Source organism: Myxocyprinus asiaticus, chromosome 30 (genome assembly GCF_019703515.2).
Source record: "Myxocyprinus asiaticus isolate MX2 ecotype Aquarium Trade chromosome 30, UBuf_Myxa_2, whole genome shotgun sequence".
Lineage (NCBI taxonomy): Eukaryota > Metazoa > Chordata > Actinopteri > Cypriniformes > Catostomidae > Myxocyprinus > Myxocyprinus asiaticus.
In genome coordinates, this window is record NC_059373.1 from 35,182,078 (window position 1) to 35,319,918 (window position 137,841).

At 38.8% G+C, this 137,841-nt stretch overlaps 4 protein-coding genes across 6 annotated transcripts; 1 reads left to right on the forward strand and 3 right to left on the reverse strand.

Annotated features, from left to right (window-relative positions):
* Positions 1-21,699: 21,699 nt before the first annotated feature.
* On the reverse strand, positions 21,700-30,673 carry LOC127420923 (cyclin-dependent kinase 5 activator 1-like). The gene is made up of 2 exons (XM_051663550.1): positions 30,224-30,673; positions 21,700-28,574 (listed from the first exon to the last, which is right to left on the reverse strand). The coding sequence occupies exon 2, from the start codon at positions 28,447-28,449 to the stop codon at positions 27,490-27,492; it is 960 nt and encodes a 319-aa protein (XP_051519510.1). The 5' UTR covers positions 28,450-28,574; positions 30,224-30,673; the 3' UTR covers positions 21,700-27,489.
* Positions 30,674-39,171: 8,498 nt separating this feature from the next.
* Positions 39,172-66,267, reverse strand: LOC127420918 (thrombospondin-3b-like). Of its 2 annotated transcripts, XM_051663530.1 has the most exons (23): positions 65,794-66,267; positions 60,114-60,320; positions 58,931-59,184; positions 55,836-55,938; positions 55,165-55,191; positions 54,971-55,053; positions 54,585-54,636; positions 54,284-54,432; positions 52,826-52,963; positions 52,431-52,505; positions 49,478-49,630; positions 49,202-49,312; positions 48,985-49,092; positions 48,676-48,835; positions 48,473-48,591; positions 43,463-43,515; positions 42,987-43,180; positions 40,989-41,167; positions 40,795-40,843; positions 40,278-40,474; positions 39,893-40,065; positions 39,569-39,708; positions 39,172-39,324 (listed from the first exon to the last, which is right to left on the reverse strand). In XM_051663530.1, exons 1-23 carry the CDS (start codon positions 65,879-65,881, stop codon positions 39,269-39,271), a joined length of 2,868 nt encoding a protein of 955 aa, XP_051519490.1. In that variant the 5' UTR covers positions 65,882-66,267; the 3' UTR covers positions 39,172-39,268. The 2 variants fall into 2 exon arrangements, with proteins under 2 accessions (XP_051519490.1, XP_051519491.1); XM_051663531.1 differs by lacking the exon at positions 39,172-39,324 and having other exon boundaries at positions 39,639-39,741.
* Positions 66,268-71,104: 4,837 nt separating this feature from the next.
* On the reverse strand, positions 71,105-91,898 carry mtx1b (metaxin 1b). Of its 2 annotated transcripts, XM_051663551.1 has the most exons (8): positions 91,797-91,898; positions 86,205-86,274; positions 84,342-84,421; positions 82,980-83,072; positions 77,953-78,135; positions 77,117-77,193; positions 76,865-77,022; positions 71,105-74,948 (listed from the first exon to the last, which is right to left on the reverse strand). In XM_051663551.1, the coding sequence occupies exons 1-8, from the start codon at positions 91,875-91,877 to the stop codon at positions 74,740-74,742; spliced, it is 951 nt and encodes a 316-aa protein (XP_051519511.1). In that variant the 5' UTR covers positions 91,878-91,898; the 3' UTR covers positions 71,105-74,739. The 2 variants fall into 2 exon arrangements, with proteins under 2 accessions (XP_051519511.1, XP_051519512.1); XM_051663552.1 differs by lacking the exon at positions 77,953-78,135.
* A 17,067-nt stretch (positions 91,899-108,965) lies between these two features.
* On the forward strand, positions 108,966-113,833 carry LOC127420920 (thioredoxin-interacting protein-like). Its single transcript, XM_051663534.1, has 6 exons — positions 108,966-109,428; positions 110,301-110,376; positions 110,471-110,618; positions 111,272-111,631; positions 111,715-112,029; positions 112,479-113,833. Exons 1-6 carry the CDS (start codon positions 109,173-109,175, stop codon positions 112,524-112,526), a joined length of 1,203 nt encoding a protein of 400 aa, XP_051519494.1. The 5' UTR covers positions 108,966-109,172; the 3' UTR covers positions 112,527-113,833.
* Positions 113,834-137,841: the final 24,008 nt, after the last annotated feature.

Here is a 137,841-nt window from a genome sequence, read left to right on the forward strand (position 1 = left end):
CCGGTTCAGATCGTCTTGTTTCTCGGTTTGGAGTTGGACTCAGTCTCGTTGACGGCGCGCCTCACGAATGAGCGCGCACTGTCGGTGCTGACCCGTTTGATGGCGTTCAAACAGAAAACAGCCCTCCTTGAAGACTGCCCTCCTGACTACGCTCACTTCCATCAAGAGGGTAGGAGACCTGCAAGTGTTCTCTATCAGTGAAACGTGCCTGGAGTTTGGTCTGGGCTACTCTCACGTGATCTTGAGACACCGACTGGGCTATGTGCTCAAGGTTCCCACGACCCCTTTTAGGGACCAGGTGGTGAACCTGCGAGCGCTGCCTCAGGAGGAGGCAGACCCAGCCCTGTCGTTACTGTGTCCGGTGTGTGCTTTACACATCTATTTGGATTGCACGCAGTGCTTTAGGATCTCTGAGCAGCTCTTTGTCTGCTTTGGTGCACAGCGGAAAGGAAGCGCTGTCTCCAGGCAGAGGATCGCCCACTGGCTCATTGACACCATAGCTATGGCATATCATGCCCAGGACGTGCCGCCCCCAGTAGGGCTATGAGCCCATTCTACCAGGGGTGTAGCGGCCTCCTGGGCCCTGGCCAGAGGTGCCTCTCTAACAGACATTTGCAGAGCAGCGGGCTGGGCAACACCCAATACCTTACGAGGTTCTACAACCTCTGGGTGGAACTGGTTTCGTTCCGGGTAATAGCACACAATACAAGCGGATAAGCCCGGGATAGCCGACCGGGTGTATCGCTTGCACATAGCGCCTTTCACCTCCTCTGAGCTGAAGACGTGTACCATTAATTCCCAGTAGTGTTCACAAACTATGTTCCCTGGTTGACTTCCTCCGAGCCCTGTGGCAGTCGAGTTTTTGGAGAGACTCGCTGCCGGCCCAGTTCACGTGCTAACTAAGAGCCCTGTTCTGGGGTAGGTGCTCCGCATGTGGCGGTTTCCTGTAAGGTAACCCCATGCGATGTATATCTTCTGCTAATTCATTTCCCTGTTGGCAAACTGCATCTTCCTTGGGCAGAGCCCCCTCTGCCACAGTCTCCATGTTTGTAGTAACTCCTCCCCTGATGGGTAGGATCTACCATGAAACTTCTCTACATGATCAGCAAGACCATGTGACATATTTTCCACTTAAATACCCCCCCCCCCTCTCTGGGTGAGGTGTGGTCTCCGCGGTGTCCTCCCCTTGGGAGGGACACCCCCCGACTAGACCTGGTCGGCCCAGTCAGATAATCCCCCTTTTTTTAGGGAGTGAAAAAAAAGAAGGGGAAAAGAGGCCACGACTGGGCTAGCCTGTCTCTATCTTTTGGGTAGTCAGCTTGTCCCCAAAGGGCCGTTTGACACTCATAACTATGTTGGGGGAGGTTACGTGTCAGCCTGGTGCGCTGGCTACGAGGCACACAGTTGTCTGCCCGTCACACACCGCCAGTTCACGTAACATAGTTCAGCCAGTTGCGGCGTTTTGTATAGGGACCCCTAGTGACACTACATCGACACAACGTCGAGTGAGTGACAGATAGGGAACGTCATGGTTACTTGCGTAACCTCCGTTACCTGATGGAGGGAACGAGACGTTGTGTCCCTCCTACCACAGTGCTGAACTACTTGCTGAAATGGCCGGACCTTGTCTCGGCTCCTCAGCATAAAACCTGAATGAGTGGTTGCATACCAGCTCCTTTTATACCCATATGTCCGGGGGAGTGGCACACAAATACCACTCGCCAATTTTCATTGGCCTTTTATCAAAGACCAGAGGTGTCTTGGGCTCCAAAGGGTGACCTCTAGTGTCACTACATCGACACAATGTCTCATTCCCTCCATCAGGGAACGGAGGTTATGCAAGTAACCATGACGTTCTCAATAAAGAATTCTGCTGAAGACATACCCGAATTTCCTGGTCTTCACTTCTGAATTTCCTACAGGTCATTAATCTCATTAATCTCAAACCCCTCAGCATATGATGGTAATTCTCTGCCTCTTTTCTCTTTGATTTCATTTTTGCGACATGGGCCCTGTCTTTCCTGTGTGACAACATCAAAGAGGTCCTAAAACTGGAATATGTTATCTTCCATAGCGCATTCGCTCCAATGTTTACCTCTCACGTCGTCACCAGCTGACATATCTGTTATGTACATTCTAATCGCAGAACCACAGTGGAAAAAGAAACCTTAATTATTAGGACCAAGCACTGAAAGTGCGGAGACCCTATTGTTCTTCTAAGGATTATTATTATTTTAATTTTTATTAGGGCCCAAGCACTGAAAGTGTGGAGACCCTATTGTTCTTCTAAGGATTATTATTTTTATTTTTACTTTTATTATTCTTTTCAAGGTTTTCAGTACTTTTGGGGTACATAAAATGTGTGAAAACTCTCGAAAGTTTGCACACACATCAGTCGCTGGCCATTAGGGTGTGACAGAGTTACAGGTGGGGGGATGCGGGAGGGGCTCTGCGGTGCCACCTAGAACATGGGCATATTCGGGGGTCTATGTAGCACATCCCTTTTGAGCTACAGTCACCAAACTTTGTACACATATAGATCTCATCAAGCTGGACAACTTTTGTGCTGACAGTCATAAGCTCTGCCCAAAAGGAAGTTGGCCATTTTGGATTGTTTGAAAAATGCATGTTAAGGAATTTGATATACTCCTCCCAGGGATTTCATGTTACAGGTACCAAATGTGGGTGATATCATGCCAAGACATTGACGATGCTAAATTGCGAAGGGATTTTTTATATATCGAACGGTGTTGCCATGACGAAGCGATAAAATAACATCAAAAAAATGGAATAAGGAAACCTCTCATATCTTCTGCATGCATGGTGTGATTTTACATAAAAATTTAGCCAAATGTTTGTCCTTACAGGCTGATCACATTGATGTGGCTATTGTGGGTCACGGCCATAGCGCCACCAACTGGCAGAAGAAAGTGTGTCACTTTTAACAGACTTTGAAATATCCCTATTATGTTAACCTGAATTGCTTCAAAATTTTTTAGAATAATGTCAAGACAGTGCAGATTTAAAATTCTGAAGGGATTTGTGATATCTTAAATAGTGTTGCCATGGCAACATATTAAATGTCATTATTCCTTTTTATGTATATTCACATGTTTTTGAGGAACTTGGCATGCTTGAATTTTCATGATATTTTGCACACACAGCAGAGTTGTCACTATTAGGCCTGGGAAAAAGTTAACATCTGGGCGTGGCTGGGGAGCTCTGTAGCACCACCTTTTGACAAAAGTTGTGTGGGTCAGTTTCTTCTACGATCACCAAACTTGCTACATATATTGTTCTCATCAAGCCAGACAACTTTCAAAATTACAGTCAACAGAAAGTCAGCCATTTTGGATTGAATGTGCATTTTTTGACAATTGCAGGCCCTGAAATTTTGAATACTCCTCCTAGGGGAATCATGTGATTGTCACCAAATTTAGGCAATATTATGCCAAGACATTGAAGATACTAAATTGCGAACGGAGTTTTGATATATCGAACAGTTTTGCCATGGTGATGCAATAAATTAAGGGTAAAAATGTGAAACAGGAATTTCCTTATATCTTCTGTGTGAGTTGTATGATTTTGATGAACATTCAGCTGTATGTTTGGTAATGGGGGCTGATCACATTTATATGGCTATTGTGGGTCACGGCCATTGCACCACCAACTGACAACAGGAAGTGTGACACTTTGTGTGACTTTGAAAAAGTCCTCTTATATTTACCCTCTCAAATGCTTTGTTTTCCTAGAGCCACCAGGTGGTGATGGTGCTGTAGTGCTTGGGCCCATCATCGCTGCTTGCAGCTATATTTAACCTTATTATTGTATTGAACCAGACATTCCCTCGCAGCACATGAATTACTTTACAAATAAAATCGAGACCATCAGAAAGAAAATTGGAATTTTGCAACTGCCTGCAACAACACTTTATTAGACAGTATCTCATAGTATTCCCTACGAGCAACTTCAGTCCTCCCCTGTTATAGGTCAGGAAGAGCTAACAAAACTAGTACTTGCATCGAAACCAACAACATGTATGCTTAGCTGTACACTATACCAACAAATCTACTGAGCTAGATATTTCCTGTAATCTCAGAACCTATTCTCAATATTATTAACTTTAGGACAACTTTAACCCAAAACTTTTAAGCTGGCAGTAATTAAACCACTTATCAAGAAACCACAGCTTGATCTTGGAGAGTTGGCTAATTATAGTATATATAAAATACTAGAAAAGGTAATGTCCTCCCACTTATGTTCTTTCTGACAGAAAAATGGTATCTGTGAAGAATTTCAGTCAGGATTTAGGCCCAATCATAGAACAGAGACTGCACTTCTCAGAGTTAGAAATTACTTGCTCTTATCATCTGACTGCGGCTGCAGTTCTCTTCTAGTGCTTTTATGTCTTAGTGCTGCCTTCAGTACCATAGATCATGGCATTCTCTTGGATAAGCTTAAGAATTATGTTGGCATTTGTGGACAGGCATTAGCTTGGTTTAAGTCCTATTTATCTGACTGCTACCACTTTGTTTGTGTAAATGAGGAGTTTTCAGATCAAGTAGAAGTATGGAGTGCCACAGGGTTCAGTGTTAGGTCCCCTGCTTTTCTCCTTATGTACATGGTTCCTGATTATGTATATTATCAGGAACCATGGAATTAGTTTTAACTGTTATGCCGACGATACTCAGCTTCAGGGCTGCCGATAAGAGGGGACAACTGGACCTTTTGTCCTGGGCTTGAGGAAAGGCTGTTCCATATTGCAGAGCACATCTAAACACATTCAGTGGGAGACGCAGATATAAACACAGAGACAGTGCGCAACAGCGGAAGCTATCAAGTTAGCACACTTTGGTGGGATTTTTTTATAACTAATTTTGGCATTGTATTAATGCTGTTTAGCCAGAGGGGAACTGCCTCCAACACCACTTGATGCATCCGTCAAAATATGGTAAACAAAGGTGAAAAGAGGATGCCTCCCAAGGGTCCTCACAATTGAGACGTCCTTCAACGGTGCTTGATGACATGGCAGCCGAGATATCAAGCCTAACTTGGCCGCAGCCTTCTGATTGAGAAGCACTGTCAGTTGCGGTGAGTTGATATTTTTTTCACCCCTCCATAATTTTTTATCGCCAAGTGTGTCATTCTTTCAACTGAAGAGAGCGTGATCTCAGCAAAAAGTCTGCATGTGTGACACCATTGGCCAAAATCTAGTTGTCTGGACTGGAGTCTGCTAGTGTGGCACCAGCTACAGAGAACCGTTCGGCCCGATGGTGGAAAAGCAGCTTATGAAATTCTGGTCTCTAAATATGGCTCAGGTTCCTTCTTCAGTGTAAGTCTACTATATACAGGATGTTTTAGTTGTTTTACCATGCTCTTGGCTCAAATCTATGTCCATCTACTAGAAAAGCAATAGCACACCTCTTCTCAACATGCCACATCATTTGACGTAATTCATGCCTGTTTCACAAATAATTTGGGAGGAGTTGTTCAAAACCCTAACCCTAAGTATGAGCAATAGTAATAGAGATGCTTTTTAAATATCCAGTGCTTGCAAAAAGCATCAGAATATGATAACTGTGTATTTTGCCAATCAGACTCCCAACAAGCTAACATGAGCCTCTCCTTTAAATCCCTGTGTGAAGGATTGAATTGTGTGGTTTCTCGTGTGCTGCTGAGCACAGATCACATGTAGCAGATTACTGCAGTGCGAGAGTTTCATGTGTTGCCGCTTTGACTCAACAAGCCATTACTGACAAGAGTCAGTTAATCAAGATGTGCACAACACTTCACTCCACAAGAGCACGTTCAGAGCCCGGAGACAGAACACAAGAACATTTATTTTTTGTGATTAACATTTTTTTATTGATTCATATATTAAGCAAAAAAAAAGCAAAACACATATAAACAATCAATATTTAACCGCCGCTATTACCCCTTCCCCTCCCAATCCCCAACCCCCAACCCCACCCCCACCCTGACCCTCAGCAACATCCCAGTGGTCACACATGATTATAGACACACAATATATATATATATATATATATATTGGGGAATAACCAAATACAAGTAATGGGAATACGTATTTAAAATACAAAATATAAGTAATTGTATTCCACTACAGTTACAGTTTAAATCATTGGTATTTAGAATACAGTTACATTCAAAAAGTATTTTGATTACTGAAGAGATTACTGCATTTTATTTTAATTTGTTTCATTTAATATTTAGTCAATTTAGTCAGATGTAAAAATGTATACATATAAATGATGCAATCCAAAGTGCATTTGAACAGCGGTGAAACACTTTCTTATGATGTGTTACATTCATACGAGCAGACAGAGAAGTAAGTTTGAAATAAGTTTGGGGCACAAGAAATAGAAATGAACCTTGTGTAAATTGTCAGCTTTACGCTATGCTAAAATGCTATTTCTAGCCATTTTACATGCACGTGTTACCAGGCACGATCATATTTTTTTATCAAGAAAATTCACGTTGGATCATAAATTATTTTTTCTAGTAAGACCTTTGATATTAGGGCAAAAATCATATTCTTGATAATAATTTTTTTTGTTTTCCTGTAAAAATATCAAAAAATCCTTAAAACAAGATCACACTGCATAAGATATTTAGGTTTTTCAGAGAATGTATTTTTAACATGTGTATTTTGACTTACTGTACTGGCTGAGTGTTTATAGTCAAAACAAGTGTAAAAAATCTACCAGTGCTGAAGAAGTAATCCAAAGTATTTAGAATACATTACTGACCTTGAGTACTCTAACGAAATACGTTACAAATTACATTTTACAACATGTATTCTGTAATCTGTAGTGGAATACGTTTCAAAAGTAACCCTCCCAACCCTGTATATATATATATATATATATATATATATATACACTATATTGCCAAAAGTATTCGCTCATCTGCCTTTAGATGCATATGAACTTAAGTGACATCCCATTCTTAATCCATAGGGTTTAATATGACGTCGGCCCATCCTTTGCAGCTATAACAGCTTCAACTCTTCTGGGAAGGCTTTCCACAAGGTTTAGGAGTGTGTTTATGGGAATTTTTGACCATTCTTCCAGAAGCGCATTTGTGAGGTCAGACACTGATGTTGGACGAGAAGGCCTGGCTCACAGTCTTCGCTCTAATTCATCCCAAAGGTGCTCTATCGGGTTGAGGTCAGGACTCTGTGCAGGCCAGTCAAGTTCTTCCACACCAAACTCGCTCATCCATGTCTTTATGGACCTTGCTTTGTGCACTGGTGTGCAGTCATGTTGGAACAGGAAGGGGCCATCCCCAAACTGTTCCCACAAAGTTGGGAGCATGGAATTGTCCAAAATCTCTTGGTATGCTGAAGCATTCAGAGTTCCTTTCACTGGAACTAAGGGGCCAAGCCCAGCTCCTGAAAAACAACCCCACACCATAATCCCCCCTCCAACAAACTTCACAGTTGGCACAATGCAGTCAGACAAGTACCGTTCTCTGGCAACCGCCAAACCCAGACTCGTCCATCAGATTGCCAGATGGAGAAGCGTGATTCATCACTCCAGAGAACGCGTCTCCACTGCTCTAGAGTCCAGTGGCGGCGTGCTTTATACCACTGCATCCGACGCTTTGCATTGCACTTGGTGATGTATGGCTTGGATGCAGCTGCTCTGCCATGGAAACCCATTCCATGAAGCTCTCTACGCACTGTTCTTGAGCTAATCTGAAGGCCACATGAACTTTGGAGGTCTGTAGCGATTGACTCTGCAGAAAGTTGGCGACCTCTGCGCACTATGCACCTCAGCATCCGCTGACCCCGCTCTGTCATTTTATGTAGCCTACCACTTCGTGGCTGAGTTGCTGTCATTCCCAATCGCTTCCACTTTGTTATAATACCACTGACAGTTGACTGTGGAATATTTGGTAACGAGGAAATTTCACGACTGGACTTGTTGCACAGGTGGCATCCTATCACAGTACCACGCTGGAATTCACTGAGGTCCTGAGAGTGGCCCATTCTTTCACAAATGTTTGTAGAAGCAGTCTGCATGCCTAGGTGCTTCATTTTATACACCTGTGGCCATGGATGTGATTGGAACACCTGAATTCAATTATTTGGATGGGTGAGCGAATACTTTTGGCAATATAGTGTATATATTATAAACACACACATTAACAACCACACCTCTCTCTCCACTGCCCCTCCCCGAGAGCCCTCCAAAAACGCCAGATTTTTGCCCCATGTCCCCACAAACGAGTCCAAATTCCCCAGTCTTATAGAGGACCCTTCTTCAAAAGCCGCCACCCTCTCCATCTCCAAGCACCACTCCTGAAATGGGGGCGCTCCAGCCGACTTCCCTCCCCTTAAAACTATTTGTCTGGTGATCATGACTCTGGTTAGGACACAATTGTTTATGTGTTTATTCTCTATATTGATGACCACCCCATCACCTATCATTTGAGTGCCCAATACATCACACATAAAACTCTGAACCTTCAACCAAAATTCATGGATTTTAACACACCAACAAAAGACATGGGTTGTGTCTCTATCTTCTGATTGGCATCGCCAGCATGTGGGTGTGTCTTTAAGATCAAGCCTATACAATCTAAAGGGGGTCCAACAGAATTGATGCAAAATCTTGAATTGCATAAGGCGCACCCTTGCATCTCTGGATGCAGACTTGATGTTTTTTTAGAATCCTAGCCCACACTCCCTCCTCCGATACCAAGTTTAAATCTTTTTCCCATAATCTTTTGATAGAAGTTAAAGCTCCATCCCCCAGACTCTGAATTAGCAGGGAGTAATACACTGATGCCTCATGACCTTTTCCAAAAGCAGTAATCACCTTTCCCAGAGTGTCTGCCACTTTAGGGTGTGTATGCTAATCCCAAAAATAGTACAGATCAGGTGGCACAGCTGTAAATACCTAAAAGAAAATGAGATCTGGGAATCCCAAAATGTTGAACCAAATTGTCAAAGGATCTCAACACTCCACTCTCATATAGGTCACCGAGTGAAGTAACCCCCTCACAATCCACTCTGACCAGCAGAAAGGGGACTTATCACTACATAATTTTGGGTTCAGCCATATGCTCGAGGCAACATTTAAATAAATGTCCGAATTAAACACTCTGGACACATTTGTCCATACTGAGTGCAAATGCGAGATAACGGGGTGTAACTTAACTTCTCCGGTTAGTTTGATAAAAAGGCTTTGCAATGGCGAAATAAGGGCAAGAACTTCCTGTTCAATACAAAACCAAGGAGGGGCTCTCTCAGGTGGAAGCGACCAATGAGCCAAATGTCTGAGACTGAATGCATAATAATAAAACAAAATCTTGGGTAGGCCTAGCCCACTTTTGTCAATCAGTCTATGCAGTTTACAGAAATGTAATCTGGGACATTTACCATTCCAAATGAAGGACTTTGCTATGCTATCAAATTGCTTGAAATAAGAGAGGGGGACATCTATAGGGAGAGACTGTAGCAGGTAGTTGAATTTTGGAACACAATCAATTTTAATAACATTAACCTTCCCAATCATAGATAAATGTAATGAAGCCCACCTGCCCACATCGTTCAAAAACCATTTTATTAAAAGGTCAAAATTAACTCTAACTAAATCACACAAATTTGCTGGGAATAAAATACCCAAATACTTAATGCCCTGTTTGGGCCACTGAAAGGCGCCCGGCTGAAAAGCCGTTACTGGGTAGTACAATGTCAGAGCCAAAGCTTTGGATTTAGAGCAATTAACTCTGTATCCCGAGAACTTAGAAAAGGAATTAATAGGGGGGTCACGTGATGCAATGCAAGAAGCAGACGTGTGAGCGACGAGCTCTGTGCACTTGTTTATTCTAAATTGTTTATTATTTTCATGTTATAATCTGGTGAAATTTGATACACCCAGTTACACATTTGCTCTTTAAGGCAAAACATGGCAAAGAAGTAAATATCCTCGGGCTCTGGAGACATTAAAAGACACTTATTGTTCAGGATGAAAGCCCCGACAGGCCTACAGACTGGGAACTCGATTTGGATGGCGCGGCGGGAGAGGAGATCCAGCGTCAGTTGTCCAACATGTTGGTGATGTTGACGAAGGTTCTTGCTGACTTGGAGGATCTCGCTGTCATACGTCGATCGATTACGGCGATGGAAATAAAATTCTCTGAGATAGTTACAAGAGTGACTGATGTTGAGAGATGAATCGATTTTCTGGAATCTTCGGAGAGGGAATTAACCGCTAATCCGCCCGCGACCAAAGTTGATTTGGAACATCTCCTTGAAAAGCTTGAAGATCTTGAGAATAGAAGCCGCAGGAATAATGTTCGAATTGTTGGAATTCCTGAGCATAAGGAGGGCAGAGATATGGTGAAATTCCTAGACGAGCTTTTCCTGAGTCTGCTCGACATAACAGGCCACAAGCTGGAAATCGAGCGAGCTCACAGAGTACCGGCTCACAGATTTGCTGAGGGAGATAGGCCCCGATTGATTCTGGCCAGGTTTCTGAGATAATCCGATAAAGATCTTGTGTTGTGCCAGGCGAGGAGCAAAGGGAAGCTTTCTTGGAAGAACCATAATATTTTCTTGTTCCCGGACTTTGGGAGTTCGACAAGCGATTGTATCAAGGAATGTAAGAAACAATTACACCAGCGAAAAATCACTTTTGCTCTGATGTTTCTGGCCAAACTGAGAATAGAAACGATGGTCGGTCACAAAGTATTTACATGTCCCAATCAGGCAATGTCTTTTAATGAATCAATGCGTGAGTAAACTGCGTTGGCTCCACCGAGCGGCTGGAGTCTGTTTTGTGAATAACACTTTTCCTTAAAGAAACTTTTGCATTGAAGTTCCAAGCCAGTTTGAGAGTGGACACTACTGATGACCGCAAAATATCTACATGCTCACACAAAGGATGTCTTTTATAAAGTTGACGGATTGTGTAAGTCATGGTATATACATTTATGCGGCCTCCGAGTGAATTGACTCGACCATCCGGGGAACCGGGATGCCGGTTTTTGTTTCTTTTTGTATTGGTTCCGCCTAGCGGCTGGAGCTTGTTCTATTGAATAACACTCCTTTGGAACAGCTGTGGATTAATCTGTTCATTCTTCGTGCTTATTGTAGTTTGTTTTGTTGAGTATTTTTACGGGACATTTGAATGATTACATCATCCGTTGAACTCATAACAGCTGGCTCACTGATCATTCGTTTGTCCGTCCGAGGAATATGAACGGTTTTATATCAGCTGGAATTTGTTTTGTGGAAGATCACACCTTTGAGACAGTTCTGTGAATGAATCTACATGTCCTTTGAGTTCATTCTTCCTATTTGCTGGGGTTTATTTTACAAAGTATTTTCTGTTATGTAATTTTGCCTCACAAATTTGTGAGGCAAAATTGAGCAATCCGATGGCAAATTTGTCATGGGGGCTTGTGGGCATTCACGGCCCTTTTGAGTTTAGAGGGATTGTCGCCAGTTGGCGCTTTTGTGCGCGGGGTTAACGTGCACGTTTTTCTTTTTTCTGTTTGTTTTTTTCGGGGGAAGTTCGGGGTTTCACTAATGGGGAATGTGGTCTGTATAATTTTGTTTTTGACACACAATTTATTTTTTCTACTATATCAAAATGTCAAATGTTAATATAAGTGTACTATCACTCTCCACATGGAATGTAAATGGGTTGGGGCACCCCATAAAAAGAAGGAAGGTTATTACTTTTCTTAAACGTAAGAAATATGATATAGTGTTTCTTCAAGAAACACATCTCTCCCAGCAGTAAGCTGAAAAAATTGGGAAGATATGGGGTGGACATGTTTTTTTTAGTGTTGGCTCAAGTAAGAGCAAGGGAGTCATTATATTGGTAAATAAACATCTACAATTCAAATGTCTCAAACAGACTAAAGATAAATTAGGGAGAGTCATTATTGTTTTAGCTGAAATTCAAGGGCAAGGGTTGATTTTGGCTAATATTTACGCACCTAACGCTGATGATCAGGGCTTTTTTATAGATCTTGAAGGGATGCTGCAAACCGCTGGCACCCCTCATGATATTATATTGGGAGGAGACTTAAATCTTTTGATGGACTCAGTCCTTGATCACAGTGAAGCAAAAGTGTGTAAACCCCCTAGAGCAACACTGATGCTTCACAGGATGTGTAAAAATCTTGGTCTTACGGATATTTGGAGAATTTTGAACCCATCTGGTAGGGACTATACCTTTTTTCATCAGTCCATAAGATTTATTCTAGAATAGATTTTTTTTTCATATCCAAATCCCTCATTTCATCTGTTGTTGATTGCTCAATTTGAAATATCTTAGTCTCAGATCATGCCCTGGTGAGTTTAGAGGTGTTGCCACATATGGAGAAAAAGAAATCATATAGTTGGCGCCTTAATGTGTCCCTTTTGCAAAATCCTGATTTCCAACAAATGTTAAAGACTGAAATCAATGTTTATATGGAGACCAACTGGTCCTCAGTATCCTCTGTGGGTGTGGCTCGGGAGGCACTTAAGGCGGTTCTTAGGGATCGGATCATACAGTATGCCTCATTCACCAAAGCACAAGAACTTGTGGAGTTGGAAGGAAATATTAAAAGTGCCGAGGCAGAGCTGAAGCTCCGTATGTCATCTGATGGCCTCAGAGAATTGACCCAATTGAAATATAGATATAATACTATTTTGTCATGGAAAGTGGAGTTTTGGTTATTCAGGGCAAGACAGTCATACTTTGAGTCGGGGTACAAAGCAGGAAAACTTTTGGCTAGATACATAAAGCAGAGAGAGTCTTTTTCTACCATTCCCTCAGTGAAATCTGCTGGTGGTGAAATATTTACCTCGGCCATTGATATTAATAATGTTTTTAAAGAATTCTATTTTGATCTCTATAGTTCCACATCTTCGTCTACTGATGAAGATATTAGGAACTTTGTGGAACCATTAGATCTCCCTAAACTGATGACTGAGCAAAAAAATTTTCTTGATTCTGAGATAACCTTGGAGGAGCTTGATGGGGTAATTAAGGCCTTGCCTACAGGCAAGGCTCCGGAGCCTGATGGCTTTTCCTCTGAGTTTTTCAAATCTTATGCTACAGAACTGGCTCCACTTTTGTTAGAAGTTTATACAGAATCATTAAAGAATGTAAAGCTTCCTCCAACCATGACGCAAGCCCTGATCAGTCTGATTCTTAAAAAGGACAAAGATCCAAGCGAGTGTAAAAGTTACCGCCCAATTTCCCTGATCCAGTTAGATGTAAAATGTGTGTCCAAAATTCTGGCTAATCGATTAAGTAAAGTTATGACATCACTTATACATATAGATCAGGTGGGGTTTATTTGAGGCCGTAGCTCTTCTGATAATATTAGGCGTCTCATCAATATCATGTGGTCAGTAGCGAATGATCAATCTCTGGTCGCTGCCATCTCACTTGACGTCGAAAAGGCATTTGATATGGTAGAATGGGATTATCTTTTTAAGATTTTGGAAAGGTATGGGTTCGGGAGTACATTTATTGGTTGGATTAAGTTACTTTATAGACACCCTATAGCAGCGGTGCAAACAAACAGGTTAATTTCAGATTATTTTACTCTGGATAGGGGCACCCGGCAGGGTTGTCCTCTTTCCCCATTATTGTTCTGTCTTGCCCTGGAACCATTAGCAGCCACGATAAGAAAGGAGAATTGATTTTCCAGGGGTGACGGTGGGAGGTGTGGCGCATAAGCTTCTGCTTTACACAGATGATATTTTATTATTCGTCTCCAACCCTACTAGACCTATGCCTTGCCTCCACAGAATTATTAACTCCTTTTCTAAATTCTCAGAATACAAAGTCAATTTAATCCAATCTAATCTAAATCCAAAGCTTTGGCTTTGACAGCGTACTGTCCAGTAACGGCCTTCCAGCCGGGTGCCTTCCAGTGGCCCAAACAGGGAATTAAGTATTTGGGAATTTTATTCCCAACAAATTTGTCTGATTTAGTCTGAGTTAATTTTGATCCCTTAATAAAAAGTTTTTCTAATGATGTGGATATGTGGGCTTCATTTCACTTATCGATGATTGGGAAGGTTAATGTTACTAAAATGAATTGTATTCCAAAATTCAACTACCTGCTACAGTCTCTCCCTGTAGATGTCCCCCTCTCTTATTTCAAGCAATTTGATAGCATAGCGAAGTCATTCATTTGGAATGGTAAGCGTCCCAGGTTAAATTTTAATAAGTTACATAGGCCGATTGACAAAGGTGGGTTAGGCCTACCCAAGATTTTGTTTTATTATTATGCATTCGGTCTCAGACATTTGGCTCATTGGTCGTTTCCACATGAGAGAGCTCCTCCATGGTTTTGTACTGAAAAGGAAGTTCTTGCCCCTATCTCGCTACTGCAAAGCCTTTCAATTAAACTAGCCGGAGAGGTTAAGTCGCACCCCGTTATTTTGCATTTGCACTCGATATGGACAAAAGTGTCCAGAGTGTTTAATTCTGATATTTATTTAAACCTAGCCTCGAGCATATGGCTGAACCATAAACTATGTATTAATAAGTCCCCTTTCTGTTGGTCAGATTGGATTGTGAGGGGGGTTAATACACTTGGTGACCTATATGAGAGTGGAGTATTGAGATCTTTTGAAAATTTGATTCAACATTTTGGGATTCCCAGATCTCAATTTTATAAGTATTTACAGCTGTGCCACCTGCTCTGCTCTGTTTTTGGGATTAGCATACACCCCCTAGAGCAGCAGATACTCTGGAAGTGGTGATTACTGCTTTTGGGAAGGGTCATGAGGCATCAGTGTATTACTCCCTGTTAATTCAGAGTCTGGGGGACGGAGCTTTAAATTCTCTCAAAAGATTATGGAAGGAAGATATAAATTTGTTACTGGAGGAGGAAGTGTGGGCTAGGATTCTAAAAAACAAAGTCTGCATCTAGAGATGCAAGGGTTCCATGTTTTTGGGGGTGTCGTAAGATCCAATAATTTTGGCTGAAGGTGCAAAGTTTTGTGTGTGATGTGTTGGGCACTCAGGTCTCGTTCTGCCCCAGACTCTGTATTTTGGGAGATAGGGAGGTCATGGATTTGGAGGATAAGTACATGGGTTTTGACCAGTGTGATGATTGGTAGGCAGGTTATTTTGAGGAGTTGGAAGTCGGATGGAGCACCCTCGTTCCCGGAGTGGTGCGCAGAGATGGGGAGGGTGGCTGCCTTCGAGGAGGGGCAAGCATAAGGATGGGGGTTATGGATTCTTACAATAAGAAATGGGGCAATTACTTAGCATTTTTGGGGGAATCTCGAGGAGGGGCGGTGGAGGGAGTAATTTAGAGTTTAGTTTTTGGGGGTTTTTTTTATTATACTTGATTATTGTATTTTATTTTATGTTGTTGTTTTAGTTTTGTGGGGTGTGTGTCTATATTCTATTGACCACAGGGGTGTTCGTGGGGGGGTCAGTGTGGGGTGAGAGTTTGGTAGGGGGAGGGGATATAGTGGGGGTTTAATGTTTAAAGTGTTTGATTCAAAATATATATGTTGTTGTATTTTTTGTGCTAATTTATGAATCAATAAAAATGTTAATAACAAAAAAAAAAAAAAAAAGAATTGTATGCCTTCAGAAGACTTAGAATATGACCCAAGAGTCACATGGACAACTGTTTTAAAATTTAGTGTACTTTTTAATGCTTTAAAGTAAGTCACCATAAACTGCCATTATATTGTCAAGACAGTCCAAGATATTCATTAAAACATGCTCTTTTGTGTTCCATTTTAGAAAGAAAGTCATACAGGATTGGAACTACATTATTAAGAACAACATTTTGAGTGAACTACACCTTTCACAATTACAGACAATTATGTCAATTAAAAAAAAAAAAAAAGGATTTAATAATTCTGTAGAGGCAAGGCATAGATCTAGCAGGGTTGGAGACGACTTTATTTTATCCACCTGGAATTGGTTGGACAATGAGAAGTTGTCTCTATATGACAGGTTGTTGCTGGGAAAAGGTTGAAAAATATGAGGGCTTGGTCACATCAGCCAAAAACTAAAGTCGTTTCATTTTAATGAAAGATTACGAAGACCAAATGTTTATTTATTTATTTTTTTATAATGTGCACAGATAAATTGTGCACAATGTGACCAAGAACGTGTAAAATGTAAAGAGGTTAGAGATGATTTCATGTTGACATTAAAATTAAAGTGTGCTTTACAAAGTCTAGGTTTTTTTTTTTTTTTTTAAATACAAAGCACAAGGGTAAAACCTCAAGATAGACCCTCTTTTCTTTTAACAGATGTCTACCAGGCAAATATTGTCTACACAGACAATCCTCAAAGATTGTAAAAACTTGTAAGATTTATCTGTGGGTGAATAAATATAAAGACCTTGTGTGAGAGCATCTATAGACCCTCACATAAAAGAACACTAGCACACAGGTCAACAGGGAGATTTGTGTATGCTAGAAAGCAAATGAGAGTTAAAGAGAAAAGAACAACCATCTGCACAAAATCTTCATTCCTTTTTCCAATTCCACTTCAATCCTGTTCACCTCATGGACCTCCTGCTCTCTGAGGATCCCTCTTTGAAACAAGTCAGATTTGTTTGACCTCGGTCAAAGTCATAAGCCCATCTCTTAATCTCCCATACACATTGTGGCGACCAGAGGAAGTAAGGCATTTTAGAAGCATATGACTTTTTTACACTGTACAGCTTTGTCAACAGGATCTGGGGCATGTCATCAATTTCACAGAACAATATACATATATAGACTCATCTGTCCCTTTGTTAAAAACAAAGTAAAGGATGTGTTGAAAGGGCCCCATAGACATCCATTGTAAGGGCATTTCTGTACCAACACAATCGTTATTTGTTTGTTTTAAGTAGGGCTAGGCGATTTATCGAATATTTACAAAATAATTGCGAAGATTTTGCTGACGAGGTAAAATTAAGCAATATCGTAAACAGCACAATGATTTTAATGTGCTTTTTATTTGGCCATTAAGTTTCATAAAGAGAGCATCAGTAGACTAATTTCATAATCCTTCAGGGCTGCACAATTCATCAAAATAACATCAAAATGATGATATGGTCATATGTGATTATAAAACTGCAAAAGGCTGCAATTAAAGACAGATGAACACTGTCTGTTTGGGCTTTAGAATAATCGGGTGACATGCTGATCTGTGCTCACACGGGGCTCGTGTTTTTTGCGCTTTTAGAGCAGTTTGCATGCATTGCAAAAGAAAAGCACTGCACGTTCAAGCATTCGCACAATTCTAATCATTAGTAACCGCTACAAGTGATTATACAAATCTACAAACGCAGCATAGTATAACAGAAAAGGAGGAGATGACAGCATTTCATCAGATGAGGAATAATGTAAACTATAAACTGTAATTTCAATGTCAAAATAAAAGCGGCAGGTGAAGTAAATAGGACAGAAATATATTGCTTTTATATAAAACAAATCTAATCCTCAAAATAATAATGATAATTCAGTAATATATTTTATAATAAACTTGACTGGGTTCCACAGTTATAATTTAGTATTATGCAATATTCAACTAAGTTACAATAATAAAAAAAGTGTTTTTGCACACCTTGTTCATTCACAAAAGTTTTAGTGAAAATACATTAAGGTACATTTTTATCAGGCTATTGTGTATAATTACATATAAAATATAAATATAAAAGTGCATGAATCAAAATCAAAAATGTTTAGATCTCATTCTCCCTTGTGTTTATTAAGTGAAAAACTGTGTGTCACGGCCCTGTCACTCTGTCAGTCTGGGCTTTTGTCTGACGGGACCGTGGCATTATCGTCCAGTGTCTGTCTTTGTGTGAGTGCACGGTTTCGATTGTATTCCCTACCGTGCGCACTTTGGTCTATCTTGTTTCATTCGGGAGCCTGGTGTCTGGATCCTGACTTCCTGTCTGGTTCGGTTTTGGTCTGTGTTGGGATCCGGACACTTGTGCTCCATGTCTGTCTGTTATTGACATGGGTGCATCGTGCTTATGTCAACTTGGCGGCATGAACTCACGTCAAAAATTTGTCTGTCTCTCGCAAACACGGGTGCGCCTCGTGTCGCTCTCGCGTTCCGCGCCCGGGTCGCGAGCTGTCTTCACTTTGTGTTGAGGTTCGGTCACTTCGGTGTAAGGTATTGTGTGTGGCTGAACTCTCCCACAGGTGTCCTGTCTTGTTTTTGTCGCCTGTTGCGTGCATCGCGTGGCGTTTGCCTTGCGATGTACGCTCAGGTTTCGTTTAGTGTGAGAATCCGTGGCATCGCTTTGTTTGCCATTGCTACGCATTCTCTCGTCTTGTTTTGTCGGTTGGCATGGGCGTATATTGCCTCATTGTCTTGGCGAGGTGCGCTCATGCCATTTGGGTGTTTTGTCTTGTGAGAGCACATAGCTTTGTTTTGTTTCTGTATTGCCGCGTGTCTCTCTGTCTTAGGTCACACCCCGCCTCCTTGTTTGCTTATTATTAGTTAATTTGCCTCACCTGTCACCTGTTAACCCCTTTGATTTCTCTACTTATTTTAGTCTCCTCATGTGTGCTGTTCAGTGCCAGTTCGTCTTGTTTCCAGTCTCGTGTGTGATCCAATCGGTCTTGGTCGGTCGGTCGGTCGGTCGGTCGGTCGGTCGGTCGGTCGGTCGGTCAGTCGGTCGATCGGTCGGTCGGTCTTGTTTGTTCCTCATCCCATCCAGGTTGGTCCTGGTTCCCCATTTCCCTCTGCCCCAGCCCAGGATTGTTCGTTTTCCCCTTTGGGGTTGTTTACATTTGTTTTTCCCCTTGTGGGAGTTTTGTTTGAGTTTTTATTTATTTATTTTTTTCTTTATTTTGTATTTAATAAATTCTTGTTTTTTCAACTCTGCGTTTGGGTCTTGCCTCCTGCATCTCTGATGCTGTGGGTGAAAATGCCTTTATTTTTAAATATTTTATTCAATACCTTTAAAATATTGAATCTACTTGGCAACAATGGCTGTTTGATGAAATGAAGGTTCCTCTGATTTTGAAAAAAAAAAAAAAAATTCACTTTTGAGCAAGTTCAGAGCAAATTATTGAGATAAATATAGAATATCACAACCGGCTGAAAAAATCAAGATATCATTTTTGTAGCCATATCACCCAGCCCTAGTTTTGAACCTGCATTTCACCCGAAATATTTCTAAACTTCAAAAAGTCAGATTGAACTCATATTTTAAAAATGTACATTTCAAAAGTGCTCCCAAGTTTTCAATAAAAACCTCCTCGGAAATTAACTTTTGATTGTATTCAGGTTTGGTTTCCATAAGTGAAATACCTCTCAGAAGTGATGCCATATTTTTCTAATAGAAATCTATACAGCTGAGTGCACAAGTTTGCATCAAACCCCCTTGCAGAATCTGCAAGGTGTTCATCAATTCATAAAAATTGCATTTTGTTTTTATTTTCCACTGCCCTGATGAAGCTATTTGACATAACAGATATTTGACATATATAAATAATATTCCACAAGCCAAAATACTTTCTGAATTTACCCAAATTATCCTGTTCAAAAGTTTACATCACTTTGTTCTTTATATAGTGTGTTGCTTCTTCGATGATCAGTGGCTGTTTGTATCATTTGTTATTGATGTTCATGAGCCCTTGTCCTGAGCAGTAAAGCTGCCCACTGTTCTTAATATTCCGGGTTCAATACAAGTTAAGCTCAATCACTAGCATTTGTGGCATAACTTCGATTACCACAAAAATGTATTTTGATTCATGTCTCCTTTTCTTTAAAAAACAAAAAAGGCAGTGAGGCACTGTAACCCAAAATTGTTTTCTGTGAAAGGTATTTTAGAAAGTAACTTAAAATTAAAGTGATTAGTAATGAGTTTACTTTTTAAATGAAGCAATACAATAAAGTAATCTTTTTACAATTTTAAAAAAGGAATTTAGAGTGGATTACTTTTTTGAGTATGTTAACCAACAGTGAGTAGAAGTATTAAGCTGTGACTTTACTGATAGTGTAATATAAATAATTTGGTCTTGGGAGAATTTGATGACAAATGTTTAATTAAATATTGAAATCTAAAACTTGTGTTTGCAGGCTTTGGCATTTTGGCAAATCTGAACACAAATTTTGTTGCAATCCTTGTTGAGATCTCTTCTGAAACTAAAAAAGGCACATGTGAGATTAGTCTTTTCTCAAAAGAAAAATCAGAGAAGCAGAAGTCTCTATTTGATCTCCATTCATGTCATTGTCGTTTTAGGAAAAACAGCATCTTAAAGAGGTATCATTTGTGATTTATTTTCTACTGGAAAATAAGCCAGAATAGAACAACAAAAAGGGAATAAGTGAGCCGTGTTGTAATACAGGTGCTTAAAATACAGTGTCTATAAACAAACAGAGCAACACAGAGAATTCTGCACTGAACTTACACAGTAAGGAATATTCTAATGTACTGTATATTTTATATTTCACTCTAACTGACCTGTGCCATCAGAGTGTATTTTCAACCACATCAGAAGGCCATTGGTCTACTGCAGCCAGATGTGACTATAAGAACAAGTAGCTGATTGGTGAGAGATGTGCTTTGATTCAGAGCAGCTCTGCACACATGAAGCCATCTGCAGCTCTGGGGCCAACTGTGGTCATGTGAATTCAGAGGGTTTGATTCCCAGACTAGATTTATAGCAGCACAGACTGTTGAGCTGGGCTCTGTATATCATGTGTAGCAGGGAGACAATGGCAGTGTGTGTGTTGCATATGTTGAGGAGAGAAGAGGAGTTAAAGCTTTCAAAAACAGACAATAAACTAACCAAACAGGTGCCTGGAATTGTTAGAATGCAGAATATATGAGCCTGTCAGTGAATAGCCCAAATAAATGTGCTTTTATGTACTGACCAAAAACAAGATAAATGCATGTTCGAGCAAACACTGTTATCATCAACAATGCCGTCAGCACTGATACACTGAAAAGTGGTAGCCTGCAGTTATCTGAGAAATCTATTTCTACCTGAATCTACCTAATCCTTAAAATTTGTTGTGCTGGTTAAATGTGTTATGTTCATTAAGATGCTAGAACATGAAGCACATTTTTAGGTTAACATATTTTCAGTGAGTTTCTAACCAAGTCACAAAAACATTTCCAAATCACATTGCACCTAATAATTAAAAAAATTAATAAAAATATTGCATAAAGTATATTAAGCCAATTTTTAGGACCATTATATATATTTTTTTCCATTTGTTTGTTTGTTTTGCATTGTGACATCATTTTCATGACAATTTGACAGTTAGCTTTATAAGATAAAATCCTTATTTCCCCCCAAATTCTCTTTATTCTCAGTGATGATTCTTATTACTGTAATACAGTAGTTTTATTTTTACTGTTTTTATATTGTATTATATACTTTACAATTTAAATAATAATTATAACATATTTTAATATGTCATTTTGTTCTTTCATTACAGTAAATGACAAGAGGAGATATGTTTAATTGTCATGAAAATAATATCACAATCGAAAAAAATATATATATATTAATTGTCCTAAAATAGTCTTGATTTCCTGAATGCAAAACATAATTTAATATTTTTTTTCTTACAGGTTTTGTGAGCTTCACTCAGTTTCTAAAAACAAAAACAAAACATATAATTGGAATACTTTATTCAATATTTCAAATCAACCTAAAAAAGAAATTCCAACATGTCACATTTTGAATATTATTTTTTCAAGTTTTCCACACAACAACAGCATCTTTCTGTGAGCTATAGTATATGAATGTGCACTACCTAATGCCAAAGGAATAGGTTCACACTCTTTGCTCAAAGGCTCAACATAACAGCATTGGCTCAACCAATGACGTGTGTTTGGGCTTGGACTTTCTATTTGTCTGACCAATGAAAAACTGGAGAGCATTTGAGAAAACCTGCTTGAAAGCAGTCGTTGTTTTATATATAATTCCGTATGATGCCACTATTTGCACAGAAATTGCACATACAGTAGCAGCTCTAAAGGTCTTAGTGTGTATGGCCTAGTTCAGAATGGGATACTACCATACTACTCTGACTATTTCAGATGTAGTGAGAGTAGTATGGATAGTATGCTGTTCCCAACTCGGCCTTTGTGCTCTGCTTAACCATATTGAGCTAACCTCATACTGCATGATCACCACAAAGGAAATTACAAGAGCAAAATGTTTGGCACTTCCTGTTTGGTTAGCCCCAACTCACCCTGACCTCCATATTTCAACATCTCTGCTTAAGCACTGGTGTAGAGCCACTGTTTATGCAAGCAGCATATGAAGCCATAGCATTATTAATGCTTAATCATTTATTTAATTTCTGTATTCAGAGAAGACAGTACCCAGTATACAGTAATTGCACAAAGCAACATGTCACTGAAACAACCACATCAAAAACTGACAATGCAAAGAGAAATCAACAAATTAACATTGTAATTGTGTTCACATACGATGTCCTAAACTCGGGATGAGCAGATATGATCTTTTTCAGTAAAATAATAACAATAATAATAATTAGAATAATAATTAGAGTAAAAACACAAAAAAATCCATTTAACCTTAAACTGAAATACAAACTGAAGAAAGGACAATTTATATTTAAAAAATGAAGTGTTTGGCATGTACACCACCACAGTACCAATTCCTGAATGATATACATGCAGTTTTTTTTACAGTCATTTCATACTGGTACAGTCAACATATTTACACCACATTGGTCACGTTTCCATCTCAGCTATGAGAAACTCTACTTGGCGTTCCTTTTGAATTCTACTTATTAGCAGCATTGAAAACATTGATAAATCTTAGCAGCCATAACTCATAGAGTAACAGCAACTTGCAGTGTACAATGGAGTCTATGTAACATCCAAATCCTGAGTGTCCAAAATGTCTTAATTCAGTAGTTTAAAACTTGAGTCTATCTCAACTCTGAAAAATTAGTGTCAGTTGTCCCTTTTGCTTTGTGCCAAATTATCCACTCCAGAATCCAGAACTTGTTGTTTGTCTAAGGACTGAAATGCTCTTCGTTGTAAAATCAATAATCCCTCTGCCAGGCTTTGAGGTCTCTGTAAGTTTGTTTTGTCACATTAAAAATCTCCACATGCAGCTCGATGAAATATTTGAGGTGTAATCAGGATGGTTGAGTAATTATGTCCTTCAAAGGTGTTTGCAGACAGTTTCAGGTCCTTTTTAATATGACTGGCTGTCAACAGAGGAACTGGCTCTGCCAGAAAGTAGCATTGATGGGGTTTATCATCTAACAGGACAATGGCTCCTGAATTTTGATTACTCTACACTGCCTGAGTAAATTAAAAGTTCTTCCTCTATAATCTTTACTGGACATTTTTCATGGCTTTCCTTGGGTTGCAAATTTGTGTATGTATTTTTCACAAGGGATCACCAAACGGAGTTGTTACCAATGTATTTATTGCCAGATAAAGGCACAAATTTTCTGTATGAGAGATTTTTAACACCATTCATTTAACACCATTCCTCCCAATTTCAGAGCAAGGAGTCATGTCAGAATGATTGTATTTATGAGATTACACATGAGCAGCTCAACAATGTCATACTTATCCTGTGAAAAGTATTTCCCCATTTATTTCTTCCATACGGATTTCATAAAATGCTTCATAAGAGTTCTATGCCATGAACCAAACCAACAAACTCCAAGGTGAATCACAAAATTACAAACTTTTGTTTGAAGCAAAAAAGTATTTATTTTAAAGAAGTTGAATATAAGGGGCCTGGGCAGCTCTGCGAGTATTGATGCTGACTACCACCCCTGGAGTCACAAGTTCGAATCCAGGGTGTGCTGAATGACTCCAGCCAGGTCTCCTAAGCAACCAAATTGGCCTGGTTGCTAGGGAGGGTAGAGTCACATGGGGTAACCTCCTCGTGGTCACGATTAGTGGTTCTCGCTCTCAGTGGGGCGCATGGTAAGTTGTGCGTGGTTCACAGAGAATAGCATGAGTCTCCACATGCTGTGAGTCTCCGCGGTGTCATGCACAGCGAGCCTCGTGATAAGATGCGTGGATTGACTGTCTCAGAAGCGGAAGCAACTGGGACTTGTCCTCCATCACCAAGATTGAGGTGAGTAACCGCGCCACCACGAGGACCTATTAAGTAGTGGGAATTGGGCATGACAAAATTGGGGAGAAAAGGGGATAAAAAAAAATAAAAAAATGTATTATAAGTACAGAATCAATATATTTTAAGTTTATTGTAAAAAATAAACTTGCAATAAATAATAAAATATATTTATTGCGAAATATTCAGATATATACTGAACAAATTTAAAAGTAGTTTGTGAGTATAGGGCGACCGACTCGATTACATCATTTACAGTATGTCTAGTAGTAGGCACTCGCTGCAGAGCTCTTTTTGCGCACTTTGTTGGCTACAATTCTCTGATTGGTGGATCGTTCTTTGCTGCGTTGTTTAGTTCTTAAGCAGAAATCTTGCCATTAAACATGATTTTTAAAACAAAGTTGAAATAAGACATGGCTTCAACAGAAGCATATACCATCGATTAACAACCTATGAGCTCACGATAGGTCTGTCTTTAAAGGTTTATAAGTTATCAATAAAAATCGAATCCCCTATAGAAAAAATGAATGGGATTTTTTACTTCCAGACTGTTGCGCTCTATTACAATTAACATTAAAAAGCTTCCTTTCTTAGTCTGAATGTGATATTCTGAACTTATAAAAGCTAACTTTCCAGGAGGACTTGAAGGCAGCAATATTCAAGAGCTATTCCAGAGCTTCAGTAATACACATGGGACTGAAACAATGGAGAAACCGTTCCAGCAGAGAGGAATAAAGGCAAGCCAGACACGAGAGTGCGAGTGCAAGCAGTCCCCCACTGCAGCGGACCACTCCACATCGCACAAGCCCAATGTTCAGGCTGTGCATGCTAGCATTGCAACAATGGCAGCACTCTGTCAGCGCTCTCAGTACACAATAAGAGAAAACTAAATTACTTTAACCAAGGCCAGGGACAACAAGTTATGTGTTTGCGAAAGGAAAGAAGGATGGCGTATCAGAGAGTTTTTATTTACACTCTATAGTTTGAAAATGTCCTGTTGATGGCCAGAAGTCTCTGTAAATAATATCATCCCATGAGGTTGAAATGGGCACTACTGGCTGAAATAGATATGCAGATATGTGGACATGGGCTACAACCCAAAGTCATTGCACCAGCTCTCTTTTTTGGGTGCCATAGTGTACCCCTGCTGGAAAAACCAGGCTGGTATATGCTATTTAATGGTGGTTTGGTGCTAATATAAGAGGTGGACCAGCTTAGCAATGCTCATCAGCAAAACTTGTTGATGGAGATAGTCTAGTAAAACTGCTTGACCAAGGAAGTTTTGCTGGTTATCTTGCTGGTTGGTTTCTCTTGATAATCCTGTAATATTACACCAGTGTTGGGTGTAAAATGATTAAAAAGTCATCTGTGGAGTAATCGAGTCTTTAAACATACAGTAACTTAGACCACGTTTTTTCCCTCAATTTTGTGCAGGTATATTATAAAGATACAATTAAACATGTACTTGAGTAGTTCGGCTTCAACGAGCATGATGACAATACAATGCGACCTACAATGTGTCTTTTCTGCTAGTTTTAGAAAGAGGATTGAGAGAGTATGAAATCTCTTCTGATCTGAATGGCATTTTGTTATTGCAGAATTTTCAGCTCAATCTACCCGATTGGTGGCAAGGAACAAGAGAGGATTATCGCTTCTGTGTGTGGGAGAAGGAGCGTGCATATGCACGTGTGTATCGGTGCGTTTATGATTACTTGCTTGAAAATGTATGCATAGTTGTTATTGGTGGATTTGAGTAAGCATCTGTGCAAATATATGAGAGCATGTGGGCAGAAGTATGCGTTTAAAGTCAGCTTTTGCTGGGGAGTCGGAGTATGGCGCCCATGGCCCTGCTATAAAACGCAACAATGAGATTAACGAGTGCTTGCCATGCCACATGCTGCTGTTGCTGCTTTTCTGTCTGGCACAACTGAGCGGTGACACTTGCAACCGCAGATCCAGAGGGCATCTGTTGTGTTTGCATGTGCGAGTGCCGCTATGTACGTTTTATATCTATTACACTTATGGGCCCAAAGGGGGTAATTTAAAAAACTAGTTTGATCCCTCTTTTCAAACCTTATTATGTAAGTAGAAGGTCAAAGATGAGAGATAACTATTAATCTGAACTGACAGTGCTGTCTTTGAATATCATTTTTAACATAAAAAAACTCATTTATGCTTTGAGTTTGATACTGAAAGAGCACGCCTGTGACCCAGACACGCAAAATGCCCTTTAAAATCAACATGAAACTGTGTCTGCACCCATTTTACTTCCGTAATGTGAAGTATTACTGAGTAAAACAGGAGAATGTTGGTTGGGATTTGATTTTGTCTATCAGATATTGATTGGAGCAAGTTTTTTTCATTTTGATAACAATTTTGATAAAGTGCACCAATGAATTGGGGGGGGGGGGGGGTCCTGACATTCATTTGTTCACTGCTGCATAGATGACAGAACATCTAGGACTGCGCATGGCCTACATGGATTAGCCACTCAAACTATAAGGAAGCAAGCACAGCCACTGAGAACTGTATCTGAGTGTGTGTCTATGTGTGCACGTGTGTGTGTGACACTAATCTGTTAATCTTGTTAATGTCACTGCAGCTGGTGCCCTAACGTCCAGCACATGAAATAAAAGAAGGGCAATGCAATAACCAACAGCTGTTGATCTTCATAGTTTGCTTTCTATCACAAACACACACAGTCCCACTTCAATTTGTTTTTGTTGGACACATTCTATTGCAGTGTAAGACTAGATGACCAAAAGTGGGAATACTTTGCAAGGCAACTAACCGTAACTACTGAAAAAGGCTGATGTTGGAAGCCATGCTACTAATCAGACACAATGCAACAAGTTCTGAGCAGCAAGCAATTTGTCAATCAACTCTGAATACATAACTGCAGTGCGAAGTCATACAATCACAGCCAATCAGAAGATTTTTGATGTTTAATATACATTTGTGCAGAGTGGGATCTTGGTGCAAAAACTGAAAACAAGTGACCGACAAAATCGGAAGAGGTGATTTAATCACTTGTTGCTTTGTTGCCTCGCATCGCATTTGGTTAGTACATGGTATAACAGATAAAACCAAATGTCTACAATAATTAAATTTCACTCTTCCATTTGATGTTCAACCCTAAATTATTATTACATTTAATGTTTTAGCTATGATAACTGAATCAGAGGCAAAAGAAAATGTGGAAAGAAAACTATGGGGAGAAAATCTGTTCTAAACACCAAGTGCTTTTTTCCATATCTGCTCCATGTACTCTTATCCATATTTGACTCACTCATTGCATTTATCGGTTTCATTCAGAAAAATCAGAAAAAGTCTGCAAATGGCATATGGAGGAGCCAAATAGATGCAATGACTGCAACACTAGGGGATGATGGTGGTTTTTTGTAAGCAGAGAAAATCTGCCACTTCCATTTTCACCGATCTAAAACTCTAGTGTAGTCTTGGAGTCCACAACTTCCTTCGCTCTTTAGATCAGCAAAGACTTGCGTAAAGAAATGTGGGTCTGCATTGATGCGCAGCATCTTGGCACTGGTGACATCGATAATGGTCAGACAACGGTCCCAGAATGCCTCTTTAGTCGCCTCCACGAGAAAGGGCTTGAGCGGATACGAGATCTCATTGCCCATGTAGGAGTAGGACAAGTAGAGGCAGGTCAGCAGAATCGCCTGAAGCTCGTGCTCTGAGGACACCAGGTCACCATCCACTACATCACGACACAGCATGTACACAAAGACCACATTGGCAGGAGTGACGAAGGCCTGGTCCTGCCAGCCCTGGAGCAAGAGCGAGCGGTCCACAGCTCGCAACCACAGAACCGGATCAGCAGGGGAGAGATGCTTGAGTCGGTAGCAGCGTCCACAGAGAAACTCACCCAGGCAACGAAGCAGCTCACTGGTCGAGGCCTGGATGATCACACGCTTGGGTGAAGAGGTGCATGTAGGTGGAACCTTCTTTACGGAGGAGATCTGCTGAGGTTTGCCATAGCCAACACCCAGCCCCATTCCAAAGCCCAGACCTGCTGGACCGTCATAGCTGGTGAGGTTGGCACAAGAGAGTGACTTCTTCACATTGTCGTGATTGAGGTGCAAAACTGGATCCTTCTGGTAGATGTTATTGTTGTTTAGTGGACCCCCAAAAGCCGCCTTCCCACCAGGGTAGCCTTTTTTGGTCTCACCCCGCTTCTTCGTGGAGGCCACCAGCCGTTTCCACGTGAGAGCAGGGAGGAAGATGGAATGGCCACGTTTGAGACTGCGGTCCTTCTGAGTGTTCAAAGAGCGGCTGCTCAGGCTCGGATAATGGTTCAGGGAACCAGGAAGGTCATCATAGTAACCAGGTTTTCGGGGACCCGGCGAGAGGGACAGTACAGTACCCATGAGTCTACTGTGCTCAAGCGACCAGATGTGTGAGGTTACGTAGCTCAAAAATAAAGTGCTGATTTGCTTGTGCTTCAATGTTCGGGAAGGTCAAGACTGGGCGGGTGAGGGGCATGGATGAGCTCCTGAGGAAATTATATGTAAATGACTTAAATTAGCATTTAATAAATAAAGGACACCTTCAAATTATAGTTAATAAATGTAAATTCATGTAAATTAAGTTAGAAGGCTCTGACAAGATTTTTTGTTTATACAGTGGGTTTAAAATCTGTGATTATTATTATTTATTTATATATTTTTCATTTAAACCTGGAAATAAACAAAGTTTTAGGATTTTGGTACATTCTTTATATGTAACTGTCCTAAATTAGCATTATAATAAACTAATGACACCTCCAAAAGGTGGTTAATAAATGTAAATTCATGTAAAAAGAGAGGGAAGGCCATGACATGATGTTTTTGCTTATATGGTGGTTTCAAATGTCTGATACCACATTGAAAACCTGATAATAAACAGAACGTTTCAGGATTTTATAAATTTAAAACAAAGAAACATAATAACAGAAATTGACATTGTAAAAATGTGTAATATGCAAGTGTTAACTTAAAGAGCTATTCTACCTGATCTAACCCTTACATTTATTATTATTATTATTATTATAGTGTGAAACATGTTAATATTAGGTTCATATTTTTTGACTTGATCCAAATTTAGATGTTACCATATGAAGCAATTTTTTTTAGGTTAACTTTTATTTTCAATGTGCCAACTTGAGTGCAGGGAAATACCAAATAATAATAAAAACTAATAATAATTTTCAAAGTTTTCAATTCAACTTACATTCAAATTGTTATCCTGATAATATAATTTGTAATAAAAAATGTTGTATGGTCTACAGTAAATTAGAAAAGAAGTCAAAACTGAAGCATTTTCTCTCTCTAGTAGTCTGGTCACAGACTTTTGGAAATGTGCTGTTTTTACCTAAAGGAGCAATTTCTACCTAATCTGATCCGTAAATAACTTTGTGGAACCCAATGTTGCCAATGTTGATATTCGTTTTCAATAATATTTTGACATGAATAAAACCAGTTCATTTAGATGTTTCAACATGAAACACATTTTTAGGTTACCTGACAACATTTATTTTATTTATTTTTTAATTTTTTATTTTTTTTACGCTTCAACTGCAAAAGTCCACAATGTGTTTCTAGGTTTCCTATCTAGGTATTTTTTTTTTCTATTATGCCTACTTATGAGTCTCCTGAGAGAACAAGGCAGAGTGTGACCCACTTTGACTGGAGGGTCATTTGAACCACAGATAAACATGTTTTTATTATTATTATTATTATTATTATTATTATTATTGACGTATAATCTGTGATCAAACTTTATTTTACAGTGTTTATGCTACTGTGCATTTAAATTTTTTAACTACATACAGTATATAGCCAATAATTATTTTGTGGAGATGCTTGTACTTGCATATTGTTATCAGTAATTGATAATATCATCATTACCAGGCCAATACATCACACAAATTGTTGTAGTTACTACAGTTTTGTTTCTGCAATAAAAATAAATAAATCAATAAACATATTTACAAATAATAAAATGTAAAAAATACATCAAATGACAGAACGTTTCTGAAAGGTCTTTACACTGTTTGAAGAAGATCTCGTATTTATTTATTACAATTGTACAGTCGCAACAATAACTGTTACTGTACTTGTGGGATACCATGGTAAATGTTCATTAAGGGTGTGTGGTGCTCACCTGTACACCGGACATCAGAGCACAGTTGCCCGACCATGAGGCTCCGCTGCGTTCCGCACATCTAATAAATGCGTTCAAACGCGGAACACACACTCAGTACAAAGTACTCAGTACTTTGAGAAAAGCCAGTCTCGTTAAGGTGATGGCGTTAACTTGAGCGCATCCAACAGGAGCTGTTCTCCCGACGTCCGCTCGAGTTTGCAAACAAATCCTTCACGATCACGGATGATGTCGCTCCGTTTCAAATACGACCATTGTCTAGAACTGCCACTCGTAAAGTATCCTCATTTGAACACGAATTAAATCAACGGAGATCATTTATGATCAAACTTTATCCATAGTCCGCTTTGTGCTGTCTAAACAAACAGTTTATGAAGTGTCTGTTTGGGTCAGTCGCACAAAATAAAATAAAATAAATTGTATACAAAGAGGTCTTTATGCATTTGTATGGTGCCTCCCGCTCTGGTGCTGAAAACAAGAGGACATGCGCTGTGTCTCCTCCAGTTCTATTCTGAACGCGACGCGCTGCAGATCAAACTGTGTTCATTAGTGGAGGCTCCTCCTCGCGGCGCGCACCACATGTCACGCACCACTGATGTCTTTTTGTTGTAACATACACATCAAGGTCTAGTACAGACGGCTTGTTGCTTCTGTGCACTGTAGTGCATTTTCACACCCCCATCATATGTCTTAATATACTGGATAAAATATAATTTGAGCTCACAATTAATATAATGATAATAATAAGTACAACATTTCCTCCAAAATTAAAGGTATAGTTCACCCAAAAATGACAATTCGCTCGTTATTTGCTCACCCTCATGCCGTCTCAAACTCGTATGACTTTCTTTCTTTCTTTCTTTCGTCACATACTAAGTCATTTTGGTGTTTTTGTCCATACAATGTACTGTATGTCAATGGGGTCCAAAACTTTCAAGCTCCAAAAAGCACATAAAGACAGCATAACAGTAATCCACATGACCCGAGTGGTTTAATTCATGTCATCTGAAGCTACATGATAGCTTTGGGTAAGAAACAAAGCAAAAATTCATATCTTTTTTTCCCCAAAATGCTTCACTTCTGCCCAGCTCTCCTGTGCAGGTTCATTAATATTAATTAATATTTATATGAGAAATATCACCTAAGAGGCATAAAGATGGGAGCACAGGGATTTTGTATTTTAAGAATGAATGAATGAACAAACATTACATTTATATAGCACTTTTCTGACACTACTCTCAAACCACTTTACACATTGAACAGCAGATTCTCCTCAACCACCACCAGTGTGCAGCATCCACCTGGATGATACAACAGCAGCCATAGTGCACCAGTACACCCACCACACACCACACACCAGCTGTTGGTGGAGAGTAGAGTGATAGAGCCAATTAGTGGATGGGGATTATTAGGAGGCCATGATTGGTAAGGGCCAATGGGGGGAATTTGGCCAGGACACCAGGGTTACACCTCTACTCTTTATGAGAAGTGCCCTGGGATTTTTAATGACCACAGAGAGTCAGGACCTCAGTTTAATGTCTCGTCTGAAGGACGGTGCCTTTTTAAGATATAGTGTCCCCATCACTATACTGGGGCATTAGGACCCACACAGACTGCAGGGTGAGCACCCCCTGCTGGCCTCTCTAATACCACTTCCAGCAGCAACCTTAGTTTTACCCAGGAGGTCTCCCATCCAGGTACTGCCCAGGCTCAATTCTGCTTAGCTTCATTGGGCAACCAGTCTTCAGCTACAGGGTGATATGGCTGCAGATAAGAAATCTGATAGCTTATTGATAATGTCTTTCAAGAATCGATCAACAGATGGGCATGACCAGAGTGCATGGAGGTAATGATCTGGGGTGTTGAGGTTGCAGTAAGTGCATCTGTCTGAAGTTGCTAGTCCCATTTTAAACATCTTACGTTATGTAATATGTGTTCTGTGTTTGCACTTATGTTGAATTTATTTCTGCAGAAACAGTACATACTCTGACAGTATGCTATCTCGGACGCAGGACCGGTGTTTCTTCATGTTTTCATTTCTCTCATAGAAATGTATAAAAGAAAACATGCTATATACTGTATAATACTTAGAGATTTATCCATTGGCTAAATGCGCACACTGCGCATTTCATGCTTTTTCAGTGTATAACCTACACACTGATCTGCGAGCAAACATTTATTGTGTTGATCCCCAAGCCATTAATCATTACCAGGCAGAAGGGAACATGTCAACATTCACACTTTACTTATTTTCTTAATGGTGAAACTGTCAGTGTAACTCTCAGACAAATATATATAATCCATACTGTGCACCTGTTTGCCTCGGTTGCCATGCCTCTATCATAAAAAAAGAAGAAGTTCTAGTTCCTTTTTGTCTCACTCTTCTGATGAATGCTTTGTAGTATTTATTATGATGCATTTTGGAACCAAACTAATGATATAACCCAGTTGCTACTATGATAATTCCCTGTGCTATTATTTATCAGTAAGTGTCTGTTTGCTTTATGCCTGCCTTAAGAAAGAAGCCAGGAAGAAGTCTGTCCTGTACTCCCTCTTGTTGCCTTTTTTGGTCCACAGACCTTCTGTCATGCCATTTCACACCACCTAAGTGGTGTCATTCTAACATTATAACTTAGAATGATAGGATGCACTGTAAAAAAATGTCCATAATTTTATTGGTAAAAGAATGAAAAAATGCTACAGCAAAAAACATTAATTGGTTAATGGGTAGTTACCATAACATATAGGCTAGGCTATGATAAAAAATAATACTATATTTACCAAGACAATACATGTAACTTTATGGTAAAATATTGTTAAAAAAAAAAAAAAGAGAGATGTAAAAAGTATGATTTTACAGTATAATTAATGTTAAAAATGTTAATGATGTTTAACAAGAAAATACTGAATTTTTTGCGATAAACTACTGTTAAAGGCAAGGCAAGTTTATTTGTATAGCACATTTCACACACAATGGCAATTCAAAGTGCTTTACATAACAATTATAAAGAAAATACAAGATATATGTAAAAATACATTATAAAACCAATAAGAACAAGAAATAAGAATAAAAATAATTATAAATGTATAAAAAGAAAAAGAATACAGAAATATAATGATGCAGTGAGTGCAGCACAGTGCTCAGTGTAGAAATGCACCACTAAACAGAAGTGTTTTCAGTCTGGATTTGAATGTGGCTACTGTTGTGGCACAACTGACCTCTTCTGGAAGCTGGTTCCAGCTGCGGATGGCATAATAGCTAAATGCAGTCTCACCTTGTTTTGAGTGAACCCTCTGTATTTGTAACTGACTTGATTCTAATGATCTGAGAGGTCTGTTAGGTTTATATTCAACAAGCATATCTGCAATATATTTAGGTCCTAGCCCATTGAGTGATTTCTAAACTAGTAATAGTACCATAAAATCAATTCTAAATGTAATTTGAAGCTGATGTAAAGACCTGAGGACTGGAGTAATATGCTCAGATTTTTGGTTTGGGTGAGAATCCTGGCAGCAGCATTCTGAATGAACTCCTGCAGGTGACTTTTGACTTTTCTTCTTTGTTTAAGACACTTAACCTCAGGTTTCTTTATGATTAACTGTCACTGAACTGATCCACAAAGTGCTTAGAAATGCATATACTAAACAAATTATGACTTGTGAGCCTCCAATCTCAAAGTCTTTTCAATCATTTAAATAAACCTCTACAAGAGAGACAACTGCATGAGAAACAAATGCAAAAGAATTGCAACAATTCAATATGATTTGTGATAAACATGGGGATAGTATTTATAACAATTAATTATGATGAATAATAATAATATATATTAACATAATACATTCATAAATATATAGTCAAAGAATAAATGTATAATTTATATGATATACTTATAATTTATAATATATCAATACATTATAAGTATTTTATCTATTTACTATTTTACACGAGTAGCCTACTCCCAACATACTGTCTGAAACAGATTGGTACTTTTGCAAAAGATCCCATTTTTACGGTCCTGTGACTTGAAGAAGAATGCCACGGAAATTAAGACAACTTTTACATATTCAATTATATGCTACCCTCTAGTGACGGTGGTAGAAATTACATTTCAAACATTTTCTGAGTAAGATGGCTGACTCCTTTTTCTTGCCATGGCTGATTTAAAAGCTAGCCCACAGTATATATCCTAAATGCACACAATGAAAAAGAACACTATTGAATAATATTGAATAAGTTGTAGGTGGGACATATAAATGTGCCTGTAGCTGAGAATATATATATATATATATAAATATTTGCCATGAGCCTATATTTATGCTTACAGTACAGTCAGTTTATACTCAAATATGACATTACACATGTCATAACATGTACATGGGACTTTTTCAGCTGCTAATGGTCTAGAATCTAGATTCTCGAACCTCCGCCAGGGTTCTGCTTTGATTTATGGCCGTCAATTAGTATTATGTCAGGGAGAGAGGGAGATTTTGGAACTCTAGATACAAAGTAATAAAATACTTGATTATTTATATATTCTCTGTATTTCATCACCACTTACTAGGAATAAGGACTTCGAAGCAGGTCTGAGCAGGATATGCAAAGAAATCAAAAGACAACTACAAAATTTTGTGCAGAATCTGAACAGCTCTGAGAAGAAATCAGAGAAGCCGTTTGATGAGACTTCATCTTGGGATGATTCCATAGATGATTTCTTAATGACTTGTCGCATGGAGAGAATTATTCAGCGCTGATTGAAGCTGAACATGACTTTTCAAGATAGTTCCAAAGAGTTAAAGATTCGATAGAACTGTTGAGATAAACAGGAAAGATTGTGTCAAGGAGATGAGTATGAGGATAAATCAAAGTACAGATGAAGACAGCAAGACATCACACCTGAAAAAGGAGTTTGCATCTTTGAAGAACCAAACCGTAGGTCATCAGATCAAAACACAGCAGATCCCGAAGGGGCAAAAATTGCCTCCAATTTCTCAGACGCCTAATGTTGATACTGTGAGCCGCCATGCTACCAAGCAAAGCAGGACCATCCAGTCATTCAACCAAAAAGCCTTGTCATAGAAGAGATGGAAAGGGAAACTGTGCAGATGAAGAGTACAAAGATGGCATTTGAAAAATGGCCAACTTCTCCTGTCCACTTTGTTCCTCAATCCCCTGTGAAATCTTTTGCTCTACCCCAGGTAAACCAGCCTGGAAGGTTGGAGGTGGAAGGACCAGGGATATCATTTGAAGACAAGGCCCAGAGGGACCTCCAGAGTTCATCTCTTTCTACAGTGCTCTTTCTTTGAAGAAATCCTTTGCTTTCCTCAAGCTCAACCAGCTGGTAGAGACAAAAGTTGATGTGACCAGGGACATCATTTGAAGACAAGGCTCAGAGGGACCTTCCTTCAGAGTCTGTCTCCTGCCCTTATCACTCCTCCCTCCACTGTGAAATCTTTTTCTGTCCCTCAGGTCAACAAGCGAGAGGAGACCAAAGTGAAAGGGGTGCTGGTGGATTGATCTGGGACATCCTTTGAAGACAAGGCTCATGGGGACCTCCAAAATCCATCTCCTATATCCATTCCTTCCTCCACTGTGGGAGTGTCCAGAGTACAGGCTGAAGTAGACGTGCTTAAGGAGTCGAACCTTCAAGAACGGTCAGTTCTCAATGACAATCCAGAGACATGCTTTAGTGGAGATGATTCAGCAGTCTCATGCAACTTTCAGGAGCAGCACACTAAGAAAATTGAAGAGGATGGCGAAAAATTGTTCAGGACTAAGGTGCAACTTTTCGTAGATATTCAAGCACAAAAAAGAAAAACAATCTCCAATATCCTGATCGAGCTTTACTAAGATGGGACATTTCCTCTGAAGTGTACAATCTGTCAAAAAGCCACATTATACATCCATGTGGGAGCATCGAGCTGTGACTTGGATACCTTTTATGCAGATACATAACACGTTCAAGACAAGTGCAGGAAGATGCAGGATGAAGATTTCCGGTTAGACAGAGAATTAAGAACGGACAGGCATTGAAAAACTTCATTCTCAAATCTGTAAATTTGATCATTTCCAGCAAGAGTAAGAGTAAGAGAAAAGTCTACACTTTAGTGGTTGCAACCTGCTCCAGGCAAACCTAGTCCAGCTGGTCATTCACAATGGCATAGTATGGAAGAGGCCAGGAAGCCACCAGGAGATCCCATGAAGCTTAATACGATCCGCATTTTGGAAACAGACGTGAACCAGTGCCTAAATAAGGCTATGCTCACCTTGAGAAACGGGTATGCATTTGGAATCAAACTGTTAACAATTTGTGATTCTTCCTCCGGGCTGTTCACACAGGACGCATTCTAGCACTGCACGTTTATCTGCATTTTAAAAAATTGTTTTTCTTCGTAAACATGCACTAGATAATGTCTTTTTTTTTTTTTTTTATACTGTCAAATAAAAAAAAAAAAAGTTAAACTTCATTCTGTTCCCTTCTGCTGTGCAGCATCTATCTTAGCCCTGTAGACCTTTGCTTCCAGCTCACTGACACTATACCTGTTCTATATTATTTTTTAATCATAGTGTCTGGTCTAAATTATAATGATGTATTCTACTGTTTAACAGGATGAATAAATCTTATAACCCCTTCTATTGGATAGGAAGTTGTGTGAAGAATAATGGCCTGTTTTCATACCAGCACATACAGTTCTATACATCCAAATATGAATGAAATAAAGCTATTGATGCAGACAAACCACACCCAATTAATTTTGTCACTGTTGGCTACCCATTAACTTATGCTTTATCTGCAGGCTACTGCTTACACCCCTGAATTAAAATTGTTTGGTTTATTTTTCCAAGTGCAATGCATTGGGCACACATCAGTAATAATGAATACACTGAATAGCATTGCATTAAAACTGCATAAATCACTATATATTGATGGTAGACAATAACAACTGAATATTCCATGATACATAAACATGGAATACATGCAGATTTCTGGCTTAGACTTATCTTATTCTATTAATATATTTCAAGTGTAGTATGGTAAAAATTTGTAGATTTTGACTGTCACGGGCATACCCTCATCTGTGGCTCCCAAAAGCCATACAGTATATGATCCTGAAATGGCTTGAATCCAGGCAAAATCATAGGAATACACCTGTTACACGTGTTTGTAAATGCCCTTATCCATATTGTTTTAATGCTTAATTAGAGCAATAACAAATGATCAAGAGTGCTGTATAGCCCTATATCAACACGGCTGGGATTCAACCGCAGGCATAAGGCCAAACAGGCACATAACACTAAAATTGTCTTTTGTCGCCACCTGCTGGCTAGAATCTTTAATGTTACAGGGATAAATGAAAAGACACGTCTAGCTGCTCTTTTACATCTGCACTGCTCTCACATTTTTCTTTAGAACGCCACAAACACAACAAACAGTAAAGCGTCCCAGTGCTGATGCTGTGAGTCCAATCAGATTCAAGGACTGGAACTAACTGTTGTATAAAAAAATGATATCTTAGTTTTACAGGCAATATGTCTGATCAGTGATAAGATTTTCTAAAGATATGGCAAGACATGCAGTCCACCAATAACGTTAGAGTGACAGAAGTGGGAACGCCCACTAGTGATTTCAAAGTATAGAGACTAGCGACTTCAAGTGATAAAGTCGCTGCATGTGTGAACAGGGCTAAGGTATTATCACAAGAGCCTTGTCCATGGTGCTGAAATTTACAAATCAGCCAGTCAAGGTCTTACAGTCACTAACTCAATCAGCTAGCACACAAAATAGACAACACATTAAGGGGTTTTTCAATTAAACAAGACTGTGAAAATTTTTTGTGCATGTCTCTGAATACAGTACAACAACATCAGGATTAATTATGAACACTTTTTGCAAGCTGTTGAATTATATGGTTAGATTTATTATATGTAATTGTATTTCTTTTTTAATTGTCTTTAAATCCTCAAGAACTGTTGGCTGCTTAGTATTTCCAGTCAAAGAAAAATTATTTCTAGTTGTAGTTTGGTAAAAACAATTTATTCCATTAGCTTTGCTTTTTAAGGTTTGTCGATTCCTTAGTTGAAAAAAAAAAAAAAAAAAAAGTTTGCCCTATGCCACAATTTTCATATTACGTGATGATGCATAATGCAAACATGTGCAGCTTAATGTATAATTTTGTTTTACAGCAAAAAGATTTGTGCTTTTAATTTGTAATTTCACAAGATAAAAAAAAAAAATGAATTTCAAACACCGATCAACCACAACATTAAAACCACCTGCCTAAAATTGTGTAGGTCCCCCTCGTGACGTCAAAACAGCGCCAACCCGCATCTCAGAATAGCATTCCGAGATTATATTCTTCTCACCACAATTGTACAGAGCGGTTATCTGAGTTACCGTAGACTTTGTCATGACTGTTGGGCGTGAAAATCCCAGGAGATCAGCAGTTACAGAAATATTCAAAACCAGCCTGTCTGGCACCAACAATCATGCCACGCTCCAAATCACTGAGATCACATTTTTTCCCCATTCTGTTGGTTGAGGTGAACATTAACTGAAGCTTCTGACCCGTATCTGCATGATTTTATGCCCTGCACTGCTGCCACCCAATTGGCTGATTAGATAATCGCATGGATGTTGGTGCCAGATGGGCTGATTTGAGTATTTCTGTAACTGCTGATCTCCTGGGATTTTCACACTCAACAGTCTCTAGAATTTACACAGAATGGTGCCAAAAACAAAAAACATCCAGTGAGCGGCAGTTCTGTGGACGGAAACGCCTTGTTGATGAGAGAGGTCAACAGAGAATGGCCAGACTGGTTGGAACTGACAAAGGCTATGGTAACTCAGATAACCCCTCTGTACAACTGTGGTGAGAAGAATATCATCTCAGAATGCTATTCTGAGATGCAGAATGGCGCTGTTTTGGCGGTACGAGGTGGATTTACACAATATTAGGCAGGTGGTTTTAATGTTGTGGCTGATTGGTCTATACACAACCCAACACAAAGGTAGACAAAGTTTGTTGACATCTTGAGCTAAGCAAGGCTTATGTCCTCAGATTCGTCTGTTTCTGGTACAGCATGAAGTCATCTGGTATGGAATCTAATCAAATACATGAAGCAGAGAATTTTTATTTTATTAAACATTTGCAACAGCAATATTCTAAAAAACACCAATGTCCAATAAACAGTTGAATTTGTATTTAATAATAATCAGATGGGCTCACAGATGTTAGTTAATACTTATTTTAAAACAGCTTTGAACATGGCTCATCCTATAAGAATTTAGAGTTTGAACCATGCATTTGATTTTATTTTCAGAATGCCTCACATGTCGTGACACTTACCGTTGCATCGATAGCCAAGATTAGACCATATGACGTTCTCCTGGGAGAAGCAGAAGACGCCCAGCCGCCCGCCTCTCATAGTGGTGTCTATCACAACTCCTGAATCTGCCACCAATGCTGTGCCCTCAAACAATTTCAACCTGTACCATGCATATAGAGAACCTAGTTACCCACTACAAAAAAAAAAAAAAAACGTATTCATAATAATAGGCATGCTTGTGTGAGTCATCATTCAGAGAAACCACTTATCTCATGGGTTTTCTCTAGAGAAGCCTCTTGCATTCATTATAAAGTAAAATCAGATCAGATTTAAAGAGTTCCCACCTTATGTAGCCCACCTGCGGGCGGTGAATGAGGTGCCAACGATAGGACGTTTTATCTTTCCAACCCACATTTCTTGGGTCCTTCCAAAGCAATGTAACTTCCCCAGGTGTGTCACCTGTGTGCCACAGGGCATTACGTAGATACCCACCAGGGCCTGTACGCGACTTTACTGCCTGAATGAGCGAGGACGAAAGAGAGAAAATTCTGGCTGATTATTTATGTATTTTGGCAAAACATATTAATTCAATATACAGTGCTTTTAAGTATTCAGAGCCTAAACCACTTCCTTGTAAAACCCACTGTTGAAGGATTATTATGCAGGATGTGAAAACATTCTTTGTATAGGTTTACTTTTCTGAGTTTACTTTTTCATGTCTCCCCTCACCTTAAGCTGTAATCCAGGCTGCGCTGATGCTTTGAAGGGTAAATTCTGCCAGTACGTCTGTTCTGTCTGTTTCCACATCACCACATAGAAGCTTGAAGAGTCCTGATAGCCAAAGATGAAGCCCATGTAATCATCATCAGTGGCGGTGTTCACATGGAGCGTGCCCTCAAAATCAACACCACTGAATGCTGTGAAGCCTATATTAAGAATGAGGTTAATTGGCAGTTTGCATGACATGTCCGGCAGAGACAGCAGTGTCCTGCAGTGCGGCATATTTATAGCCTACTTCATCCAAATCTATTTTAACCTCCTGAGACCCCTGCATGACTGCTGAAAGTTTAATCCTTTAATGACAGACTAGAGTCTCCTGAACTGAGATCAGTTGGTTTAAAAAAATCAAATCAAATAAGCATAGCCTATAGCGAAGCCAAAACATAATGTCCACGCATGTGGTCATGGGGTCTCACTAGGTTAAATAATTTTTCTACTTCTGGTAAATTATAATACAAGTACATACCCACAGCCAAACCAGGGTCACTGTTCGCTGTCTGCACAATCTCCATTCCCTACAAAAACCACCAGACGTTTTGCTTTATACTACATTACATGATAATCTTTGAGCAACAAGCTTGTAAAAGCTAAAAGACAAAAACACAGAACTGAAACACATTGCATTACTGTAACTGATGTAAATGACTGCTTAATGATCACCTGATTTAGCACCACCCAGCTGGGGTCGATCTGAGCATCTCCTTCTGGGTCGAGAATTACCGTCTGGAATGCCCTAAAGTCTGTCATAGTAACCTCAGCACTTTCAGGACATACATCCAACAAGTCTTTCACCTTATCATTGTCAAAATCAGTCTCACACACGTCACCAACTCCACTGGCTGAAGAGAGAGTGGGTAAAAAATATGATCATTCACAGACTGGGTCAGGCAGACAATAGTTAAGTAAATGTACCGGTAAGTGTGTGACAGACACAGGCTAAGTTCAGAATGGAATATGAGCATACTACTTACTTAATCCATACATCATATACAGCCAACTATTTTTTTTAAACAATATGTGAAACATGCAACATTTAAAGCTATAGTAACTACATTATCATACAACCTTATTGTTTAAAAAAAAAAAAAAAAAATGGTCAAGTGATAGTGTATTTTATTTTTTTTAAATTCACTTTCAATGCAATTTGTGTAAAACACATTAACTCTCATTAAAATATATTAACAGTCAATTTAAATAATGAAAAATCATGGTTGTAATTACATTAGTGCTGGGTATCGATACAGATTTCCCAATTCGATTCGATTCCGATTCACACGCTCTTGATTCGATCGATTCTGATTCGACTCGATTGGATATCAATTCATATGGGTATATTTCAGTTACAATGTCCATTTTACTGACATATTCAATAAATTCTCTCTCAGCTAATGCTGTTAATTATACAAGAGACCTCCTAACGTGCTACATTATGGAATTATTAATTTTACTAATTATATTTCATCATTGGTTTTTCATCATTCTGGTTACATTGTAGCTTTTTAAAAATGCACAAATTCCATGTATTCCAGCAATAAATATGATGTCTTTATACATTCTATGATAAATTGAAGATATTATATTGCATATATACTGTATTTTGTTACATGTTTGTTTACATTTGTACTATTTGCATAATCTTAGCATCTGGAACCTTTAGAATTTGTACTTTAAGATACTATGTTAATTAAATTTATTTTGAATTTACATCTTATTTTTATATGACTAGTTATTATATTCTGACTATACAGAGCATTTTACTGAGTTAGGACTTAGCTAGTAAAAATGTTCGTTTCCCACTCCATAACAGGCATAATTTTTCTTTCATAAGGCTCCTAATGATTTACTGTGTTTTTCACATTACTGTGTTTAGGTTAGTGTAAATAGTCTTTTTTTAACACCTGCCACAGTTGTAGTAAAAATGTATAATACATTATTTAAAACTATAACATTTCTGTCAAAATACCATAGTTACTGTCACTGATCGTAATACAAGTAAGCAATACATGTGATTATTTTGGCTCATGCAGTGTGTGGTCTTTTTTCCTCGTCAGTGCGGAACAGAATGTCGGGGCTGTCCAGCTGTTTGAAAGCTTTGACTTTCTCGATAGCGCTTAAACTAGAAATTTTCATAATTCAAATGGGTCTTAAGTTTAGAAATCTGCACTACGATATCAAGGTAAGCCTTCTGATAATCAAGGAAAGCCGCCATGATATCAAGTGATCAGATCGGCACCATCTCTGGAGAGCTGATAGTGATGGAAACCTGGTTGAAACGCACGGTCTAGAATTACACTAGAGTAGAGCAAAGCGCATCAATTGCACAAGCTTCTGTGATGTCTCGCACCATATGTGAAAACCAGGCTTCAACTTCACCACGCAAATGCATTTAAAGTGTATCAAGCACCAGACGCCAGTTTTGGCGGACCAATAATGCAAAATTTAATCGCATGTGCATGTGTTTTACTTGAATCGATCTTAGGATTTAAGAATCGATATCGATATTGTTAAAATGAAGATCGCGATGCATTGGAAATTCGATATTTATACCCACCCCTAAATTACATAGTTCACACAGTAAACATACTGTATACTGCTGAAACAGTAAGAGTGGTATAGTACTATATGATTCCAAACATAGCCAGATATTAAGAATCAGACCATCAGAGTCTTTCTGACTGGGGTTGGGAATAAGCCTGCAGTTATCTGGGCCGGGAGGAAGGATGTCTGGAATTCCATCATTATCATCATCATCATCACACTTGTCTCCGATGCCATCATTATCTGAGTCAAGCTGAGAACTGTTGGGCACTTCAGGGCAGTTATCCCTCGAGTCTTGATATCCGTCACCATCCCTAAACACAGAAAACCATTTCCACAAGAATGTCATATACTGAATGCAAAGCACACTTTCTGATTAATGAATCACACCACAAAAGTCATATATTTGCAACTAACATACACAAGCAGGTATCTGACTTAAACAAATATTGCAATTAACACCTTAAGAGGATAGTCTGTATAAATAATAATAATAATAATAATAATAATAATAATAATAATAATATTAACCTGTTTATTTCTCATTTATTAGGTAAAATAAGCATTTGCCTAATTTATGTTATAAGCAAACTTACATATCTTTGTTTGTATCGCATACATCTCCCACCAAGTCGTTGTCCATATCCGACTGCAAAAAAGCAAACAAAACGAAAATGTCATTATTGCTTTGCACACATTAAATCAGTCTCCACCAGAGCCTGCAAATCTCATTCATGCTTGAATGTTTATTTGTTTACATTTTATAAATTAGAATATATATATACTGAATATACACTCACCGGCCACTTTATTAGGTACACCTGTACATCTGCTTATTCATTATCTAGACAGCCAATCGTGTGGCAGCAGTGTAATGTATAAAATCATGCAGATATGGGTCAGGGGCTTCAGTTAATATTCACATCAACAATCAGAATCGGAAAAAATGTGATCTCAGTTATTTTGACCGTGGCATGATTGTTGGTGCAAGACGGGCTGGTTTGAGTATTTCTGTAACTGCTGATCTCCTGGGATTTTCACACACAACAGTCTCTAGAGCATAAAGAGAATGAGTGGAAGTTCTACGGATGAAAACACTTTGTTGATGAGAAAGGTAAACGGAGAATGGCCAGACTGGTTCGAGTTGACAGGAAGGCTACGGTAACTCAGTTAATCCCTCTGTACAATTGTAGTGAGCAGAATAGCATCTCAGAATGCACAGCACGTTGAACCTTGAGGCGGATGGGCTCCAACAGTAGAAGACCAGGTTGGGTTCCACTTCAGTTCAGCCAAGAACAGAAAACGGAGGCTGAAGCGGGCCTGCCATTTGTGTACCTCAGCATAAATCCAGATTTGTCAGACCAGGCGATGTTTTTCCAATCATCTAGTGTCCAATTTTGGTGGCCTGTGCCCACTGCAGCTTCAGTTTCCTGTTCTAAGCTGACCAGTAGTGGTAGCCAGAGGGGTCTTCTGCTGCTGTAGCCCATCTGCCTCAATGTTCAACTTCAGTAGTTCGTATGTTAATGTAATCTTGTGTTGAAGTGGTAAGCATCTTTGGCTTGCTGTCCGTGTACTGGAGGGCTCGGAGCACGAGACTCGACTCGAGTCCTGATTACCCCCCAGAAAGGTGAAAGATCGGTACCGTGACTATGGCAGGAAGTGTTTAGGACAGCGAGCCGGCAATGATTCTATTTGGTAAATTGGCTTGGCGGATACTTCTGAATTGTTCTTCCCTCCCAAAAGCTGTATAGAGGGAGCGCTTTATGCATTTGTTTGAAGGTGGGTTCTTGTGCAACGGCTGGTCGAGAGGGGCTACACTGCGTTTCAACAGGAGACCTCCACTCATCATAGAAGTGGATGGGGTCACGGCATTCGCATGGGGAAGGTGAGAACAAGAGTTGGCTCACGCTGCGTTCGAAAGGGAGACTGCTCTAACGAGAGAGTGGTTTAGCTCGCGGCATTCGAACGGGTAATCCCAGCATGCATTCGAATGAGGTCCACTCTGCGTCTGAAACGGAAAGCCCATCCATCGCCTTGGAGGGGAGAGCCTGTGACACGAGGACGTGGATGAGCTTGCGTGGCATTTGATTGAGGGGGCTATGCTGCGATTCGAATGGGAAACCTCCACTAAGCATAGAAGTGGATGGGCTCACTGCATTCGAAAAGGGAATGTGAGAACGAGAGTTGGCTCACACGGCAATTCGAACGGGAGACTGCTCTATTTTGGCTCGCAGCATTCGAACAGATAAGCCCAGCATGCATCCGAACATGGGTCCAATCTGCATCTGAACAGAAAAGCCCACTCAGTGCATTGAAAGGGAGAGCCTACTATATGTGTGAACATGGGTGGGCTCATGCAGCATTTGAACGGGAAGGCTCATGTGTGTGTGTGTGTGTGTGTGTGTGTATATATATATATATATATATATATATATATATATATATATACACACACATACACACACACACACACACACACACACACAAACATACATATACATACGTGCAGGGTTCGGAGTGTTATTTTTAAATGTATTCCACTACAGATTACAGAATACATGCTGTAAAATGTAATTTGTAACGCATTTCATTAGATTACTCAAGGTCAATAACGTATTCTAAATACTTTGGATTACTTCTTCAGCACTGGTAGATTTTTTCACTTGTTTTGACTATAAAAACTCTGCCAGTACAGTAAGACAAAATACACATGTTAAAAATACATTCTCTGAAAAACCGTAATATCTTATGCAGTGTTGTTCTAAAACAAGATGATTTTAATTGATCTTGTTTTAAGGATTTTTAGATATTTTTACAGGAAAACAATACAAAAAACATCATCAAGAATAAGATTTTTGCCCAAATATCAAAGGTCTTACTAGAAAAAAAGAAATTATGATCTAACGTGGATTTTCTTGATAAAAAAATATGATCTTGCCTGGTAACATGTGCATGTAAAATGGCTAGAAATAGCATTTTAGCTTAGCGTAAAGCTGACAATTTACACAAGATTTATTTCTATTTCTTCTGCTCCAAACTTACTTCAAACGTACTTCTCTGTCTGCTCGTATGAATGTAACACATCATAAGAAAGTGTTTCACCGCTGTTCAAATGCACTTTGGATCGCATCATTTATATGTATAAATGTTTTCCATCTGAAAGGACTAAATATTAAATGAAACAAATGACAATAAAATGCAAAGTAATCTCTTCAGTAATCAAAATACTTTTGAATGTAACTGTATTCTAATTACCAATGATTTAAATTGTAACTGTAGTGGAATACAGTTACTTATATTTTAAATATGTAATCCTGTGTACACATACGCATGCGTGTATGCAGGATGTATCAAGACGACGACGGGTGGTGACATGAGTGATAGAGACAGGTGATACTGATAGGGGGATTAGCTGATTAGTGATTGATGAGCTTTTTTGATGTGGAAACGATTGGATCTGGTGTAGCTGTGATATGCGTCTGAGGACCAGCGACCGAGAGATTGAATTTGTTGTTTGGTTGGGATGCCAGATTGGAGGAGGACTGATTTGAGGTGCTTTTGGAACCAGAATCTTGAAGCCGCGTTGTTATTATCATCAGCGAATAGCAGATCAAGAGGGGACTTAGATTGGTGAGGTTGGATGGGGGTGGACAAGTTGAAAATGCAAATCAAATGCCCCTTTTAACTTGATCTGTTTGATTTGTTTAAGGAAGAGTCTGATTGTTTAGCTTGGTAGCTCAGTGGTAAATGACGCTGGTTACCACCCCTGGAGTTCGCTAGTTCGAATTCCAGGGCATGCTTAGTGACTCCAGCCAGGTCTCCTAAGCAACCAAATTGGCCCGGTTGCTAGGGAGGGTAGAGTCACATGGGGTAACCTCCTTGTGGTCGCTATAATGTGGTTCGTTCTCGGTGGGGCGCGTGGTGAGTTGAACGTGGTTGCAACAGTGGATGGCGTGAAGCCTCCACACGCACTATGTCTCCATGGCAATGTGCTCAACAAGCCACGTGATAAGATGCAGGGGTTGACAGTCTCAGACGTGGAGGCAACTGGGATTCGTCCTCCGAAACCCGGACTGAGTCGAATCACTACGCGACCACGAGGACTTAAAAGCGCACTGGGAATTGGGCATTCCAAATTGGGTGAAAAAGCGGAAAAAAAAAAATAGATAGAGGCATTCTGGTGCCCGAGCATTTAATGAGCAGAAACATTTTGGGGGTTATTGATTGCTGGGCCGGACTTGCCGAATATAATTTATGGAAAAGGACGCTGCTCGGATAGCCTTTGGTGGTATCCGGTTAAATGCCTTAAGCTTTTGTTGAATAGCGAGATTATTTGGATGGAAGAGCTGTTCTGATATAGGCAAATGCTTTGCAGTGAAGTTGCATCCAATGATCCGACTGCCTGGGTCTGTTTGTGGACAAAAGGCAGGGCCAAATGCCGGAAAGATTGTCATGTCAGGAGAGTTGTCACGGGAAGCAGGTAAGCAGCAGCTTATATACTCCTACTCGCGAGCTGAGATTTGTCAGATTAAAATTAACATGCTCCTCCTGAACCTCTGTTAATGAACTCCATGTGTTGTACATTTGGAAATGCTTTTCTGCATTGAACTGATGTAACATGTGTTTATTTGGGTTACTCTCAACTTCCTGTCAGCTTGGACCAGTCTGGCCATTCTCCTCTGACCTCTGTCATTAACAAGCCGTTTTCGCCCACAGAACTGCCGCTCGCTGGATGTTTTTGTTTTTTGCACCATTCTCTCTACACTCAAGAGACTGTTGTGCGTGTAAATCCCAGGAGATCAGCGGTTACAGAATTACTCAAACCAGCCCGTCTGGCACCAACAATCATGCCACGGTCTAAAATCACTGAGATCACATTTTTTCCCCCATTCTGATGGTTGATGTGAACATTGACTGAAGCTCCTGACCCATATCTGCATGATTTTATACATTACACTGCATTACACACGATTGGCTGATTAGGTAATAGTACTACTTATAATAACATCAATAACAACGTGCTTATTTTATACAGAACTTTCGGTCAAGGCTCAAACATAAGTGCATGCAAAAAAAAGCAAACTAAACAAAATAACAAAAAACACTATGCATGCTACAGTCAACAATAATGCCCAAGTCAACAGTATAGTCCAGAGTGATCTTATGGATCAGCAGGAGTGTGAACCACCAGACAGTCCAAACAGAATAAATGCAAGTGGAAAGATAAAATATCCAAACAAGAGGTTTCTGCTGGAGTGATAAAAAAACCCGCAATGAGCCGCAGCTCTCACGCTGCAGATAACGAATATGCCACCATATAGCGCGATTTCAAGGCAGTTACAGTCACCAAAGAGCTCGCGGCAGTCCGGTCACAGTGCAGTGCACAACAACATGCAACCATTTGTCTGGATTGAATCCAAGAATGTATTATAAGATGTAGTATTCCATTACGAGTGTAATATGAGATGTAATATGAGATGAAGCAGCAGCAGTTAGTAAACAAACCTCATGCATCCATGACAACAGGTGTCAGTATAGAGTATTTATAGCTAAAAACTTACTGAGTGCACCTTTAAATTATTGTTAGATTACTCCCTTTGCCTAACCTGCAATGGGTCATTGACTTCAGGACAACTGTCACACGCATCCCCCACACTGTCTCCATCTCGGTCTGTCTGCATGGGGTTGGGCCTCTTAGGACAGTTATCTAAATCATTAGGGATACCTGTAAAGAAATACAGCAGTGAGAACAGAGAATGCAGTACAATGCTGTAAAACCACAGAACAGTTCAAGGTGTGTTTAGCGTACCATCTCCATCAATATCAGTGTCACAGATGTCTCCCTTTCCGTTGCCATCAGTATCAAGCTGATCTCCATTGGGAACGTTAGGGCAGTTATCACAAGCGTCACCATACGAGTCTGTGTCAGAGTTCTGCTGATCCTTATTGGGCACTAGACGACAATTGTCCTGGGTACAAAATAAATTTAAATAGCAACTTAAAAATTCCTCTTTAGGCTGTGTGTGAAGACTTCAGCCCATATAAAACCAATGTGATACCCAATAATAATTCATATATTTTAGTATTTTGTTGTTTAAAAATGGTTGATCACAGAAACCTCAACATTTTTAATTCCATCTCCATCTGCATCCTCATCACACTCATCACCAATCCCATCTCCATCTGTGTCCTCTTGCCCAGAGTTTGGAGTATTCACACAGTTATCCTGCACAGGGATATCGAGTATAATTTACATCAATTACGTATGCTGAAAATAATTCAGAGGGTTGTAAACAATAAATATGGCACAATAAGTTCATGGAGTAAGTATGTACTGCTCTGCAATGCTTGTCATTGTCTATGCATGGAAGAGGTTCATCAGGGTAGCCATCAATGTCCGAGTCTGGAGCACAGATATTCCCATTGCCTGCCCAGCCAACATTACACTGCAAGAGACAAAGAAGATTCAGGTACTGGGGAAAATCTGTCATCTCACTTAGGAGCAAATGAAAGATTGTGGATCTTTGTGGTTCAGTATTTTTAGGTATATAATGATCTGATTGTACTATGAAAAATGAGTTTGTTCTCTCTAGAATGAGTCGGTATCTCACCACACATGAAATGTCACTGTTGCGGCCCATGACACATTGTGCGTTCACATCGCAGGGGTTATAGCCCAGAGTAGCACATGTCTGCCTCGCAAAACAGCCAACAGTCTGATTACCCATAAATCCTGCTTTGCACTGGCCACACTTGAAAGATCCCTATGAAGAGAAAATTGTGATATTAGCGGTGGTTGATGAATTTGGTAGTTCTGCCTTAGAAGTCTGCCTTTTCACACAGTGGCCTTTTATTTATGGCCACTTTGCTTAAGTACATAGTATACGCAAAAATGACAATTCTGTCATAATTTACTCCATGGAACATAAAAGGAGATGTAAGGCAGAATGTTAGCCTCAGTCACCATTTACTTTCAAGACATCTTTTTTTTTCATACAATCAGGGTTTGAAATTAACTTTTTGGCTCGCCGGCCACTGTTGCTAATAGTTTACCAAGGTCACTAGCCACTCAGCATTTTCACTAGCCAAAATCCCCCACCTCGCAAAAAGTGATAAAAAGGTAACTGAAGACTGTAACTGCATGCATTTGTTTGGTCATTTCATTTGAACAAGAATTATATGAGTTCAGCAGGACACAGGCCTAATGGTTTAAGTAACCTATAAAATATCCAAAGGCAAATGCCAGTTAGAACAGGAGTAGGATAGAACAGGAGAAAAAATTGTTAATAACTTGGACGTTTCAACCCCTTCGAATTGTAAATTCCTATGAAAGTTCACAATTTTTCTACCATTGTTTAACAGAGGCATTTCTAATGACAAGGCCATTAGGTAAGACCAAGGGTGGCTTCCCATTACTGTGGTTAGGTTAATGTTGATTGTCTTCTCTAAAAAATAAACTGTAGTGTTTGTTTTGAAAAGCTAATACACTAAACACATTTAGAAACCTTTAACTACAACTTTCACAGTTGAAGCCTAATAAAAATAAAGTCTAATAGATAACTCTTAATAGATTTAAAATGAATATGTACAAGTTACCAGTTAGTGTTACTGCATTAAAAATAGATATTTAAGTAAGGATGATGATGTGTATTTTAAAAACTGATGTATTTGTCTCCTCTTTACCTCATCAGTGCTATTTATAATGTATGTGCTGTCTAGCAGTGTGAGAGGTTTGAATTCCTCCATATAACGCTTTATACTAGAATGTTCTCTGTAGAATTCAAATGGGCCACATAAGTTTTGCGTTTTCCACTGGTCGCCACAATATCGAGTGAAGCCCGACGGAATTACGCAGGTTTTGCTCTGCGCTATTCTAGAGTTCTGTGATCTTATCTCTGGAGTGCGCTGCAGCGGTTCACGTGAAAGCACTATTCATTCGCCCTGCACAGATGAGCAAGTAAGTTATGAGAGGCATGAATACCATTAAATTTCCTTCAACAGCAGCTCTGAGTCCGACATTCACAGAATTTTCAGTGCAGGAAAAACCCTGAAAAAACTTCACCCGCCAAAGTAGCTAGTAAGAGTTGGCAGGTGTAAATTTAAAACTCTGCATACAATGAAAGTAAATTGTATCCATGGAGGAAATACAGGTTTGGAACAACATGAGGTGAGTAAATTATGACAGAATTAACATTTTTGGGTGAATGGTTCACCCAAAAATTATAATCCTCTCATCCTTATGTCGTCTCAAACTCAAATGCATTTCTTTCTTCTACTGAACACAAACAAAGATATTTTAATAGAGATATGATGTGAGGGCCTGGGTAGCTCAGTGAATACTGACTTTGACTACCACCCCTAGAGTTGCGAGTTCAAATCCAGGGTGTGCTGAGTGACTCCAGCCAGGTCTCCTAAGCAACCAAATTGGCCCGGTTGCTAGGGAGGGTAGAGTCACATGGGGTAACCTCCTCGTGGTCGCAATTAGTGGTTCTCGCTCTCAATGGGGCGAGTGGTAAGTTGTGCGTGGATCGCGGAGAGTAGCACGAGTCTCCACATGCTGTAAGTCTCCGCGGTGTCATGCGCAACAAGCCACGTGATAAGATGCATGGATTGACTGTCTCAGAAGCGGAGGCAACTGAGACTTGTCCTCCGCCACCCAGATTGAAGTGAGTAACCACGCCACCACAAGGACCTTCTAAGTAGTGGGAATTGGGCATTCCTTGGGAGAAAAACAAAACAAAAAACAAAATTGGAGATATGATGTGAATGTATCCATATAATGCAAGTCAATGGGGTCCAACACTTTCAAGCTCCAAAAAGGGCTTAAAAGCAGCATAAAGGTAAACCATATGACCCCAGTAGTTTAATCAGTCTGTACATGCGTTTCAAATCATGATCGCTCCAAGGAGACTGTAGATGGCGAGTTTTATAGTGAATAAGGAGTTACATTTTGTTGAGTTCTCACCTAAAACCGATTGGATCTCTTCTGAAGACATGGATTAAACCACTAGAGTCATATGGATTACTTTTATGTTGCCTTTATGTGCTTTTTGGAGCTTCAAATTTCAGGCCACCATTCACTTGCATTGTATGGACCTACAGAGCTGAAATATTCTTCTAAAAATCTTTGTTTGTTCAGCAGAAGAAAGAATGTCACAAGTTTGAGATGGCATAATGGTGAGTAAATGATAATGCCCAAGTCAACAGTATAGTCCAGAGTGATCTTATGGATCAGCAGGAGTGTGAACCACCAGACAGTCCAAACAGAATAAATGCAAGTGGAAAGATAAAATATCCAAACAAGAGGTTTCTGCTGGAATGATAAAAAAACCCGCAATGAGCCGCAGCTCTCACGCTGCAGATAACGAATATGCCACCATATAGCGCGATTTCAAGGCAGTTACAGTCACCAAAGAGCTCGCGGCAGTCCGGTCACAGTGCAGCGCACAACAACATGCAACCATTTGTCTGGATTGAAAAAAAACAACTATTCCTTTATGTTGGGTATTCAGGTGTTAACTTTTTCAATGTAAGAACAAATGCTGTTTTTGTAGTGTTACTCACCTTTGTATTGACACACACTGAGTTGGGCACACATGCACTAGAGTGATCAGCACACTCATCAATGTCGACACACTCCTAAAAAGTAGCACAATTAAACAATATATTCACACACTGGTGTGGTTTGGCATGGCTTATGTAATTTATATACACGTCAGGGGGCATAATTAATTGTGTTCATTTTACTTTGTGTTACTGTCTTTATAATTAAATCACACTAAATTTACATGTAAAAATGTACATTTTTTTTTTGTCCCCTGTGTGAATAGGACTAGGAATAGGAAATGCATTGCTTTAATTCCAAGTCTTGTTCACTGTGAATGTTCACAGAAAATGTGTGTGAAAATTATGCTTTAGTAGTCCTCGTTATTTCTGTTTGTATTTTGACACATTTTTACCTGCTTGTGGCTTTCGGCAAACTCAAAACCCATCCCACTGTGTGTTGGACCTGTGAATCCAGAGGGACAGGGCCTACAGGTGAAGCCTTTAGCTGTGTTCACACACAACTCTGCAGAGAAACACGGCTGAGCAGCACACTATGAGAAAGAGAGATTGTTGAGAGAAAATGACATAAAAAAAGATATTCAATAACATCATCATAAAAACCATGACACATTTGTATTTTCTGCTGCAATAAATTGTAATGTTAATGCTAGTGCACCTTATTCAACCCAGGTCTAAAGGCTCAGTCATATTCACCCTTGCACGGTGAAATTTCTCAAGCGAAGAAGGCGTGGCCAGATGTGAAGCGAGTGTGAAATCTTGTACAGTACAAAGGACCTCCCCATACAGAGGTCACTGCCAAACCAAGCAGCTTGCTATTGGTTAATGATGCAAATTTGCATATCAGAATTCACCAAACTTGAACAACATTTGAAATTCACGTAGGAAAATTTCTTTGCCACTGGAAGTCCATCAGGTGGAATTCCAGATTGAGATGACTGTATTTTGCAGCCTGATCTCAGGAAAGTTACGTGACCATGGCAAAACTTTTGCATATCGAAAATAAATGATAAATACCTTATTACACATTTGGCTGCAGTTTCCCAGTGAAATGTCCAGTGGGGGGCGCCAAAGGTGAGTGAAATGGTGTCGTAATCAAACAATGTTTTAAGGTGACTATTAGATGAATGTTTTAATGAGTAAAACATACCTTCCAAACTTAAAACTTTAACCTAAACCTAAGCAAAAGTGTTTAAAAAAACAAATGAGGGGTGAACAAAACAGATATCCTTACCCTAAACCAATACCTAAACATAACCGATAGTGTCCAAAAACAAAATGTGAAAAGTACATTTTCTGAAGTAAGCACATCATTTTGTATCACTTCTTTCGTGTCACATGTCAGCTTAAGTGCTTGACTGGTTTTGAAAGGACTTCCAAGTCCAAAGTCCGACACTCAATCAGGTGAGATACTGTGCGAGCCAGTCTTGTTGGAGCATGTTTGTAAATGTAGGCGAGTCTGTAACAAAAGCATTAAAATGTATCTTTTTTTCAAATGATGCGTTATAGTAAAATTGTTTCAATATCATAACATAGCAGTGTGTGAGTAATAGAGCAAAAAATAAGTGTTTATAAAGTCATAATCAGCCATTGGAGTCATGATTTGTGTGAAAGTGAATAAAATGCACAGTTGTTGTAGTGCCCCTAGTGTTCATTTCACCAGGAAACTGTGACGGAACGTAGAATGCGGCATGTAAAATGCAGTTTGCAAAAATGTAGTTATAGCAACGTTCATTCTGTGAGACTAGGTTTATATTTCGCTTGCGGAATTTCGCCGTGCGAAAGTGAATGTGACTGAGCCTAAAGTAAATGATATGACATAAAATTTAAAAATGTGCAACGTTGGAAGGAACCTCATCAATGTCCTGACAGTGTGTTCCGTTGCCAGTCATGCCATTAGGACATGGGCCACACCGATACCCTGGGTACATCATGCTCTCCATGCAGGTTACACCACTATAGCAGGGGTTAGGCTGACAGCACGACTGAGGCTCATGGAACCCTGACAAACAGTAAGAGAGAGAGAGAGAGGGAGAAGGAGAGAGCTAAGATATCGAGGTTAACCTCCATTCCATGACAATCTTCAGAGATGCTTTTAAAAAAACCTTTTCTGTCATTATCCTTCTCTGTTCATTCTCTTTCCTCATCACTCACCACACACTTGGCATTCCAGGATGGTGTTCCTGATGAGAGACATCTCTTTAGTCTGGAAACATAGTAAAGAGAGAATATAACCAAAGGGACAGTTCATTCGAAATGAAAATTCTGTTATCATTTACGTCTAAAATGAACACAAAAAAGGGCTGCAAGGCAGAATGTTATCCTCAGTCACCATTCACTTTAAATGTATGGAAAAAAGATTAAATGAAAGTGAATGGTGATGGTGACTAATATCTCCTCTTGTGTTCCACTGGGGAAACAAATATGGGTTTGTCTCCTTGTAATGTACCCTTGTAATGAAACACTGAAAGCCTTATCAACTAGATATTTAATGAATTAATAGATTGATTGACTTAATTCATACACTGTTTCTCCGTTACCTGTTCTCTGATATCCTCTCTCAGCTCTCCCATGATCTGGTTAAAAATAATGAGCTGGCCAATCAGTGCTTTGGTGTGATCACCTGACCATATGAGAGGGTGTTTGAATATAACAGAGCAGCATTACAAGCATGGAAATAAATACTCATCATATTACATTCAGATATGATTTAATAATCTTTGTTGGTATTTACCAAGGATGGCGTTAATGTCACTGGTTACTGTAAAGACACAACCGTTACGAGTTAACACATTTTATGAAAATGTCCTAGTTCTTATAATAGGTGTAATAAACTAAAAAAAGGAACAAAAACAATCTCTTCATTTCAAGTTTTTCATAATTTTTTAAAGGTTTATTAATTACAGGTATATACCACAGAAAATTACTTCAATGCTATTATATTTTTTAAATATATTATTTTGCACTGCCACAAGAGGGCAATATGATAACATTACAATGGAATACCAGCCAACTTGCTTAGTGCATACTGTGCAGTAAACACAGTATACTACCTACTATTTTTTTAGTAGTATGTGAAACAGTATGCAACATGCAACGTTAAGCATTTAAAACAGTAGTATGCAACATGGATGTCACATGATCTCATTGTATGTTCAATTTAGTGAATGATCACCAAGTATCATCTTTGCAATTAATACAGTTATTTTGCATTTTTAATCCAATATTGTATAAAATGTGTGAACTGTTGGCAGTCCAATCAAATAATATGGCAAACAAAAAGAAAATTAGCATACTATATGCACAGTATACAGTACATGCTATATACTGCAGAAATAGTAAGAGTAGTATGGCAGCATGCTATTCTGAACATAGAGCTTTATTATCAGTGAGAACAGTCATTACCTGCATTGTTTATAGCTGAATCTCCTTGGAATGGACAATGAATAAGGAGGCCAGCTGTAGCCAGAGAGCCACCAAGAGCCATCTTAACAGACTCTACTGAACCCTAAAATATTTAATAAACAGCTACAGTATTATTTCACACGTGCACACACTTTAACACATTTCACAGTGAAAATGTTTTCTTAAAACTTTTCTTTCACTACAGTCTATACAAGACTTTTTCCCAGGCTTTACTGTTTAGCATGCAGTCCTTCATTCATGTGCACATGGGCAAATTAACAGCTATCACTCAATATAGCTCAGCAGATAACCAAGACTGTGGTTTAGCCAGGTCTCAGTGCAAACTTCATCCAAAGCTTTTAAAGAACTGTACTAAGCATTTGCTCGATGGAGTTTGCATAACGTTACATACGTGCATATGAAGACAACGTTAAAGATAATGTGAGTGATGCTTTAATATGCAAAACTTGTCACCATGATGCTAGGGCATTGTTGCTAAGGGGTTTTGAGTGGTTTCAGCACTAAGCTGAGGGGTTGGGTGTTTGCTAAGTGGTAGCTTTCTGGCCCAAATTAATAAAAATGTTGCCATGAGGATGATCAAGACCACAGTGATGACTTTAATATGACTTTAAAATTTGTTATCAATGACTTCATGCCTCATTCTATGAGTAGAATTCACATGAAATCATTAAAAAAAAAAAACGCTGTTTTAACTACTCAATGATTTAAAGTAATATTATATGCATTCATGTGTACAGGTGCATCTCAATAAATTAGAATGTCGTTGAAAAGTTCATTTATTTCAGTAATTCAACTCAAATTGTGAAACTCGTGTATTAAATAAATTCAATGCACACAGACTGAAGTAGTTTAAGTCTTTGGTTCTTTTAACTGTGATGATTTTGGCTCACATTTAACAAAAACCTGCCAATTCACTATCTCAAAAAATTAGAATACATCATAAGACCAATAAAAAAAACATTTTTAGTGAATTGTTGGCCTTCTGGAAAGTATGTTAATTTAATGTATATGTACTCAATACTTGGTAGGGGCTCCTTTTGCTTTAATTACTGCCTCAATTTGGCGTGGCATGGAGGTAATCAGTTTGTGGCACTGCTGAGGTGGTATGGAAGCCCAGGTTTCTTTGACAGTGGCCTTCAGCTCATCTGCATTTTTTGGTCTCTTGTTTCTCATTTTCCTCTTAACAATACCCCATAGATTCTCTATGGGGTTCAGGTCTGATGAGTTTGCTGGCCAGTCAAGCACACCAACACCATGGTCATTTAACCAACTTTTGGTGCTTTTGGCAGTGTGGGCAGGTGCCAAATCCTGCTGGAAAATGAAATCAGCATCTTTAAAAAGCTGGTCAGCAGAAGGAAGCATGAAGTGCTCCAAAATTTCTTGGTAAACGGGTGCAGTGACTTTGGTTTTCAAAAAACACAATGGACCAACACCAGCAGATGACATTGCACCCCAAATCATCACAGACTGTGGAAACTTAACACTGGACTTCAAGCAACTTGGGCTATGAGCTTCTCCACCCTTCGTCCAGACTCTAGGACCTTGGTTTCCAAATTAAATACAAAATTTGCTCTCATCTGAAAAGAGGACTTTGGAACACTGGGCAACAGTCCAGTTCTTCTTCTCCTTAGCCCAGGTAAGACTCCTCTGACATTGTCTGTGGTTCAGGAGTGGCTTAACAAGAGGAATACGACAACTGTAGCCAAATTCCTTGACACGTCTGTGTTTGGTGGCTCTTGATGCCTTGACCCCAGCCTCAGTCCATTCCTTGTGAAGTTCACCCAAATTCTTGAATCGATTTTGCTTGACAATCATAAGGCTGCGGTTCTCTCGGTTGGTTGCGCATCTTTTTCTTCCACACTTTTTCCTTCCACTCAACTTTCTGTTAACATGCTTGGATACAGCACTCTGTGAAAAGCCAGCTTCTTTGGCAATGAATGTTTGTGGCTTACCCTCCTTGTGAAGGGTGTCAATGATTGTCTTCTGGACAACTGTCAGATCAGCAGTCTTCCTCATGATTGTGTAGCCTAGTGAACCAAACTGAGAGACCATTTTGAAGGCTCAGGAAACCTTTGCAGGTGTTTTGAGTTGATTAGCTGATTGGCATGTCACCATATTCTAATTTTTTGAGATAGTGAATTGGCAGGTTTTTGTTAAATGTGAGCCAAAATCATCACAATTAAAAGAACCAAATACTTAAACTACTTCAGTCTGTGTGCATTGAATTTATTTAATACACGAGTTTCACAATTTGAGTTGAATTACTGAAATAAATGAACTTTTCCACGACATTCTAATTTATTGAGATGCACCTGTAATTTGTCATGTTTACATTCTGAATTCATGGAGCTAATACTATACGCAGCCATAATAAGCGTTGATTACATTTTGTTTTTGTAATTTATGATGACACTGATACTACTGCAAAAACAGGTGTATAAAAGAATGTAAATGGGCAGAATACAGACAAAAGAATGATGATAGGCATGTCTTTGTGTGAATGGCTTTCAAATAAAATTAAAATAAATTAAAAAAACTGCATGATATTGTCTTGGAAAATGTGTTTACACAAGCGATCTTACAGATGTGGGCAAGTTTGCTCCAGCTCGCTAATAACGCTACAGGCCAGTTAGTTGTCGGCCTCAAAGTAGGTGGAGCTCTAGGTCATACCTACCAATGACGAGGACCAATGGCAGTAAGAAGGTTTTCAGTAGCTGGTAAGAAGTTTTCCTGAAAGTTTGCCCTGGCAAGCTGTTATGAACCACCGAAACGAACTCAAAAACACATTTGTTTTGTCCATATTTTGTTGTAAATTACGTCACACCCATTCGTTCTTCGATTTTGTAGGAAGTATGCAGGGGCCTTAAGTATGAGCAATAGTAATAACAGCAAATTACATTAATAAGGACTCAAAAGGTACTATGCAGCTACTTCAAGTTTGCTCCAAATACTAAATGCATAATTGGGGTCTTTTGTGGAGCAAATTAAATGTTGTGCCCCACCTTTGACCGGCTTATAACAAAGAACTTATAGAAACATAATGAACAAGTTAGTTCTTCACGTAAATGAATCACCTGTATCCTAGCATAAGACTTCTGTCCAGTGCGAATATCCACAGATTCGGCCTCTGATGGAAGCCCAGCAAATGAGGGAAGACCCAGAGCAGAGTCGACCAACCGGCAGTTTACGTACAGTTCTAGGTTAACATGGCTCCGTTTAAGCCCACTCACTCTGAGTATAAGAGACTGAGAGCGTCCCTCAGCAAGAACAGGATTTTGTAAATTGACAGCATGAGCTTTCCCATCAGATCGCAAGTATCGCACCAGTACTGAGAGGAAGAGAATGAAAAAGGAGCATTTAGCTTTCAAAAAACAGATTAGGCACAACCTAACAATTTTCTAGCAACAATCAGTTTGTAAAGGACGCATAATTAGCAGAGTGATTTTTTTAACCATGCGTACTCTGAAAGCGCAGTTTGCGCATGCGCCTAGAATTATTTGCACTAATTAGTGTCTCCACAAGGTGACAACTCTCACAACTGAACCATTGCTTTCACAAAGAAGCGATAGAAGATTTTATCACCATTAAACATCAGGAGACAAAGGTGGAAACAACAAGTGGATGTGCACATCAAGAGCGCGTGTATGAGGAGGTCAGGAGATACATTTGCATAACTTGAGTCTGAAGTAATATAAAGGCATCTTTATGGGTCTAAACTCCTGAAGAGAAATAGTCCAGTGTCTCATAGCAGTCGTAGTGTGCATGCACCAACTGCCCGAGTATGCGCACAGTCAGATGAAGTGTACTTTGAAAAGCTACCATTCAACTGTACAGATGATAAGCGTTCACGTCAAAACCAAAGAAAATTTGGCTTTAATAGCATGATGGAGTGACTTCCCTAGTTTTCTTAATCAGTCGACTGCTGACGAGTGACAAATGGCAAGTAACAGGACATTTCTATTTCTGCAGCGCTGCACAGAGTAGCCCCACCACAATGAAATCTCATTTGTCCAAAAATCCAATTTTCTCCTAATAGTATATTCAGCATCAAATGTGCTCTGATTGGCTGTGATTGTCATGTCGTACAGCAGTGTAGAATTCAGTGTAGATTGACAAATGCCTTGTAACTGGAAACTTGTCACATTGTGCCTGTATAGGACATGGTATAATGCAAAAGTGCTTACATAAACAATGGATAAGCAAGGAAAAATGACATATGGGAATGATTGTATAGAGTGACCACAACAGGTTTCTTACATTTATTGATTTTGCCTATGACAGCAATCTCCAGGTACTTCTTGTTGTCCACTTTGTCATAGATGCCAAACAAAACACCACCAAGTTTGGGTGGCAGCATGAAGGTGGAGGTGATGTACAGATCTCCTACTGTCTGCAGAGCTCCTGCAAGATTCTCTATAGCAGCAGCTGTCTGACGAGCATCATGTAGCTCTAACATATTAATCACTGAGAGAGAGTGAGAGAAAGAGAGTATAGATTTTTAAGAAGAAAATGTATGTTTGTCAAAAATCGACCAAGGATTTTTCAGCCATGTCATGATTATAGTTCTTCTCTACAATTAAACCTCCATTCAGCGCAAGTAGTAACACAACATTTGCACTTTTTCAGTGCCAATAACCAGCATTTATAATACCTTTTAATGGTCTATCAATGGGTTTCCTTTGGATAGGAGATCCATCCCTCCATTTAGGCAGCCTGACAGTAGTTTTGCAGAGCCAGACTTTTGACTACGGGCACACATTGCAGCTTATCACATTAGTTTATGGGCAGGTAAATCTGAAATATATGATATCGCTATACAGTAGTAAACTGTCATGCAGCAAAGTGGTGGTCCATTCCATTAATGGCGCAGTAGTCTCCGCAAAATTTCATCCAGAGCATATCCAACAAAGTGGAAAATGTGTGCAGATTTTATGACATCCAATGTCATGAATTTTGACATCCAGAAGTAATAAATACTGACTATTTTGTTCTGTAAACAAAGCGTTGAACATACAGTTTTGCCCAATACTTTTTAATGGCTCAAACAAAACTTGAAATCTATATATTTCAAAGATTTGCCACAATGAACCCTGCAAACTTTGGCAAATCCAGCAAATTGATCTGCTGGTGAAGTGCTCGTTGTTTCAGGCTTATCATTTGCAAACAAAACCTGGTGGATTGATAAAAACTGTGCACCTTGAGTCCCTGGCAACCTGGGTTCATAGAATCATGTTACTTTACCTAATTTTTTGGCATTTTTTATTTTTAAGTGGCTCAATATATGCATCACGGCACTTTCCCAGTCAAATAAACACTAAAGGCTCTACAATGACTTCCATTCACTTACATAAATCATGAGGAAAATGACAGAATATCAGTTCATAAACACCTCTGACATTTGCCTTTATGACACTATCAGTTAGGTTTAGGTTTAAGGTTTAGGGAAGGGAGGTAGGTTTTGATGATTTAAAACTGGATAGAACATTTACCTTAAAAAATCTCATCTGTTTGAGAGAACATTTAACTCACTTTTAGTGCCACATAGTGACATTTTTACCTAGGAACTGCTGTGAAATGTGTACTGAACCACATAATGTTATTTTTTAAAAATTAAAAAAAATGGAACTTTACATTTTCTTGCCATTTTTGAGTGCAAAATACATCAAATGGTCGGTGGCTGTGCCATCTGGAATTTGCAAGAAATTATCATAAGAAAAAGAAATTGCCATACAAATAGACATCTGTCAAAACGACCAATATAAACCAGTCCAGGCTTCCAGGGAGCATATAGAGGGCATATCTAGAATCGAGCAAACTACCTTCATCAGAATAAGTTAGGGCTACACCTCTTCCTTTTTTCCTCTGCAATCCTGTTGTTTGTTAGGCTGCATCTGTTCTGGAGGAACAACTGAAGACCTACACACAGGGTTGGGGAGTTACGAAATATGTAATGGGATTACGTATTTAAAATACAATATATAAGTAACCGTATTCCACTAAAGTTACAATTTAAATCATTGGTAATTAGAATACAGTTACATTCAAAAAGTATTTTGATTACTGAAGAGATTACTTTGTATTTTATTGTCATTTGGTTCATTTAATATTTAGTCCTTTCAGATGGAAAACATTTATACATATAAATGATGTGATCCAAAGTGCATTTGAACAGCGGTGAAACACTTTCTTATGATGCGTTACATTCATACGAGCAGACAGAGAAGTAAGTTTGAAGTAAGTTTGGAGCAGAAGAAATAGAAATAAACCTTGTGTAAATTGTCAGCTTTACGCAAAGTTAAAATGCTATTTCTAGCCATTTTACATGCACGGTACCAGGCGCGATCATATTTTTTTATCAAGAAAACTCACATTAGATCATAATTTCTTTTTTTCTAGTAAGACCTTTGATATTAGGGCAAAAATCATATTCTTGATAATAATTTTTGTATTGTTTTCCTGTAAAAATATCTAAAAATCTTTAAAACAAGATCAATTTGATTTATCTTGTTTTAGAAACACTGCATAAGATATTTAGGTGTTTCAGAGAATGTATTTTTAACATGTGTTTTTTTACTGTACTGGCAGAGTTTTTATAGTCAAAACAAGTGAAAAAAATCTACCAGTGCTGAAGAAGTAATCCAAAGTATTTAGAATACGTTACTGACCTTGAGTAATCTAATGAAATACATTACAAATTACATTTTACAGCATGTATTCTGTAATCTGTAGCGGAATACATTTAAAAATAACACTCCCAACCCTGCCTACACAACACACTACCTTAAGATAAGCTTCCTAGAGGAGTCAACTGTCTATAAGCAGTTGAGATGTCTATACCTCTCTCCATGGTATATCAGCCTTCAAAGATTCCAGCTGCTTCTTTGTGTCCTCAAAGTGTGCTTGAAAGGCACCGAGGGGATCACCTGGGGAGACTGGCACGTGAAAGATATTGCAAACTCTCACTAGAAGGTGGTGTTTGCCAGAAGAGAAGTTGAGCCAATCACTGTGTTAAGCATAACACATGCCAGGGGAACCAGAGCACACTAAAATGTGCAGGCTAGATTATCTACTGTAGCCTGTATTTCTGCTAGGAGCTTAAATCCCTTGATTTTTCTTCAGACAACATGTAACTCAGTCAGCTCGCCCAGGTGCACAGCTTGACATGTTTGCAACAAAGAATTCAAACTGTGCCGGCTTGAGCATTATTAATCATGTTGACTTGGTTATATGAATAACAGCATGAGCCAAAAGGGAAAGTCACAGTGTGAATAATCCAAGGCTTTTCACTAGGCTTGGGATCGACGCCTTTTTCACGCATTGATGATCAAAACATTTTTTCTGATGGTTATCGATCAGCATTTTTTCAGATATAAATAGGACTACCCATTGCTTCACAGAACCCTTAAATCTACTGCAAAGATTTACTAGTATTCATCAGTAGCTCGTGAGGTTCAGGTGTCGGTAGTAAGAGCGATGCCCTCTGCCTCCTCAAGCTGCGTACACACAATAGTCTGTCGCTTCATAAATATTTCGCAACATGACGTTAGTGAAGTATGAGGGGCAGGGAAACTTAATCTCCGGTTTCATTTCTTCTAAAAAGTTTCAAAAAGGGACTCTCCACCACACTAAGCAGCTGCATGTCTTTGACCAGGGCCGTTTCTGAGCATATGGGGGACCTAAGTGAAATCCTACTTGGAGGTCCTTGAAGTTACATTCTCCCTTCCCCCTCAGGCCACAAGGGGGCCCCCTATAACTATCTAATTGTTATAACAGCTGCCTGGATCTTACTCGCAGCTTTTAGTATACTTAAAAAAAAAATATTAAAAAAAAGAACTTGCTCTGAGGGGCCCCCTGGTGGCTCAGGGGCCCTAAGCAGCTGCTTACACCACTTATAGCTAGAAACGGCCCTGTCTTTGATTATAAACTTAGCTACCCAATTTGTTAGCTTCTTGGCCTGTGGCGAATCAATTGATAATTTTTTCCAAGGGTTCAAAGCTTTTGCAATTGTAGGTTGTACCTGTTTACTGCCTTTTGCTGCACATCCCTGCCCATTCACCATGATTTCTGCTCATATGGGATATTAGATTGGTTGTGTTCCTGGAGAATGGCAATCCTGGCTTGCATTTTTTTTTTACACACTGTTTTTAATTTATCCAGGCTTTGGCCAGCTCCATCAACCCAGAATATGAATCGACTCCAAACTTTGCTTCTTTTGCCCTTTCCCCAAAACTCTCCCATTTGTTTATCCACCATAACATTATCCACAATGAAACACCATGTGAAACACCAGCTGCACAAATGAAGGGGTGACAGATGGATGACATATTTTTATTAAGTACAGTAAATGTTATATCACCCCCTTGTGGTCTCCCAATGCTATTACACCAGACTACATTAAACGGAGGGCCAACTGGCTGTGAATTTGGAAAGCACACATATTAGGCTTCTAATTTAAATGTTGGCTGATGTTAAAATATAAATGCCTCAAAAACGTAGCAAAAAATAATGTGCCAATCAATAATTGATGTATCGATATTTTATGACATTCCTACTTTTGCATAACTTCATTTTAAGGTTGTTTTAATTCAAGGAAAATGTTATCATCTGACTTGAAATTTATTTTTTATTTTTTTGTAGATACACCAAGTCGACCGAGCTCAACTCACACACTTTTTTTCCTCATATCTGACTGCAAATCAAAAAATGGTACAGAAACAGTCAACAATAATGCAATATTTATTGTAAGACATAGAAGAGACACAAAGCAAATGTCTTGCACATCACTCTCTGCCTTAAGCACACAATTAATCTCTCTTCCTCTCTCTTACTCACAGATGTTCATTCTCTTTCATTCCTCCAACTATGCCATGATGGATTTCCAGTGTCCTATGTGGACTTTTTTCTCTTGGTCATGTTAAATGCTAATGATTTGAAACATCACCTGTTTTGTAAATCTACTTTGTCCTTCAGTGCCTGCTTCATAAATTACATGTTTAAATGGCTCCATCCCCTCAAGACACAGTTTTCAAACACTGTCCAATTAAGAACCTACCTGCAAGCCCCTCAATTATTCTGCAGAGATTGTGTCATAATACTGAATCAAATTAAGAGTAAATATTAAGATAATAAATATTAGACAAGTCAGAGAGTGTTTAGTCACACATCTTTTAAAGTTTCTCTATCACTTTAAGCACATTTTAACACAAATGTAAAAGCCAGAGTTAAACACAGAATTTTAATCACCGAGTTAATATTTGAACTGTTAGGTCTACGTTAATGTGATAATACTCACCTCATGTTTAGCATGCCAAAAACTGAACTTAGAAGATCAGGCTCTATCTCTATAGATAGAGTACTCAGAATGATTCTGCTGCTGTGAAAGTAGAATATGTAATTGTCTATTGAAAAAAGCCATCCCTCCTGCTTTTCCTCTTTTAAGAATATTTTCTTTGCATCAACAACATTATTTAATGGTTGTTAATACTGGAACTGGAACTGAAAGACTGGACTTTACTTGAAGGAATATAATGCACATCCCCAGTACACACAAGTAAACAAATTTATGTTAGATTTGACACGATCATTCTATGTACTTAAACTTTCGCTGATTTGCATGACATTATCATATAGATTGGGGGTCTTTGGGCACAAACGGGGTGAAAGCATGAACAGAGACAATAAAGGACAATTTAGATATAATTTAACAGTTTAACAATTTAACAGAACAGCTAACCAATTGATCCCCTTAAGTCACAAAGAATGTGAGGGCACTGGGAGTTTAACAGATGTGTCACACTGCCTCAACTTTACATGACCCCTTGTAATTGTCAAAATTAATTAAAGTGGAAAAGAAACAGCATTAAGGTACTTGACTCACAAACAAGACATTACATTTAAGAGATTCGTTCAAATATGTGATGTAGAATTATAAGCCCACCTTTCAATTCCGACGATTCGGAGAATTTGCCAAAAAACAAAACATAAAACACAAGCAGGTTTGGCACAACTGTCCTCCACTCCATCATCTGCCACGAGCAAATATTATTTTAACACAGCCGATTAGAATAAATCCCAGTTAAATTCCTTTGTTTCTTAACGATATGAACAGCTCTTAGTCTCCGAGATGTCCCGAACACATCAATCCGCTGAGCGCTTTCTTTGAGAGGTTTTGACCTGAGAACGGCCCGGGGTTCAAAGTGTGAGAGTCTGTTCTTGAGACTCTGTCTGCAGAGCTGAACACTTTCTATCCCAAATGAGAAACAGGAGTTGAGCTGCAGGCGACGACTACCGGGGGAGAGATAACGACACTTGTCAATCAACTTACAAGTATTTATTGCGGGTCTGTCCCGCTGCGTGTGCAGCTCACCTCACGGATCTCCTCTCTTAATATTGAATTTCAGAATGCAAATGAAAATTTATTTGAATCATACCCCCCACCCCCCCGGAACACTAAAAATAGATTTAGTTTAGATTCAATGCTAGAAATATACTGGCCGACAGAGTGCGAATTACTAAAATATCTTTTAGTGGGGCTATCTGAAGGTGTCGCTAAATGTTTTTGGTGCAGCAGGCACAGTTAGCGAAACGTCATCTCTCTTTGAGTTGAGAAAAAAAAAAAAAAAAAAAAAAATACTAACCGCACGGTGCTGTAAGTATTTGCTCCCCGGTTCATCTCTAGTTTAATAACGCGTCAAATAGACATGCGCAGTGATAACCTCCACTAATGCACCTGTATCGCTCTGTAGATGGACACAGTCCGCCTGTGTTTCACGTGGGTCAACCTTCTACAGAGAGAAGCTGTCCCATTAACTTTTAGTATGTTAAATCAGTTGATAACATCACAGTTCTGCATGGGTTAGTTGGCAAAATGGCAAGTGGAGAAAACAAGCCGCAAGAGAGAAGCCCCTGTGTCATTTAAATCTCCTGTCTGGGAACTTTTTCTTTATGCAGTCAATTACAACAGCGTTGGTCAAAAAACGTTTACAAAACAGGCACTATTTGCAGACATTGCTCTATGCAAGTGCCTTATACTGGTAATACATTGATATTTGATTAGCTATTTACACCAACATCACCTGAGGATATATATATATATATATATATATATATATATATATATATATATATATATATATATACTGGTGTATATAGGGCAGTTGTTGTTGCCATCCTGTACCTGTCCCACAGGTGTGATATTCGGATGTACTGATCCTGTGCAGGTGTTCTTACACGTGGTCTGCCACTGCGAGGATGACCAGCTGTCCTTCTTGTCTCCCTGTAGCGCTGTCTTAGGCATCTCACATTGCAATTTATTGCCCTGGCCACATCTGCAGTCCTCATGCCTCCATGCAGCATGCATAAGGCACGTTCACGCAGATGAGCAGAGACCCTGGGCATCTTTCTTTTGGTGTTTTTCCCAGAGTCAGTAGAAAGGTCTCTTTAGTGTCCTAAGTTTTTATAACTGTGACCTGAATTGCCTACCGTCTGTGAGCTGTTAGTGTCTTAATGACCGTTCCACTGGTGCATGTTCATTAATTGTTTATGGTTCATTGAACAAGCATGGGAAACATTGTTTAAACCCTTTACAATAAACATCTGTAAAGTTATTTGGATTTTTACAAAATTACCTTTAAAATACAGTGTCCTGAAAAAGGGACATTTCTTTTTTTGCTGAGTTTATATAGTTATATAATTAAATCACAGCATTTGCACTTTAATCTCAGCTCAATTTATATCGCATTTAAAACAACAGAGTTGGCCAAAGTGCTTCACAGCAATAACATTTAAAACATAACTTTTAAAAATACCACATCTAAAACACACAAAAAAACCACTCCAAAACTGTGTCCTGAGATTTTAGACATGACTTAAGTCTCCATGTCACAAACTGTTTATCTGGAAAGTGAAGCTTTCAGCAAAAAATAAAAAATACAGTTTAATATTTGAGAGGAAAGATATCCAGAGGAACGACACTGAGCCATATGAAGAAGCTGTCTGTCATGTTACTAAACCAATCAGGTCAGAGTAAACTGGTCAACGAAAACCTCATTTGATTGGTTACCAGAAGCAGGAAGACCTGCCTTCCCCCTTGCAAAACTCTTTTCAGTGAGAAATTTGTGCCAAAAGTGTGAACGCAACAAAGGGAAGACGGAACAGTGTATATCGGATTATTTCTGGAAAATATTTATGTCACAAACAAGTCATTTACACATTTACAGTAGTTTATTTTACACATACATACCAATTCTACACAGTCAATCTGTTTTGGTTCATGACACCCTTTCTTTGCTTGCATATGTTGGCCACGTTTAGGCGCAAAAACAGTGCGAAGAATACACACCGAATTTACTTTGTGTTAATACAAAATTACAGATTCACAACATGAATTACACTTATGCAAAGCATTAAAGTATTGCTAATATTTGTTTCTTACACTTGATTTACACCTTTACAAAACCTTCTGTGCACATGCAATTTATTTTTACGCTTGCTATTTGATTTACGCTTTTACAAAACTTACTCTGTGCATGCAAATTTTTCTATCACGCTTGTACCTTCATTTATGCTTTTACAAGCAAATCATTTAGGCACAATTTTACTTTCATACTGCACGGATTACAAGTGCATGGCTGCGTGAGCAGAGAGTGTGGATGTTAGATTGACCTGCCTGCATTCCTGACCGGTCCCAATTGAGAATGTGTGGCACATTATGTTGTGCAAAACACAGCGATGAAGGCCCCGTACAATTGTGCAGCTGAAGACCTGCATAATGGATGGAGAAAAATTCCACATTCTAAACGTAATACATTTGTTTTCAGTGCCCAAACACTTGTGTTATTAGAAGAAATTGTGATGTTACACAGTGGAAAACACTTTGTTGCAATCATCCGATTTGAAATAAGTGTGTATTTGTCACGTCCCCAAGGGGCAGGATGCAACAAAGTAGATTAATATTCATTGAACTTATTGGAAATCATCAATACTTAATTTCATAATTACAATAAACTTTGTCCCCCCAACACAAGCAAAAACCACCAGAGAACAAAAGCCAGAAATACTCACCAGTAAGGTATACTTATAAATCGAAGAGCGAAACGATTGAAAGACGAAAAACAATAGGACGAGCCCCATTTGTTACATCCCTAGGGGTAGGACACAACAAAGTAAAGGGAGGTGTGCTCCCTGCACAACTGTCAGACCAAAAACCCAAGACAAAAAGATCACAGATCCAATATTTGTTTTTAATTGGAAGTAGATGAAGTATTAACGATGTAAAAATATGCAGCAGGTATTTGGGCTTCAGGGTGACCCCTGGCCCAAAGTAATAAACAAAACAACCTAGAAAGAAAAGGAGAAAATAACCCGAAAAAGGGAAATAGAAATACAATTATTCTTTCTCAGTGCTGGGCAAACAGCAATGAGATGGCCAGATCTTTAACAATAAAAACATATCCACGCTTCACTTTGTCTCAGAACAATGGTCTTGGAGTTTTTCAATCTTTAATCCAAGACAGACTGAGAAATATCTCGGCGGGTGGATGAAATGAAAAAGCTTTTATGTGTCAACACAAATTCATCAACATTCTGCAGCATGCGCGAGGGTAGTACGTTTTTGTTCGTTCAGATGGACTAAAAGTTTGTCCTACAACGAATTCTTGAAATCTTCAAGCAACACGAATTCACAAAGGTTCTCAAAAACACTCACCTTGCTGCACTGGCACCATTTATCAAAACGAGTTCCCTTTTCATAGGCGAACTCCATGAAGGTCTGATTGGCTACTTTTACATGATTGTGGAATTTCGGACAATAAGCTTCTGGAACTAACTCATAAGCTCTAAAAAGTTTAACACATCATAATTGAGGGCAATGCAGCACAAACCTCCTGGGCTTTTCCAACCAGTTTACACTAGAGTAAAAGCGGCCAAATCTCTAAATGACAGAATGAACTGAATTTGGGTACTGACATCAAAAATCACTAGTGGTCGAAGTTAGTGGAACAGGAGAAAAAGTGTTTGGAACTAAAAGCTGAGGCATCATAGAAGTTCGTGGAACAGTCTTCAGTGCTACATGGGAACGGCATGCATTAACTTAAAGCTCACACTGCCTGAATCACAAAAGCTGTATAGAGTATTCTTGGGGTTTGACTTCAAAGTCAAGCTCTTTATGTCAGATCACCAGATTAAGGTCCTCTGTATTCAGACCTCCAAGTGGATGAGGAACAGCACTCACATTTCTGGCGACACCCTTACTGAAGCCTCTGCCACAGCCAACGTGTTCGTCTCAGACGCAGAAACCTCAACATCCCACAATTCTGGACTATTTACTTCAACTTTAAGACTCCAGACCCTCAATTTCTACTGCAACACTTCCAAAATTGCCTGCTTAATTGACGATTTCGGAACAGGTAGGCTATGTCTTAAATTTCTGCTATCAGAATTCAGAATTATTTAAAGCCTGAAGTGAAGGTGCTTATTGGATAATTAATTCCATAATTCCAATACATTTTGTCCCCCCCAACACAAGCAAAAGTCACCAATCAGAGAACAAAAACCAGAAGAACTCACCAGCAACGTATACTTACGAATCGAAGGGCGAAACGACCGAAAAGCGAAAACAAACAATAGGACAAGTCCCCATTTGTTACGTCCCCTAGGGGTAGGGTGCAACAAATTTCCCTGCACAACCATCAGACCAAAAACCCAAGATAACAACATATTTGTTTTTAACTGGAAGTAGATGAAGTATTAAAGATGTACAAATACGCAGCAGGTATTTGGGCTTCAGAGTGACCCCTGGCCCAAAATAATACAACCTACAAAGAAAAGGAGAAAATGACTAACCTGAAATAAATAAATAAAAATACAGTTAAACTAACCTGACTTAACTAACAAAACAGGATGAACAGTCAAATAAACAGGGCAGGTCACTCCTACAAAACTAGCTGCTTAAAACACAGAGTCAACACTATTGCTGAAGAGCACAAATGCAAAGAACCATCACAGTTCTTGAAACTCAAGGTGTTGGGGGAGCAGAGTGCGACTGGCCTGAAGTCGCAACAGCTGGCATCTGAAAGCCAGCACAGAGATTTTATTAGCAGTGCAATCAGGAACAGCCAATCACCATCACACAGGTGGAACAAAGATTTGGCAAATCAGCTGCACATGAAACAGCCACACCGAGCACAAACAGAACACACGCGCACACAGACAGAGAAGAAAAACAGAACAGCAACAATGCACAAAACAAACATGGGACAAGTTTTAATTTAATTTGCAAGGTAAAAAAAGCAAATAATCTGTTGTTGTAGTGTTTTCAATATAGCACAGGGTGAACAGAATTTACAAAAATCACTCCTTTTTGTTTTTATTAGCATTTTCCATATTGTCCCAACATTTTTGGAACTGGGGTTGTAAATAAAATACCAGGGCCAGAGTGGGATTCATATTCAGCCCGGGATGTCATGTCCAAGTCAGCCCACACCCAAAAGGGGGATTGGAAGTGAAGATGATAACAATAAAACAAGATCACAGCAAAAATATGCAATATATGTAATTACTTGAAAATTATTTAAGCTCTCTCTGTCATTATACCACATACGGCATTCACTACGATTTTCACTTTGTCATAAGACATCATTGTATGTGTTGTAAAAATAAGTGAATGTTAAAGGGATATTTGATCATTTCCTCATCCTCATGCCATCCCAGATGTGTATGACTTTCTTTTGCAGAACATGAATGAAGATGTTTAGAAGAACTGTTGGTCCATTCAATGCAAGTAAATGAGAAGCGGTGAGAAACAGATCAATAATTAAGTCATTTTTTACTATAAATCTCCACTTTCACTTTCATAAGCACTCTTCTCTCATAAGAGTTCTTCTTCTGTTTTTGGTGATTTACATAAGCATACTGCCCCCTACTGGGCAGGGAGGAGAATTTATAGTAAAAAAAAAAAAAAAAACACTTAAATATTGATCTGTTTCTCACCCACACCTATCATATCACTTCTGAAGACATAGATTAAACCACTGGAGTTGTATGGATTACTTTTATGCTGCATTTATGTGATTTTTGTACCTTCTGAGTTCTGATCACCATTCACTTGCATTGAAAGGACCAACAGAACTGAGAAATTCTTCTAAAAAGCTTAATTTGTGTTCAGCAGAAGACAGAAAGTCATACACATCTGGGATGGCATGAGGGTGAGTTAATGATGAGAGAAATTTAATTTTTGGGTAAACTAAGTTTATTTTATAGACTATCTAGGCACATAATAACACTATAGAACTGTAACTGTTTATAACTCTTTCAAGATGTACAGGCTCACACTTTAAATGGCCAGTGCTTTGTATTTTAGATCATTAAAATAGCAACAGATCCAGTGAAACAATTAAAGTTGAGTGATTGTTTTTAAGTTTTTACATGCCATTCAAAAACGTGCCATTTTACAATGATAAGAGTGAAATAAAAGACTAAAAATAACACAGCTGTACTTTTCTTTTACTTGGAACGTAAATGTTCAGGACGAAGGCAAAATGGTTACTGTCTCTTTAAGAGGGTTTTATCGCATGATACAACATTGAAGGTACTCTGTGCCGTTTGTTTCATCGAGTTTACTATTTTGAGACTGTAAAGTCCCATTATTTTCGTTCCCTGTCGTGCTGTTGCATCTGTATACATTTACTTTAAGTATTCTGTTATTTTGTGACAAAAAATAATTTTGCTATTATCATTGTGCACTGCTAGGGAAGAGGATTTCAGAGATTAATTGAGATTGTGAGACTGCAGTCAGTATTAAACTTGTGATGATCTTGTACCTGAAGCACGTTCATCCATTCAGCTATTAGTAGCCTATCTGTTCTCGATGGATCTTCCGTGATCCTTCCCGCGCTGTCAAGTGAAGCACATCAGTTTGGTCTCTCACGGGCTACTTTCTCATTTGTTTGGGTGAGATGATAAAATACAGACTGCGTCCGCTATAACACGGAACGCAATTCTGATCTTTTAAATACCGGATGTTACGGACTGTTGTCAATTGTTATGCGACATATGATGAAAGTTTGTCAATCAACATGCGGACATAACCGGACCGATTTTTGACCGGCCCAGCGGGAATTCTCCCGATCTTCCCTATTGCCACTCCGGCCCTGTAAAATACTGTACTTGATTTGATATTTTGTTATCCAATGCAATGACATTTAACATAGTACACTAATGTACAAAGTACACTAATACTTTTGTGGCTATTGTATGTATTGATAAGAATAATAGGAGGATAGATCAAATTGAGGCAACACGTTTTAAAGCCCTTAAAAATAATGTCAGAAATGGTAACACAACAGCAAATCTATGGCACTCTCTGCCCTTGATTTATTTAACCAAACTGAGAGTGGTCTAGGTTGACCCACCGGGTTGTTGAGGTCTTTCTACTGACTTTTGAAGCACTCACATTACACAAAAAACACAGACAGCTCAAAACCCAGGGGACATGAACAGCAGCAATTTTCTAAATGTTGAACTTGATACTTAACAGTGCTATAATTGGAACAAGTCAACCAAAGGTTACATTTTGCAAGGCTATATCTGAATATTAGTAATACAAGTAAAAATTACTTTAAAAGTACAATTGAATGTGTATTGCTAATCACCCTATAATCAAACTCCCCAAATAGTCTAGCAGAACCTAAAAAACAACAACAGAGCATTACCTTCAAGCTGTGTACTTTGCCGTTATAACCCTTAAATACAACTTCAAAGAATACTCATGCTGATTTTATTGTTTATGGACAAGCAAAATACCGAAAATGCGCAGTAGCCTATTTTTCAAATGAAACATTGTGTAAATAAATGTGGAATCATGTTATAACTATACATTTCCATAACGAACTTCATAATATTTGAGATGGTTCAATTTAGTGAGGTACAGGGTAGGCCTGGTCTCCGAGCAACAAAAGGGACGACCCCACTGTGCCTTCGGTTTCCTGTGAGAGATTAAGATGCAGCACTCCAAATGTATAATGGACAAAGGCTCCAACTTAACCGCAGTTTTTGACAAGAAATAATAACGTTCTCCTCAGCAGTCCTCTGGAGAGCTCTAAAATCAACCTGATTTATAAAGCTTCGGGCCTTGAGTGGCTTTCAAAATGCTCCTAGATGCTTAGTTTTAGATAAGAATCTCTGGTAAGATTATTTTGCAAGTTTTCTGTAATGTGTTGGAAAATGTCAATCGTTTGACACTATGTTTAGTCTGCAGGTCACTGCACCAAATGAAATGCAATATTTACAGCCCATCTACAGCCCATCTAAGTGATAAAGCATAACAGTGCAGCTTTTAATGTCAATATACTTTCTTCTGTATTTCTATTTTTGAAGCGTGCTTCCAAAATTATCCATGTACCTGTTATTACATTTTTAGAGAGACAAAATATGGCATTCCATTGCACAAGTGCCAGAGTTTCGAAACAGACAGCTTTGTTCAAATTAGTGTTAAAGATATTTTCCATTTGAAAAGAGATGCTATCAAAATGTTTGACTTTTCACTGAAGTGACAAGTTTGCAGCAATGTAGACCAAGAGATATACCCAAACAGGAAATCAAGTCAAAATTCCAAACGCCTGTGCAAGACCTGACAAAATTACAGGTCACTACACTGGAGAATCATAACTATAATAATAACAATAATATTAACAATAATCACTATAAAAGAAAAAGCACCAATGTGGGGCTCGCCTGAGGCTACGTGAGGTGAGCGACTCTGGCAGAGCGCACTCGTGCATGACAGGAGATTTAAAAAGAGCTGAGGTAATCGTATGTGCGGCTCCACTCTGAATGGCTGGTGAGAATTAAAATACGCTTGTTGTTCCTGGTAACACCTATCCTTCATTTAGTCCTCATCTTCTTCCTCTTCATTGTGGCTAGAGTTCTTCAGCTGTGGCTGCTCGCGCCTGATTGTCACAATCCCTGTGAAGATAGCGTACCCAAGCATGGCTCCCATGGCAAACAGAACAGAAATAATCTGGTTACGGCGCTTGTGGGGCTCATTGTCGAAGTCGCCGCTCTCAGGCTGAACATGCCTCTTGCGAGCTGGAGGCTCTGAAAGGAATAGTGGAGTTTAATTTGATTTAACTTTCAATGAAGAGTTTAGGGTGTTTTCATATTGAATCCTCTTTTAGCCCTTTTCCACCGATGGTTCTCATGCTACGCCTCTGCTTGCTTTTCCACTGACTTGAGAACCAAATGGTGATGTAACAAGTTACATGGCTACGTGGTAGTTTTACGTGACTACCTCACCTGCCCACAAACAAACATGGCATGTCACAGTGTTTGAGTAGCTTTTACTCCTGTTTTTGAGGACTTATTTAAACATACAGAGAAATGCAGTCCAACGTTATTACATTGCTCAGCAAGATTCCAAGAGACTACATCTACGCTCAAGACGACAGGTAACTAAAATTACATTATTATCCTTCTTATGGTCTCTGTACTCCCCAAAAGTTTGTTTTTTTCCAATTTGTTTATGATTTGGTCAATCGTCCGATTGAAGCCGGCATGCATAATTTCTTACTGTATCCTCGTAGACTCTCTTTTTCCTTTGCGATCTCTCTAGTTATCTCGGCTCGCCTTAGAAAACCATATCGTAAGTAGAGTGCTCATTTCCTCTACGTTTCCTGAACGCTTTTGATGTCTGACATTTTTGTGAGATTTAATTGTTATTAAGAGTGAAGTACTACTCCTGGCTGCAGACTGTAGCTATTGTTTTTGTTTGGAAAACTTGGGAACCAGTTTTTCCACCCCAGAACGGCCTTTTATTCAGTGGAAATGCACGGAACAGTTCGAGAACTCACACAGGCCGAGGAACCCGTCCTTGAACCATGTTGGTGGAAAAGGGCTGTTTGAGGGTGTTTTCACACTTGGTCCTTTTCATGGGTTAAAAAAGTGGTTTTAGATTATGTGAACTTTTCAAATGAACACTTTAAAGCAAACTGAACCAAGACTATATCGGGAGGTGGCCTAAAACTAAACTGAGACCCTATTAAGTGGACCAAAAAAAAGGGAATAGAGTGAAAAAGAAGTTCTCTTTGCATTCACACTTGCCTTAGCCCTAAAAGTGGGCTTCAATCTAATTTTGATGCATTTTAGTTGTGACTGGATCTCATTCCACTATAGTTTCACACTATTGTTTGATATGTGGAGTACTATGTGGGAAAAATTTAGTCCAGTTAAACCCTCCTTGTGGTTAGTTTTTTTGAAAGGTGAATCATGTAAATTCATTTTGTGCCACAAGCATCACCAAATGGAATTGCAAAAATAATGTCTGCTTTCAAAAAGGTTTACCGAAATCTCCTGTCTTTCTAGGGCTGTTCAGTTCCATTAATTTTTATTCTAATTCCAGGTTTTCATAATCTATGGAATCAATTCTAAGAGTTGATTCCAGGCAAATTTTATCGATTCTTATGGGAAAAAAAAACAGGTGGCAAAGTGAAATCTTACAATAAACACTGCAACATAAAGCACTGATGATTAGTATGAATGACAAATAATCATGTTACACCCCTGAGCGGAATTGATTCTCCCAAGCTGAGTCGACTTGCCATTGCCGTGTTTTTTTTTTTTTTAAATAGACTCCACGTCCAGCCCCACGTCTTTCACTGGTCAAACAAAAAGAAATTGTAGTCCCAACCAACACTTAATCCATTGTGAAAATAAAGTGAAGCTGGTATGTTTTGCGTTTTACGCTATAAGTAAACTGTACTCGGACAACCGCCTGAGATGGCCTCAGTCTGGTTTGCTTTAAAGGGGTCAGAGTTTGTTCGGAGAGTTTACATATGAGCCAAAATTCTTGAAAACAGCTCTCAGAACCCTGAAACTAACCCTTAAGCACTGAATATGGAAGCAGTTAAAAAAAAAAAAAATTTGTCCATTACTATCAATGATTTAAAAGGTCTAAAAATCACAAACAGAATGGAGCAACATCTTTTTAATGCAGTATATATAGCAACAATATTCACCTCGCACATCAGAAGGGAAGTAGAGTCCAAGGATGTTGGTGCAGAACTGTTGCAGGTTGTTCAGAGAGTTGAAGTGTTGCTGAAGCTTTCCGTTTGGCAGCTTGATCTTCAACAAAGGAGCCAGGTGTGCAAACACATACGCGTCCAATGATGAGGGACTGAAAGCACATGAAACATTATGGTTACATTTGCACACTCATACTCTCACACCACAAACAAATTATGCAATTACAAGCAAGTGATGTTGCTTACGAATCGCCAAAGAAGAACTTTTGTGAGCCCAGTCTTTGCGATAGGTGGGTCATGCATTCAAATGCATCACGATAAAGCTAGAGCAGAAAGAAAGATACAAAATTCAAGAATTAGCAATAAAAACTCCAGCCAATATTCGTAAAACGTCACATGGAAACTTAATTAAGAACATGTACGTACCTTCGCTCAATACTGAACAAAATGACTGTACTTTTCCACAATCTTGAACTACACCCAATACAGTAATAACACAAAGACAGATTGCTATGGCAATGAACTATCTGACCTAATTCTTTCTATGTTGTGTAAACACAATGATGAAGAGCCAGTAGATTAGTCTGAGGGTTTTTTTGAAACAAAGGTAGACCACCAAGAGACAGCCAAAAACACAGCCTACTTCACATAGACACTTCTCGATGGGGTCTAGCTTTTTGACTATACTGCTTGTATTGAGATAATATTTAATATATACAGTAGAAACTATAAGATAATGAAGTCTTAATAACCTCTTGATCATTTTGGACATGTACTGTACTTTCTTCTACTTTCCACTCAGCTATTCTTCAAGTCAACATGAATGTGTATTATGAAAGTTAAAAGGGTACATTTTGATTTCATGTTGACTTTAAACTCCATAAACTCTTCACATACATCACATTCTTTCAAACATCTTCCTTGTAATTTTACCCATTGTTTTCTCATAAAAGTGTACAACATTTTGAAGAGTTTGATCTCAATGATTTCAACCATGGACAGATGCCATATTTCAACAGCCTGATTAGATCTTAAAATCTTTAGTTTGTCCTCATTTCTCCCTTTTGTTCCCCCGTTCCCACCTCTTTCTCCAGCTGTTCACCGGGTTCCAGGATTGGGTCGCCCCTCACGAGTCTCAGCCTCTCCAGCTGCTGGCCGTGCATGCGGTTGGGCAACAGAAAGTTGAGAGGGAAGGGGATGTTTTCTGTATACCAGCACCGTGTAACATCCACATAGTTTTTAGAGTCTATCCACAGTGTGTAGACCTAACCAGAAATGAATCATGAAAGTCTGAATGGAGTTTTGACTTGCAACTCCAATTATGTTGCTTTCCACCAAGCAACAAAATCTGTTAATGTCTTTATTATTCAGTTTTAAACAGAAAAACAGGATGTGCTGCACATCAGTAAACACGATAGATATCCTTAGGGGGACAGTGAAAGATCAACCAGCAGCAAGCATTTCACGGTATTCATGCAGATATAACTACACACACACACACAAACTCAATTTTTCACAACTGAAAAATACACATTTTCTGACATTACACTGTTTTTATTACCACTAGACAAACTATTAAAAAAAAAAAATAAATAAAAAAACTTTGCTCATGTTTTTTATGTATCATATTTGATACATTAAGTTTTAAAGGTCATTATCCTCCTGAGGCCCAGCAATTCATTTTTGTGTAGAATATTTGTTATTTAAGTTTTTCTTAGCCCATATATGCTACAGGGGTAAATCTTGGGGTATTATCAGAGGACTCCCTGGGCTTTTCAGAGATACCAAATGTTCGAGAGTATGGCCATGACAACTTCCTCTCCTTGGTCTATAAATATGGATTGAAATGTATCACAGTTCAATTCAGCACATCAAATACAATATGATTAAAATATTTTTTTAACTATACTGACATTTAAAAAAAAGGGAAATTGTAAAACTTTTTTCTCTGGGTCAGGAACTTATGGTAAGATGACATCATCATAGCTTATAATGCAAAATAAATAGATCTTTATAATGTCAGAGGCTGCATATATAAAAATACACAGAAATATTAGTTCACACTTTAAATATATCTTTAAAAAAGTATGTCAGATTTTTCAAAGCTCTGCGATTTAAAAAAATACATTTGTTTATAGTGGGCATGAGTGGAATGTAATGGTGATTGAGAGATATACCTCAAAAGCCTGTTGTATCATATTTGATACATGTAAATTCAATTGGCTTTTTCAATAAAATAATATACAAAATTTTAACCAAGCAAAAGTTGCTTATTTTCAGCAAATACTCATTGTAAAATGTCAGTAATAATATAATCATTATTGTTACTTTTACTTTATTAAATTAAGCTGTCATTTGTCCCAACATAGGAGTCACTTTTCGCGTAAGTCCGCCACCATTTTAAATGGATCAATATAAACATTGAAACCACTTTTTTTTTTCACACAAAATTAGAGGTATTTCACGGTGCATGGAAGGATAGTGTCTCTAACTACAGACAGGCTCTAAAAACTGCCAGGTCTGCATATTTGGGCAAAATATCCACAACAATCCTAGGTATTTATTCAGTACTGTGGCTTGGTTGAGCCACAATGGGTTAGGAAATAAAACTTCAATTGAACCAGATATTCCATCGCAGCATAGTAGTAATGACTTTATGAATTTCTATACAAATAAAATCAAAATCATCAGAAACATTTTTTAATAACACATCTGTCTGCCACAGCACCCCCAGAAGACTAAAATTATTCCCTACGAGCAACTTCAATCCTTCGCTGTTTTAGGTCACGAAGAGCTAACAAAAATTATCAAAACATGAAAAGCAACAACATGTATGTTAGACCAAATACTGACTAAATTCCTAAAAGAAGTGTTTCCTGTAATCTCAGAACCTCTTCTTAATATTATTAACTCCTCATTATCCTTAGGGCATGTCCCAAGAAACTTTAAACTGGCAGTTATCAAACCACTTATCAAGAAGCTTGATCCAGGAGAATTGGCTATTTATAGACCGATTTCAAATCTCCCATTTATGGTGAAAATACTAGAAAAGGTAATGTCCCAACTATGTTCATTTTTATAGAGAAATGGTATGTGTATATATATATATATATATATATATATATATATATATATATATATATATATATATATATATATAGAGAGAGAGAGAGAGAGAGAGAGAGAGAGAGAGAGAGAGAGAGAGAGAGAGAGAGAGAGGAATTTCAGTCAGGATTTAGGCCCCATCATATTACAGAGACTGCACTTACCAGTTACAAATGACTTGCTCTTATCATGCTACATTTCTCTTCTAGTGCTTTTAGATCTTAGTGATGCCTTCGACACCACAGATCATGACAATCTCTTGGACAGGCTTGAGAATTATGTTTGCATTTGTGGACAGGCATTAGCTTGTTTTAAGTCCTACCGCTTTGATCGCTACCACTTTGTCTATGTAAATGAGGCTGTCAGATCAAATTAAAGTGAAGTATGGAGTGCCACAGGGATCAGTTTTAGGGCCTCTGCTTTTCTTCCTATATATGCTCCCCCTGGGACATATTATCAGGAATCATGGAATTAGTTTTTTTTACTGTTATGCCGACGATACACAACTTTGTATTTCTTCGAAACCCGATGAAATTTCACAAATTTTCCAAATTAACAGTGTGAATAAATGATATCAAATAGTGGATGGCTAGAAATTACCTTCTACCATATCAGCCCCATTTTATCGGCGTTACATTGGCTACCTGTTAAGTTTCGTATTAATTTTAAAATTCTGTTAATTTCTTACAAAGCTTTAAATGGTCAAGCTCACTATGATCGCAAAACTCCGGCCTGTTAACAATACAGAGAATATCACAATTCACAAAAGGAGGGAGATCATATTTGGCTCCTAAACTATGGAATAGTCTTCCTAGCAGTGTTCAGAACTTAAGACACACTCTCTCAGTTTAAGTCTAGGCTAAAGACTTATCTATTCAGCCAGGCATACACCTAATTTATCCCTGAATTCATAGCTATGCTGCTTAAGTTATGTCTGCCGGAACGGAAAACACTTCTTATTCTTTAACCCTGCTTTAAATTGAATGGCATCTACTCTAATTTTATTCCATTTCTTTTCCTGTCTAAACCATAGAAAATGAATTAACCACTAACAGAAGCCTTCATCGGCCAAAATCATAGGACAATGCATCTACGTGTATTTCTTCAGTTAATTCAGGATGACTTCAAGGACTTCAAACACTAAAAATTATAGTTAATATAAAATAATTTTGTTTAATCATTGACCCACAACACTTACTTGGTTTGCCCATTTTAACCACTAATAGTTCTAAATATAAATAACTAATATTTGCATTATATTAATTCATTTTCTGTTATAGCATAATTTAATGTACAGCTGCTTTGAAACAATGGCAGTTGTGAGAAGCGCTATACAAATAAATTTGACTTGTCTTTTTCACAAATAACCACTATAGCCATAAACATCTGAAACTTACATGCCATATATTCTTTGGCTTTTCAGCTTGAACGGAGAGTGAAACAGGAGCCATCAAACGTTGTGTATCATATTTGATACAGCGTTATAGGGTTAACCTGCCAGAGAAGTTGGCAGGTTGAATTCCCCCCAGAAAGTATAAAAATTGTGGCATTTATTCCCCAACCAATTGTAGACAGGGAAAACCTGATTTTTGCAATTCCATTTAGTTATGCTAGTGGCACAGAAATGACATACTTCACCTTTTAATGATTTCAGCACGTGGTTAAATTACACTGGAATTGGTATTTTATATAGTCAGTGATGAAGCTTTCTTATCGAAACCAGTAAATTACTGGTGGCCACCACTTAATTTGGAGTTCTGACGCGAAATACAAGCAGACATTTGCATACCAGATTTAATCAACATCGGAATTATATAACTGTCGCAGGAGATCTTACTCAAAAGTCAGATTTCACTTAAAATAGGTAATTTGCAGTTTTAATTTTAGACCGTGTACCAGATTAGAAATTGATGTCATTGAGAGTGTAGGGTAACTCTACTTCAAGAAACTTAAAACATGGGTTGGTGGAGATTTCCTTTCTTGAAATCCCGCTACTACAACAACAGTATTCTTCTAGCTCAGAAGCAGCAACACAAATGACCAGAGCCTAGTTATAAGAAACCCCTTAAGTAAAAAAAAAAACAAAAAAAAAACCTTACTTATAATTGTAAGAGCGCTGTCACCAACGGTTTTGTTAACGGGTTTCTTGCAACCGGCTGCTGGTCCCAGTATGCATCTCATAGCTCGGCAGATTTCCTCAGAATTTGAACATCCATCATAAAACAAACTCTACGTATTCAACACCTTGCATGTTCATTTATTAAATATTTAGTTAAATTTGATGCTTTCAGCTTAGAATAATATCCATTTTACAAATGTACTGTATTTAAATCCATTTAGCAGATTTCCAAAGATTTTATACGACCGTTTCTTGCTTTTTATTATCGCAATTTTATTGATATACTATATTGTTTTATATTACACTATATTTTTTGGTAAGAAATACAGTAGCTTTACAGTTAACGTTGACAGTTGCCAAGCAATGTTGAAATTTGCCACATTTATGGTGCATTCACTTCATGTCGGAATTACTGTAATTACAAGATTCCGACTCGTTTGCATCTTCGTAGAACTCATCAAAATCCAACTTGACAGTGGTTATGTCACGTAAAAAGAACCAAAATGGCTTCAGCCTCAGTTAAAGATAGTTTCCATATATTTCTGTTTCAAATGCCATTTTATTTTAGCTAGTGTTACCTACAGTTCTTTGTTTGTTCTTAATATTTTTCAAGAACTTATAAAGCTGAATTAATGTAGTGATTAAATATTCAGCTGTCATCAACAATAAAGTCGCATAAGAATTTGTACAGCTCAGAGTAGAATCTATAAATTGTCATTTCGTAATTACAATAATTCTGACATGTTGTAATGCAGCATAATAAATAATTCAACTCATATTGTATATTTTACAACAGCTTTGAACACGTATCATCCAATCAAATTTAGAGTCGGAAGACTTGGACCTATCAGTTTTTTTAATTGTCTTTAGCTTCTCTTTCCTCACCAGTGCTGGTAGCAATTTCTCCTCCAGTAGAGAAACAAAGGCAAGCGTATCTGCACCTTCCTTTGCTGACAGGTCGTAGTCTGCATTGTACTTCTGAAAGATAAAAGACAGACTTTCTTCATGTGGCATCAACAAGTCAGCACCCACTTACACATCACAAATGTTCTTTGAGACTGCAGTAATTGCTTTGCATCTACCATTAGGGAAAAAAGAAGTCACTAACATCCAAATAAGAAGCTGCAGGCTTCTGGAGTATGACAGCAGTTAATAATGTGACTGTTAAAGTAATGAATATAGTGCACCATGATGTGTTGATGTGAAGTTTGAAACAGCTGAGCAATGGCATACTGTTTGCGAATATTCAGACATCGGCCACGCCACTGGGGGAGGCATTTAGAGGAGCATTTAAATATGAGGACACTCAAGACCACATGTAAAACATCAACTAATATGACTTTAAAATGTGTTATCAGTGACTTCATGCCTCATTCTATGAGTAGAATTCACACGAGATCAGTAAAAGAAGCTGTTTCAACTACTCGATGTGGATTAAAAGTAATATATTTGCACTAGATAATGTATAATTTGTAATGTTTACCTTTTGCTTTCATGGTTTTAGTGCGCTGCAGACGGCACATGAGTGAAGCAGCATATCAAACAGAGTAAATGGGCACTTAAGGGTATTTAAGCAGATCTGATTCCTTTTAAAGACTAATTAAACAAAAACAAAACAAATCATGACGTGCTGTTGGAAAGTGGATCTACGTGAAGATCGTACAGATGCAGGTAAGTTTGCACCAGCTCGCTAATAACTCTACATGCCGGTGTGTTCATGTTGACTGATTTTAAATGACTGAATGGGAATTAGCAATCAGCCTCAAAGTAGGTAGAGCTCCAGATCACACCTACCAATGATGTGGACCAATGGCAGTAAGGTGTTTAGCAGCCAGTAAGAAGTTTTCGTGAAAATTTGCCCTGGAGAGCTGTTACGAACCACGAAAAAAAAAAATTCATTTTGGCTAGATTTTGTTCAAAAACAAAAGAAAAATAGCAATTGTGCTATTGTTTGTGCTACATGCTTTCTATATCTATCTCCAGATGATATTAACAGGCATAGCCAATTTACAAGAGCTTCACAACAGCTGTCTTTGTGTAAACATCTAACATCACTCCTATTCTGAATCTCCGAACTCTACAAACACTTGTTGCAGACTTTATAGCTGCTCATAAAATGATTCACAAGGAAATCTTTCACCTGTTTTCTGAGGATGCAGATTTTGATTTAAATGCTGAGAAGCTTGAAGCTCTAATCCTCACCTGTTGAGCATGAGTGTGCATAAAAGGTTAGAGGGGCTCTTTCACCTGTTTCCTGAGATGAATGATGATCTTACTGGGTTGGGAGATGCTTCCTTCTTCCCTGGTCTTCAGAGCAGGCAGAGTACCTGTCGGAAGAGCTCATGTTTAAGCACAATTAAACAGTATTGGATAAAATTTAAGATACATTTAACAAACAACAATACCTTAAGTGCAAGTGGATTCAACCTCTGCTCTGCAAAACCAAAGTTCTCCTCAAAGGGTTACAGAAGTCAGTGGATGCTTGACAGAGGGTGTAATGAGAGGTCTAGTTTCCTCTTACAGCACATCTATTTAACTGTCATTAGGTCTCATTTAGCGTCAGCTCACACTTACGGCTTTATGGTATTCGGACATTATCAGGTGACCACTGAACTTGCACTGATTATTGAGTACTGCTACAAAACAGGCTAAATGATAATGTAATAAAAGATTATGTACCAGGAAATTATGTTGGATCTGGTAAACATGTCCATGTTTTACTGTAACCTCCTGCTTCTTTTTCTTTATAATAAATTTTGGCAGTATTTCCTTGCTCTTTATGTGTCAGATACAAAAGATGTGAATTGGCAATTATTATAATTACTGTCAAGTCTAGCATTCACTTCAATTAATGAATGAATGAACTGAGAATACAAGATGGCTTCAAATGGATTTTCAGCTCCACCTTTTGACAGAAAATCTGATGGGAAAATCGTAGGTACAGCAATAAAATATGTACTAAATGCAGTACCTGTTTCTCCTGTTACTGCTAGCTACTAATAGGACTGTTAAAACATAAAAAAACTTTTACAATTTGTGTGATGGGAGTTCATATCATGGTTGTAACCACCGTTATAAATCTAAGCACAACTACCTAAAATCATATAAAAAAAATAATTAAAAAAAAAAAATTAAAATAAAAATAAAAAAAAACAATAGAGCCTGTATGACCTTGCTGAACTCATAGAAGGCTGACTTTCCTTTTGCCTGTTTTTTTATTTTTTTTAATTTTTATTTTTTTTATTTTATATAAATATCTAACAGTGGTTAAAAGAAACAGGGACACAACAGTGACACCTTATGTGGATATCTTTATTTTTTATTAAAGCAAAAAAATATATATATATTATTATTATTATTAATTTTACAACAAATTTATTTTTGATAAAAATAAACAGAAAATGCAATGTAAAAATGTGCACACAACACATGCATCAAATCAACCAATATTTAGAGCAGGCTATGCAGGTAGCCAACGGGGCTTTAGAAGAATGGCAGAGCAAAGCGTGGGCACACTGTATCATCAAAAGACGTGAAACTCGGACTACTAAAAAAATGATCAATTTAGTGTTGAGAAATCTTCCTCAGGCAAGTCAGATGGGCATCATATCACGCATAACAGAAAAATAAAACATTCTTTGCGTACACTTGTTGCATATTTGTATGACTTTTGCCTTATGTGGAAAACAAATGCGGGGTTGCGGGAATGGGAGCGGTCGGGAAGAAAATCACTGCTGGCAGAGAGTGGGCTAACATGGAGTAAAAATAAGCGGGAGCGTTCGGTACCGGATGGAACAACCAGTGCCACACAGACCTCTGTTCTGAAGCTGCTGACGCAGTGTGTTATTAGTCGTGCCACAGGAAAAGGTAAACAGGTTTGAATTCTCACAAAGACGTATGATGGGAGATGCCGCTTGTCAGTAACTCTGCAGAATGGGGCCAATGTCAGGGTACTGGAACATTCGGTAGCAGCATGTTGACTTCAAATGTGATCATGTTGTTCAAAACCAAAGAAAAGTTGTGGAACAAGTTTTGTCCCATGAATCAGTGCTCTAACATGTGGTTCTGGCACGACAAAATTTTTAATGAACAACCCAATTCTATGCTCACCTGTAGGGCTTCTCCATGGGTTGGTGATTTTGTGAACTTTGAGGGGAGCGCCTGAGAACTTAGCATAGGCCTGAGTGAGAAAAAGAGAGAGACATGGAATTAGCTCCCAGTTCAAATTAAAATGTGTTTTTTTAAAGTATATAAAGTCTGTCACACATCCTCAGAGCAGAAGAAATTCCATACATTTGAGTTATGGTAGGGTTGGATTATCTCAGCTTTGCTACATTGGGATTGAGACATTTCTGCGGGGCCAGACAGGCACATTGCTAATTGGGCCGTACAAAAATGTGCTGACTTGAGTTAGCGTCTGGGAGGGTCTCGTGTGGCGAACCAGTGGGAGATAAAATTTTGGACTTACTCGAATTCTGTTAGTAAATATCCAAAATTTTGCAATCAGCTGCATTAAACTGAACACAGAAATGACAGTCATCGCAGCACAAGCACTCAATGGAATTTCAGAGAGCAAAAATAGAGGTGGAGGAAAAATCCGATGAGACCTTGTGAACACGTTATTTTGAAAGCAGTCACGAAAGTGCCATTAAAACACATCAAACGCAGTGCTGCCTTGTAAATTCCACTGCGGTTTGGGGCTCCCGACTGGCGTGCTGAGAAGACATTTAGCAGGAACTCAAATTCTTAATGTTATCTTTTTTTTTTTTTTTTTATGAGAAACTAAAGAGTACAAGAGCAATGACAAAAAAACAGCCTTGTGTTGTTGAAAAAGTATTCCACAATACAAGGCTGAACCTGACAATGAAGAATTGGAACCAGTAGTACAATAAACAGACCTCCATATAGGTAGGTCAACAATATAACATCTTTAAGATGAGAAGAAATGCAGCTGCAAAGCACCGTTGGTAACCTGAGAAGGGCACTCGAGAAAGAGTCTGGCAGCAGTTAAAGAAATGCTCACCTCTTTCAATCTCACACACAATCCAGCTGCCCCACCCATTCATCTGCTAAGGGGTTTAAATGTGCAGACGATGTCAGAAAAATATAAATGAAGGTTTTATGTTGCAGTCAGAGTTAATGATGTTTTGCCATGTTATATTATAAAGCTGCAATATTTTAACAGGCATACAATCCACAAACTGCAGGGAAGTTACACCTAAATCTTGGTACTCAACCCATGGATCGCAAGTCCTCTGCAGCTCTTTAAAGACAATTTTTCAATTGTTTCGAATGGTTCATCTGTGCACAATATTCCAAGATAAATTATATATAGAAAGAATAATAATTTGCCTTCATAATCCAATCAATTCCTGATGGTTAAATTCAAGTCCCGCCCTAATTCAATCTCCTCCCATGTGGAAACATGTCACATTATAGAGGTCAAATGAGTTGTGAACAGTGCTTCAAGCTGGCCTTAAAACACCACATTTAAAACAACATTATATCACCAAGCACCCAACATTCAGTGCACGTTCAAGCAGGCGTTTTTATAATGTGCCTCTTGCAAAGAGGAATCTGTCAACTTGACTCTTAAAGCTTTTTTAATGCCCAAATAAAATACTACCTGACAGATGACACAAAAATAGGTGTTTTGAGAAATAACATTAATTTAAAAATGTAAATGTAGCACTCAAAATTATTTCGGACAGCTCAATGGATAGGATATGATGTCACGTGCGAGGTCTTGTTTTGATAAATATCACATATAACTAATAATATTATATTCAAAATGTTAAAATATACCAACCAGCTCAGTGGTGAATCCAGTAGGCTAACTGTCCTTTTGTGATGCAACAATCCGTATAAATGATATGCCATGTCAACAGTCGTACAGTAAATTACAGCTTACAGCCACTATATCAAGATTTAAAGCACGATTACACTTCCTATAATGGCATCTAGCACTCTGCACAAGCGTTAAGCACTAGGAAGTGTAATCGAGCTTGAAATCATGATTGTGCCTAAAGACTGCAATGGCAAGATGTACAGTGAAAAGGGAGTTATATTTTGGTCTGTTCTCACCCAAAACCTACTGGATCACTTCAGGAGACATGGATTTAACCACTGGAGTCATTTGGATTACTTCTATGCTGCCTTTATGTGCTTTTTGGAGCTTCCCAGTTTTGGTCATCTTTCAATTGCATTGTATGGACCTACAGAGCTGAAATATTCTTCTAAAAACCTTAATTTGTATTCAGTAGAAAAGTCATACACGTCTGGGATGGCATGAGTAGGGTCAGTAAATAATGAGAGAATCTTCATTTTTTTGGGTGACCTATTTCTTTAAGCAAGCCATGTATGTCCATCCCAACCTGAAATCAAAAGGAAGATGGGGCTGTAAAACTTAGTGTGCTCACCACAGTTTTAGCCAAAATACAGGCTATTTGATGCCCTTTTACTTTTAAACAAAATTTCCTCTAACAGGGCAATTTATAGTGCAATAGTTTTAAATAAATATAGCTCCCTTTCCTGGCAACTGCTTAAAGAACTACAGAAATGGTAACTGGAGACCGAGTCCTCTGTGATGACTGTTCTGTACACATAGAAACCATAAACCACTCATTCTCCATCAGAATGTTTAGGCTAGATGAGAAAAGAAAGCCGTCACCGTTGTAAAAACCTCTGTTGCCCAAATTTTTTCTAAAATCGAGCAGGAAAAATTCTTGAGTGTTTGAGAAATTCCCCTTTACAGAATATAAAACAGTAGAAAAATGCATTAGTTATCACAAATGTGAGATCCTTGTATGCCATTCATTTCCATTATATGTCTGAAAAACAGAACAGCAGATCAGGAAAAACAAGAAGAATCAAGAGGTCATTCCATTTTTCCAGTGTGTCTTCCGTTAGGCCAGTTAAATAGTGAATGACCCACACATGTTGAGAAGAATAAAAGGTTATTTTACTATTTCACTAAGCATTAAACTTCAGAGGCAATATATCTTGGAAGTGGGTTTGTAGCAGCCAATAATGTAATAACTGCCAATAATGTAATACATTTTTTATGATTTTTTTATTAGCCTAGCCAATAATGTAAGAACGTATTACATTATGGGCAAAAAGTTATTACATTATTGGTTCAGAAATTGTATTACATTATTGACTTTTATTACATTAAGAATGGAAACTTTATTACATTATTGGCTGTTATTACATTAATGGCAGTTATTACATTATTAGCTCCTACATTACTATTTATGATTCAGGCCAGTAAGCAACCACCCAGTACACTGTAGCAACCTCATAGCAACACCTTGGCAACCACCCACAACACCCTAGCATTGTGGTGGTGTGTTTTGCATGGGAAAGCACCACTCACATTTCCTTTTAAAAAAATATATATATATATATATATCTAGTTATAAAACAAAATCTATAATCTTTTGTTACTCTTTTTGCTACAGAAAAACCACTGAACAATTGAATAATAGCCTAGTTAATGTGACCATTCTTGCTGAAAATAAGTGTGAACTCTATTTTCCTTGTCCTGAAATTCCTGCAGTTGTCTTCCTGACACTGTCAGAAACATGAGACTCTCTCGGGTTACTGTTTGTTTTTGTGTTTGGGGAGTTTAGATAGTTGCACTAAGGGACTCTTGACTCCCCAGTATTCACACACTGCTGGCTGTTTAGACAGCTGTTCTGGACAGGCAAATAATCCACTCGTTCTCTACCTTCATCCACACTAGAGTATGCACAAACAATGTCAAGTGATAACAGACACACATGGCCACTGCAAAGTATTATTGTTATTTGGAAAACAACAGGAGTTATATAGTTGATGTGGAAACTCAGCATCTGGTTTTGGTGTTGAGCAGAATGTTAATCTGAATATTACATAGCGTCAGTCGTCATTCACTTTCATTGTAAGGAAACAAGATGCAATGAAAGTGAATTGTGACTGAGGCTAACATACAATTAACATCTAATTGTGTTCCATGGAAATAAAGAAGACCTGCAGGTTTGGAACAACATGAGGCTGGGTAAATGATGACAACATTTTCATTTTTGAGTGAACTATCGGTAATAAAATATAATTCGCTTTTTCTCTTCTTTTCGATGAAATACCAAGTTAACACAGTTAATATTACTAGAAAAACTATGTTAACTTGGTATGAGCCAATCCCGTATGCATTTGGAGACCAGTAGTGAAAATCATCCCATTTTGCATTACAAATTATTTTATTAGCATATCAATGAGTGAAAATCTGAATTGAAAAATTTACATTTTGAGAATTGCTTACTGTGTGTGTTTGTGCAATACGTGATGATCACATTATTCCAGCATGATATGAGAATGTTTTGAAAAGCATATTGTGTTCTTCAATGGAAACAAGAAACTCTGACCTTTTATACAAAGGAGTGAACATGGCCAATGTCACAAACAGGATCAGATGGGGCTCATGGCAAAAAATTTCACCAAAATTGCACCAAAATGTGGGAGAGACAAAATGCCCTCTTAATGAATTCTACTGTTTATTATTATTATTATTTGTAACATCTGATATAATTCTTAATTATCTATTATAGTATAAATTACACTTATTATGGCATAATACATTTGTATTAATATATTTATTAACTTGAAGTTAACGTATAGACGTTTTTTTGTAATGGTTAGAAAATAATATGCCCTCATAAAAGGTCAAATAAAATTAAAAACATTATCCAGAGGTAAATTGTCCCTTAAAAAATGTGGTCACAAATGTGCTTATTTTGATTAGGGACCTAGAAATACAAATGTTTATTCTTCATTTCACATGAAAAGTAAAAATAAAAAAATTATCCTAAAACTTATTTCCATGTAGAAATTAGATTTTGAATCCTAGATTTGTGGCCTCAGACTATTAGACCCCACTGCACAAACAACTATACATAAATACAACGAATGACAATGGAAGATTCTGCTTTTAATACTGAATGAAGATAGCATTTTATTCTGCTTTTACAAAAGTAATCTGTCAAAATAATTACACTATTAGCCTATTTTTAATTCATTACACCATTTTTAAAGATTTATTTAGCCTATTTCTTAAGACACATTTAAATTTCATAACAAAATTCTGTAAAATGTATAAACCTAAATATTATTAATTACATTTTGTTAAACATTACACAGAAATAGGATAAATAAATCTTAAAACATGGTTTAAGATGGTACTATGGCAAAATTATTTTAAGGATAAATTGATTTATAAATTTGAACTTTAGATGAACTAACAACCTCCATCTAGTAAAGCTCATTTAAATATTACTCTGGAAAAATATCCATGCTACACACTGAGGCTGTACTCGATTTCACAATCTTTACAGAACACCAAGTGCAGTGCATCTGACCTAGTGTAATCTCATTAATAATGTTTACATTGACATTACTGAAACATCCACTGAACCAATAATCCGACCGGTGAATATAATCACAACACAGTGCCTGACATAAGCTGTATGCGGTGAATGACAGTGTTTCACGCACGAGTCTATGGAAACATGAATGAATTTGACAGCGTCAGTCACGCGTGCTGAACGTCACCTCCCACCTCTCGTGACACCCGACTCACAAATACAACACATTTACGTCAATATCACAAGGTACTTAAAATAGAGGACACTGTTGTGATATCAAACCAACCGGCGTGTTATTTACCAGCACAGTCAAACAGTCGACATCTATTGAAGGTAATCCATAGTCGCCTTTCCAACAGTACAACTCCAAGGGGGCAGCCATTTTACAAGACTTTCACGTGACTTTTCACCTGGAAGTACTTGTTCTTCTTCTTCTTTTATTTATTGATGGTTGGCAAACCAGTTTTTGGTGTATTACTGCCACCAACTGAACTGAAGTGTTAAAGCGTGGAAGGACAGCTCTTATATACTATATACAGGTGCATCTCAATAAATTAGAATGTCGTGGAAAAGTTCATTTATTTCAGTAATTCAACTCAAATTGTGAAACTCGTGTATTAAATAAATTCAATGCACACAGACTGAAGTAGTTTAAGTCTTTGGTTCTTTTAATTGTGATGATTTTGGCTCACATTTAACAAAAACCCACCAATTCACTATCTCAAAAAATTAGAATACATCATAAGACCAATTAAAAAAACATTTTTAGTGAATTGTTGGCCATCTGGAAAGTATGTTCATTTACTGTATATGTACTCAATACTTGGTAGGGGCTCCTATTGCTTTAATTACTGCCTCAATTCGGCGTGGCATGGAGGTGATCAGTTTGTGGCACTGCTGAGGTGGTATGGAAGCCCAGGTTTCTTTGACAGTGGCCTTCAGCTCATCTGCATTTTTTGGTCTCTTGTTTCTCATTTTCCTCTTGACAATACCCCATAGATTCTCTATGGGGTTCAGGTCTGGTGAGTTTGCTGGCCAGTCAAGCACACCAACACCATGGTCATTTAACCAACTTTTGGTGCTTTTGGCAGTGTGGGCAGGTGCCAAATCCTGCTGGAAAATGAAATCAGCATCTTTAAAAAGCTGGTCAGCAGAAGGAAGCATGAAGTGCTCCAAAATTTCTTGGTAAACGGGTGCAGTGACTTTGGTTTTCAAAGAACACAATGGACCAACACCAGCAGATGACATTGCACCCCAAATCATCACAGACTGTGGAAACTTAACACTGGACTTCAGCAACTTGGGCTATGAGCTTCTCCACCCTTCCTCCAGACTCTAGGACCTTGGTTTCCAAATTAAATACAGAACTTGCTTTCATCTGAAAAGAGGACTTTGGACCACTGGGCAACAGTCCAGTTCTTCTTCTCCTTAGCCCAGGTAAGACGCCTCTGACGTTGTCTGTGGTTCAGGAGTGGCTTAACAAGAGGAATATGACAACTGTAGCCAAATTCCTTGACATGTCTGTGTGTGGTGGCTCTTGATGCCTTGACCCCAGCCTCAGTCCATTCCTTGTGAAGTTCACCCAAATTCTTGAATCGATTTGCTTGACAATCATAAGGCTGCGGTTCTCTTGGTTGGTTGTGCATCTTTTTCTTCCACACTTTTTCCTTCCACTTAACTTTCTGTTAACATGCTTGGATACAGCACTCTGTGAACAGCCAGCTTCTTTGGCAATGAATGTTTGTGGTTTACCCTCCTTGTGAAGGGTGTCAGTGATTGTCTTCTGGACAACTGTCAGATCAGCAGTCTTCCCCATGATTGTGTAGCCTAGTGAACCAAACTGAGAGACCATTTTGAAAGCTCAGGAAACCTTTGCAGGTGTTTTGAGTTGATTAGCTGATTGGCATGTCACCATATTCTAATTTTTTGAGATAGTGAATTGGTGGGTTTTTGTTAAAGGTGAGCCAAAATCATCACAATTAAAAGAACCAAAGACTTAAACTACTTCAGTCTGTGTGCATTGAATTTATTTAATACACGAGTTTCACAATTTGAGTTGAATTACTGAAATAAATGAACTTTTCCACGACATTCTAATTTATTGAGATGCACCTGTATATATATATATATATATATATATATATATATATATATATATATATACATATATTTTTTTTGAAAAACACATTATTTGGGTTTTAGCTGCTGACAGGCGAAATCCCCATTTCATTGCCCACTCCTCAGCCTGGTGTATCACTAACTTGACCTTTTTCCAGTGTACAAGATATTCCGTCCTCTCTTCCACACTGCCCCATCATCAGCATAAAGCGATCGTCCCACACTTGGTTCAACCTGCTTAAAGATGATCATTATGTTAAATAAAAGAGGGCTGCATACACTTCCTTGGGGTCGTCGATCTGTCTATGGACGATCGCGGTTTTTCTAAATAAATAAAGCCCACTTGGATGCATTTGGCAGTAAACATCAGCCGTTTAATCATTTCTTTGTGGTAACTCAGCATTTCAGGATGTTTTATCTAGCACATTTATGTGTAATAGTATCTGAGCGAGGCGATTATCAGCACAGTTTTCCCAGTTCACGAGGAGCTGCTCGTACTGTTCAGCTCAAGTCCGAAGAGAAAGTGTTTTAATGTCATTGTTTTCACTATTATAAATATAATACAGACAGTTTAATCTTTATGTTTTATTTACATTGCACTCGCGAGTGGACGCTTCAATCATGTACTCAAACTAGGAGGATATAACTCTACGTTTACAACGTTTTAACCTGTTAATTTCTGTAATCGGATTCTGTGATGGAAACATTTCTTTATTTGTACATTTTTAAATGGATCTTAAATCATACATAGAGATTATATAAAGTACATGAAAGCAATGTGATCATTATCATCGCAAATACTCTAATATAATCTTTACTAAGAATAAAAGTTTATTTTGTGACTTACTGTATACCACTGTCTTGTTCTAATGTTCTTTAATGTGTAAATGTACTCTTGTTTGTATTATTTTCTTGCATTCCTCTAATAAAAAATTACTTGTACTCTGTGAAGTGTTCCCTGCTCACATCCTGTTTAAAATAATAAAACAACATGACATCGTTTTTCTATATTTCATTATCCCTGAGTAATGACTGTAAGGTGAGGTAGGTCTGTTTAGATTAAGTATTTGAGATGAATTGTACATAAAATAGACCATAATAATTCCGTGCTGTGGGCACTGCCATTGAAACAGACTGCAGTGGAAGTTGTTGTACGCTACTAAGCGAAGCTTGGACCACTCTGCGAACACGGAAGTGTGATAAAGGCCCATTGGCAACTGTCACGTAGTGTGGCACCTTGAAAAGGACTTTGTTGTTAGCCTAGAGTTTTCCATTAAAATACTATTAGCGAATTCCAGTTGAAAGTGATCATCCCTATGCCCTACTCACTTCAAAGGACAGATCTCTTGATGTGGGCACTCTAAAGGGAGCACGAAAGTATTGTATGAATGTACCCTTCACTAACAGTCTTCTAAAAGTCTCTTTGTGAAAAAAAAAAAAAAGTTTTCTTACTTTTGTTTGAAATAAACTTTCGAGTGGCCTTCCCACAGTGCCCTTCAAGGGTGCAAAACTGCCGTTTGGAAAACGCCATATATATTTATCCCGAGTGCAAGCTTTTCAGACAGTGGGGAATTTATTGTTTTCATTGTGAGGGACATCCCGTGAAATCGGTGCATTTTGTGTCCCTCATTAACACACGTGTAAACAACAGCTGATGCCAGCTTTTAGGATGTGTTATTATAGGCAATTTTCTCAACACAGCAAAAATCCAATAAATGTATTTATTTTTTTAATGTTTATTTTTTTTTTCATCGTCTTTTTTAATTTTTTATGAGGATGCCTTTTGGCCTGTTCCCAGTTGTGTCTTCAACTTGGGTATTGGCAAATGTGCACATTTTAATTGAAAAATAAAAAATACATGGGGGGAAAAGCTAGTATTAACTATTTACCATCTCTATATAGCCTATGAATTTTTATGTTTTATGGGACATCATATATTTTTTAAGACTTAATGGCTACGTTCACACAGTCGGTGTTTAGGATTGACTACCGTATTTTCTTACAGGGGTGAGTCTTGAAATGTCCCGTTCATACAACATCTTATAGTAGTGGCTTGAACACTGTCTGTATCAAATCAAAATCTCAAATCAAATCCCCTTTATTGTCACTCAACCATATACACAAGTGCAACAGTGGTTGAAAGTCTTGGGTGCAGTATCAAGAAACATAGCAGTCGTGACAGAGATGAGACTTATACCAATCTACAATAAACATCAGATTTACACAACACAATTTACATATCTAATATATGCATAATTACACACAACACAATATACAAATAATAATATACAATGTACAGTATACAATACACACAATATAGAATACACAGTATACAATAAAAATAGTATATATAAAATGTACACTAGGTTGTATTGTGCTGTATTGACATTCAGGCTGTCGGTTAATAGTCAGCTGCCAGTGTGTTGTTAAGAGAGAATATAATTTATGACAGTCTAGTGTGAGATTGATAAGATCAATAAAGTGCAGTGCTGATGTATATGATCGTGAGAGAGCAAGAGTTCAGAAGTCTGATTGCTTGGGGGAAGTAGCAATCATGAAGTCGGCTGGTGCGGGTCCTGATGCTGCGATGCCGCCTGCCTGATGGTAGCAGTGAGAGCAGCACATGGCTCGGGTGGCTAGAGTCTCTGATGATCCTCTGAGCTTTTCCCCCACACCGCCTAGTATATATGTCCTGGAGGGAGGGAAGCTCACCTCCGATGATGTGTCTGGCAGTTCGCACCACCCTTTACAGGGCTTTGCGGTTGTGGGCGGTGCTATTGCCGCACCAGGCGGAGATGCAGCGTCAGGATGCTCTCTACAGTGCAGGTGTAGAACCGTGTGAGGATGTGGCAGTTCATTCCAAACTTCCTCAGCCGTTTCAGGAAGAAGAGGCGCTGATGAGCCTTCTTCACAACGGCCTCAGTGTGAACGGACCATGTGAGTTCCTCAGTGATGTGGACACAAAGGAACTTGAAGCTGTTGACTCTCTCTACCGGTGCTCATTGATGGTGATGGGAGTGTGTTCTCTGTCTTTTCTCCTGAAGTCCACCACAAGCTCCTTTGTCTTGCTGACACTGAGGGAGAGGTTGTGCTCCTGACACCAGCGTGTCAGAGTGTGCACCTCCTCTCTGTAGGCTGTTTCATCATTGTCAGTGATCAGACCTACCACCGTCGTATCGTCAGCAAACTTAATATTGGCATTGGAGCTATGTGTTGCCACACAGACGTGTGTACAGGGAATACAGGAGTGGGCTGAGAACACAGCCCTGCGGGGCTCCAGTGTTGAGGGTCAGTGATGAGGAGATGTTGCTGCTCATTCTAACCACCTGGCGTCTGCTTGACAGGAAGTCCAGTATCCGGCTGCACAGTAAACTGTTTAAGCCCAGAGCCCGGAGTTTCTCATCAAGCTTGGAGGGCACTATGGTGTTGAATGCTGAGCTGTAGTCTACAAACAGCCTTCTCACATATGTGTTCCTTTTTTCCAGGTGGGAGAGAGCAGTGTGTATTGTAGATGCAATGGCATCATCAGTGGAGCGGTTGTTGCGGTAAGCAAACTGCAGTGAGTCCAGTGAGGTAGGCAGCACAGAGCAGATGTTATCTCTGATTAGTCTCTCAAAGCATTTGCTGATGATGGGGGTCAGAGCAACAGGACGCCAGTCATTTAAGCAAGGGATTTTGGATTGCTTTGGAACAGGCACAATGGTGGACGTTTTAAAGCATGTGGGGACTACAGACAAAGAGAGGGAAAGGTTGAAAATGTCCGTAAAAACACCAACCAGTTGGTTCGCGCACGCTCTGTTGACATGGCCCGGAATGCTGTCTGGACCCGCGGCTTTACGGATATTCACCCGTCGGAAGAATCCGGTTACATCTGCTACAGAGACAGAGAGTGAACTAACCTCTGTAACTGCGGCCGCGACAGCTCTCTCCGAGAGGGCGGTGTTATTTCCCTCTTATGAAATCAGTTTTTAAGTGTACATTTTTAAATCAGTGCAGCAATATATCAGTGTGCTTTGTCCCGCGTCCCGCATATCATGAGCAGTATTTACGAATTTGCGGGGGTACTGGAAACTATCGCAGCTACTTCAGGCAGATTAACTATAAATCCATGTAAACAAGTTAAGTGTAAATAAATGCCTTGGTTCTGCTGTTCGAGTGATTGACAACTGGAGTACGAACAGACAGCATTTCTGCACATGCACAGCAAGGTGCGTGAGGCGCGTGCGTGTGAGATGTGCGGGTGCGAGGCGATCTTATGACGAAGAGAGGCTGTTTCCGAAATCGTTCACTCGTTCACTATTTCCTATATAGTGAATGGCAGTTAGTGCACTATATCTCAGCAGTGAGTGAATGAAATGAGTGAGTGAATTCAGACGCTGACGTATACACCGAGTGTCGGAGTTCTGGGGCTGTCACAGAAACAACATTACATATGAACTTTTAAAATACTGGGGCCTTACTTGTTATTCTTATTAAATAATATATTAATACAATAAATCTTCATTCTGTTCATCATTTTTAATATACAGTGGTTTGAAAAAGTGTTTGCCCCCTTCCTGATTTCTTATTTTTTTGCATGTTTGTCACACTTAAATGTTTCAGATCATCAAACAAGTTTAAATATTAGTCAAAGATAACACAAGTAAACACAAAATGCAGTTTTTAAATGAAGGTTGTTATTATTAAGGGAAAACAAAATCCAAATCTACATGGCCCTGTGTGAAAAAGTGTTTGCCCCACCTGTTAAAACATAACTTAACTGTGGTTTATCACACCTGAGTTCAATTTCTCTAGCCACACCCAGGCCTGATTACTGCCACACCTGTTCTCAATCAAGAAATCACTTAAATAGGACCTGCCTGACAAAGTGAAGTAGACCAAAAGATCTTCAAAAGCTAGACATCATGCCGAGATCCAAAGAAATTCAGGAACAAATGAGAAAGAAAGCAATTGAGATCTATCAGTCTGGAAAAGGTTATAAAGCCATTTCTATAGCTTTGGGACTCCAGAGAACCACAGTGAGAGCCATTATCCACAAATGGCGAAAACATGGAACAGTGGTGAACCTTCCCAGGAGTGGCCGGCCGGCCGACCAAAATTACCCCAAGAGCGCAGCGACGACTCATCCAAGAGGTTACAAAAGACCCCACAACAACATCCAAAGAACTGCAGGCCTCACTTGCCTCAGTTAAGGTCAGTGTTCATGACTCCACCATAAGAAAGAGACTGGGCAAAAATGGCCTGCATGGCAGAGTTCCAAGATGAAAACCACTGCTGAACAAAAAGAACATTAAGGCTCGTCTCATTTTTGCCAGAAAACATCTTGATGATCCCCAAGACTTTTGGGAAAATACACTGTGGACTGACGAGACAAAAGTTGAACTTTTTGGAAGGTGTGTGTCCCATTACATCTGGCGTAAAAGTAACACCGCATTTCAGAAAAAGAACATCATACCAACAGTAAAATATGGTGGTGGTAGTGTGATGGTCTGGGGCTGTTTTGCTGCTTCAGGACCTGGAAGAATTGCTGTGATAAATGGAACCATGAATTCTGCTGTCTACCAAAAAATCCTGAAGGAGAATGTCCGGCCATCTGTTCGTGACCTCAAGCTGAAGCGAACTTGGGTTCTGCAGCAGGACAATGATCCAAAACACACCAGCAAGTCCACCTCTGAATGGCTGAAGAAAAACAAAATGAAGACTTTGGAGTGGCCTAGTCAAAGTCCTGACCTGAATCCTATTGAGATGCTGTGGCATGACCTTAAAAAGGCAGTTCATGCTCGAAAACCCTCCAATGTGGCTGAATTACAACAATTCTGCAAAGATGAGTGGGCCAAAATTCCTCCACAGCGCTGTAAAAGACTCATTGCAAGTTATCGCAAATGCTTGATTGCAGTTGTTGCTGCTAAGGGTGGCCCAACCAGTTATTAGGTTTAGGGGGCAAACACTTTTTCAGACAGGGCCATGTAGGTTTGGATTTTGTTTTCCCTTAATAATAACAACCTTCATTTAAAAACTGCATTTTGTGTTTACTTGTGTTATCTTTGACTAATATTTAAACTTGTTTGATGATCTGAAACATTTAAGTGTGACAAACATGCAAAAAAATAAGAAATCAGGAAGGGGGCAAGCACTTTTTCACACCACTGTATACTGTGTTAATATAAAGAGTAAACACATTTGATCAAATAAAGAGTACATTTTAAAATGTATCTGTATGTTTTGCCTCTCTATATGTTATGTTATTTTAATCAAGTAATGATTTGTCAGAAAGTAATTTAATACATTCAGCATGAAAGAAAACACTGCAGGAGTGAAGGAAGCAGTAAACTCCCAGCTCGTACATCTTCCCCGTGGTGGATTGTGGGCAATTAACTGTCATGGAGTGTACATCAAATGTACACTTGAAATTAGAGTGCATTGTGGGTAAGAATAAGTGAACAAAAGTAGGGAACGAATGGCTCACTCAGAATTCAGTCTTACACTGCTACAAAATGGCAGACACTCGAAATAGTGCACTATATAGTGGATGGGGGCAGTTTCAGACACAGCGAATGTTCCATGACCGGGTTGGCGCCCTACACACTAGGCTGCGTACTCTGCATTTAGAGAGTGGCGGTACTGCTGTACAGAACTAATTATCTAAATTCTTTTGACACTGAAAATTGTAACTATACTGAAATTAGAATCCGCGCAGGACTTTAAAAGCTATGAAATAGCGAAAGAAAGCATTAATAAAGCATGATCTTGCTTTGGTTTATATTTCAGCATTATATATAGTGTCCCTGTTAGACATTTTCATGTTTTATCCGTAATAATTACTAGAAATGTTTCCAAGCCTCTCTTTTTGACAAATTCATCCAGATCTGACAAGAGCCCTTAAAGGGATAGTTCACCCAAAAATTAAAATGTTCGTTATTTACTCACCCTTATGTCAGATGTGTATGACTTTCTTTCATCTGCTGAACTCAAATGAAGATTTTTAGAAGAATTTCTCAGCTCTGTAAGTCCATAGAATGCAAGTGAATGGGTGGCAACATTTTAAAGCTAAACAAAATCACATAAATGCAGCATAAAAGTAATCCATAAGACTCCAGTGGTTAAATCAGTATCTTCAGAAGTGATCACCTTCACATTCTTCTTCTTGTGTTTTTGGTGATTCACATTCCCTGCATATTGCACCTTCTGTCTAGCAAAAAATGACAAATATTGATCTGTTTCTCACCCACACCTATCATATCAGAAGATATGGATTTAACTACTGCAGTCTTATGGATTATTTTATGCTGCCTTTATGTGCTTTTTGGAGCATCAACATTTTGGCCAACAGAGCTAAAATATTCTTCTAAAAATCTTAATTTGTGTTCTGCAGAAGAAAAGAAGTCATGCACATCTGGGATGGCATGAGGGTGAGTGAATGATGAGAGAATTTTCATTTTTGGGTGGACTACCCCTTTAAAGTGATAGCTCAGCCATAATTTAATATTCTGTCATCATTTCCCTACCCTCATGTTGTTCCAAACCAGTGTTTGTGCATTATGTGAAACACAAAATATATTAGACAGAATGTTAAGGACTGACAGTCCCTAACATTATATATTATGTTATATATATTTTCAAAATATGGAGAAAAAAAAGGTTCACTGAAAGTAAATAGTGACTCAGGCAAACATTCTGTCTACTTCATGTTGCATGGAAGAAACAAAATCATACAGGTTTGGAACAACATGATGGTGAATGATGACAGCATTTCCATTAATAATAATAATAATTCTGTAATACATGTTAAATGTGTATTATGTAATGGAATATAGGGGAGTTAATGTCTATTATGTCATTTGTGAAAGTTATGAGTTACTCACTACTTGAATACTCTTTTAATTGGATACTTTCTTACTCTTACTCAAGTCATAATTTATGTTAGTACTTTTACTTCTACTTGTGTAATTATTATTTTTTAAAGTAATTGTACTTTTGGGCTACTCTACCCACCTTTGTTTAGGATCACATGACCAGCCAAATACTACTGGCTTAATCTTAGTAACCATCCTGTAATTTGAGATTTTCATTCATATATTAAAGTAATCATGTACATTTCTACAATGGCATCTGAAACTGAAAACTATTGTTTGAATGATGCTGCATGCACCCCACTAGGTGTCAGTATGAGTCCAAGATGACAAACACAAAAGTTACTAAGTGCACATTTAAATTGTTATCCCTGTTACCATGGTTTTCTGAAGAAAACAACTGATAAATATAGCTACAAGCAGCAATGACGGGCCCAAGCACCATGGGTCCATTTCCACCCAGTGGCATCGGAAAACAACGCAAGGTGGACACATGCATTTGGCATTTGACATTATTCTAAACAATTCTGAAGCAATTTGGGTAAATAAATTCAGCAAAAAAAGAAATGTCCTCTCACTTTCAACTGCTTTTATTTTCAGCAAACTTAACATGTGTAAATATCTGTATGAACATAAAAAGATTCAACAACTAAGACATAAACTGAACAAGTTTCACAGACATGTGACTAACATAATTGGAATAATGTGTCCCTGAACAAAGGAGGGGTAAAAATCAAAAGTAACAGTCAGTATCTGGTGTGGCCACCAGCTGCATTTAGTACTACAGTGCATCTCCTCCTCATGGACTGCACCAGATTTGCCAGTTCTTGCTGTGAGATGTTACCCCACTCTTCCATCAAGGCACTTGCAAGTTCTCTGACATTTCTGGGGGGAATGGCCCTAGCCCTCACCCTCCGATCCAACGGGTCCCAGACGTGCTCAATGGGATTGAGATCCGGGCTCTTCGCTGGCCATGGCAGAACACTGACATTCCTGTCTTGCAGGAAATCATGCACAGAATGAGCAGTATGACTGGTGGCATCATCATGCTGGAGGGTCATGTCAGGATGAGCCTGCAGGAAGGGTACCACATGAGGGAGGAGGATGTCTTCCCTGTAACACACAGAGTTGAGATTGCCTGCAATGACAACAAGCTCAGTCCGATGATGCTGTGACACACCGCCCCAGACCATGACGGACCCTCCAACTCCAAACTGATCCCGCTCCAGAGTACAGGCCTCGGTGTAACGCTCGTTCCTTCGAAGATAAACGCAAGTCCGACCATCACTCCTGGTGAGACAAAACCGCGACTCGTCAGTGAAGAGTACTTTTTGCCAGTCCAGTCTGATCCAGCAAAGGTGGGTTTGTGCCCATAGGCGACATTGATGCCGGTGATGTCTGGTAAGGACCTGCCTTACAACAGGCCTACAAGCCCTCAGTCCAGCCTCTCTCAGCCTACTGCAGACAGTCTGAGCACTGATGGAGGTATTGTGCGTTCCTGGCAGTTGTTGTTGCCATCCTGTACCTGTCCCGCATGTGTGATATTCGGATGTACCGATCCTGTGCAGGTGTTGTTACACGTGGTCTGCCACTGCGAGGACGATCAGCTGTCCTTCCTGTCTCCCTGTAGAGGTGTCTTAGGTGTCTCACAGTACGGACAGTGCAATTTATTGCCCTGGTCACATCTGCAGTTCTCATGCCTCCATGCAGCATGCCTAAGACATGTTCATGCAGATGAGCAGGGACCCTGGGCATCTTTCTTTTGGTGTATTTCAGAGAAAGGTCTCTTTAGTGTTCTAAGTTTTTTATAACTGTGACCTTAATTGCCTGCTGTCTGTAAGCTGTTAGTGTCTTAATGACCGTTCCACTGGTGCATGTTCATTAATTGTTTATGGTTCATTGAACAACCATGGAAAACATTGTTTAAACACTTTACAATAAAGATCTGTTAAGTTATTTGGATTTTTACAAAATTATCTTTAAAATACAGTGTCCTGAAAAAGGGACGTTTCTGTTTTGCTGAGTTTATAAGAGAGCTATTTTAAAGTCTGTTGTAAGAGCCACACTTCCTGCTGCCAGGTGGTAGCGCTATAACCATAACCCAAAATAGTCACATCCATGTGATTAGCCCCCAGGACTAAACATACATCTCAATTTTGATCTAAATCACACATTGCAAACAGAAGATGTGACACTTCCTGTTTTCCCATTTTTCACCATTAATTTAATGCCTTGCCATGGCAACACCATTCAATATATCAAAAATTAGTTCATAATTTAGCATCTTCAATGTCTTGGCATAATGTGGTGACAGTATCATTAATCCCCTAGTAGGAGTATTTAAAAGTTCAGAGACTGCAATATTTAAAAAATCCAAAATGGCTGACTTCCTGTTAGGCAGACCTGATGACTATAATTATGAAAGTTGTCCAGCTTGATGAGATCTATATATGTACCAATTTTGGTGATTGTAGATAAAAATGGGGGTGCTACAGAGGCCTCCTTACATGCCCATTTTCAAGGGGATGCTACAGAGCCTCCCCTGCACCCCGCCACCCCCCCGCCTGCAACTTTACCCTACTCTAGTGGCTGAGGACTATGGTGTGTGCAAAATTTCAAGAGTTTCCACGCATGTAAATTACCCCAAAAGCACCAAAACCTTGAAAGAATAATAACAATAATAATCCTTAGAAGAACAATTGAATTTAATGAAATTAAAAAGTGGATATTTGTAGAAATATCAGCATTTTATTACTTTTTCTAATAAACACCTATTAGTGTCATGACCTAGAGCATAAGTCTATTAATGGCTAAATGAACTGTAATATCTGTCAAACCTGATACTTTTTAAAAAACTAAACTTTTTAAACTGCTAAAATGTACATATTAATGGAGAAGTAATGAGATGACCCTGCAAGAGGGTCCCCCTGATCTCGGGATAACAACTACAGTAAACAACACCCCGAACAATTCAGCTGTGATATTGAGAAAAATTAAGAGAAACTCAAGAGTTATTTATTTTCAATATTTAAGTGTTTTTATACTATAAATCTCCACCTTTGACCAGCCCCGGCCAGTAGGTGGCGATATGCACGAATAATACGAATTGCCAAAAAAACTAAAGAAGAATGTGGAAGTAAAAGTGGAGATGTATAGTAAAAATATTTTAGAAGATCTTTAAAGGGATAGTTCATCGTTCAGAAAATCGCTCATCATTTACTCACCCTCAGGCTATCCCATATGTGTATGACTTTCTTTTCCTTCTTCTGCTGAACACAAATTGTACGAATTGCCAAAAAACTAAAGAAGAATGTGGAAGTAAAAGTGGAGATGTATAGTAAAAATATTTTAGAAGATCTTTAAAGGGATAGTTCATCGTTCAGAAAATCGCTCATCATTTACTCACCCTCAGGCTATCCCATATGCGTATGACTTTCTTTTCCTTCTTCTGCTGAACACAAATTGTACGAATTGCCAAAAAACTAAAGAAGAATGTGGAAGTAAAAGTGGAGATGTATAGTAAAAATATTTTAGAAGATCTTTAAAGGGATAGTTCATCGTTCAGAAAATCGCTCATCATTTACTCACCCTCAGGCTATCCCATATGCGTATGACTTTCTTTTCCTTCTTCTGCTGAACACAAATTGTGTTCAGTAGAAGGAAAAGAAAGTCATACACATATGGGATGGCCTGAGGGTGAGTAAATGAAGGACGAACTATCCCTTTAAAGACCTTCTAAAATATTCAAAGGTGTACATTCTACTGTCTGTCGCTAGAGGGCGTTAGTCTCCTCTCATTGACAAAGTGAAACTACATGCCACAAACACACTGAAAATACATATCATCAATTGATGGTGTCGAAACACAATAGTGGGCTATTTTTAATGATGAATGTACTGTTGAAGTCAGAAGTTTACATTATTTAGGTTGAAGTCATTAAAACTAATTTTTTAACCACTCCACAGATTTAATATTAGCCAACTATAGTTTTGGCAAGTTGTTTAGGACATCTACTTTGTGTATGACACAAGTAATTCTTCCAACAATTGTTTACAGACAGATTGTTTCACTTTTAATTGACTATATCACAATTCCAGTGGGTCAGAAGTTTACAAACACTAAGTTAACTGTGCCTTTAAACAACAAGGAAAAATCCAGAAAACGATATCAAGCCTTTAGGCAATTAGCCAATTAGCATCTGATAGGCTAATTGGCTAACTGGAGTCGAATGGAGGTGTACCTGTGGATGTTTTTTTAAGGTCTACCTTCAATTACCTACCTCAGTGCCTCTTTGCTTGACATCATTGGAAAATCAAAAGAAATCAGCCGAGACCTCAGAAAAAAAAAATTGTGGACCTCCACAAGTCTGATTCATCCTTGGGAGCAATTTCCAAATGCCTGAAGGTACCACATTCATCTGTACAAACAATTGTACACAAGTATAAACACCATGGGACCACGCAGCCATCATACTGCTCAGGAAGGAGACGCATTCTGTCTCCTACAGATGAACGTAGTTTGGTGCGAAAAGTGCAAATCAATCCCAGAACAACAGCAAAGGACCTTGTGAAGATGCTGGAGGAAACAGGTAGACAAGTATCTATATCCACAGTAAAACAAGTTCTATATCAACATAACCTGAAAGGCTGCTCAGCAAGGAAGAAGCCACTGCTCCAAAACCAGCCATAAAAATGCCAGACTACAGTTTGCAAGTGCACATGGGACAAAGATCTTACTTTTTGGAGAAATGTCCTCTGGTCTAAAGAAACAAAAAATTTAACTGTTTGGCCATAAGGGTAAGGCTTGCAAGCCGAAGAATACAATCCCAACTGTGAAGCATGGGGGTGGCAGCATCATGTTGTGGGGGTGCTTTGCTGCAGGAGGGACTGGTGCACTTCATAAAATAGATGGCATCATGAGGAAGGAAAATTATGTGGATATATTGAAGCAACATCTCAAGACATCAGCCAGGAAGTTAAAATTCGGTCGCAAATGGGTCTTCCAAATGGACAGTGACCCCAAGCATACCTCCAAAGTTGTGGCAAAATGGCTTAAGGACAAACAAAGTCAAGGTATTGGAGTGGCCATCACTAAGAAAATTTGTGGGCAGAACTGAAAAAGCATGTGCGAGCAAGGAGGCCTACAAACCTGACTAAGGTAAACTTCTGACTTCAACTGTATGTTTACAACTTACCACAGTAGGAATTTATTTTCCTCTGATTTATAGCTTTTCTTTTGTGGAAGCCAAGTAAATATATACACTGGCGGCTAAAAGTTTGGAATAATGTACAGATTTTGCTCTTATGGAAAGAAATTGGAACTTTTATTCACCAAAGTGACATTCTACTGATCACAGTGTATAGTCAAGACATTAATAACATGAAAAATTAATATTACAATTTGAAAAACTTCTTAAACTACTTCAAAGAGTTCTCATCAAAAAATCCTCCATGTGCAGCAATGACAGCTTTGCAGATCCTTGACATTCTAGCTGTCAGTTTGTCCAGATACTCAGGTGACATTTCACCCCACACTTCCTGTAGCACTTGACATAGATGTGGCTGTCTTGTCGGGCACTTCTCACACACCTTACAGTCTAGATGATCCCACAAAAGATCAATGGGGTTAAGATCCATACCACTCTTTTCCAATTATCTGTTGTCCAATGTCTGTGTTTCTTTGCCCACTCTAACCTTTTCTTTTTGTTTTTCTGTTTCAAAAGTGGCTTTTTCTTTGTAATTCTTCCCATAAGGCCTGCACCCCTGAGTCTTCTCTTTACTGTTGTACATGAAACTGGTGTTGAGCGGGTAGAATTCAATGAAGCTGTCAGCTGAGGACATGTGAGGCATCTATTTCTCAAACTAGAGACTCTGATGTACTTATCCTCTTGTTTAGTTGTACATCTGGCCTTCCACATCTCTTTCTGTCCTTGCTAGAGCCAGTTGTCATTTATCTTTGAAGACTGTAGTGTACACCTTTGTATGAAATCTTCAGTTTTGTATAACCTTCATTCCTCACAACAATGATTGACTGATGAGTTTCTAGAGAAAGCTGTTTCTTTTTTTTTTGTTGCCATTTTTGACATAATATTGACCTCAAGACATGCCAGTCTATTGCATACTGTGGCAACTCAAAAACAAACACAAAGACAATGTTAAGCTTAATTTAATGAACCAAATAGCTTTCAGCAGTGTTTGATATAATGGCAAGTGATTTTCTAGTATCAAATTAGCAATTTAGCATGATTACTCAAGGATAAGGTGTTGGAGTGATGGCTGCTGGAAATGGGGCCTGTCTAGATTTCATCAAAAAATATTTTTTTCAAATAGTGATGGTGCTGTTTTTTACTCTGTGATCAGCTGAATGCCACTTTGGTGAATTAAAGTACCAATTTCTTTCCGAGGCAGCACTCACCCTTTCAGTCACAGCACATGTTCAAAGAGGGAGCAGTGCTTTCCTGAGGTAATGACAGAAAACAGCATCTGGAGTTATTCACACTAAGAAATGACAAACCTAGACGTGACATGTATTATAATGGACTTGTGTGACCATTTTTACAGGTTTGTTTAAATTTTGGTGTTAAAACATTGATAATGATCTTTAATCCTCGTTAATAAATGATACCCTCATGAAAACTACCCATGGATTTACTGTAGTAATATTGTATTAACCATGACTAGTAACCACGACTGTAATAATCATGTTTATTTTGTTTTTTTCTTTGCAGTAACCATGGTTTTGATACAGCATTTGATTGTATCCATATTGTAACTTGGCTTTAGTAATAGTAACCATATAATAATATCTATGGTTAATTTTGTGGTTTTATATGTTGCTTATACTAACTAATTTTTAAAGGCAAACAAAACAGCCTAATGCCTCTGCTTAGGCCTATAAATATATATAAAAAATATTAAGTAATAATTTAAGTTACTAATTTTATCCAAAGAATTCGTAAAAATTCAATTCATTAGAGGTATCGGTATTGGTACTGATATCGGCGATACTGGCCTAAAAGTACTTGGTATCGGATCGAAAAGAAAATAATTAGCTCTCCAGCAGAGGCACCACTTTCCTTCAACACACCCACATTTAAAAAGAGATGCTGTAATTACCCCCTCTTCCTCCTTCTGCCCAGCCTGAACATCATGTTCCACATTAATGTACTCAAAATGTACGCGTTGCACGTAGCACACAATAAGTTTTGGGGACGCAATCTCATTGGCTCTCCAAATTGTCGGGCATGCCTGTACAACACCCCACACCTCGGTCATGCCTCTTCGGCAGCTCCTCCTCCTCTTGCGACTCCTCCCTTCTTGCAGCTACTGCGCACTCGCTCGGCGCTCTCAGCCACGAGGTGTCCACGCGCCGCTTCTGAGCGCTGATTGGTCGGTGACGACACAATCACCTAATTTCGACCAATGGGAGCGCTGTGCATGCGCTGAGCCATGAGCTGAGCCTGCTCATGAACAGCTGAAATGGTAAACAACTCCAGTGAGTCCCTATCTGGCAGAAGCGTCGGAGTATAAAACCCTAGCCTAGTATACACAGCTTCTATTCTAAACATAATTTGCTGCAATTCCAATACGACCAAGGGTTTATTCATTTAAACCAAATATCTGATGCATTTTGAAGGGTTACTGAAGATCTGGCTGACTTGACCAAGTTTTAGTCGTAGCAAAGTCTTCCTTTCTTTGAAAGCTTCAACGATGGTGGCGATGTCGAAAAGACTGAAGATGTTCGAGATCGTTTTTAACGATCCTACCAAGACTTTCTACTGCAGTGGAGATAAAGTGGCTGGGAAGATCGTGGTGGAGGTGTCGGAGGTGACCAGGGTGACGGCCATGAGGGTGCTCGGAGTCGGATGCGCCAAAGTGGAGTACGTAAAAGGCAAACAGAGATGCCGTGAAGAAGTTGACTATCTGAAGTATGATGAAGTAGTCCACCTGGATGACCATCCTGAAGGTGAGTTCAAATGGTATACCTCTTATCTGGTAGATGCATGCGCAGAGATGCTGATGCTGGAATGTTTGTATTGGCGTGTCCATAAACTTTTTTTTTTGTTCTTCAAGATTTTATGTTTAAATGTAGGCTATATGAATGCATGAAGAAAAGTGTGTATCTTTACTTTTAGCTGTTGCTCTACAACCTTGCCCTTTTAGTGTCTAATTGTTTGGCTTCACTAGTGCATTTCAAATGGTCCTTAAGTGTGAAAATATTTTTGAATCAGCAAAAGGCTGTTTAACATGGTTTTAGATGGAGTCACACTACAGCACGTCAATTTCCCAACAGTATTTCAAGTCAGCCACTTAAAAAGACTCAATGATGCCAATGAATCTCATTTCAGAACTGTTACATATAAGTAATGCTACAGACATTATTTGTAGAGACAGACCGATAATCGGTTTGAACGATATTTTTAACCGATATTTACACTTTTCCACTTAATTGGTTATCTGTTCTTTAATATTGGGTTTAATGAAAGTGAGACACAAAAGACCTTATGTTTAACATTAAATACTAATTAAGTATGGGGCTTTAAACGAGTGAATATTGAAACTAAAACTAGGAAAATTAATTATTTGTAGACTGTGCGCAATATTAATTTTCTAAAGCAGTTCACTGGAAGTTGGTGATAAATTACTAAGTGATTAATGCACATAAAAGCAGACGTAAACAAAGAATTAAAAATCGGTTATATGCATATCAGTTATCGGACACTAAGACACTAAAACATTAAAATAATCGGTAATGTATCGGTCATTAAAAACCAGTATCGGTCGATCTCTAATTATTTTTTTCTCCGTAACTAATACAGTTATCTTTGCCTTTCACAGACACAGATGGTTCAGCCATGCTCCATCCAGGCAACAAGTATGAATACTCATTTGGCTTTGAGCTGCCTCAACAAGGGTGAGTTTCCCCATTGACGTACTTAAGTGACTCATTTCCTCATTCCATCTGAAGTCATTTAAGCAGATTGATACAATTACTATTTTCCCAACAGGCAACTGGTGTCTTCCTACAAGGGGAAGTTCGGGTATGTTCAGTACTTCGTGAAGGCTCTGATGGAAAGACCCTCTCAGCCCGCCCTGGAGTGCAGGAAACACTTTGAGGTTGAAGAACCCCTGGATGTGAATACACCAGACTTGCTGGTGAGTTTCCAGACTTTCAGAGCTGTAGGCCTCAGATCACGCCTTTGAATTGGGCTTTCCGATGGATTAGGCGTATCTCTATATAAAGGACGTAGAAGATTTGAAGTCCCAATGATGTTCTGTTCATTGACTTCCATTAATAGCTCCTGTAAACATTGAAATGAAAGCTAATTTTTTTTTAACTCTACTGATAAACCGAAAGAAACCTTTCTGATTATAAGCTCCAAGTAAAGCCCAGAGTATACTTCGGTATTGGCGTGAATACTTAATGTATGTGTACAGTTGAGTGCTAGCCTTTCAAATACTTAATTTGACTGTAAGCGCATACACAGACGGTAAGCGCTTGTGCGACGATTGAATGAGGTACTAGACTATTTCTCTTCAGGAGGTTAGACCCATAAACATGTATTTGTGCAAATAATTCCAAGTGCATGCACATCCTGGGCGTTTAGAGTATGCACAGTTAAAAAAATTGGGCTGCATGCGTTCAATGCTTGAGCACTTTGCTGATGACGAAATTTGCATCAATCATCCTGTTTGCAGACGTCTAGCATTCGCGTCTGATCGAAGTATACATTGGGCTTCAGTCTTACATGTGTTTTCATGAAGCTGGAGTGCAAGTTGTTCATTTGTATTTTTCCATCCATCCACAGTCACCAACTGGAGGCATGAAGGAGAAGAAAGTCACCTGCATGTTCATCCCTGATGGCCAGGTGTCTCTGAACGCCAAGATTGACCGCCGTGGCTTCTGCGAGGGGGAGGAGATCTGCATCGATGCTAAATTTGAGAACACCTGCTCCCGCATTGTGGTACCCAAAGCGGCCATCGTCGCCAAGCAAACCTACCAGGCCAATGGCCACACTAAGGTCTTCAGGCAGAAGCTCTCCTCAGTGCGCGGCAACCACATCATCTCAGGCATGTGCGACGCCTGGCAGGGGAAGAGCATCCGGGTGCCCAAGATCAAGCCCTCCATTTTGGGCTGCAACATTATCAGAGTGGAATATGTGCTCTTGGTGAGTGTTTGGCTGGTTGCGTTGTGCAGTTAGCATATGAAATGGCTGCTTCATTTAAACTTTTTATTTATCATTATCAACAGATTTACATGCACATCCCCGGCAGCGATAAGTTGGTTCTGGAGCTGCCACTCGTCATTGGCACCGTGCCCTACAATGGTTTCGGTAGCCGGACCAACAGCATGAGCAGTCAGGATGGTTCTGTCAGCACGTCATCGGCTAGTTGGGTGTCCTTGCGGATGCCATCATCCGCCCTACCCAGCTTCTGCGATGTCACACACAACTGCAGCATGGACCAGCCTCTTACGCCCCTGCTGGATGACTATGATGGTGGAGACAGTCCCATCTTCATGAACGCACCCCAATTCCATTTCCCCCCGCTACCTGCCTGTTCTGAGGTAAGTGTAATTGTATAATGCACTATCGGTCAGAAGTTTTGGACACACTTTCTGATTCTTAATTTGAAAACATTTTCCACATTTTAGTATAGTAAAGTCATCTAAACTTTGGAAGTATAGGAATTAAAACCATCTGTGTACAGGTGCTTCATCCTGAGATGCATTTTAAACAGTATTGAAGGAGTTTCCATTAGTGCAGGACACTTGGTGGCTGCTTTTCCTTCACTATCTGGTCCAACTCATCCATTAAAAAAAAAAACTCATGCAGTTTTGTAAAGAGTCATTCGTAGACAAAACTTGAATTTTTCTATAAAACAAGATCATGAAAGGTTTTTTAAGATCATGAAAGTCAAGTGTGTCCAGAAATTTGTCATGTCTGTTGTTATTGAATAGCAGTTTAAAATGTCATCAAACAGTGTATTCTAATTTCTCGTTCTTTTGTCATTAAGGTGGAGGAAGAGTTAAACGGCAATGCTCGTATGCTTCCTGTCTGTTGAACTGACCCAGCGGAGCTCGAACCGAACTGTTACCCATTATAAAGGGGCTTCTATTCCACTCTAAGCACTTGAGGCTTTCATCTTGCTGGTCTGTGAAGTGTCGTATGGATGCCTGACAGTGGAGGGAGAGGACTTTTGGGCCAAGCGAACCACTGCAAGAAGAGCTAGTCGAAGTTTCGTGGAGGAACTGAAATATGAGCACTCTTTTGTGCCTGCATTACTGACAGCCTCTTACATCATGCACGTTTTTCTATCGTACTGATTCTCTTTCAGGGCCTGAAAGAGGGCACAAGGGCTGTTTGGCATGCTGTATTTTCCAGTGTATGAACTGCTTAATCTTAACTTGAGATTACTGCTGAGGCGCAAGGCGATTGTACCGCATTATAGCCATATGAGCACACCAAGACTTTACATGACCAACATTATGGACTTTCCAATCATCCCCAATATAACATTCATTAGCATTTAGCTATTTGATTGTGTTCACTTTTCATAATGTTCGTTACCATTCCATTAACAATACTATTTTTTGGAGGATAAGAGATTTCAGTTGTGGAAACATTCTTCAATTTATTCGTTTTTCTGTTGGTCATGCATCAATTTAATCAGATGTGCTAAGCCAGGGACATTTTATTTTATGTTACTGAAATGTAAAGCAATTTTGTATATCATTATTTTCATTAAGGTATCAAGGGAAATCATGCAGTGTCAGCATATAATGTTTCAGTGTTTATCTGTTTTAATGCACTTTTATTGGATGTAAGTTGTGTCTAACTACTCGCAGGGAGATTTCCTATGTTCCTTTGTTTTGTTTTTCGCTTGTCTTCTAAAATTGCTCTTATGTTGGATCTATTATGAGGTATTAGGTGTTACAAAACTCGACTCAAGACTCTGCACTGCATTGCCTTCAAAACCTTGTACTAGAAAGGGCTCTGTTGATTGTTTTCTCTTCCACTGTGGACTTAAACATTAGGCCAAAATATAACCAGACACTTCCAAGTGCCAAAATGGGGTTTGGGCCCTGACCACGTTTATTTGCGAGACCAGAAGCTACACTGTGTGTAGACGTATCCTGAAGACATTTTGATTTTAATGAACAATTCACTTATGGAGAACTTCCTGAACCATGTGTGTGTGTGTGTGCGTGTGTTGTTTCGTTGCTCATAGAGTATAAGATGATTGTTATTGTAAAATATGTGACAGTGCAAATTTTCAAATGATCCATTTTGTAAGTTAAAGGCGTGTTGTTTTTTGTATGAGGGTTCATTTTCACTAAGAAAAAATTAAATGTTATTGCCTTTTCTGCATCCTTTTGTTCATTCAATGTATACTCTGTCTAAACCACAAGTCATAACCACAAATTAACATTTCAAGTTGTTGGAGACTCTTTATTAAAGAATATTCTGGGTTCAGTACAAGTTAAGCTCAATCAACAGCATTTGTGGCATAATATTGATTACCACAAAAATGTATTTTGACTCGTACATCATTTAAAAAAAAAAAAAATAAGTTAGGCACTTACAATGGAAGTGAATGGGGGCCAATCTGTAAACATTAAAATACTCGCTGTTTCAAAAGTATAGCCACAAGATGTAAACAATATGTGTGTTAACATGATTTTAGAGTGATATAACTTTACACAGAAAAGTACATAATTTTATCTAATTTTATAACTTTGTTGCCTTGACGATGTAATGCCCTAAACACTAAAACAACCATAAAAACAATGATTTTTCAAGCACAATTTTCTATTTAAACCCTACAAAAATTAGTCTCATTCACTTCCATTGGAAGTGCATCACTGTAATCTCAGTTTTTGCTTTTATTAAAGAAAGGAGGGACGAGACGCATGTATATTCACCTGGCGGACGATAAAATCAGCAAATAAAATCCAATATGCTTACATTTAAAGCCATATGTAGAGACCAGAATATTGCCACCTCCATAAGATAAGACTTCAACGTGGAAACTGGAGAACCAAGAGTGAATTGAGAATCGGTGTAGGGTAAACAAACAAGGTTGTTCATATTTGCAAAGTGCTTAACAAACATGGCAGAATACATAGCTCTGTCAATAAAACACATCCAAATGACCCATAATTGTTTATGGTTTAATGTTTTACTTATAGAGTAAATCTCATGAAAACTGCCAAGAAACTTTACCTAGGTTATTTAACTTAATCTATTTTGGGACAATTATATATTTTTTTCAAATATTATATATATATATTTTATATAATATATATATAGATTTATTCATGACAATTAAGCACCAAACCCCAAATTATCAGAGTCAAACTGTAATGTAAACAATTCTAATTTTGTGGTGTGAAACCATTTTTTATTTATTTTTTATTTATTTTTTTATAGTATTTTAATTGTAAAGTACACAGGTAATCTACAACAACATATTAGTATTTGTTGTACTGATTTGATTTATGCTGATTTTAATTCAACCTTTTAACATTTTTTGTTGTTTCTTTTCTTTCATTACAGTAATTAGAGTAAGAATTTTGGGGGGAAATGTGCAAAAATCTTAATGGCCCTAAAAGCTTTGTGTTTTTAATGCAAATTATTGTTTTAATAATAATGATAAAATAATTATAAATATTTTATAATGTTAATAATAATAATACTTATTATTAATATGATTGTTACTAATTATTATTATTATTATACTTTACAAATTCAAATACACTTTTGGTTCTTTTTGGACTATTTTATGCAATTTATATATTCCTGCGAAACTAGATAATATTAATTGACAATGAAACAGTAATTTTGGTAAGAAATTACCAGAATTTGAGAAAAATGAACTAAATGATAGGCCTATTGAGTGGCACTTTGTAACATCTTTATCAAATGAATCTTATTCAGCATGTGTTTGTATTTGCATAGGCAGTGTTCCTTGTAGATTTGGAAAGGTGTCAAGACATTTGCATCAGTTTTGTGCTGCTCAGTTTCTTGTATGCATGCAGAATTTGTTGAGATGTGCCATACTCTGGTAACGCAATAAGCGATAAGGACAAAATTGCTTATCTTGTGGAAAACATTTTTTTCATGAGCCCCTCTCTCTCTCTCTTCTCCCTCTCCCACATTCTCTAGGTCTCTCGCCCCTGCCTGACTCTCTACATTCTTCCTGCCTCAGGAAACCCTACAGGGTTTAAAGCCCTGACCCAAACTGACCCAAACTTTATCATTCTAAATCTAAATCCTCCTCCCTTTCTTTGTTTATATATTTTCTCTTCTTTATTGGCCAAGTGTGCTCACACACAAGGAGATTGTTTTATTTAAATTATGATTCATTTACTGTATATTTAGCATTGAGAACTCCAATTCATTTGATTGAATCTGTTCGTTTTGATGGTTCATGTAAATTAACTAGTTTGTTTAAATGATTCACCGATTCACTTGAGCCCTGTGCAGCCTTAAAGAGAAAGAATATGTATTTTCTGCTGTATTTATCACTGTATTTTAACTTAGTTATATAAAACATTGGTTTCATCTCATTCTATTCTGACTTGTCATAAGATTATCTGCGGTTTACAATAGTACCATCTACTTGATGTAGGCAAGAGAGAAACCAAAAACATTGGTGCAGACGTTCAAAATTTAAATCACATAATTCACAGAAAAACTACAGTTTTGATAATATACACATAAAATACATACAGTATATATAGGGGACAGTAAACACAGACCATACATGCAAATTGTTAGTAAGATTAAAGTGAATTTAAAGTTTATTCAAGTTTTTTTTTTTTTTACAGTAAATTCTGAAGTTTATGAACTGACCTTTTGTACCAAGAAGAGAGTCTTTAAAGGGATAGTTCATCCAAAAATGAAAATGCTCTCATCATTTACCATTCCAGATATGTATGACATTCTTTCTTCAGCAGAGCACAAACTAAGATTTTTAGGAAAATATTTCAGATCTGTAGGTCCATTCAATGCAAGTGAATGGTGACCAAAACATTGAAGCTCCAAAAATCACACAAAGGAAACATAAAAGTAATCCATACAACTCCAGTGTTTAAATCCATGTCTTCAGAAGCAATATAAGTGTGGGTGAGAAACAGAACAATATTTAAGTCCTTTTTACTCTAAATCTCCATTTTAACTTTCACTTTAAGATGCTAAGCATTTCATAAGGCATGTGAAGAGCATGTCACTGACCACAGGAAGAGAAGCCACCCTGCCTGTATTTATGACACCTTCCTACACCCCTACGCTGAGCTGAAGTCAATAAACATCATTCTGTGTTCTAAATAAAATCTTAGTTTGTGTTCTGCAGAAGAAAGTAAGTCATACACATCTGGGATTGCATGAGAGTGAGTAAATGATGAGAGAATTTAAATTTTTGGGTGAACTATCTCTTTAAGGTCCATGAGAAGCCATTGGTGGTGCATACACTAAGGAATTTGAAGCTGTCCATTACTTCCACTGATGTGCAGGGGAGGGTGAACTACTGTGAACTCCCTTGTTCTGATTGTAAAAAAGAGATTATTGTCCTCCAGGCCTCAATCTGTCTCATCATTGTAGCCGATGAACCCCATGACTGTATTATTAAGCAAACTTAAAGGAACAGTTCACCCAATAATACAAATTTTGGCATTTACTCACCATCATGTCACTCCAAACCCATATTACCTTTTTTTTCTTCTGTGGGACACAAAAGGAGAAATTTGAAGAATAGTCACATGTTTTTTCTCTCTCCACATAATAAACACAAATAGTGACTCAGAAAAGACAATAAATAAATAAATAATAATAATAATAAAATTGAAATAAACATCCTAAATCCTCTGTAAAAGTTGTCAATACTAAAAAGTCTTCAGAAGCCAATTGATCACTAAATTGAACAGACCACAATAAAGTCGTTATTTACTCTCAAAATCAAATGTGTTGGCTACGGCATAGGTTGAATATCAATTACATTAATGCCATAGGTACTTGTGGATCTCATAACCAGTGTTGGGTAAGTTACTCAAAAAAATAATCCATTACAAATTAAATATCTAAAATTTTATTCAGAATACTTTATTGATTACTTCATCTGAAAAGTAACCAGATTACTGATTACTTTATTAATAAGTTACTCTTTTAAACAATATTCACAGAAAAGTTTTCCTTTTTCCACTCAACCAATTCAAAATAATGTCTGTCTTTCATTGTTGTTCATTGTCACATGTGAGTCACACTCTCAGCACCATGCATTTCTCCTTTTCTTCAGCTGTCACAGAAATTAAAACAGACAAGGAGTTAATGAATGATTTCATTTGAGAGTGAATAACGACTTAAATTTTGGTCTGTTCACCATGCAAAATGATCATATGGCTTCAGAAAGCTCACAATATAGTGCACGAGTCATACTTTTACTACTTTTACAGTGGTTTTATGGTTGGGTTTATTTTTTAAATTTTGTTTTTTGGAGCTTCACAGCCTTAAGTCACCATTCACTTTCATTATATGGCAAATTTCTCCTTAACATAATTTTGCAATTTTGGGTGAATTTTTAATGATGTGATTGTGCTTGTGTATGTCGATGTAGTCATGGGTCAGCAGAGTGAACGGCAGCGGGCCTAGTACATAGCCTTGTGGTACACCGGTGTTATCTATGGAGGGGTGAAAAGTTCTGGTGTGGATTCCTTGAGGCCTGTTGTTCCAGGACCAAGTTGCAGAGTGGCATGTTCAATCCAAGAGAAGACAGTTTGTTCATTAGGCTCTTCAATATGATCGTGTTTAACACTGAGCTGAAGTTAATAAACATCATTCTGTTGTTTTCCAAGTCACTGAGTGCAAGGTGGATGGCGGGTAGGCAACTAGTTAGAAAACTCACCAAGTTTTAAAACAGAGTTCTGGGTAGGGTGTAGGGAAGTGTCCCAAATACAGGCAGGGTGGCTTCTCTTCCTGTGGTCAGTGACATGCTCTTCACATGCCTTTTGAAATGCTTAGCATTATTTCATAAAAGTACAAGTGTAAAACAGCTTTGGGAACATAAAGGTGCACGTGCTAGGCCTGCAGCCAATATTAAGCAGGCTCAAGAGCTGCCTTTTTTGACATGAAGATTCATTTTTAATGCTTCTTCATATAGAGTCTATAGACACCCACTAAATTTAGACTTGCATGATATAGTGACTATTTAAAGAAACACTGTTACTAGCACGGCCTTCCCCATTAAGATGCCATATATTTTTTCACATGCAGTGTTTGGGTACTCGAGGGTTTAGGTTTTTTTAGCTTATTTCCTCAACCACAACATCAGTATTACAATATGGACAAATAGATGGAGGCATGGGTGCTTGCTTTGGTGTTGCCACCCCTCATAGTCTGCGTGCCACCCCCTTGCACCTCATGAAAAAATTTCTAGATCTGCCCCGCCAACAGTTTTGGAGATTTACAGGACCTGTACTTGCATGGCTGAAAATTATGGGCTGTCAATCTATAAAAAAAGTAATTACATTATATGCCGATTAATTAATTGAATTTATTGCAATTATTTCATATATCAGTATTTCCTGAGAAATGCCAACAATTCAATGTGTAATAATTACATTATTAAATTACATTATTAAGCCTATAAATAATTATGCTTAAATAATTATTAATATATTATAAATATAATTCCAGTAATTAAAATGCATTACTGTGGCAGACGAGTACAGCATTGTTTAGGCAATACAAAAAGTGGCTATTGTTTATTTCCATATTATTGAACATAAGCCTACTATTGGCCTACAGTCCACAGCAATCCATTTTGCAATTGAATTCGTCAATCTATCTGAAATAGACTTTATTATTAGGGCTTTTATAAGGACCTCAAGCATACACAAGCATCAGACGCTTTTTGAGCATTTCACTTTATTGTGTTGTGTTATAAACAGCATTTTCACAATGCTGTGTCAAATTAGTGTCAGTTTGAAAAACACATCTCTCACATGTCATGCAAAGGCGGGAGTGTATGGTACATCCATTGAGTTGTGGGCAGCAGCGGGCAGTCAGAGTATAGCCTATAAATATGAGATGTGGATATATTTTTTCTTTTATAGATTTATGAATGCAAAAAACACACTAATTATTATTTTATTTTACAATTAATTTATTTTCTATAACAATAAATAGAAAATTCAACTTAAAAATATGCACATAGCATGTGCATCAAATCAAACAATATTTTGAGCAGGCTATGCAGTTAGTCAATGGGGCTTTAGAATAATGGTAGAGAAAAGCATGGACACATTGTGTCATCAAAGGATGTGAAACTCGGAATGGAAAACGGTCAATTTAGTGTTAAGAAATCAACCTCAGGCAAGTTAGATGGGCATCATGTCACACATTTTTACATGTACATTTATTTATGCATTTGGCATACGCTTTTATCCAAAGCAACTTACAGTGCCCTGATTACAGGGACAATCCCCCTGGAGCAACCTGGAGTTAAGTGCCTTGCTCAAGGACACAATGGTGATGGCTGTGGGGATTGAACCAGCAACCTTCTGATTACCAGATATGTGCTTTAGCCCACTACACCACCACCACTCACACATCATTTGATAATAGCAATAACAGAAAAATACAAATGTTCTTTGTGTACACTTGTTGTATATTTGTATGGCTTATGCCCTATGTGGACAATAAATGCAGATTTGTGGGAACGGGAGCGGTCAGGAAAACAATCACTGTGGGTAGAGAGCAGGTGAACATGGAGTAAAATTCAGCGGGAGCGTTCAGGTGCAGGATTGGAACTTGCGGGAGCAGGATGGAAAAAAACAGTCCCGCGCAGACCTCTGGTTTGTTGCCTGTACAGCTGGAGTTGCACTTACTGCTCCCTGCTTACTGGAACTTGAAAAAACATGGTGGTGGTATTTACTTCAAGCTTGAATTGGTCCGATGGAAGAAACATTCCTTATTATGGTACAAGGGCTTGTTTAATTGCATCAATTTTTTCAATGTGTTATTTTTTACAATACTTATTGCTCTAAATTAACGTGTTAAATCCACAGCCCTACTGAAAATAGCTTGGCAAAGGCATTGCCAAGATGGCACATGTATAAACTCAGCATCATAATGATAGGGTGTTGTGAGTGGTTTCCAGGCCTTTGCTATGCAGTTGCTAAGGGTTTCTGAGTTTTTTATCTATGCACTAAGCTATATCATTGTTAGGGTTTTCTGGGTGGTTGCTAAGAAGTTGTTAGGTGGCTGCTTACCGGTCCATATCAAAAGAGCCTTCCCCCAAGTCTCTCAATTCAATGATATCCTGGTCCCCAGAAATGGCAAACAATTTTATGACCAGAGTGGACGGGGTGTTGTCCAGTTTTATCCAAATATTGTCGAACAGTGTTATTATTGTTAAGCTGGAAATAAATAAGAAGTACATCATGGGAAAAAATGGAGACTAAACCATAACTGGTCCGAAGGTACATGGACCAAAACCCATTTGCAGAATACACTTGGAAAGGTATTATAACACGCCGTTCCTCTTGGCCATTATTTGTTCATAACGTGTTATAGGCCAACGCCATTAAGTTGTTGATTCTGTGCTCCTATTTGATTTAAAGTCACTGATATAGGTGACAGATATAATTTATCTTTCAATTATTGGTTCTGTAAATGTTTCTGTTAGATGATATGCAAATCTATTATGCATATCAAACGGTCGACATAACATACCATCTGTTTGATGGCCAGATATAATGTTATTCTTTATTTATATTGACTCAATAATTAATGTAACATTAGTAGCCTATTATTTTATTTTTCTGTTCACATTTCAGTCAGACATAAACCAAACCTCCCTGGAATTCCTAAATGCAAAGAATGTTCCCTATCTGTCACTCACTCGACGTTGTGTCGATGTAGTGACACTAGGGGTCACACTTGGGAGCCCGAGACACCTCTAGTCTTTGATAAAAGGCCAATGAAAATTGGCGAGTGGTATTTGCATGCCACTCCCCTGGACATACGGGTATAAAAGGAGCTGGTATGCAACCACTCATTCAGATTTTCTCTTCGGAGCCGAACGGTCATGCTCACTAAGCTGAATTCCCACGACTGTTCATTCACCTCTGCTGGATCTGACAGCGCATTTCAGCGGCTTCTCCCTCCTCTGCACTGGTGCACTGCAGAGAATGCTCCTGGGTGCTTTGGCAGAAAAAAGAGAGTATATTTTCTGAAAGAGTTTAATTCTCTAAAAGAGTATATTTCTCTAAAAGAGCGGCACATACGGAACGTATTTTTAAAGACATGTCTTTTTAAAGATGCCTTTCCTTTGTATGTTATTCCTGGTTGCGCTCGTTATCTCTCGCCTTCTGACGGTCACGATCACTGTGTCTGGGCACTGCTCACGCGGAGACAGCGTTCGTGGATGGGTCATGAACTCATTGCAAGGACATGTCCATGGCAAAAATGCGGTCGCGGCTTGCTTTCGTAAGAAAAGCAATTCGGAGCCAGCGAAAGTGATGAGCTCTTGAGCGCAGCATCGGAGAGCGGGCTCATCCACTCGGACGCGGAAACCTCAGCTGGGCTCCTCCCTTCGGGGACGATTGCCCAGTCACAGGTTGACGCGGAGATGACGACATGCTTTCCCAGGCAGCCGCGAGCGTCGGCTAGAGTGGAACCCTCCGCTATTCCCTGAACCCTCGTGGCTCGTTGATTGGTTCCTGGGCTCACGGCGCCACTGAATGCCACGCCCCGCCCCCGTTCCTTTCTTCCCGGAAGTGCATGAAGAGCTGACAAGGTCGTGGGAGGCACTTTTTACTGCCAGCCCCAATCTTTTCCTCGATGGTGGGGCGGCCAAGGGCTATTCAACAATCCCCCGGTGGATAAAGGCGCTCGCAGTGCACCAATGCCCGCAGAGTGCCACCACCTGGCGCGGGTACCTCAAAGCCCCCGTCCAAGGCCTGTGGGCTTACGTTGTCTCTGACGGCCAAGGCCTACGGTGCCACTGGACAAGCCGCCTCTGCCCTGCATGCCATGGCTCTCCTGCAAGTCCGCCAAGGTGCTAAAGGAACTGCACGAGGGTAGTTCTGCCCCAGGATTGATGCAGGAACTGCGCTCGGCAACCGAACTTGCTCTCCGAGCGACGAACGTCATGGCGTGGTCTCTCGGGTGGACAATGTCCACATTAGTGGTCCAGGAGCGCCACCTTTGGCTCAACCTGGTCGAGATGGGTGAGGCCGAAAGGACACGGTTCCTTGCTGCCCCATCTCCCAGGCTGGCCTATTCGGCGACACCGTCAAGGACTTTGCCCAGCAGTTCTCGATGGTGGAGCAGCAGACAGAGGCTATCCAGCATATCCTGTCCCGGCGTGGCTCAAGATCCCGCACCCCATCTGCTCGTCACCAAGGGCATCCCCCTGCGGTGACTGCACTGGCTCTGCCGCAGCCCGCCCCTTCGGCCCGGCCCCGGCGTAGAGCCCACCACAGGAAGAAGACGCCACCCGTCTCGCGGCTGCCAAGAACCTGTGAAAGGCTTCAAAGTGCCCCTGAGAAGGGCGTCCCAGGGACAACAAAACCCACAGCTCTGGAGCTAGTAAGCAGACCACTCTATCCCCAGGATGAGGGCCGGGAGGAGAATCTTTTTGTTACCTTTGCATTTAATTGTGCTGCATGCCCAAGTGGCTGCAGTACCCAAGAGTTCAGCAAGAGTGGTTTCCTTGTCCCTGGGTCACGTATCCGGTGTGCATGGCCGTCATCACGACCACCGTCCACCCCTCTATTTGGCAGGTTTGGCGCTCCAGCGGCGGTCTTCCGCCCCTGAGGGCCCAGCTGTGGCACAAATCTGCCCCCAATGTGACAGTCTCCATGGGTCACAAGGACAGGCCTCTTCCTCCCCCATCCCAGGCTGTTCTGGGGGTGGTCACAAGGAGCCAGGTAAGTACTTCGATGTCCCTGAACTCAGCATGGCCACGACATGGTGTGGGACCTCGAGCTCCGCCCTGCCGCGAGGCCCCACCCGCCAGTAAGTCCGACGAGATTGTCCCTTTGGTTCCCCTCATACGGAGCTTGGATGTGTGGCTTGCACTTTCCAATCCGTAGCGATGGCTGGTCCGGACCGTCCGACTCGGCTACACGATTCAGTTCGCCAGGCGTCCGCCCAGGTTCAGCGGTATCCACTTCACCTTGGTGAAGGACAAAAACGCTGCTACCTTGCGTGCGGAGATCGCCACCCTCCTACGGAAGGGTACGATAGAGCCTGTCCCTCCGGCCGAGATGAAGAAGGGGTTTTACAGCCCCTACTTCATCATACCGAAAGTACTGAACCGGGCTTTACACAGACTCCCGTTCAAGATGCTGACACAAAAATGCATTCTGGCAAGCGTCCGGCATCAAGATTGGTCTGCGGCGGTAGACCTGAAGGACACGTACTTCCACGTCTCAATTCTACCTCGACACAGACCCTTCCTGCGGTTTGTATTTGAGGGTCGGGCGTATCAGTACAAGGTCCTCCCTTTCTGTCTGTCCTTGTCCCTTCACATCTTCACGAAGGTCACAGAGGCAGCTCTTGCCCCGTTAAGGGAAGTGGGCATTCACATTCTCAACTATCTCGACGATTGGCTAATCCTAGCCCACTCTCAGGATATGCTGTGTTCACACAGGGATCTGGTGCTCTCGCAACTAGGGCTTCGGGTCAACTGGGAAAAGAGCAAACTCCTCCCGGTTCAGAGCATCTCTTTTCTCAGTTTGGAGTTGGACTCAGTCTCATTGATGGCACGCCTCACGAACAAGCATGCACGGTCGGTGCTGACCTGTTTGAGGGCGTTCAAACAGAAAACAACGGTTCTACTGAAACTCTTTCAGAGGCTCCTGGGGCATATGGCATCCTCAGTAGTGGCCACTCTGCTCGGGTTGATGCATATGAGACCGCTTCAGCACTGGCTTCAGACTCGAGTCCCGAGATGGGCAGGGCACCACGCACCCACGACCAGACCTCTGGAATCTCCATGTCTGGCCCCCGGACGGGACGTGGAAGACCTAAGCGGTCTACCACCCACGGTGGTAGACACGATCACTCAGGCTAGGGCCCCCTCTACGAGGCGCTTGTATGCCTTTAAATAGCATCTGTTCACTAAGTGGTGTTCTTCCCGACGGGAAGACCCCCAGAGATGCGCAGTCGGATCGGTGCTTTCCTTCCTGCAGGAGAGGTGCTATAACGGCACACCATGACACAGTGGACGGTAAGTCCTTAGGGAAGCATGACCTGATCATCAGGTTCCTGAGAGGCACCAGGAGGATGAATCCCTCCAGACCGTGCCTCGTTCCCTCATGGGACCTCTCTGTAGTCCTTCAGGGTCTACAGAGAGCACCCTTTGAGTCTTTGCAGACAGCTGTTACGTATTTTCCTACAGCAGGGCTTGGCAACCTTTTTGACATGGAGTGCCATTTTTTTTTCCTGGTCAATGGCTGTGCCAAAAGTTTTTCGAACCTGCATTCCAATCTACATCTTGATGTAATCCTTCCTCATGATCACGCAGCGTGTTTTCATCAGCTGAATGGGAGGATAAACACTATTAAAGTGTGACGAGACATGCGCTGTGCTTGCAAGCCATTCACGAATCACAAGCCGATCAACTATTTAGCCCTTTTCAGTGAATCACACCTGCAAAATCCTAAAACTTTATTTCCAGGTTTAATTTATATTTTGAATAGACTCAGATTGTTGAACCCCATGATGTGGGATTATGTTTTCTCTTTTAATCATTTAATGTAGCCTAATTTTGAGTGTGACCATGGTTTAAGGAGGGTGTGTACCTGTATGCTGGGTTTAAAACCTCAAGGGTTAATAGTGGTGTTTTCCTTATTAAATCACGTGTTGTTCTGAAAGCAAAAAGAAACAAATGAAACACAGAATGTAGGCTATCATCCGCGCAGCCTGACCAAAGCAAAGCTGGTGCGTTTACTCGCGTGTTTACCTGAAATTTAAGCGCTGCCGGCTCGTGATGCGCAAATGGCTTGCACGTGCTGCACAAATCTGTTGGGTATACTGCAGTCTCATCACATTTTAACTTGTTGTTTAGTCTTCCATTCAGCTCATGAAAACACGCTGCGTGATCTTGAGGAAGGATTACATCAAGATGTAGATTGGAATGCTGGTGCGGAATTTCATATGATTAAAATAGTCTACTCCTCTCTTTCCGTTGCTGGTGTGCCAGTGATTGCCATAGGCTGCCGACCTCTGCAACATGTAAAGGGCCCATGAGGTGCTTATTTTTGCCCAAATTAATATTCAGAAGCATTTGACTGAGACTTGCTGACACAGGTGGATAGCAGTAGGAACAGTGCTGGGTTGGCATCTCTGTCTTGATGCAACATTATGCAGGCTTGGCATTGGGCCATGTGGATGAAAGGTGAGTGTAGAAGCTAATATTCCAGTTAGGTAATGGTGCATCAGCTGTCTCTTTCCTCTGCTTGTTTGTACCTCATTATAGAATTTATTTTGTTTTGGAATGTCTGCTTACAAGCATGCAACAGCTGAGTGAGGCCTCCTTATATTTAAATGTAATGTCTTGACATAAACATCTCATGATGAAAATTAACTTTGATTCATGCAAAAAAGCCAATATATTGGCTCTATTCCAAGACCTTGTGAGCTGTCACAAGCTGTCACAAATTTTAAGGCATCATAGGCGAAGACGAAGAAGACAATCGCAGAGTGCAACAAGTGAAAAGTAAACAGTTATTTAACGTTTGGCTATTTGTTGACACAGTTGTGTGCAGTGATAAAGCTGAAGCCAAATGGAATCCAAAAATAAACATTGTATTCAAAAACTTTCCAAATCCACCATTCGTCTGTTATTCGAACAGAAAGATAGTCCCGCCCACAACTCACGCTATTGGTCAAGTCAATGTTATTGTGTCAGCTGGGCGGGCTGCTCAAAAGATAGGTATTTTTATAGCGCCACAGAGACTCAATTTTTACAGTTTTTTAGATAATTAACATACAAATTGTTTTAATTGTAGTTGTTTCTGCATATTAAGCTGGGATAGGAGAAAATATTTAAACAGAAAAAGTTATACACTTCAGCTTTAATCTTGTCAACAAATTACTGACAAAAATGTTTGATGACAAAGGGTTTTTAGATTTTGTCAATGATAATAAAGACGGGACAAAAAACATGATCAGATGGCTTTAATTAAAACAGACTACTGTTGACAAAAATCTGACAAGAAAATAATACTGCAAGATATTAAAAATGCACGAACATGGTTTATATACATATATATATATATATAAACTAAGAAAAACTAGAAAGAATTAGACTAGTGTCTAATGCAGAAGAAACATCTCCAGTTCTTGAGCAGGAGTTTCAATTTCATTAGTGTGTGTTATAATAAGTGACGATCCAGTGCTGGAATTTTTATAATGAGTGCTCATCGTGGCTGTTATCAGTGCCGTTGATAGCGGGCGGCAATCCAGACAGGTGCTCTACTCTTTCCTTTCCAGTAAAATTGCAAAAAAATGCATACAGATGTGTCCCCACTCATGATTTACATCCACATACAGATGCAATCTTCATTCATCAAAATAAAAATTTTTATTTTGGCGGAATAGATCCTGAAGCTCCTTGTACTAGAGGTGAAAATTCTACTATGAGACCAACCAGTCATTCTGGCTGAAATTATGATGATCAATGGATTTATTCACTGACTAACAAAACCCCAATACTTACAGTGTTGGACGAATGGATGAAGTTATCAAATTAATTATGTGAAATATGTATTGTAGCGCTTGACTATTTATTTAAGCATTAAAAGATTATTTGACATTATTTGCACGTAACCTAATTAATATTTATGAGCTTTGGCATTTTGTGATGCATCCCCACCACCAACTGTCCCCACCACTTTATATAAAAAATTGATGCCAATGCATAGTATGTTGGGTAAGCTGCATGAGCTAAAAGAACTGAACACTTGTACCATGAACATTAATAACAGGTTAAATACCTTACTCAAACACATAGATACAGTATTTGTGACATTAATCAGTTACATCCACAACAAAAACAAAGGCTAATATTACAACTTACATGTGCATAGAGAATGGAGCGAATGAACAGGTGAACTTGAACTAAGTTACACGCTAGTCAAAATGCATATTTTGCGTTAGCTAAAACTTCAGCATATTCGTTATATGCTATTATTTCAGGAGCTCATGTTTTCAAGAGAGTTTTCTCATTTTGCTTTATCTTAGCAGCACTTCATCAAATTTTGGATGGGAGTGAAAATGAGACTGTGACGGGTAGACTTAGACATAAGCGATAGAATGGCACCAGCGTGTGTAAATGATGACAGAATTTTCATATTTGGGTGAACTGTTACTGGAAGTTCATATCTTTCTGTTTAGGAAAGTTTCTTGCATTGAAATGAAATAGCACTACAGAGACACAATGCATTTCACAAAAGTGTGGACAAATGTCTCTGTGTAAGTTTAACTCTAGAATGCATTACCAAAAAAACCTGCACAAATGAATAAATGGGGTCGAAATGACCCCTATTGGACTCAATGGTTGTCTTCTAAGAAAAGATACCCTGTTTATATCTTTATCTTCAGTAATCGAAGAATTAAATCATACACAACTGTTTTAATGTTTAATTCATGTTTATAAAAAACAGAAATTTAGCCATTATGTAAGGAACAATTGACAACAGATCACTGAATTATTGAAAAATAATGCACACCCGAGGTGGTAATACGTTCACGATGCGCACCAACTCGGGTGTGCATTATTTTTCAATAATTCAATGGGCCAGAATCAATAATTCCACTTATACCACAGTTACCATACCTTAAGACATCGTTCAGGGTGTTATCTCAAAACATTTTCTGGTTTTCGTCCCTAAAACACTCTTGTGAGTGGAAATACTTTCTTCTGCCATGGATTTAGCATCTTGCTTTGATACAGCTGAAGCCTTCGTTGCTAGTTCGAAAACATCCCTTTAGAACTAGCAACGGAGGATTGCGATGCTTGCGCTGCTTCACTGGAGCACTTACTGGAGTAATAAGGTAGTGTGTGTGTGTGTGTGTGTGTGTGTGTGTGAGTTTGTTTTTGAGTAATCGAAAGAGAGAAACTCAGAAACTGAGAGGGATAGCTTCAGGGATTACCTTTATTGTTGCAGCTCTCATCAGAAGTAACAACGCTTCAAAATTGGCAAGATGTACGTTTATGCACTTCTCAGCAGAAGCGAGTGTCGCCATTTTTGTTTAGCTTCTCCGATGTAAACCTTAACAACTGTTTTCAACCCCACTGAGATGCAGGTGTGCACTGACAAGACGGCTCACGAGTAAGTGTGTGCGTAATGCATATTGCATATAATGTGTCCGTGTGTGTGAGAGAGATTAAGAGAAGGGAGGGGGAGGGCGAGGGTGTTTCCCACAGATATTTCAGATAATATAGAAAATGTTGTATTGATCATGTGTATCTAGCTTTGATACAGCTCAAGCCTTCGTTGCTAGTTCGAAAATGTCACTTCAGAACTAGCAACGGAGGATGTGCTGCTTTTCGGCATTGGAGTAACAAGTTTGTGTGTGTGTGTGTGTGTGTGTACGCACGTATGTGTGTGAGCGTGTGTAAGTGCGGGTGAGACGAGGATCGCGATGGCGCTTTTCAACTGAAATTGAAATAAATGTAGGATATTATAGATATTGTTTGACGTTTTTAACCAATTTATTTTAACCAATGTATTGGTTTATATGGTTATTTTGCTGTGGTAGCATGTACGTTGTATGTGTGTGTGTGTGTGTGTGTGTGTGTGTGTGCGTGCAGTGTTTCCCATTAATTATCTAGACTGTGGCGTCCCACCACAGTTTCATAATAAACCGAAAATATTTTTACACTTCTCATAATAACATAAAAGATCTCTAACATTGTGTTTTGCACCATTGCTTCAGCAAAGCATCTCTCACTCCCAGTCAGTCACTCGCGCATGCTCTCACACACACACACACACACACACACACACTGGAACCAATAGACCTTTTTCACTCACTGGGTTTTGGAACGCAGACGTAAACGTTTGCAGGGATAACTTTGACAGTGGTGAATGGGACTGAATGGGAGACCACAGCAAATATTATTTTCACTTTCACCTACATTTCACCTATTTGCTCTAAGAGCAAAACAAAAAGTCCACTATTACATTTGAATGACTTTCCAGAAGAGGAAAAAAAATAGAGAGCGGTGGATTAAGACAGTCAGATGGGAGAAGATGCCAAATTTACTGTCACTCTCTCTAATAGAAACCCCCTCGCAGCTGTGGTAATTCAGTTTTTAAAACTAATTCCAGGGTAATATAACACAAATAATAATGTTATAAACTTACACTCAATATTTAAAAAAATGATCATATAAAAAAGTTTGCAAGATTTACACTGCTAAATAAGGCAGAAACGCATCATCACAGTGTGCGAGAAAGGTCTATTATCTAACGTTAATGTTATTGCCAGCTGCTCTGACAACGTAACTATTTTCAGCAAGTGAACACAGGTAACCACTTTTGCTTCATTTCTTTGATGGCTCACAGGACTCGATTAACACTTGTCCAGGACAAGTGGATTTTTGTCGACCGGACAAGCAGACTGATTAAAATGTCAATAACAAAAAAATAACCGGCTATATTTGTGATAGCCTAGGCCTGTGTCACTTATTAGAAAGTTCATATTTTTATTCTGCTGTTGAAAGTAATCAAGAGCACGTAATTTTATAATTCGCTAGCGATCTAGTAACAGCTGCACCCTGTTTGATTGACAGGCGGCGTATGTGTGTGTGCTGAACATGCGAGTGTGTTCCAAAAATGCACCTGAACGGTCAAATACATTCCGCCAAAATGCCCATCTTGGTGAGGTATTCATGTAAACACAGAGAGTGATGTCTAAAGTGAACATAAACAGCGGAGAAAAAAGTGGATTTGTATTAAAATGTCGGACTTGTAAGTATAAATGTAAGCTAATAGACCTGCTGCTGTCTAGTGTGTCATTATAATAATCAAACAACCATAACAAGAAAACGAGAAACACTCACTGCTCTTGACTGAGAAACTTTAGTAGCTTTAAAAAATATTAATGTATTATAATCATACAGTGAAGACCAGTAGTAGTTTTGTTGCATTTCATTCTGAATGTTTCCTTGAAAACTTTATACTGCTGTTAAAAGCATTTAAAGCTGTTAAAAAAGCACTGAATTTGTATTTATTTCTATTATTTTTAATCTGTTTCTATTCATTGTTGTTTTTTATTGTTATTTTATTACAGACTGTTTACTAGTCTTGAATAATTATGAACTTGAAACCATTCTTCCATAATTAACATATTAGTTGGTGTTATTATTTGTTGTGATTTTGAAGCTGGTATTGAGATTCGTCAAATTTCACTATTTTGTGAAATTTTGGTATTGTGATAATGTATAGCTTTTATTGTACATGGCAGATCTTGCTGCAATAACATGATGAAAATGTAGATCTTTTTCCACAGAACTATGAGCACCCCTGCTGTAAATGATGGCGATGGAGACTTTACTTTATTTGACTACCATATGTAACCATACAAGGACTTTTTTTATGTTACAAACTGGTAATTACAAGGGTATTATGCTATAAATGTGGTTTATGAGGACATTTCTAGTGTCCCCATAATTCAAATCACTTAAAAAACATACTAAACAATGTTTTTTTGAAAATGTAAAAATGCAGACATTTTTTTGTGAGGGTTAGGTTTAGGGGTAGGGTTAGGGTTAGGGGATAGAATCTATAGTTCATACAGTATAAAAATCATTATGTCTATGAAGAGTCCTCATAAGGATAGCTGCACCAACATGTGTGTGAGTGTGTGTGTGTGTGTGTGTGTGTGTGTGTGTGTGTGTGTGTGTGTGTGTGTGTGTGTGTGTGTGTGTGTGTGAGAGAGTGTGTGTGAGAGAGAGAGAGAGAGAGAGAGAGAGAGACGAGAGCGAAAGAGAGAGAGAGGGAGAGAGAGAGAGAGAGAGAGAGAGAGAGAGAGAGAGAGAGAGAGAGAGAGAGAGAGAGAGAGAGAGAGAGAGAGAGAGACGAGAGCAAAAGAGAGAGTGAGGGAGAGAGATGGAGAGAGAGAGGGAGCCCAAGGACACTTTTCAATTGAAATTGAAATAAATGTAAGATATTATAGACATTGTTTGTCATTCTTATCTGATGTACTCAATGTCTTTGTTTGAATTGTTTATTTTGTTGTGGTAGCCTGTAGGGCTCTTTGAAATAACTGAAATAATTTGGCGAAGTGATATGGAACCGTTATGCGGTCAAGACCTGGAACTATTTCATAGCCGTGCATTTACTTGGAAAAATAATTGCACACTTAGAACGTCAGTCAACCAATCAGAATCAAACATTCAACAGACCATCACTGATAATCTTTGGCCCAGCTCTCAAATCTCATTCACGTATACACTAACACTGCAAAAAAAAAATAAAAAAAAATATAAAAAAAATATTTTCTTACTGAGTATTTTTGTCGTTTTTTCAGATAAAAATATATTAACATTTTTAAAATAAGAAAAAAATAGGCAGAAGCTGAATTACATATATATTAAGACTTGTTTTCAGAGAAATCTCACAGAATGTATTGTGGTTTATACTTCTAACAAGAAAAACTATTTGCCAAAGGGGTAAGAAATATTAACTTGTTTTCTCTTTAAATCAAGGTTTTTCTTGTTATAACCATAAACCACATTACATATTGCTAGATCTAAAAACAAGACAAAATGTCTTGTATAATGTTGCATCTTAAGTCAATTTATCTTGTTTTAAGAAAGTTTAGATATTTTTACTGGAAAACAAGACAAAAAAAAAAAAAAAAAAAAAAAAAAATATATATATATATAATTTATTTATTTTTATTTTATTTTATTTTACTTTAAAATATCACACCTGGTTTGACGTCAGTGATCCCAAATGTGATTGGTTCCCTTTTGCCAAATGAAGAGGGAAGCGAGGTGCCATATTTTAATATACGCACAGTCATTTGCATGAAAGAGGTTTGAGAGCTACAGTGGAGGTGAAGATTTTCAGTAAATAATGACTTCAGTTTTGGTCTGTTTCTCACAAAAAGCTATCTTCCTGACTTTTATGGTACTTCTATGGTGCTTTTTGGCGTTTTTGGAGCTTGAACAGACTGATCTCACAGTGAAATCAGAAATATTAGGTTGACTTTTCTTTAGCTAAAATCATTCTGTTCTTACCAAATTTCAAAACAGCGGCCCCTGATGCCAAAGCAGTAACTGTTGTTGGGCGTATGGGCACATGTGAGCTCCATTTTCCGGGTGTAATGTCCACGGAGGGGCACCAAAAGCGAGTTGTGAAGAATGCATATTTTATAAACTGTACCCCCAACCCAAAACCAAAACCTAACCATAAGTGGAGTAAAAATTTAATGTTAGAGGGAAAAAATGCAACCTCCAAATCATGATCATTACTGACTTTGCGAACGCTATTCCTTTCTGGTTTTAACGTGAAAGAACCAATCAGAATCAGAACCCCGGTCTCCTGTGCTGTTGACTGTAAACACACTGGAGCCGATGCAGAAATGTCTGATAGGGGATGGTGCTTGTCAGTGAGTTGGCATAATGTAGCCAATCCTAGGGTACTGGAACTATTGGAAACAATGTGCCGACATCCCGTGTGATCATGTTGGCTTGGCAGCCCCTTCTCATCATTCACTGTCATTGTATGGAAAAGAGCAGCTAGGACATTCTACCAAACATCTCCTTTTGTGTTTGATGGTAGAAAATCATGACATGAGGTTGACAGAATTTTCGTTTTGGGTTGAACCATCCCTTTCTAAAATCTCTTTCAGACAACACTCATCGGGAACTGACTCTAGGGTGAATTTGATTACACTGTGTAGCAAATGTTTTTATTTTTTTATTTTTTTATTTTTATTTTTTTTCTGGGTAGTAAGTGTTATTTCCTAATTGTTTATGCCTCAAAAGTACAGAAAATGGCTATTATTCCCCACAAACTTTGCTTTTGTGACCAGGACAGTGATATTTTCAAATGTACCTATTTCCAATGAGAAAATTGCCGAATTTGTGTCTTTTCGTTCACATAAAGTCAGAAAAAAACAACATCTGAATCCAAATTAACATTTATTTATACTAAAGTAATATTCAAAGCTGTGCTGGTCCATAATGGTAACAAGTACCCGTCTCTTCCCCTGGCTCACTCGGTGCACCTCAAAGAGGATTACAACAGCATCAAGACCTTGCTGGACGCCTTGAAGTATGATGAGTACGGCTGGGAGGTTACAGGAGACTTCAAAATGGTGGCATTCCTGATGGGTCTCCAAGGCGGTTTTACCAAGTTTCCCTGCTATCTTTGCCTTTGGGACAGCAGGGACACCAAGGTGCACTGCCACAGGCGGGACTGGCCACAGCGGACCGAGTTCTCTGTGGGGAGGAACAACGTCAAGTGGGATCCACTGGTGGACCCCCGGAAGGTGCTGATGTCACCACTGCACATCAAATTGGGCCTTATGAAACAATTTGTCAGAGCTCTAGATAAGGAGTCGGCAGCCTTCAAATACCTTCAAGACTTTTTCCCTAAGCTGTCTGAGGCAAAGGTCAAAGCCGGTGTCTTCGTCGGACCACAGAAAAAGTAGGATTTTGGATTCATGTGTTGTTGTTTTTTCTGACTTTAAAGAAAAGACACAAATTCACCCGTTTTCTCATTGGAAATAGGTACATTTCAAAATATCACTGTCCTGGTCACAAAAGCAAAGTTTGTGGGGAATAATAGCAATTTTCTATACGTTTGAGGCATAAGCAATTAGGAAATAACACTTACTACCCAGGAACAAAAATTGTGTTACATAGTGTTATATGTTATCATAATGTAAGCATTAGGAAGGGTGTATATCACAGGCCTAATGGTAAACTGAATCATATTTTCCATTTAAAAACAATCCATGTTCCATTCAGGAGCCTGTCCTGGCCAAATATGGCTTCTTCCCACCCTCAAAACTCAACATGGTTCTGGTATGCTTGAACTCTGGGTTTACTTGGCATTGTTACAGACACACAGCTGCACTGTTCAGATACTTGGAATGATTTCGAGGAAAAGGAGAAATGGTTTGTACTGAGACCCGGGAGCTGCGAAGCACAATCTAAGGTTAATGTGTTCATTGGTTTATAGATATAATAAACCTTTACAGACACAATTTCAGTTTCGTCTTCAGTTTCACCTTCCTTCATAAATGGATGTCTGTATTCCAGTAGCTCTAAATAGATGACTAACTTGTGTGGGAATAATCTGTACTCTTCAGAGACAAATTTTTACTTTGTTGGCTCAGTGATCTCATTTATAGCAAGACCAAAAATCCCCCTCCGGAACTGTACTGTATTACTGTACACTCATGATTTCTTGGCTGGCTGCCTTGTATAACTGTGCCATCATTGGCTCAAATACACAATCACGCAAGCTATAATGTAATATATATATATATATTACTTAAATTTAAGACAAAAGTATTTGTACACTTGTAGTTTTCATACGTTAGGGGAACATGTCTGACTGTTAACTATCAGAGATTTTAGAAGAATAAACATTATTCTAAATGATAAAATTTACAGGACGGGCAGCATTTGAACTCATACATATGAGATCACACTTCTGACCCATGTGCATTTGTACAAATCCACATATTCCACAAAATGTTCCTAATGTGTCTACACTCTCACACTTCCTCTGTTCAACCAAGTGGCAGTTTTTACCCACCCACGTCATCCATAGCGTGAGACAGAGAACACAACTTCCTCCAGATTTATGCGCACTCAGTCTCAACAGCAGCCGAAATGCCTCTGAAGTTTTATTGGTGGTTGAATGTGATCACGCTCCACCCCATTGGCCTGATGGCTTGAGCATGCTGTGATCACGCTTTGAACACATGCTAGCATCCCCGGTTGGGTCAGACCTAAAAATGGAAAAAGCAATTCTAAACCTGGATATTAACAGCTCATTACTGACCGAATTGTTGTTTAATTGACAGTGATGATTTCTCTTGTTCATTTTGGGACGAACAGTGTAATAAAGCACCTACTTTTCCCATATAAAGTAACCATTATAACATGAAAACAAAGGAATGTAAAACTAACGATTTCAGTAATCTACAAATACCAAGAGACCATGTAGGCTACATGTGACCATATACAGCAACTGAAGTGTCTTAACCAAAGAAAAAGACATCTTTGTTGTGAATATAACAGAGGCAATTGGAAGTCAAATTTTCTGAGTGATTTTATTGTAGTACACAAGTAGAGGTTATGCAGTACAAAAAAGGGGGAGGGGGACAAAAAGGTTATAAGCTCATTTTCGTTTTTGCCTTGAATTACATGCCATATTAACACATTAGCTACATACAAACACACACACACACACACACACACACACACACACACACACACACACACGTTGGTGTGGCTATCCTTTTGAGGATTCTCCACAGACATAATGATTTTTATACTGTACGAACTATAGATTCTACCCCCTACCCCTACCCCTAAACCTAACCCTCAAAAAAAACTTTCTGCATTTTTACATTTTCAAAAAAAACATAGTTTAGTATGTTTTTTAAGCGATTTGAATTATGGGGACACTAGAAATGTCCCCGTAAACCACATTTATAGCATAATACCCCTGTAATTACCAGTTTGTAACCAAAAAAATAAATGTCCTCATAAACCACCCAAACCCACCCCCACACACACACTATATGCTCTATTAACATCCTCGCAGACAAGGTTTTGTAAACAAACAGACAAATTTGTGACTAATGAACAGACCCTAAACATTGCATCATTTCAAGTCAGTGCAGTTTCACACCCATTGACACTATGTGTCAGATTTCACCTGTGTGATCAAAATAAACTCAGGTCTCGGCAAGAGCTGCAGAAATGTACACAGACATGTTTTATGATTGCTTGTGTGTACATGTAGTGTTGAGGATGTCTGTTGGTTTGTAAAGCAACAACAATAGACACGCTCCTCCCACGCTGCCTCTCAATGAGACTGGAATGTATTGTTTACGGTAAGAAGAGAAAAACACTTGAAACAGAGGAAATATCCCTACATAACCTTGATCTGTACTGTACTGCTTCACACACAGAAATGTGATATTCTCAGTCTGTTTAATGCAGAAACAGATAATGCATTGTAACAGTGTTGTCAAACTGTACATTGAAAGTAACATATCATTTATCACTTTTTTTCTGAAAACACAACCCTTTCAAATTAGCTCATAATGGAAAAGGTACAGTCAGTTACCCATCAACCAGCAGATGATGTTAGTCAAAACAACTCACAATTTGACTTTGGGCAACATAGATCAGGGATTCCCAACCCAGAGTTTGTGCGCCCCTAGTGGTTCATGGTGGAATCAAAGGGGAAATGTTGATGACAAATTCAATTAAACAAAATTAGAAGTCAAAACTAGTCAAAAGTAAGCACTTACCTACTGATTATTTCATTTTACTTTTTTAGAATAATAGCATGAAAATGGTCATCAAACTATTTGAAATAAATGGAATTAAATGGAATTATGCAATGTTAAAAAAAAATGTTTAAAAAAAAATCAAAACTAACTGTTTTATCTTCTTCAAAATATCCACTCTTTGTCTTGAACAGTTCTGCACACTCTGTACATTCTCTCAACCAACTACACTATTGGCCACCTGTAATGAGTTCTCTGTACTTGATTGAATCCAGGAAACCTGTCACCTTCTGAAAATAAAGTAACTACAACTCATAATGCACATTAAACACTCTAAATAAAAACTGTTGGCCAGTTGCATTGACTTGATTTAAATTGTTATGTCAGGTCAAACTAGTATTTTGTGTTGATTAACTTCATTAGTTAAGAACTATGCAGACAGCCAGCATGCATTGCGGACTGAACAAATGTCACATGTCAACTCGTAATAATTCGTACGATATTGACCCCGTTTACACCTGGTATACAGATGCATTTCAGGTGATTTGATCACATGTTGTCAGTGCTAAATACAGGTCTAAACGGGGTCTAAAACGTTTTGTGATCAGATCACAAAAACCTCATACAAAGTTGGTCAAAAATGCATGTGACCACATCGCATTTGAGGTTTAAACACTTATCTGTCCTGATAAGTGTTCCACCCCTCCACCCCTCACCTGTCAATCAGCTGCTGTGCTAATATAAGAGTTTAAACTTTGCTGGTAACGAGTGGCTTTAAAATGAAATAACCGTCCGATCAGAAAATTTTAAAAAGCGGATTCATACACAAGCACGAGAACAACACGGATCTTCTTTAGTGTGTCTGGTAT

What these genes read in the sequence shown, in the direction of transcription:
- LOC127420918 (XM_051663530.1), bottom strand. Translation starts at nt 65,881, where the DNA reads ATGATGGAGTGGAGGACAGTTGTGCCAAACCTGCTTGTGTTTTATGTT. An exon ending in CGAATCGTCGGAATTGAAAG is followed by an intron (nt 60,321 to 65,793) that starts GTGGGCTTATAA and finishes ACTCTCTCTCAG; the next exon opens with TGATTAATATGTTAGAGCTA. An exon ending in CCGCAGGTGGGCTACATAAG is followed by an intron (nt 39,709 to 39,892) that starts GTGGGAACTCTT and finishes TGCATGGTACAG; the next exon opens with GTTGAAATTGTTTGAGGGCA.
- mtx1b (XM_051663551.1), bottom strand. Translation starts at nt 91,877, where the DNA reads ATGGCTGCCCCCTTGGAGTTGTACTGTTGGAAAGGCGACTATGGATTA. An exon ending in GTGAACAGCTGGAGAAAGAG is followed by an intron (nt 77,194 to 77,952) that starts GTGGGAACGGGG and finishes TTTCTGCTCTAG; the next exon opens with CTTTATCGTGATGCATTTGA. An exon ending in CTTCCCTTCTGATGTGCGAG is followed by an intron (nt 74,949 to 76,864) that starts GTGAATATTGTT and finishes TATTCCTTTCAG; the next exon opens with AGCCTCCAGCTCGCAAGAGG.
- LOC127420923 (XM_051663550.1), bottom strand. Translation starts at nt 28,449, where the DNA reads ATGGGTACTGTACTGTCCCTCTCGCCGGGTCCCCGAAAACCTGGTTAC.
- LOC127420920 (XM_051663534.1), top strand. Translation starts at nt 109,173, where the DNA reads ATGGTGGCGATGTCGAAAAGACTGAAGATGTTCGAGATCGTTTTTAAC. An exon ending in GAGTGGAATATGTGCTCTTG is followed by an intron (nt 111,632 to 111,714) that starts GTGAGTGTTTGG and finishes CATTATCAACAG; the next exon opens with ATTTACATGCACATCCCCGG. An exon ending in CGCTACCTGCCTGTTCTGAG is followed by an intron (nt 112,030 to 112,478) that starts GTAAGTGTAATT and finishes TTTGTCATTAAG; the next exon opens with GTGGAGGAAGAGTTAAACGG.